We start from the raw sequence: 144179 nt of genomic DNA, 5'->3' as shown, positions 1-144179 counted from the left end.
GAAAATTAAAATGAACATCAACTGAATTTCTGCAGCAATTTTCTAACTAGACTGCTATCTTTACAGTCAGAGGGAGAATTGCTTCTCTCCCACCCCAATATAAAACATCATCAATGTGCTCAAAGTTGGCTACCACTTTCTCTGCACTGGGAAAAAGGGAGATAGCTGGAAAGTGTGAAATAAGCAAGTCTCACCAAACTCATTATTAGCAATTCATTCTAATACGTCTTTTTATGGTCTATTCCCATCTGTAAGCATTTTGACAGCATATGCTGTCATCAGTCACAAAGATGATTGCTCCATAATGTTCAACACTTGAGCAGTATGCAACAAGGCAACAAGAAGAATCCACCAGCAGCATACGAATCAATATGGCTTACTTGACCAAACAATCACTCCCCCCTCACAAATGCAAACAAACCTCACTGCAGCCAACTACAGACAACCAACCACGTTTTGCCCCGCAATCCCTCTCAACACCAAGGAAATGTAATAAGCAAATAGACAGCGAACCTACCCAGTTAAATGCTGACAAAAAACCCACATGCACACTATATAAAAGAACATAAGATTCACCACCCCATCGCCCCTCTCCCTCCTTCTTCCCCAACCTTATACTGTATACAACACTAATGTCTCATATCAAATGTAATTGATTTGTAGAAAAGACATCACAATCCGAAAAAGACAATGCATGTAAACCAAGAAAACCTTTAATAAAAAGTATTTTTTTAAAAAAACAAAAAACTTGAGCATTATGCATAAAAGAATGATACTTGACTGTTTGGTATGTCTGGCCAAATAATTTAAGACTGACTGAGACTGACTTCTTACCACCATAATCCAGGTATTGCCAGGATGATGAGGACATGTATTAATATTATTATTTCATACCCACTTTTCACCATAGGAACCAAGATACAGCAATTCAATATTCAATATTAAGAACAGCTTAAAACAAATTACAGATGCAAGAATTGAGTGGGTCCTAAAATACTTCTCAAAGGCCAGGGTAAAGAAATCAGTATAGAGAATCTCCCTGGCTACTCCTTCAGCTATAGAAATCTCTCCACATACCAATGATCAAGTATCATTAAGAAACACTCTGTCTTAATAGTTAGTTCACTTGGCTTTTTAGGCACAATCCTAGGAAACTTGAATTTTCACCATTAACAGAGCAATCCAAAGCCTCACTCAGTCTGCTCCATGCATAAAGAAGAGGTGGAGGAGTTTGGACTTGATATCCCACCTTTCACTCCCCTTTTTTCTCCATACAATTTTTTTCTCCATACAAATGTTGGAGCAGCAGTGCTGGAGAGGTCAGCCCTACAGAGCTGCCTGCAGCCACAACCAAGAGGCCTGTAGGGACAGACTTACTCTCCACCAATTAAGAACTCTGAAGTATCTTATGGCTTCTGGGACACTTCTAAGGAACCATAAATTGCACTCTTAACTGAATTTGGTAACAGCTTAGGTGGTTTCTTTTCTAAAAATGCTGTCTAAAACCCTTGGACTTCAATTTGTTAAGCCTTACAACCAAGGGTTTCATTTGGGTATCTCCAATAAAAAGGCAGCTATTCCAAGAATCTGAATGGAGAGTAAAACAGTGCTTGAACCACAGTTTCCTGGAAGTGAAGACACACAAGAGCATAAGAAGAGAGAAGTCATGAAAACAAAATTGTAGGTAAAGCAAAAGGGGGAGGATTTGAACAACAACACACCAGATTAATTTTGAGCAGGCAGTATTCTTCACTTGTCACCATACTTACTTTGAAATTCTCCATGTGTTCTTGTCTTTCTTCTTCAAATGACTTCTCCCTTTCTGTTACTGCTGGTTTAACTACAGTAGAAGTCATTTGAGGATGGGCAAATAAGCCAAAATCCGATTGATCTATACCAGCCATTGCTGCAAGCTGTCCAAGTCTGCATTATAAAATACATATTAAAATTTATATATCATTTGATTGTAAGAAAACATTTAAGCAGTTTACAAAAATCTAAAATAAAACATTGTAATTGTTAGGAAAATCATACGCTAATACAGCTGCTCACAGCGTAAGTATAGAGAAGAAACTATTTTTAGATCATTTTTATACACTTTTGCTCTCCAAGAATGAGTAGGTCAGGCCAATGGAGGCAATGGGAATTTGGAGAGAGTGTCATGGGTGGCACACAAAATGGCTGCTGTTGGGTGGCATTCCCCCATAGTAGGAAAAATATACGATGTGGCCACTCCACACACAGTCCAAGAACTGTTGTTGTTGCTAGCTTACAGGTTGCTCCTTTTCACCACGTGCAGCATCAACTAGCTGGCTGACTGCCAGGGAGGGCAGGCTCAATCAGGGAGGGGGGAAGCAATGTGTGAGAGAGCGCATGTGTGGAGTGGCAACGTCATATTTTTTTTCCTAGTACAGGGGAATGCTCTTTGTTGGAGCATCTGTGGGTGTGTACACACACACACACACACACACACACATGCATGCAGAGAAAATCAGTATTGTGTGATCTGTAGAATCGGGACCAGCATAATGTAGTTGACTTCCCGCGGTCTGGTGGGAGTGGGGAGGACAGCAATGAATTTACACATAATTTTGTGGTATGCCACACTAGCAGTAGTTCCATTAAAAAGAAATGGGGAGGGGAGAAAAATAAAGTCAGGAGGAAGAAAAGAAGCTGTACATGTGCATAGCAAAGAAAGGCAGCTAAATGAAGTCAGTTCCTCTGCCCTTTCTTCAGCACTGAAAAGTTAAAGGAAGAGGGGACATCCTTTCTTGGGCATTTAAGCAAAGAGAAGAGGTTGAATGGTTTTCAGTTCATAACAGTGTAGTTTGCAAAAGACTTAGCACCTGACCTTTCGTGCTCCTTTATTCTTCCCACACACCAAGCTCTTTAAAAGGGAGGGGGAGAGACTCTCTTTACATAAACACACTGACCACACAGATCTCCCCCTCTGTACCCAAATGCCTTGTAAAGGCCCACCTAGGGGGGTGGTCAGACTGACCATGAAGCAATTAGGGACATCATCCTCATTGCTTCTCTTTGCCACACTGAAAGAAAACGCCCTCCAGGACACGGAAAACCCTGTTGCTGCCTTCACAATTCACAGGTCCACATGCAAGTTGGAAGCATCTGGAGAAACCATCTTTGTAGCTCTTCCCTCCTCACTCCATGCTGAAATGAAATGCCCTTCTGGGCATTCAAAGTAATGGCCACCACCCTACTTTTCCTTTCCATGCCACCTTTATCTCACAATGCATAAGCCAGTAATATTCCAGCTTTCCCCATAGCATGTTCAGGATTCCCTCCAAAGAGGATGGTTCCCCCCACCTTTGTAACCAATTGGAGTAGAAGGGAGTGGGGCCTTCCAACTCTAGGAAGTGTTTTATATAGAAGGTCATGGGCCTCATCTTCAGTAAAGTTAATATAGGCCAGGTGATCTGAAGAACAGAAAGGCCTTCACAAGTGCCATGGTGCCTGCTGATACTGGATTAGGCAAACTTTTGAGCAGTGAGGATCTCAGAAGATGAACCATTGATGGTTTTGAACTATAACAAACTATTAGAATGGATAATTCCAAGGGTAACTCAAAAGAACACACTCTTACCCTGCGTCTTTTAGAAGATCTAAAAAAGCATGAAACTTTTGGAAAGAACTCTCAATGCTGCCCAAAACTCCTTCATCTTCAAGAATTGTGCTGGCTACTGACTGTGCATGGAGGACCTCTGACAAAGAGCAGTTTAGATTCCGTAAGCGGGTGTTTTCTAGTTCCAGCTAGAAGAAATCATGAAACATAATTTAATTAATACTAAATTAAATACCTGGCAACTTGGGGAAGCACACCTGCTGCTTCCATATTTTGTGTGTGGCCCTTAGTCCAGAATAGATTGCTGTTATTTTCCCATAACCACCACTCCAACAATATTATATACACTCATTTAAACAAAAGCTATATTATCAGATAAGAGTTTAAAAGCCCTGAACAGAAAAGAAATTATATCACACTGAGTGTTGATGTCCTTATGGCTTTAAAGCTGACAAATTGTGTATGCTCTATTGAACTCAGTTTGAAAAGCCTCTAAAACCTAAAATCCTGGAAAATTCAATTTTCTACTTATGTGAGAAAAAAGGCTAAAACACTATTTAAAGCAAGACAAGTTAGTGTCTCTTTTTTAAAAAGCGCTAAGAAAGAAAATGAGTGCTACCTCCATTATCCGTTCTTCAGCAGTTGCCCTCTCTCTTCGTTCTTCTTTTAATCTTAATTGACATTTTTCATAATCCATCTGTCAGAAAGAAGATCATGGTTTCTTAAGGGTACTATAGCTGAAAATTAGATTCTTTGGGATTTATGCTTTAGAATTTTGGAATTTCCAAAATTTTCTGGGTTACCTCTGCTCTCAAAATCAGGGGTTTTAACCTCAAAAGACAAAACCATATTAAAATATGTTACTGCTGTGTCTGTATACATCCCATACATAGGTAAAGTTTAGATACATGGATCAAGCAGATCAGTTGCATTACCCTCACTCTGATCAAAATAATTATTATATGGATGTAAATAAAGTTAAACTAAGCATCATTAAGCTTTTAACTACAGTAGTTCACTTTTAATTACAATTTTGTAGTTTCCTATAGTAAATCCTTCAAGAAATTTTGGCTCGCTCCAGTGGCTCTTGTTTGAAACAACATTTCAGTTGGAAGAGAAAAAGGTTCCTAACACATCACTTTGGAAAGAAACTATAACAAACAGCTGTAAACACAAGCAGTTAAAGGTCTAACTTCTTTCCCCCAACACACACAGTACTCACCAATGAATCTATGGGAATATTTTACCCTTAGACTACTATACTAGATAACATTGTCAGAATTCTAAGATGCAGTCTTTGCGTCAGAGGCAGAGCAAGGAATGAAACACACCATGTCCTACACAGAATCTCTCAGAAGGAGAGGCCATAGTTACCGTATTTTTCGCCCCATAGGGCGCACCTAGTTTTTTTGGGGGGGGGAATAAAGGGGGGGAAATTATTTTTTCCCCCAGGCGCGGGGGAAGCCCGAGCTTCCCCTGACCCCAGCCCCCAGAACAGCCTGCTATCTGCAAGCCTAGGGAGCCCGGCGGGAAGTCGCGCCGGTCTCCCAAGCGTTGCGCAGAGCTTCCTGAAGCCTGGAGAGCGTGAGGGGTCGGTGCGCACCGACCCCTCTCGTTCTCCAGGCTTCAGCGAAAGCCTGCATTCGCCCCATAGGACGCACACACATTTCCCCTTCATTTTTGGAGGGGGAAAAGTACGGTCCTATAGGGCGAAAAATATGTTAAGTGGTAGAAAGCATGTAAAGGTTCCGAGGTTCAATCTGCAGCACACAGTTATAGAAAGCCCCCATCTGGTTATTTAGTGCAGCACCAATATTGGCTGGGGGAGCCACTGCTTTTCTACGTCTCTGATCTGAATACGTACCAATCTGAGGTGTTTGTAACTCATTTTGGGCATTCAATACATATTGGGGGTGCTACTGGTATACTCAGGAGCCTCCCTACCTGAGCTGATTGAGCTATTCTCAGAGACAGTGTTGAAGACTTCCAGGGCTTCTGGTGTATCTCACCATTCATGCCAGGGCTGCCTTGTGAGGCAGGTCAGGACTTCACAGCTGTCATGACAACCATGGGCATGTCATTGGTTCAACACAGAAACCTGGAATACTTGAGATTTGGTTTGCTCAACAGGGCAGAAAGATAAGTGTTCTAAAAGTGAGGAAATTGATATTGATTCCCTTGTCGCAATCAGGTCACTTTTCGCTTGAACTTCAGGCTATCAGTGACTTTACCTGTCTGTGAATAGTCCAAGACTAATTGATTACTGGGGGCTCGGGGGGATTTTCCAGCTGGTATGGTTGGCACTCCTGCTGAAGTTCTACTCTCAGGTAGGTGACAAAATCACTCCAAAGCACCCTCTTCCACTCAGCTGAGCCTGTGTGGCTCCTTGCTATACACCTGAGCTGAGGTTAATGAAGATGGCTGCAGTGAAGGTGGAGAAAAACATGCTGAGTCTGATCAAACCCATCAGGCCTCCTCTGTCATGATGCAAGCGAGGAAATGGGTCCTTCTCCTCCACCACTGCATCCATCTTGTAGTGTCCAGTAGAGCTTTTCTGGGTGCTGTGGGGCCTTTTGAAATCTGGCTTTCAGGAGATACAGTAGACCCCCCTCAGTAGCATGCTGTGACACATTTGCAAGGCACTCTGAGGATCACGTAGATGGCATCTATCATGACTTGGTTGCCACAATTAATGCCATATCATTTGTGGAGGTGCCTGGAACACTGTTATTGCTACTTGAATATGTAGACCAAGGTACCTGATCAATTCTGGCTTATTATAAATGTAGCAGGGAGGGGATGTTCATCTGAGTCTAGGAGATCACAGGATGGCACAATTCCAGCTTCTTTAAAAGATGATATGATTTGACCAGCTCCTAGATTGAGGTTGAATCCTGACAAGACAGAAGTACTGTTTTTGGGGGACAGGAGGCGGGCAGGTGTGGAGGATTCCCTGGTCCTGAATGGGGTAACTGTGCCCCTGAAGGACCAGGTGCGCAGCCTGGGAGTCATTTTGGACTCACAGCTGTCCATGGAGGCACAGGTTAAATCTGTGTCCAGGGCAGCTGTTTACCAGCTCCATCTGGTACGTAGGCTGAGACCCTATCTGCCTGTGGACTGTCTCGCCAGAGTGGTGCATGCTCTGGTTATCTCCCGCTTGGACTACTGCAATGCACTCTACGTGGGGCTACCTTTGAAGGTGACTCGGAAACTACAACTAATCCAGAATGCGGCAGCTAGACTGGTGACTGGGGGTAGCCGCCGAGACCATATAACACCGGTCTTGAAAGACCTACATTGGCTCCCAGTACGTTTCCGAGCACAATTCAAAGTGTTGGTGCTGACCTTTAAATCCCTAAACGGCCTCGGTCCAGTATACCTGAAGGAGCGTCTCCACCCCCATCATTCTGCCCGGACGCTGAGGTCCAGCGCCAAGGGCCTTCTGGTGGTTCCCTCATTGCGAGAAGCAAAGCTACAGGGAACCAGGCAGAGGGCCTTCTCGGTAGTGGCGCCCGCCCTGTGGAACGCCCTTCCAGCAGATGTCAAAGCGATAAACAACTACCTGACATTCAGAAGACATCTTAAGGCAGCCCTGTTCAGGGAAGTTTTTAACGTGTGATATTTTAATGTATTTTTGGTTTCTATGGAAGCCGCCCAGAGTGGCTGGGGAGGCCCAGCCAGATGGGCGGGGTATAAATAATAAATTATTATTATTATTATTATTATTATTATTATTATTATTATTATTATTATTAGTTTGCACAAGTATGACATTAACTGCAATGGGCAAGTGGTTAATATTCCTTTCCGGGGCAAGGTAATGAAAAGGGTGCTTAGTTACTCTTGGACAAATATGCAGATCCATTTCAGTTTCAGGTCTCCTTTGAAGACACAAACTGCCTTGGCTGCTCTATAGGGTGGCCTTTGTCAAGAGAAAGATAGTAGGATTAACTAGTATTGGCAGGAGGGTTAAATATAGTTTCTGTAAACAAATGTAAGACGGGTGGGGGCATGGATCTCATAGAAATATATTATAAATTACATATTGTCTAACCCAAAAAAACTTAATTATGGGCAGACAAGGTGCTATTAATTTTTTGCCACTGTTGCCCTTAGTAAATAAGACAAGTCTCCCCCCCCCCCAAAGTTGCTTATCTAGTTGCTTTTATTACTACAACTCCCAAAGCAAAGTGAGGTACCAACTGCAGATATGGTTTCCTTGCCTGCATTCATCTGGATCACAGCCTATATTTGCAATTCATTTCTGTATTTATAAAAAAATTAAAGACCTGTACATCTAGCAGCCTTCTAGAAGAATTAAGTTATATGGGGTAATTGGCGGACTATTTCTATGTGCCTAGTCCCACACACAAAGGCTAATCACTGAATTTCATTTGTCTTTCATAAAATCTAAAAGACAGAAACTGTACCTGTAACTGATGGTACTGTTTTAACTTTATTTCTGGTGACTTTGTGGCATCAGTTTCACATATAACATCCTCTGCAGCACCATCTGTCTCCGTTTCAGATGAAGACACACTTTCCACAGTTACTTTCACTGGAATGCCAGCCTGCATGCACATACAGTAGGCACAGTATACAATTAGATTTAATTATGTTAATGATCTCATTTTACAAGTGGATTATATAACATTAGTGATCATCTGATAGATATCTTTTATTTTGCCTCTTCTACAGGTCCAGGTCACTCTGTACTTGTTACTGAATTTAAGTCATAAACTTCCCTAAGGAAGAATCTTCACAATCAGACATTGTCAAAAATAAGCTGTCCTTCCCAAAGCCAGTGATAATACTCTCTTGTTTGTTTCCCAGAAATGAGGAGAAATTATAATGTTACCTGGATTTGCAATGGAATTTCCTGAGTACTCTTCCTAGATGCAGCCCTAAACACAAATTAAATGTTTTAAGAAGTGGGGAGGGGGAGTCTGATGTTTGCAGCATGACTTCACAGATTTAAGCAAAGCTTATTTCAGCCTGAGATCAAGTCCTCATATCAGTATTCCCAACCAAAGCCTTCACTTTCCCTCCACCCAAAATACTGTTAATGGACAACAGCAAGCTGCTGACAGTAAGTAATTCATAGTAGACTGTGAATGGGGTCAGTGGAATCTCTCTCCCTGATTCTCTTGCGTTCCATGTTTATTTGCAGAATCAGACATTCCTATTTAGATGAGTGCAACCACCACAGCAAAAACTATGCACGTCTTTCTCCAATCTCTCTTGAACTGATACAAATATACTAGCTGTCTTCACAAGAACATGGCATATTGGGAGAATTACTTGATTTTCACCTACATTTTCTACATGGGCACAAGCCCTATATGGCATACATGTACAGCAACTAGCCACAAGGTGGATTCATGTGTCATCAAAGTAGTCACTACAATATCAAGAGTTATTTCTATCCCAGACACAAGCGAAGCTTTTCAAAGGAGAGTGGTGCTTGTCGGGGTCCCTAAAGAAGTTGTTAAGCTGCAGGGCATTCAGATGTTGAGCTACCAAGTACAACACAGATGCTGGTGTCACTTATTTTTTTAAAAACTATTTATAGCACTGTATGTTTACATATCTATAGCACAATTTGAACTCAGTGAAAATATATATGCCAGGGCTACCTAAGAATATACTAGCCTCTTCCACGTTACCTTAATCCACAAAGCATATGGCATTTTTTCACTGCCTTCAATAAATATTACCTGTGCTGTTTTGCACGTTCAGCAGTACGCCAAGGCAGGAAGCCACGTGCTCCTGGAGGCAAGGGCTTGGGAACATAGCTGTCTTGATCACACAGCACTGTCTTACTAGGACTTAAGGGCTTTTTTGATGCAAACCCTGTATCATAGCAAGCAAGAGAAAGAAGAATGATTGATCCAGATAACACGGGGGGGGGGGAGAGATACAGAATTTTAAAAATTTAGGAGACAAGAAGCAGATGAAATGGGTTTCTGCTGTCAATCCAACGTCAATCATTAAGATTTTACTGAGAAATTGTTTTTATTCCATAAATCCCAGGTTATATTCCACAGTTGGAAAGTACTACATTTTCCACAGTTAGAAAATGCTGATTAAAAGTCAACAAATAATTCTTCTACCACCACATAGATTCATAAAACTTTATAGGACTTACTAGTAACTTGCTTTCACAGGGCTAATGAGGACTAATGTGCAAGAACAGGGAATCCTTATGTGATTCCCTATTGTTGCACATTAGTCCTCATTAGACCTGTGAAAGTGTACAATTTTAAAAATTAAAAGAAAAATTAAAAAGTTATGACAGAGCAAGCTATATAGCAAGCACACCAAGGCCACCATCTCTCAGAATAACCAATCTCACAGGGTTGTTGTAAGTGTTGTAAGATATAGGAAGAATCATGGGTGCTGCCTTGAGATCATTGCAGGAAAAGCAATATAAATGGAAATGATTCAAGGCTTAAAATATATATATTGTTGTGATTTATATTTCAGTCACTAGAGCATGCTGTTGATGAAATTCCAGATTTTATGTATAAACATTGTTTTAACATAATTTTTCTTTTTATAGTTAGGTGCTAGATTCAGGCTAAGTCTCACCATGTTGAACAAGTCTCATGAGTAAATGTACTTAATATCCCATTGCACAGTCCAATCATATCCATTTTCTTCCATGGGGAAGAAAAGTGCCCCGCTTGGTGGAGATACCATCCATGGCAAATGGCAATCTTGTAGCACAATCCTATGCATGTTCATTCCCAGGTAACTACACAGAACTGCAGCCTTGGAGTCCAGAAAGTTCATAGATATTAGCTCGCATGCTTACCTCTGTGTCTCCAGATTACTGAAGCAGAAGTAGGAAAATAGCCAGATACATAAATTAATCAGGATAATACATTTTAGATACCTTTCAATTTAAGTAGTCATTAAAATGCCTTGGCTGGCTTGCTCATAAGTTGTTATAAGTTTAAGGTTTTTCCATGCCAACTAGGAGGCTCATATTTGAAGCATATATAACAAACTCCAATTACTAGAAAAGCCTTAAAACAAACCTTTTTGTTTAATGAAACATCGCTCAGGACATTAAATTTACTGCATGAGGTCAGCACAGACCTCACTTAAAATTAGAATGTTGGGCTTCAGGTGATTCATTTTCCCTCCACATATTTCAAATCAAGCCTGGATTGTGAATGGATTTAAAATGGAAGGCAGTATGCAAGCTGTATTAAGGAAGCGATGTGGGTTGTGTGCATGGATGGATAGATACCTAAGGACATGAACACTGGTAAAGTATGAACACAGCAAATTGAAGCCTGAAATTTCCGACTACATTTAATCCTAAACATAGGGCATGTCTCAGAACTCTGTATACTATCTATCCTAGTTAAGTGTACTAGCAGCCATCCATATTTCCATTCACTACCCCTGCCTTAGCAAGTGGTCCATGACCCTTTGTTAATGGTGACAATGAGCTACCGCCTTAAGCTTTAGCTTGGAAGCAGTGGGGAATTGTCTCCTGAAGTTTCACTGAGGTTGAGAAGATTGTATGTAAAGAAGGGGAAGATCCCAGTCCCCCTTCCCTGGCTAGCTTCAAGGTAGAGAGAAATGTTGGGTGGTTTGGCAGCAAGAGGCAGAAGCACTTGGAATGGCTAGGCTAGTGTGTTTTAAATAGTTCTACTTTGAAAATGAGAAGCACTTCAAAAATGAAAAATGGAATCAATGATTTTGTTTACTGGTTGTTGGTTTGCTTTTGAAGCTTTCATTCTTCAAGCCAAAATAATTTTCAGCCTTGCCAACTGGCTGGAATCAATTGAATAAATTGATGTATGACTAGCTCAGCCAGGAGATAACCATGGTTTAGTAACCTAGATACACCCCAATTTAAATTCCTGGAAGCACTCTTATTCCAAGATCCTGACTGTTCTGCATTTTTTGTTCACTAGTAACTAAAAATGTGTTGGAATATCTTTTTTAGTTTATTAGGCAGTTTCTTAAGTTTCTTTCTTATCATTTGTTTTACTATTTCATTTTTTTACAGTCTCACTTCTAAACAAATATGACCATCTATATATACAAGCTGTATCAACTCATTGACATATCAATTAATTTTTATTTTATATCAACTTGCACAAAGCAATATACTTACCAATACGAATAGTAGCTTTTCCTTTTCTGCCATTTCCTAAGACAACTGTTCTTTTTTTAGGTTTATTTTTAAGGTCTTTTGAGGGTGGAGATGGAAGCCACTTATACTGGAAGAGAAGAAAAAGAGTATATAATTTGATTTAGTAGTAACTACTTCAATATGAACATCCTTACTTAAATTGATACCAGATATTGGGGAATAAAGGAGAAACATAAGAATTTTAAATGTATTTAAAAATTAATCTATCATTTGCATACTTCCTGGGCTCATTGAGCACGCCATTCCCAGGCCTATGAGGTGGTAGTGATGGCAACTGCAAAGAAATCTTTCTTCTCTGCCACAACATCAAAAGAATTGCATGCAGCTGAGCTTTTTCAGTAGGTTCACCAGACTGAGTCACCAGAAACTGCTTGCTCTGATGGTTTTGCCTGATGCATCATTGATAAGCTAACTCAAATTCAGTCTGGCTTGGATGCTGTAGTTCATATGTAGTCTACAGCCACCCATTGCTGTTGCTTGGATTGACATAAGATCATTCTCAAGGATGTTGACAGGGTGCTTGGGATTTTGAAAACCACATTAAAATAGCAACATCACATGCCTTGGCTAGCACAGATCTATCATGGAGAGCTTTGCAAATTTCTGAACAAGACTGGTAATATTTCTTTAAAGGCCAGAATTTCAAATTGGCAGTGGTCCAATCATTCTTTAAAAAATCTACACCGAATAAAGAAGTTTAGCCAGTTTTCAACCAGCACCAAATCTTTCTCTTTGGTGGAATGATTATGGTATTTGTGCAAGAATTATTCCTCAAGGTATTGTTGAATGATACACCTCTCAACCCTTTTCAGTCCAGTATCAGCAAGAGACCAGCAGCCCTGGTATGGGGATCCCTTTCCAGAAGGTCAACAAAGACATCACCTCCCTACTGATCTTACTGGGCCTCTCAGCAGTTTTTGACTGTGTAGATTGCACCATTCTTTACACAGTTTAGAACATCTGGTGGTGGTGATTCTCCAGTAGTTCTTCTGTTTTGTCTAATTCAACACTTCCAGTCACTTATATTCATTGGAATTTGTGTTTGCATTTCTACAGAGTTTTATATATTATTTACTATGCATCTATGAAACCACTGAGTGAGGTCATTCAGTGCTTTGGGACCAGGTGTCATCAGTATTGTACCAGTCTTCAAGCAGTGTCTGCAAACTGGATGAATTCAAGCAAAACATGAGGCAATGCAAATAGGAAATTCTCAGGAACAGGAGAAAAATTATTTGCTTGAGATAAAAGGAAGTGTCTCCCTGTCTGACCAAACTAAAAACCTGCTCTGAGCACATTGAAGAAGCAATCTAATGCTAGTCTAAATTTTAAAAACATGCTCTGCCTTTTTATAACTCAAAAGTGTCCCGTCCCCCCCAGAGTTCCATTGTCCAAAATGTAATGAGCAGAGAAATGACTGGCACAATTATTTGGTATTTTGTGGGTTATTTCATTATACTAGTAACTACAAACAAACTCTGTTACAGAATATACCTCCATGTTACTTCCATTTGCATTCATCAGAACTTTTTCAATTATTGTCTTCATTAAAGCATGATCTACAAAAAAAAGATTAACAAAAACATTTTCATTATATGCTAATTTTTTCAGCACCCACTATAATCCATTCAGCCTCTCCTCTGCCCTCATTTCTACTACTAGAGTGGCTAAAAGAACTACCTATATATAAAGTCTCCATGGCTCAACCCCATATCTATCAAAGAGCCAAGTCAAAGGACCTAAATATATCCCCAGAGTTATCTAAATGCTAGTGCAGAAAGAGGGACCAGGAATTTACTGTCTCAATGATTGTCTAACCAGAGCTTCGAGGTTTTGAGTTATTGAAGACACTAAGGTTATTAAGTGGAAAGAGGGGGAGACCATTAAATGGCTATTTTTTTCTTTTGCATCACAAGAGATACAGGCATGTGCTTTCGTATGGTGAATCTGTCGCACAGTAGTGTCTTGCAGTAAATAAAAAAGAACCATGGAAAACTCAAAGATCCACAGTAAAAGAAAAACTTTACTGTGGCAAAAATTATGTTCCATGCAATGTACAAGCAGAGTAAAAGAGAGCAAAGAGAGAGAGCAAAGAGATAAGGCAGCTCGCTGAGCCCAGGAATTTATCTCTCCTGGCTCCACGTGACTCTGAGTTAGTCAAAACAATATGAACTTTCCAGAGTCTTCCAGCACTTTCTAGTTTCTGCCCTCAAAGGCCTTATTCATGACAGAATCTACTGCTGGCGAACCATGGATATATAACCAACCCACACAGTAGGTTTGAATCACTCTTACAAGCTCAGTGATCATGAGTATTGGCTCTTGGTGTTAGAAAGCAGATGCCTGAATCCTTTTAAGCTTACTGTACTGAAGACTGGTTAGATCTGGGAGCTTTAGGCTGATGCAGTTTTGACGTGCAGCCCCTAGAACAGGGAAGCCAGTGTGGTAACTTCTAGATGCTGTTAGACTACAATTCCTATCTTTTCTGACCATGATAAGTGGGGCTGATGGCACATCTGGATGTCACCACATTGGATACTGCTGCCCTAGAGTGTGTATGTTCCCATCACAGGTACCAATCAATGTACTTTAGTCACTTTCATCTACACAACCAAAAGGTTTCCATTTTCTCCCAATGCACCTCAGTTAGTCACTTCCTTACATATGTCTCTTTGCTAGTACATGGCAGCAGCAACAGAGATGTATAAAGAAAGAACATGAGCACCTGCCTATCAGTATTCCTGTTGGGGAGAGAGAAGGTATTAAAGAGTACTTTATGGCTCAATTTTGTGGGAAGGGGTCATCAGTGGAGGCAACAGAGAGCGCTCTCTAGCATTTGTCCAATTCAAAATATGACCTGTCAAAAGGCAGAATCCTAAACAGAATCCTACAATACCTGCACATTTGTAAATCTGGTTTTGCACCATAAGCAGCAGCTCTCTCTATAAAAAGTGCCCTGAATATCCTCATTCTCAAGGCGGGGGGGGGAGGACATTAATGCCACATTGTTTTTAAGTGCATTATACTTTTGAAATTCTAATATACATTTTTATACTCCTGGATGGTGCAACCAGAAGAAACATACCTATTAATGGATTTTTCCTGATGTCTAGAACCACAATTGTTTTGTTGGTCTCAAATATATCCAGAAGTGATCTAGCTCCCTCATTGGTAATTCCGCACTGCTGCAAATCAAGTGCTAGAATATTAAAGAAGAATATTATTAATTGGCATGATCTAGAAGTATTTAAACACAGACATAGCAGAATGTTTAGACAGACCCTGCTCTAACTTCAACCTGAAGTTGCCAAATTCTGGAAGAAAAAGAAGTATTACGTTATTTCAACAAATTCTGTGTGATTTTACACACACTTTGCCCACTAAATTATTTGCCCATCACTCAGTCAGTTTCATGTTAACTGGTCTCATACATAATCAAGTACATACACTGTTATTTGCATTACTGTCCACACATAGCAAGATTCACCTGGTCATGCCTACTTACCAGATTTTTCCGTGTATAAGACTAGGTTTTCCCCCTTAAAAATAATGTCAAAAATTAGGGGGCGTCTTATACATGGAAAAATACGGTAGTTGAGATTATTCAGTGTTACTTCTGAGGAGCAAGCGCTCCTGATAGTGGAGCAACAGCCCTTATTCCTCATGCTGCTGAAGGCCCTCCCCAAACCTAGTCCCTAACTGATAAAGCTCATGGAAATAAAGTTGAGGGAGGGGTAGAAAGCTAAGAAAGGGACAGAAGAAAGCAATCATGTTGGGCCAAATTATTTAATGCAGAGCCTACATTTGGCTTAACAGAAGGCTTAACAGAAATTCTTTAAAATAGTTTGTACTTATGAATGGTTCTAAACCTTATTTAAAGGACCATATCAGAGCTACAAGTTAGCTCACAGAAAAGGGCAGGGAACTTGACATTCCTCTCTCCATAGTAAGAAACAGACCTTGTAAAATATGCAGTAATTTACTCCATGTAAAGGTGTTGTATCCTACGCAAGCATGCTGTTTACAACTCTATCTATAATTAGCACCTACCTTTTAACCATAGGTCTTCTCCCAGGCATTCGGCTAAAACAGCAGCACCGCGGTCACCAATAAGTGAGTTGCAGTTGAGAGTAATGCGCCTTAAGCCAGCCATGCAGTCCAAATCAGGTCTCCTATAGCGCAGGCTCTCAGCCCAAGCTTCGCTGTGTCTTTTCAGTGCCTGGTGCTTCCAAAGACAAAACCACCAAAATGCAAATGCAAATAGTTGCTGAAAATGCCAGCTAGAATACAAAAACTGAATGACCATTATATTGTTGAAGGTATAATGAGAGCTAAAGTTAAAGTAATATTAAAACACACTTGAGAATAAGTTACATTTCAAACTCATTCTTTACTATGTGAAGGCAAATAGAATGCTGCATGCCTGTCAAAACTGAATGGCTTGTCTTACTGTGAACTTCAGGAAAACTGGATGCTATGTTAGAAGTTAGTATACTAGGGCTTCAGAAGTAGTCCTTAGGGACAGGCAATTTTCATCACAAACAGAAACATATGCTTAAAGATCATGGATTTGTGTTATAGAAGACTCAGGGTGCAATTCTAAATATCCTAAACTAGGGAGAGTAAGGCTTGCACTCCAAACCTCACTAAGCCCCACTGAATTCAATACAACTTACTTTTCATTAGACATGGCTAGAATGGTTAGAATGACATTGTAAATCCCTTAAAACTGAGTGGAATTTACTTCCAAGTAAAAATCCTGAGGATCATGCACATCCACAAACATCCCTTTCAAAGCTGACATAATTTGAAGTCAACATTTCAATTAAAAAACAAAAGCCTTTCACATGTGGAAAATGTTTTAAACATGCCACAGAGCATAAAATTAGGTTAAACGGGACATTTCAAACTTTAAAAAGTCATCTTATAGATGAGTTGATACATGGACTTAGCAGACGAGACAGCAGATAGTGCCAAGGCTGTCTGCTTAATATGCAGGTATAGTTAGCATTTGGTTCACATATAAATTACAGACAGGAATGGCAACATTTACATCAAATTTCAAAAGTGGTTTTACCTTTAAAATGTTGGCCATGTGTTGGGTTCCTCGCCATGTCAAACTGCACCCTGTAAAATCTATAGTTTTGATGCAAGGTGAATTCTTCACACTCTGACAAATCACTAGAAATAAAGAGAGATGTCACTACTTAAATATAGAAGGTTGCTATCTTGTACAGCTTCAAGCTCCTTTTAATCACCAGTACATTCTCACTTCATTGATCAGCAATGTTGTGCTGCCATGTGCTTGCAACAAGGGTGGCAACTCTAGAGTGGCAACTGCTGTACTAAGCAGTCTACTTTCCCAAAGCTTTCGTAAAAGAAAGAAAAAATCTAAGTACTTCCCTTAATTTCAGTGTCATTTGTGTATTCATACATCCTATCACATAGTAAATTGTGGAAAAACACTATTGTACAAGTGTTTTGGTTAATGTAGTTCCAAGTTGTATTTGTGTGTGTTTGCACGTCATGTAATACAAGCCAACAAGTCACCAGTTCCTCATGCAGTATGTCGTTTTTCACTCCTCTGATTGAAGCTCTTGTCAGTCTCACTGCTGAACAACACTACCTAGTATCAGTGGTATATTTCCAGAGAATACAAATTTGAACAGTTATGGCATGTTGGGACCTCCTTGCCTGGCCCACAACCTCACATCCTTGCCCCTTCCACAGCAATGCAGTTAGCCTCAATAGAAACTTTCAGGGCAATAGGAAGGTTTCTTTTCAAGCCTAAGGGGTGAGAGGTAGCCTATGTGTGTACAGACTTTTCCCCACAATGTGTGAATGGCTAAGGGTTTGGGAGTGGGCAGCAGGGTCACAACAGTGGGGAGGGGCAGCAAGGGCTACCCTGCACTCTCTCTCATGCAAAGGAAGAACGCCTGAGAAAGGCTATACTCTTCTTTGTATTTCAGGTGCAGTTGCTCCTCTTTACAACTCAACGTACCTGAAGCAGCTACCTAAGTTGTCATACAGAAAAATAGATAGATCATGGCCACCAAGGCAGCCACGGATTTCCAAGATACCATCAAATTAACTTCTATGAACTTCCGACAGAAGAAAGCCAAGATGTAATCAGAATGCCATTATTTTATTTCAAATGTGGGAAATGTTTTTAACATACCAAAGAACATAAAACAAGGTTAAACAGGACATTTCAAATTAAAATGTACTAACTACAGCAGTATTATGAATGTGTGAAACAAGATGCATTTTTACAAATGACACTGTGTCGCATATTAAGTCTAGTTTTCTTCAGAAAATTCAGAACTTACTTTCCAAACCTCCATCACCAATTGGTGAGTCTGCTAAAGACAGTCTCTCTAGAGATGATGTGTTAGCCAACCCCTTCAAAATAAAGAATATTAGTAATTTTAAAATGGGCACAGAAGTATTTCTATGAAAATATTTATTGCAATTGAGCAGTCTTACTTTTGTCAGTAATATTAAGTCTTTTTCCCTCAAAAGCAGTCCCTGTAGTTCCAAATTTACTAGAGCACTTGATCTCATCAGACAACTTTTAATAGCTTTACATAGTTGAGCAGTAAAGTCTTTGGATCGAATTGCTGGAATTCTCCTTCTTACAATATATGTTCCCTGCTTTTCAACACCTAGAAAACAAAAAAAGCTAATAAAATCATCAGAACAAACACCACTTAAGCGTTTACATAGGCCATTCATGATTGATTGATTGATTGATTGATTGATTCTGCCTACCATCCCATTTTAGCTACATAAGCAGATGCAAATTCCTTTGTATTAGTGACACCATGGCCAAAGGCAACTTAAACATGATGCAAGTCACTTGCATAACTCTCCCTCTTCTATTGGAACCTGAAGAAACAAATACTAAAGAGTATGAATGGGGGAGGAATGGACCGTTAAATGAAAAAAAATGGACAGAAAGAGGGGGGACGACAACCCAAAATACACAATTCTTATAATCCCAATTTTTCTTTTTTTAAAAAAAAGGTAACTGCAGGGATGAGAAACTTCTCGGTAGTGGCGCCCTCCCTGTGGAACTCCCTCCCACCAGATGTCAAAGAGAACAACAACTACCAGACTTTTAGAAGACATCTGAAGGCAGCCCTGTTTAGGGAAGCTTTTAATGTTTGATGTATCACAGTATTTTAATATTCTTTTAGAAGCCGCCCAGAGTGGCTGGGAAAACCCAGCCAGATGGGCGGGGTATAAATAATAAATTATTATTATTATTATTATTATTATTATTATTATTATTATTACTACTACTACTACTACTACTACTTGCAGTATTTCTGCTTTTGTTTGACTCTAACTCTCATCATCCATGACCACTGACCATGCTGAATAGAGCTGATCACAGTAGGATTTAGCACAAGAACACAATTTTATAAGAGAAAGAGCGGTCATATGGTTAACAATTTAACTGGTCACTACCTGAGTCTCTGTGTCCCTGATGATGAAAGCTTCTTATGGCAATAGATGTCAAAGTTTTGTTGTGCCTGATAGCATCCAAGAGAGGTACCCAATCAGGAGGTTTGATGCGATCTGCATTTATATCAAGAACACCAAGAAGCCTTCTAGCTTTTACAGATTGTAGAGGGACACAGCCCTGAACTGAACAAAGGTGCTCATAATGAGAGTAAAAATCCAAGCTGCACTGTCTTCTTACTTTGACTGAGTCAATCATTTTTAGTCATGTATTGGGTGGCAACTGAAAATAAGAAGAGAAAACAAAAGATAATGTGAAGTTATTTCAACAGCTACAAACAATGTTTGGCATATGCTTTCCTGAATTCACCAGAACTATGGCTCTGTCCAAAGACTTTTCCTTCAAGTGATGCTTTGAAGAAGGCACAGGACGTCTGTGTTCCCTTCCTGCAGAAGTGAACAACTTCACTAGGAGAGATACTGTGCTTATTTGAAGATGAAATCTTTTGTGGATGCAAGAGATTAAAGCTGGGATGAAGCTCACAGGATTAAGGAGGGTTCAATGTTCACCTCCTCCCTGCACTAAGAAGAGCATGGGAAGGACAAGACAAGCCTGAGGTCTCTCTCTCTAGATAGTCCATGGGGAATATTGCCATGCCCCTTATTCCTGAACTGCTGAATATTCAAACCGCTATACAGATAAGGAAGAACATAAGAAGACCCAGATGGATCAGGGCATAGACACCATGGCTAGTACCCATGGGCTGGGGGGGGAACACCTGCCTCCCCAGTAAAATAATAGAAATATGTAACAAACTGACCAATCTCGTCCGTTCTTGCCCCCCCCCCTAAGTTCTGGCTACGCGCCCCTGCTAGTAGGTATTGACAGCTCCCTAGTCCAATAAAATACAATTATCCCCATCCCGGTACTCCAGCTATCGGGGAGAAAGCATCCTGAGGAAGAGCGCCATGGAACACCTTGACCCTCCCTGACCCAGGCGCTGCTCTGAGCCTCGCGGCGTCTCCAGCGCCTCGTAAAACCGTCGTGGAAACGATTCAGGCAAGAAGCTCGACCAGTGGCGTAGCGTGGGGGGTGCAGGGGGGGCCCGGCCGTACCGGGCGCAACATCTGGGGGTTAGGGTTAGGGGGCGCAAATCCACGGGTTAGGGGGCGCAAATTACTTGCCTTGCCCCGGGTGCCGACAACCCACGCTACGCCACTGAGCTCGACTCGTTTCCCTGTTTTGCTTGGATGAATGATCCCGCCTCACTTAATGCCGGATTCATATTCCGACCAGCTTTTCCTGCCGCCCTTCGCCGCTTCCCTGCCTCTTACCTCGAGTTCACACGACGAGGCGCCCGCCTCCTTCCCCCCCTCTCAGCTCCGCGTCTCCCCGCGAGGCACAAAATGGCCCTGCTCGCTCCCGGTAGCCGAGGGACCCGCGTCGTGTTTGCAGGAGTCGCCCTGGAAACCAGCCGCTCTCGCGGAAACTTCGCGGGCCGCCGACCGAGTACAGGGAGCCGCGAGGGTCATTTCCATTGGCGTTTGAAACTTGACCCTCGCGGCTCCCTGTACTTGGTCCGCGGCCCGCGAGACCGCCTAGTTTCCATGGCAACAGCGGCCGCGGGGCTGAAAAGCGACGGCGAGCCAATAGGGACATCTGGATGCAAAAGACAAGAAGCTGAAAGGAGTTGCGCATGCTCCGCCAGGCCGCCTTCTAATGTTTAAGACAAGACCCTCCCCGTCCCCGAAGTTATCTGCCTTTCCCAGCAAAACACTAGACAAATGTATTGGGGGAGGGGTGACACACTACTAATTTCAATACCTTGCCTGGACAGTCAGTATTTATTTGAAGATTTGTAGGACACGACTAAACAACAACAACAAACACGTAAACTTAGCCCATATGATGTGACCCCCCCCCACTGTATATTTCTATCATGTTTTCATTGGGGTTGGGGGGGCACCTGGCATCAGAGAATTTGGATTTAAAGAATGAGAGTGTAGCAATAACACGCGACATTCGCAGGCGAATTAGGGGAGCAAGTGACAGAATCAAGGCAATTACGCAGGTAATATTAATGCCTTAAATATTAGCACTTCTCACCCTATTCGGGCGTGCACTGTGTTCGCCTGCAAGCAATCGCGAAATGGGGAAGGGCCTCACTGTAAAGCCCCAGCGCCTGGCCTGGCGTTTTTATTCCGTGTATCGCCTGCTGCCATGAATTTGATGGCCAAGTTCTGTAATGCAAGGAGCCTTCTTGACCCTTGGAGGCTCCCTGCAAAACCGAAAGCCCCGAATGTGCGGCGGGTGACCTCGGACCGCTCGCCTATAAGTAGCCCAATCTACCTTGCAGGGCTGTCGTGAGGATAAAACTAGGAGTGGGAGAAGCACGGACACCAACACCTAGCGCTCAGAGGAAAGATGGGATGTATCAGCCTAAACGCAAATGCACGTCATTTGCGAAGCCACAGCAGCCCAGTTCTATTCTCTCTGTCCCTCTTTCGGTACCGTTTACGCAAATCATCTTGATGATCATCCCTGCACACGTGAATACTTCCCATCCATTGTACGCTTACACAGGATTTTCACTATATTATGTATGTATGTATGTATGTATGTATGTACAAAGCTTGGCAATGAAGAGTGTGTTTCTGGTTTCCCAGCAGCTCCTTTGGCCCTTCAGTTGTTTTGGGACTACAATTCCCATCATCCCTGTTTAGCTAGGGATGAAGGGAATTGCAGTCCCAAAAACAACTGGAGGGCCAAGTTTGGCCATGCCTGCTTTAGGGAATGCAGGGCGCTCCTCCCACAACCTTCTTTGTAACACAGTATTCCTGTTTCCGCACTCAGGCACGCACTGCCTTGGATGCACACCAATCCTTCCCCCTCCAGTGTATATCGGAAGAGGAGGGCTAATACAAGTCCAGAGAATCAACGGCTCTGCTTCTCCTGCAAAATCCCTACCTAGCCGCGCTCTAAGGAGGAACTGACTGGACTGGATCTGGGAGGAGCAGGAAGAGCGCAAGAACCGCGCAGAGCCAGGAGGCGGCTTCGCTCCTTCCTGCCTCCCTCCAGCGCCCGCAGGAGCCTCGCCCCTTCCCTAGCTTCCCCCCACCGGAAGCAGCTTCCCTATTGGCTGCCCCTCCAGCTGGGCTTGCTGCTGACGGCATGCCCCTTCTGCAAGGAACTTTGCAAATATACAGGACTGTATGGTCACGATTGCTCATAGTACTGGACACCGACGACGACAACAACAACTCTTTATTACGGCCGTAGACCAGCATAAACTGGACATCGAGATCCCACCATAGCTGGCAACTTTTCCCTTTTCTTGCGAGGAATCCTATTCGGAATAAGGGAATTTCCCTTAAAAAAAGGGAAGCGTTGACAGCTATGGATCCCACCGGGCACCATAAAATGGGGTGGGGTCTTTACAGTCACTGACTTGACCGCGCGTGCAAGCAAGCTGTCTCTCACGAAGAATGCACCAGCCCTCACGCCTCTGGTGGTCGTCTCCCCCCCCCCTTGTTGAACTACCCCTCCGGCCGAGACCCAGCCTTAAAGGACGGGCTCTTTTAGTAACTGGGAGCTGCCTTGCAAACGGGTGGTGGTGCAGGGGAAGAAAGGTGACGTGGGTTTGCTATTCGTGAAGAATGGCTTTCGTGGTTTATGTCTCAAAGGTAAAAGATCGGAAAAGGTGTGAATTTGGAAAGCAGCAGAGGAGTATTTTTTAGAAGGGGATAACTTGTTTTTGGAGCAAATGTCTTGGGCTTTGCAGTGCTGAGTTCGAATGCAGGTAGTGCTAAAGAATTTGCTGAGTAGACTGCCATTGTATTAAATAAGAATACCCCATTGTGTTGAGTGGACATGGTTAAGAAAGAATGTGCTGCACCTCCATGGTGCCTGATGTGAGTTCTGTTCAAGAAACTTGGCTTGTGGAGCTCTCACTGGCTCTCCATAGTCAGAAGAATAATAGACATGAGGAGCTTTACAGACAGTTTTGTGATACTTTTCCTTTTAAAGGTAAGAAAGAGTGCCTGGCTCAATATGACTCTTGCAGGATCCTTTGCTTGGCTTGGCAGGGATAGTATTTAAGCCTTTTGCAGCTCAGTGTGGCTGGGGAAATTTCTAGGAGAGTGGCTGGAAGGTTTCCAATAATACAGGGTGAGTCTTAAAAGAGGCCCCCGTGGAACATGTGTACTCTGTATCCACAGGGCCTCTTTTAAAGGATTCACCCTTATAAGAAGTTATTACTTCCCAGTAGCTATTTTATGGAGATGGGAATTTAGTGGTGTGGATATGGTCCCTACACGGAATTTGAGAAGATATCAGGCTTAAATGTTTGGATATTGGTAGGTCATGTGAGTTCAATGGTTTTGAGAGTTTTTCTAAAAAGCTGGAGCAAAGTATTTTGGGAGCAGCTCATGCTATTCCTAGATGGAAGGAGGTGGGAGGAAACTGGAATATGACAGCATGGTGGACAGATGAATGCAGTAGGGTCATTTGGGAGCGTAATGCAACTTCTGGGAAGGTTAGATGTACCTTGGTAGGGGGAAATTTATTGGAGAACAAATACTGTTAAGCTATAATTAAAAGGGTACTTAGGCGGGCTAAAAGAAATATGTGAAGGCAATGTTGTGGAAACATTTCAGTAGTTACACCAGTAGCATTGATATAAAGACAGATAAGGAAAATGAATGCTATCTGGAGGAATATTCCAGCTTTGCTTATTGAGAATCATACGTGCCCTTCTTAACTCTCATCTCATTTGTAAGCTACTTATGCAGCCACGCCAGTTTCCTTAGATGCCTCCCACTTTTCTATCTTGTTGTAATTGTCTGTGTTTGGGGCTTCAATATTTCTCCTTTTAGAAACACTTATCCATCTTGGACTCCCTTCTCTGTATTTTTGACCGTGGGATCTCATCCAGTAGCTTTTTCCGTTTTTCAAAATTGGCCTTAAAGTCCAGAGTGCCTGTCTGACTACACTCAGCCTTCCCTTTCCTCTGTATCATGAAACCCAGAAAGAACTGATCACTTCCTGCCAAGTTTCCCAGTACTTCTACTTTGTTGATCAATTCCTCCCTGTTAGTGAGGACGAGGTCTAGGATAGATGATCCCCTTGTTTCTTCCACCTTCTGGGATATGAAATTGTCAGCAGTAATGCTTACCAGGACATATTTGCCACTCTGAATTATTCCAATTCGTCTTGCTTGTTTCCCATATTCTGTGTGGATTTGTGTAGAGAAAACTGAAACCATGAGTTGTTCCCTCCAGCTGCTTCCTCCTTGTAGTTTCCTAAGAGATGTCAGAAGCCAGTTAAAAAATGACATAAGCCAGTTACAAAAAACAATCCAGCTTTGCTTTTGTTTACAGCCTTTATGTTGTCTAAAAGTATGTGAAAAATAGTTTCCCTCAAAGTCCAGTGACCAACACGATAACAGTGCAATACTACACTTTTACTTGGGAGTATGTCCCACTGTGTTCAATGGCTCTTACTCCAGGGGGGATAGCAGTCCCAAACCCAGCTTGGCAACAGTGGATTGTAACACAGTGGTGTAGCCACAGTCATAGCCACAGCCCCATTGCTCCCACTGGCTCGGACAGCTAAAGACCTGATGCTGGTGTAGTAATCAGGTCCACATCAGAGCCAACGCTCTGCCGGTGAGGCCAGCCCAAGATCCAGTCAATCCTAGACTGATTCAGCCCCTCTATGACCCGAAAATGGCTCATTTTGGATTATTATTTTTTTGCAGGAATCCCAATGGTGGATCTTTTGCCTACCTGCACTTCAGGCAGAATGAAGACCACACCAGAAGAGTGTGGAGGCCAGCAGAGCTGGTGTGGGCCGGCTGGGCGAAGACTTCTGCTCCATCCATGCCCCATAACCCCCTATTGTGGGGTTAGCTTGCAGGGTACATGTGCCTAGAATTGCACTGGTTGATTCCTTGGAAAAGCTGAAGCTCATTACATTAGATGGTTTAAAAACAGTGAGCAAAAGAGAACAGAACTTGATAAAGTAGGGCTGATAATGTAGTAGTAAGAGTTGTGTAGAGGAATATTCTGAAATATTATCGTAAACAGTTCATGTAAACTTTAACAGCAATGAATAAGAAATTGAAATAATGTGTGTATAAAATTATCCCCAGTTATTTACCTTTGTCAATAAAAGAAACAAGTCCATTTGTCCTGTTTTCTTTCTTGAGAGATTGCTACAGACTTGTAAAAAACTTGCTATTTTTTCCATTTCCATTTAAGCAGTGAAGATGATTTGGATCAACAATGGATAAAAAAGCACTCCCTCTTCCATGTTGTTGTTCAATAAAATTCAGAAATACGAGTTCATCTTGCGTAGGAGAAGATCAGATTCTGGATAATTGCAAACGTTAGATCTTGGTTGTTTTCAGGTAGGAAGGCATCTTGCTGTCAAGTTTCCTGTCAACTGAAGTGAACTGGAATTGTTCAGATATATTATAAATCTCGGCAGCATTGCTGTTGGCATGCAAATGATGAGAAGAGCTCTTTGTTTGCTTCTTATATCAACTGCTTTTATATTATACTTGTCACTGTTTGGGGAGGGGACAGATTGAAGGGTCAGAGTGAGAACACCTTATGATGGAAAAACAAAGAATGGCCAGAATGAAAATGTGTCAGACAATCAAAACAACTTTACTTAAGTATTCCTATTAGTTTCTACAGAGCACGAAGAGGCACCATGCTTTTTGAATCAAATGGACAGCAATAGCTTTTTCCAAATTATTCACAAATGAACAACTCTAATTATACACACATCGTAATGAGTTTTTCCAACCCTAGCTGTTTGACTTCCCTGGTAACTGCTGCATTTTTAGAACACAAAAGCAGTGGATTTTCAATAATGATGCGGTATTTAACTATTTAGCCTGTCACAATACAAGAGTGGGGCATGGAAACAAGGTTGACAACTTTATACTGATTTTACCTTGTTTTTCTATTTATTGGTTTTTGTATAGACTTAGAGAGTTTGTTGATTCAGCATTTTGTAAGCCATTCTAAATTAACAAAATCATTTTTTAAAATTAAGAAACACAGGAAGGGGCAAAAAACAAACCCAATTGTGTTGCAGTGTCAAAGTGCCATGAAACGCATCTATTTCGGGACTCTGGTGGTAGCCTTTGAGACGAGGATAATGAGCTACTGACACATAATACATTGCTTCTCTGGAGTTAGACCATTCGCTCTTTGAGCTCAGTATTGTCTACACCAGTGTTTCCCAACCGGTGTTCCGTGGCACACTAGTGTGCCGTGAGACACCGGCTGGTGTGCCGTGGGAGGGAGGCGGGCGAGTCGGGCGGCGAGAGGCGGCGGCGGCGAGGATCCGCGTCGAGCCGGGGGCGGCTCCGCGGTGCTGGTGCCGAGCGGCGGGGCAGCGTGCGCAAAAGGGAGGAGCGCGAGACAGCGGAGGAGGAGGAGGCCGGCATGTCCGGGCAGCAGCAGCAACAGCAGCAGCAGCAACTCCCGGCGACGGCTCCTCCTCCGCCCGCTATCGCCGCCACCACCACAACAGCCGCCGCCGCCTCAGCTGCCGCCGTCCCTCAGTCCGTCGCTCTGCTGCCTCCTCCCACCCCGGCAAGGGGAAGGGAAAAAACTTTCACTTTTGTGCGTCCCTCCCGGCGTGACGCTGCGCGCTGACGTCACGGGGCGGGGCTTTAATGGTGGTGTGCCGCGAGATTTTTTTCCGGTAAACAGGTGTGCCGTTGCCCAAAAACGTTTGGGAAACACTGGTCTACACAGGCTCGTAATGCCCCTCTAATGTTTCAGGCGATGCCAGGGATTGAACCTGAATGCAAAGCATGTGCTTTACTGAGCTCTGGTCCTTTACCTGTTACAGGACTGTTGACAGCTATGTGCCACCAAGATGGGAGTCTCTGGTGCTCTTGCACAGTCCTCTGACGCAGGGGCCTAGACTGTATACTTCAGATCAAGGGATGTCCCACCAGAGCCAAGAAGATGCCAGTCTAGCTAACAAGCAAGTATTGGAGGAAAGAAGGCATTCTGCCAAAAAAGGGTTAACACTTGCCATGTTTAAGACTAGGTTTTTTAACCAAATAAATAGGTTTAAAATTGGGACTCGTCTTATACACAGGTAGTGCTGAGCGGGTGTTTTCTTAATTTGGAGTCCCCAAAAATGGGGGGAATCTTATACATGGGGGCGTCTTATACACGGAAAAATACGGTATTTTGTTGCTGTCCAGAAACACTCCCAATGAGCCATGTGGGGCAGATTTCAAACTGACTGTTTAGTAGAGGGAGGAAGAATTCACTACCCTACAAAAACAGCTGGTGGATGTAACAGTTCTTCCAATGCCACAAGGCCTGATGCCCTCGGGGCGTTTCCCAGAAAGCTCCTTCTTTTGTGCTCTGCCTAGAAGCGCAGTTCAATAGTCTGGCTTTCCTCTAGGCTCTTTCACAGCACCTTTCCTTTTTAAGTCTGCTTTCAAAGAGAAATTTGTTTGCTATTTCATCCAGTGTTCTTCCAAACGCCAGCTGGCGCTGAATGCTAAATGGCAAAGGAACAAAGGCACAACTTCCAAAAGTATTTGGAAATGTTCTGGGAGCTGCTGAAGCTGTTCTTTATAGCTTTTTATCCGGAGGCCTGTTGGCTGTTGCTAGATGGTCATGTCCTTCATGAAAAAGATTCTCACAAAGCCTGCAGATCTTTATTTTCAACGCCTACCCAAACAATTATTTAAGTCCATTAGCAGTAGCATTTGGCTTAACCTACAATTGCCCAGCCACAAAGTTGTATTATACTCTTTATCATTTATATAGTGTCGTAATTGGAATGTGGCAAGGAGATGTACATAAAAGGCATATCATTGTAAACAACCAAAGCAGCCTATGATACCACAGTCCTGCTGCTTTTATAAAACAAAGACTGATAGCCAACTAAGTCACGTTCTGAGTAGACCCATTAAAATCAATGGACAAATTACTTGAGTCCATTGATTTCAAAAGGTCTACTCTGAGTATGACTAGCATTGGATATCACCCCAACACCCCAAAATAGTTTGCCTTATTTTAACTACATTGCTAGTTAATCTCAGGCTTTGTAAATAGGTCAGTAGGAAAGGGGGGGGGGCTCTCAATCTCACCTCCTTTTCTCTCAAACACACTTTAAAGCAAACAACTCGTAAAACGAGATACAGATCTGCAAGTAGCAAAAGTAACTGTTCTCTCAGTTAAAACAAGCTAGCCAAAAGGTTTCACAATGCTTCAGTAAAGAAAACAAGGATGATGTAACAATCTTTTCTACCCAGCTAGGCCTTGTTATTTGCAAATTAACAGATAGGTATTTAACAGATGGGTATTTAATTAATATGGAGATACATTTAGTATTTTTCAGCACCTGGATATATTCATTTTTTATTTTTGAAATTTATATATAATATTTCTGCTTGATAGGGGCTCCCTGTGTAGTTCATAGTTTAAACTAAATATAGTATTAAAAGCCAGGTTCAACAATAAAATCTGTTAAAGATAGGGGTTGCTTACTATAGTTAAAGGATTAGAGTTTTAGAATAGTTTTCTTCAAAATCATTTTTGGAACAGGAAACATGTTTCCATTTATTAGCCAATCTACTCACTTCTTGTATTCATCCGTTAGATTTATACATTTCAAGACTCTGTAGTATCTGTAGTGGATTATTTCATTTGTGATTGGTATATTTACATATTCTTGCATAGTCTTGCATAATAGGCTCTAGAACATATTACACATGTAATAACAAGAAAATTAAAAATAAGAAGATTTAAGCTTTCTGGCAAATGGACTCAAATCGGTTATACATTCAGGAGAATATACCCTGGTAGGCTCTTGTTTAGTTGAGAAAACTGAACAGCTGAGCAATTGTGAATAGAACAATACGCAGCTGAATGAGAAGGGGTAAGGGCATAGGAAAATCACCATGAGAAAGCATTATTTTGCAGCAAAAGAAAAGCATTGTTTTTATATTATTGTTTCCAACAGTTTAATTAATTATTTTGGTGTGTTTTTCCCCAAGACTACACATAAAAGCACCCCCTCCTCCCCACTGATCAACCCAAATGAAACATTGTGGAGGGGCCATATGTTCTATGTGCTAAGGTAAACACTCCAAACATCTCCCCCTGCAAAGAAGCAATAACTATGCTCTGGACTGACCCAGTCAACCCCCTCCAGCAAGTTTTTATCAGCCTTGATAGACAGGCATCCAGAGGGCATGTGGTTGGGCAATAACCTCCAAGCAATCACAGTTCAGCATGAAGGCAAGTGATTATGTCCTCAAGATTCTGAGGGTTCCGACACTTCTGGCCAAATATCAATAGCTTCAGTAGAGGGTGCAGATGTGACGAAGCCTTCTTTGCTGCTGTCAGTGCTATAAGATAGGCAGGATTAAGTGCTGGCAGCCATGTTTGGTCATCTTCACTATGAGACTTCCACTATTTGTGCTGCCTTTGCTGTCATACCTGCTTCATAGTCTGAAGCTGCCAGAGAGCTCAACATGCCATGTTGGACTCAGCATTGGAGAAGGTCTCTTCTTGGTGATTCCATAGCAGGGGCGCCATATAGAGGAGCCAATGGTCCCCCAAAATGTTCAAGGAGGGCCGGACCCCCTCAATATTCCACAATCTGTGGTGGGCCTCCCTGGGTGTCCCCGCGGCTGTGGTGGGCCCCAGGGGGCCTACCCACGGTGGGCCTCCCAGCCTCCCCCTGATGCGTGATGTCGCACGTGCGCTGGGCTCCCCCACAGTAGGGTGGAACCTAGCGCCTGCGTTCCATAGTGACATCAGGTTCTCAGCAGAAGCACTGACTATGGCAAACATTCCCCCCGAGCATGCAGGAATCCTTCCTTTTCTATTAGTCTCGGGGGGTTGGACCATCCTGACCTAGACAGGCCTGTACCTCTGCAGGTGGAATCTGCTGCTGTCATTCTAACCAGTAAACAACCAAATCAAAGGCATCTCTGGCTAGATGTATTGGGCCTATAATGTGTTTGGACAGCTCCATGAAGTCCTAAGCAAGCCTGTTCGCAGGAGCAACCTGGCATCCCCCTCAGCAGTTATGGATGGTCCATACAATTTGTTTATATGTTTAGTGTAATATGCATATTTTGATACTAAGGAGGCTTCCTAAAGTGTTTGTTCTCTTATGTCTTAATGCCTTTGAAGAAGAGAAGATGCCAAAATGCACCAGGGTGACTATTTTGTGAAACAAAATTTGTTTAAAGCATAATTTAAAGGGTTCGGTTTCTCTTCTTTTTGACTTCCAGGTTCTCTAATGAACACATGCTAATTGTATGAGATGTGTTCCACATGACTTCTAGGGAATAGAGTTGTATGTAACATGGCAGGTTTAAAAACAAAAGCAAATAATTATTGCCATAAGGATAGAACACTATCGCCAATATTTTTATTGCCCCCTTGCCTGCTCTGGGAGTAATTACTCTCTTGTCAGGACTTGAGCCTGCAGTGATTCCACATTTTTAATAATATATTTATTTACATATTTAGATACAATTTTTCAATATGAGTCTTTATAAAATAACTTACAGTATCTTAATATGTACAGAGAGAATTTAAAATGGTAGTTATTATTAAACAATTTAATAAAAGCTATATATATATAATTGCATCTTTATCTGAAGTAACACACATCACCATATAGGGAGGGCACTCACCACAGAGCCATTGGGTGGCAGGAAATGTTAGTCCTTCTCAAAGCAGTCTACTCTGAGGGTATCTAGGGTTGGATTTCAGCTGTGAAATTAAATCTAAAATTATCTAACTGCAGCAATGCACATTTTAAAGATGTGTGTCTTCTGTCATTTTATCATCTGCTTCCCTAAATGTCTTTTCAGAAGACCACTGGGTAAAACAGACAGGATGCCACTGCTTATCTGAGGAAGCAGCAAAACAGAAAAATACTGGGCTGAAAAGCAGCACCTCTACCAGCAGATGGTGCCATATTGTTACATCAGTGCTGAGCTATTGATAACTGTTTTCTGGTTTGGGGCAGGGAGAGGCAGAGGAAATGAACAAGCTGCTACATCAACTCTGTTTGTTGCTGTATTAATTATTAATTATTATTATTATTATTATTATTATTATTATTATTATTATTATTATTAAATGTGTATACCACCTTTCACCCGAAGATCACAGGGCAGTTCATAACATGAAAATGCAAAATGAGATAAACCCTGCAGAGGCTTCATCAGGCACATGGCTGCTGCCTGGCTCCCAGTCTTTATATTGCCTGATGGGATGCAACTCTATTGAATTCGGCTCCTGATGCAGCCTGACTGTTGCCAGCATCCATGGCTGCCACTTCCACACTGAAAACCAGGCTCTCGAGACATGCTACAAAGCACACACAGCCAGTTAGACGGGAGCGGGTGGTGCTCTAGTCTAAGCCAGTGTTTTCCAACCTTGTTTGCTTCCTGTGCACACACCCACCCCATCCTACCAGTAGAAAGGTAGCTACTTAAATGTTTTGTTTGTAAATAGAATATGTTTTATGTATAATTTTCATGATTTATACAAATTACAATTAAATAAGATGATAGGAACATAATGAATTGTTGAAGCAGAAAAATGTAATAGTAGTAGTAGTAATAATAATAATAATAATAATAATAATAATAATAATAATAATAATAATAATTTATCTGTAATCCCTCCCCATCTGACTCGAGTTGCCCTAGCCACTCTGGGTGGCTTCCAGCATATATAAAAACATAGTAAAACCTTAAAACGCTTCCCTATACAGGGCTGCCTTCAGATGTTTCCTAAATGTTATATAATTACTCATCGTCTGGGAGGGTATTCCACAGAGTGGGTGCCACTACCAAGAAGGCCCTCTGCCTGGTTCCCTCTAGCTTCACTTCTCACAATGTGGAAACCACCAGAAGGCCCTCGGAGCTAGATCTCAGTGTCTGGGCTCCCAGTCTTTATATTGCCTGATGGGGATGCAGATGCTCCTTTAGGTATACTGGACCAAGTCTGTTTAGGCCTTTAAAGGTCAGCACCAACACTTTGATTTGTGCTTGGAAACGTACTGGGAACCAATGTAGGTATTTCAGGACCAGTGTTATGTAGTCTTGGCGGCTGCTCCCAGTCACCAGTCTAGCTGCTGCATTCTGGATTAGTTGTAGTTTCTGAGTCACCTTCAAAGGCAGCCCCACATGGAATGCATTGCAGTAGTCCAAGCGGGAGATAATCAGAGCATGTACCACTTTGGCGAGACAGTTTGCGGGCAGGTAGGGTCTCAGCCTGTGTACCAGATGGAGCTGATAAACAGCTGCCCTGGACACAGAATTAACCCATGACTCCTAGGCTGCACACCTGGTCCTTCAGGGGCACAGTTACCCCATTCAGGACCCCACACCTTCCCACCCCGCCCCCCAAAAACAATACTTCTGTGTTTTCAGGATTCATCTTCAATCATAGAACCATAGATCTGGAAAGGACCCCAAGGGCATAGCCACGAGAGGACAGGGGAGGCAGCTGCCCCCTAGATCAAGTAAAACAATAAAAATACTTAACTAACTAAAACATACATCATTGTAATTGCAAATCTCACTTACCAGTTTTCAGCTTTATGCAGGTTTGGCAAACACACTGACACTTGTCAATTAAAGAATCAAGGTGTTAAATATTATATGCCTCATTATTTCTAAACCATGGTCTATCCTGAACATGAACTTCCTGAACTGTGTTAGTGCTTCACATTCATAACATCCTACTGTCTGCCTTTCATGATTGTTCAGCTTTTAAAATAAATTAATAATAATAATAATAATAATAATAATAATAATAATGGGCCAAGTTCCATCAGTCTCTAATAATAAGCATTAGTGAGGCCACTTTTGCTCTGGCTAATTCAACACCATGGACTGATTAAAGGCAAATCCTAGTGAACTTTCTTCAGAAGTCACTGAAGTGAAAGTGAGGACACAGTTAATCCACTTGGATTTATTTTAAAACACATGAGGACCTCCAGCCTGGAATATCAAATCCCTCGTCAGCCTTGCCCTGTGCCCTCCTTGAATATTTTTGCCTGCCTGAAATGTTTCCTTAAACTACAATCATGTGGGATGTTAGCATCCAAAATGCATATGTAAAGGGTTAATGTTTGAAAGGGCTGTAGAAACCTGTGATGTCATACACTCTGTGGAAGTTATTTCAGTTGGTTCAGTTATTAACAGTCTTGTGAGTCTCAACAGCAGCAGGTATGTTACGTTGTGCTGCTGTCTGCCTCAGAGTCAGAGTATCACTTAGTCTGTAAATGTTAGTTAGTCTGTAACAGCTTAATCTACTTCAGCCTCCCAACTTCCACCCTTCACCTTGCCCACTTTCGAAACCTCCTATCCACAGACACAAGCATACGCCAGCCAATATTCACAAAGAAGCCACATTCACTCACCTTTTGCTCTTTGTTCATTCATGGAAGTGCCCTGGCTTCGACCCACAAATATCCGCAGGCTTCTGTCGATCAGCTTCCGAAAGTGAATTTCAACCAGTTCACATCAACAAACATCATTGCCCTGTTTCAGCCTCACAACATCCAAATGAGAACTGTATTGGCTTCCACCCACCAACATCTGCCAGCTTCTGCTAGGTCCACCACTGGACATTTGCCACTAGCTTGGACCATGGATATCAGCTGCCTTCAAGGCACAATTCCACACTGCAAGTGAACTTGCCTTATTATTGCTCCGTAGCATCTTACAGCCAGATGATCATCTCCGTCCATCTGCCTGTTCACTTCCTCCAGGTGGAAGAAGACTGAATATCACAGCTGTTGCTTGCTGTGTTCTGTTGGGGAAGAGGAAGAGACCCACCTTTATATCCACTCAGCTGCCATGCACTTTTGTGACGTCACAGGTAGTCTGTAGCCAATGGCAACAGCTGGAGACGCATCATTATCATCCTCATTTCCCCAGGCCTCACAATTGTGGGTACACCTCAGCAGTGACTTACTTGTGTGCTTGTTTATTGTTAAAAATATTTGGAGACCAACCTTCATTTGTACTGATATTAAAGGTAAAGGTAAAGGGACCACTGATCATTAGGTCCAGTCGTGGCCGACTCTGGGGTTGCAGCACTCATCTCGCTTTATTGGCCGAGGGAGCCGGCGTACAGCTTCTGGGTCATGTGGCCAGAATGACTAAGCCGCTTCTGGCAAACCAGAGCAGCGCACGGAAAAGCCATTTACCTTCCTGCCAGAGCGGTACCTATTTATCTACTTGCACTTTGACCTGCTGTCGAACTGCTAGGTGGGCAGGAGCAGGGACCGAGCAATGGGAGCTCACCCCATTGCAGGGATTCAAACCGCCAACCTTCTGATCGGCAAGTCCTAGGCTCTGTGGTTTAACCCACAGCGCCACCCGCGTCCCTTATACTGATATTAGGGAGGGGCATATTATAAAACTGTTGCTGGGGACCTTTTTCAGCACAAGGGGCACATTTCCATGTAGGGAACTTCCCCACCCTCCGGGGCTGCATGCCAGTGACTGGTGGGGGTCAGAGGCAGGTGGGAGTTTAGCAGCCAGGTGACTCTACCTTGGTAGTGTTGGCTCCATTCCAGCTATGCAAATTGAGAGGCTGCTATAGTCCCCTTGCCCATCTTTCAATTCACTAAATAAGAAGTTTAATAAAAGTACAAGGAAATAAGGGGGTGCAGCTGGTGAGGGGAATGACCTAAAGCAGAATCCAGTGGTCTGCTCTTGATTTGTGGACTAGAGGTTCCCCACCCCATAATAAAACCCAAGGGTTAGATCCAACATGAGTTGTATTCAGAGTAGACCTACTGAATCAAAAGACTTAGTAAATCTATTAATTTTAATGGGTCTCATTTCAATGAAGTATTTGGATATCGCTCCAATTATTAAAAACAAAGCTCCACTCCACACACACACAGAGACACACACAAACATGCACATATATTTTTCTTAATTTTTTAAAAAGTTTTGCACCTTCTCTGTCATGATATCCCAATCATAATTTCTTTTGTTTATCCTTCCTAGAAGAGAAAGGTGAAAATATTAGTTTTCTCAGACTAAGACAATTAAGACTATAAAAGCTTATAAAATGTGTCTAAGCTTTTATATCCTTAATTGTCCCATTTGCTTATGAATTGTTATATGTGCTGAAATAAATCATGTCTCCAATATTTATTTTATTAGTTTAGACAATATTTTACACTGTATATTTATCTGATTTTCATTATTGTATTGTTAACATCTTAATACAAATTATAATTTAAAACAACAGAGCCAACCTAATAAAATCTATGTAAGATGTTTTAGCAACTAAAAGAAACATCCCCTTCATTGTACAGTGGTACCTCGGGTTAAGTACTTAATTTGTTCCGGAGGTCTGTTCTTAACCTGAAATTGTTTTTAACCTGAAGCACCACTTTAGCTAATGGGGCTCCTGCTGCTGCCGCACCGCCGGAGCACAATTTCTGTTCTCATCCTGAAGCAAAGTTCTTAACCTGAAGCACTATTTCTGGGTTAGCAGAGTCTGTAACCTGAAGCGTATGTAACCTTAAGCGTATGTAACCTGAGGTACTACTGTATATATAAAATCTGCAACTGCAAGTACACAAAGTAAACATTATATGCTCTTTAAATGGGTGTCTTGCATAGTTTTTATAGGAGGGAAAAGAGAATTAAAGGGTCAAAACACCCCGGGGCTGTCTTCTGCATACTCTGCAAATGGGAACTAAAGCAAGTCTCTTGCTTGCCTGGAATGAGAGGTGTGTGTGTGTGTGTCTAGAAACCTCTGACTTTACTGTGGCTGTAGTATAGGTTAATGTACCGTACATCAATTTTGCCGCTTTGCAAAAAGTGAGGGTTTCTGCCCTCATTTTAGCAAGAGATTTCCATGGATCCTCTGCCAAAATGATGATGAACAACCTTTCATTTCCACAGGAAATTCTGGTGCACACCCTTTCCTGATTCAGAGAGCCTGCTAAATGGGAGGGTTTTCTCCCATTGCTTTAGCAAGGGATCCCAGACAGGTTTGCATGGAAACCTCTGCTAAATGAGGAAAGCCTCAATTTCAGCAGAGGTTCATAATCCAAACTCCTTCTTGGTTTAGGAGGGGGTTTGTATGCTCAGTTTGGCAGCATGCCTCTGTTTCCCAATGGAAACAGGCACACACAGCCAATGCAGGATTTAACCTCGCTCTTGCACCTATCAGAGGACCTCACAAGTGACACCAGCTGATGGGTGGATGGGAATGTTTTGGGGAAAATGGACTCTTGGGCCAACCTCAACCACCTGGTGGGCCAAGATTGGCCCACAGACTGGACTTCTAGGGTGGCGCCATCGGTAATGGCTGCTTCCCTCTAATTCGGAGGGACAGAGCTCCGCGGAAATCGAGTCTTTTCCGCAACGGCGCAGCGGGGACCCTTCAAAAATCACAGGCGGGTGAAGCCTGTGAACCTGGGACTCAGCGGGCACCATTTGCGCCCCCCCAACTGTTAAAGGAGCTCGGCAACGGGCTCTGGAGCGGAGTGGGGGTGGCGTGGTGCTGTGTGCCAACTGCTTCTCCCGACTGGCAGAATCCGAGACCAGGGAGAAGAGTCGGTGAAAGAAGACTGGAAGAAATTTAAAGACTACTTAAAGAAATATTGTAAAATTAATGAATGTTAGAAAGATGTTGGATAGAAATTAAGCGGTTTCCAGCTGTAATGCTTTAGGAGATATGAAAAAAGGATTATAAATGGGTAAAAGTTCTATGGTAAGGATTTGCTGAACCAACAAACTGAACTGGAATACAAAGAAGGGAAGTATGAGGAGGTCGGAGGAAATAAGGGTATGGAAGTTATGTTACTGAAAATTAATGTGTGTTTTTAACTGCTTATTATTTTGTATGTTTATTTTTTATTTTTTATTATATTCAAAAAAATTTCTCAATAAATATCTTTAAAAAAAAGAAGAAAAAGATTGGCCCACAGACTGAAGGTCCTCCACATGTGGCTTATAGGGCGTTGCAAAGCACAGTGCTGGTGACAGTCTAGCCACCCATCACCTTAATTTCCCGGAAGCATCTATACATAGAAATTAGCATGTAAAAATGTTATACAAATGTGTTTGTGCCCTAAATCTTTTAAATACCTAGTGACACCCCTGCTCAGACTACTGTTTGAAAGCAAGTGTTGCAGGTAACTGATGTTTAGGGATAAGAGAGTTTCTGTTACACAGATCTGCCAAGCCCGATAAGCTCATTTTTGCAGGACATTAGTCTGACAAAACAAGAAGACTTTCAAATCCAGCTGATCTGAAAGGTGAAATGAATAATCCCAACATGTTTTCCATTGGGAAAGTTTCAAGATAAGCACGAGTCCATTTACAGAACATTTTCCTGCAACCTTACTATTTAAACAGTTTTACACAAACACATACATCTGTATGTATACACATCTGCATGCACAACCTATATATATATATGGAAGTGTATCCATACGGTGAAGCTCTAAACTCTTTTAGGAACGAGGAGAAGGCGGAGGGGAGTCCATATTTTTGTAATTAACCAATTAAAATTACTGAACATGAGAATAGAATTAATTTAAAGAACAGAGGCAGTAGAATTTGTTCTTCAGTCAGCATCAGCTACATTCCATGTCAAGTGGTGACTAAAACAATCATTATCATGACAGTTCCAATTACATGGGAAGGGCAAAGCTTTTCAGCTTGTTCTATTCTGCTGGCTTTAGAAAGACAGTTCTCATCCAGTACCATCAAGTTCAGCTTCTGAGCTCCAGTCACTAAGCCCATTGAGATACACTCAGAAGAAAACTGTATTTTATCTTCCTGTGTCAATTTAAAATAAATAAATAACTACTCCTATGTGTTGTCTCAAGAATAGACTTTGAAAGATCTTGAGCACACTTCCACATCCAATAATGCTTAGTCCCACTAAAATAAATTGAAGTTTGAAAATCAGTTAATAGAATAATAGCATCTTAGAGTCTGAAGGTATTCCAAGGGTCATCTAGCCCAACCCCCTGCAATGCAGGAATCTCAGCTAAAGCATCCATGACAGATGGCCATCCAACCTCTCCTTAAAGGTAAAGGTAAAGGGACCCCTGACCATTAGGTCCAGTTGTGGCTGACTCTGGGGTTGCGGCACTCATCTCGCTTTATTGGTTGAGGGAGCTGGCGTACAGCTTCCGGGTCATGTGGCCAGCATGTCTAAGCCACTTCTGGCGAACCAGAGCAGCGCACAGAAACACCATTTACCTTCCCGCAGGAGCGGTACCTATTTATCTACTTTGATGTGCTTTCAAACTGCTAGGTTAGCAGGAGCAGGGACCGAGCAACGGGAGCTCACCCCGTCACGGGGATTCGAACCGCCGACCTTCTGATCGGCAAGTCCTAGACTCTGTGGTTTAACCCAGAGCGCCACCCACATTGTTAACCTCTGCTTAACAACCTCCAAAGAAGGAGACTCCACCATCTCTTGTGGGAGTCTGTTCCACTGTCAAACAGCTCTTACTGTCTGAAAGTTCTTTCTGATGTTTTGTCAGCATCTCCTTTCTTGGAGTCGGAAGTCATTGAATCAAGTCCTACCCTCCAAAGCAGGAGAAAACATGCTTGTTTCTTCTTCCATGTGACAACCCTTAAGATATTTGAAGGTGGCTATCATATCTCCTCTTAATCTCCTCTTTTCAAGGCTAAACATACCCAGCTCCTTCAAGTGTTCCTTGTAAGGCTTGGTTTCCAGACCCCTGATCATCTTGGACTGCCAACCTAGCACAAAGCATACCAGTGCAAGTAGATAAATAGGTATCACTGTGGTGGGATGGCAAATGGCATTTCTGTGTGCTCTGGCACTCGTCCCAGTGTCCCGTTGCACCAGTAGCAGTTTAGTCATGCTGGCCACATGACCTGGAAAGCTTTCTGTGGACAAACACCGGCTCCCTCGGCCTGAAGCGAGATGAGCAGCGCACCCCATAGTCACCTTTGACTGGACTCAACCATCCAGGGGTCCTTTACCTTTACCTAATGGAATAATGTGGATGATCTGACTTCTGGCATTTTCTGTAACCAGCATCACCTGATCAGTAATTTTTGATGCAGATTTCTGCGGGGGACAGACACCTTCCCCAAGCTCCAAACTGCCGCATCACACTTGCAAACCTCAAATGACACAGGGCCGTTCCTCTTCCTCTTGGATCCTCTATGACCTATCCTCTTAAACCCTCTATACAGAGACAACATGAAGATACCCAATTATTTTTACATCCATTTAAACAATTTGAAGTGCTCCTAGCAGTTTACTCCTAATGTATGATTATTTGGGAGCAAATCCCACTATATTCAATGGAGCTTATTCTTTAGTTAGTGTGTTTAAGACTGCACCCTAAATCTGTTGGTTTAATGAAGGTGTGAATCAGTTCTTAGACTGCAATCAGTGGTCAAGCTCCATGCATTCTGTGGTCTTCGTTATTCCCTCCTTCCAAAAGCAGGGTGTGCCATCACAGACTGTCTAACAAATCCTAAACTCAAGGGAGCTTTTAAAGTAGCTTCTGACAGACTGCAAAGATCTGCTTTTAGCAGAAATGTGAGACACCATTGTGTGCACCTTAATAAGATTCTCTGAGGCTTTTGCAGGAATCCATCCTTACTAAAGCACTTAACTGCACATCTGGGTTTTTAGTGCATTGCATGATTTGAAGTCTGTGTCCTGAATCTGGGCACAACCTTTCTTATCCCATGTCATTCATGCACAAGAATAAAACCACTGTTTTTTTAAAAATAGTCACATAAACATAGTGCAACACAACTGAAATTTCCCTAAGAATTATCTAGTTCAATCCCATGTCTTCACATGGAAACTGCTGTGCTTTCACACTATCCATCAACCTACTTACAAGATTTTGACTGCAATCCTAAGTCCACTTACCTGAGAGCAAACCCCATTTAATTCAACAGAACTTACTTCTAAATATACATAGTTAGCTCTTACGTTAACTTGCTTCATCATGAATTAAAAGTTAATAACAAAAAGGCAATGAAGAAGAATAACTGTAAAAGTAAAACCCCACCCTCTCACTATATATAAAGGTCTGGTGACTTCTGTTTCAGTGAATCTGAAGAAGGGTGCATGCACACGAAAGCTTATACCAAGAACAAACTTAGTTGGTCTCTAAGGTGCTACTGGACAATTTATTTTATTTTATTTTTATACATTTCTATGCATATTTAAGTTCATCAGTGATAAGCACACAGGATTCACTACCTGGCTGCAGCCTAAATATATTGCTTTTGGGTTGGAAATGGATTTTGGATTACTCACTATAATAGAGCTAGACTTAATGGAATTACATTAGGTAGTGTGTGTTAGTTACAAATTATATGCAAGTTTAAACTATAATAAGAGAGCATACTGGAATACTAGACAACACTATGGAGAATGAAAGAGGGCACTGCTTATGTAGAAACTAAAGACCATCTGATGCATAAAGTATTATCTTCCATATATACACACAAATACACACATGGATCAGGAGGGTTGAAGTTTACCAGTGATGCCAAGAAACCATGAAATGCAAGGTATGTGACATTTCCATGCAAAGTCCAAATTTAGGTATCCCCACAAATATTTAAAACATAATAGTTTTTAATACCTAACAGTGGAAGGATTACAGGTAAAGTGTGCTTCATAAGGATGGCAGGTATCATTGGTTCAGCTGATGGACAACAACAGAGAACACCAAAGGAATGTAGTCATCAATAAAGTTTTAGGGCTCAATTGATAGAACACTCAAATGATTAGAAAAAAATTGAAACCACATTTTAAGAGATAATCTGTTCAAAGGCAAACAGTCAACTTGCTCTTCTATAGGCTGAGATAAATGAGTGGGTTATATCATATGGGCTCCCTATTAAGAGCCAATAAAATTTTCACACCCCAGTTCTAACTGCATGCATGCAGAAACGAGATCACACTGAATACAGTGTAACTTCACAATAACTGGATTTGGAAAGCAGCCTTAATCAGAAGATATGTGTTAAAAAGGAATCAGAAAATTGCTTCTTGATAGTCTGCTTATGCAATAAAATAACCAGAAGCACGGTACTTTGCATCATAACATGCCAATTGATCTCTCTGATCATGGATACTAACCCCAGATAATTAAAAACAAGAACTCTATCTAGCACAGAGGTGAGGAACCAAATGTGGCCCTCTGAGACTATATCTGTCCCATGCGACTCACCCCCAGGGTGCACCCCCTCATTAGCCACACCCCTCACCAGACTTGCTTTACATCCACCTTGAGTCATTACCTGGTTGGAATGTGTCCTTGATCTCTGATAATGGTTCTTGCCTGCCTGGATGGAAGTCTTAAAAATGAAAAATAACTTGTTGGCTACATTGCAGGGTGGCCATGTGTCCTACTTTGCAGGTGCCAGCCCTCTATTTGAAGGGCGCTCTGATCCAAGTCCAGTTTAAGGATAAAGAACCATAAGACCAGAGAACCAACCTAGAGCTGAGTGATAAGATTGTGCTCATCACTCAGGGATGCTACTGAGATGCTACTTGCTTGGAGACACCCACTCCAGCTATTCCATGCTGCTGCCCCTTCCCTGCTAGCTCAGTCTGAACCATGCGTCTATGAGGCCTATTCCAGGAAGTAGGAGAAATGGGGAAATCAAGTCCAGATGGGGGACAACAACATGTTCGTCTAGTCATGAGTCATGACTTTATCAGTCCCCACCCCAGATGAGCCTCTGGCTATGAGACTAGTACAATGGTGCCAGGATGGACAAAGATCAGGCTGATTTGTTTAATAGATAGGGCAATAGATATTGGTTATAATATAGATATGGAAGCATGGGAACGATTGTGGAATACAGATATAAAATTCACAGCATGCTATGGTCTACGAGAGAAATGTACGAAAATGTTATATCGGTGGTATTTAACAGTGAGTAAATTAGCAAAAAGGTATAAATCAAAATCAAATAAATGTTGGGAATGTAAAGAGAAAGAAAGTTCTTTTTATCATATGTGGAGGTCTTGTAGTAAGGTTAAAGCTTACTGGGGAATGAAATGATATATAATGCAGTGTTTCCCAACCGATGTTCCGCGGCACACTACTGTGCCGTGAGACATTGGCTGGTGTGCCGTGGGAGGGAGGCGGGCGAGTCAGGCGGTGAGAGGCGGCGGCGGCGAGGATCCGCGTCGAGCCGGGGGCGGCTCCGCGGTGGTGGTGCCGAGCGGCGGGGCAGCACGTGCAAAAGGGAGGAGCGCGAGACAGCGGAGGAGGAGGAGGCGGGCATGTCCGGGCAGCAGCAGCAACAACAGCAGCAGCAACTCCCGGCGACGGCTCCTCAAGCCCCGCCGCCGCCCCCTCCTCCGCCCGCTATCGCCGCCACCACCACAACAGCCGCCGCCGCCTCAGTTGCCGCCGTCCCTCAGTCCCTCGCTCTGCTGCCTCCTCCCACCCCCAAAGCTTGGAGGTTCCTCGGCAAGGGGGAGGAAAAAACCGTCACTTTCGTGCATCCCTCCCGGCGTGACGCTGCGCGCTGACGTCACGGGGCGGGGCTTTAATGTTGGTGTGCCGCGAGATTTTTTTGCAGTAAACAGGTGTGCCGTTGCCCAAAAAAGTTTGGGAAACACTGATATAATGAATTGAAAAAGGATTTTTTTTTTTAAAACAACAGAAGCTTTGCTTAGGGCAGAACTACCCAAACTGTATAGAAATTTACTCATGTACAGTATGTGACTACAGCGGCAAGAATGTTATTTGCCCAAAAATGGAAAGAAGTCCCAGCAAAAGAAGAATGGATACAAAAACTTACGGAATATGCAGAAATGGTGAAACTTACCAGAAAAATAAGAAATCAAGAAAATAAACTTTTTATAAAAGAATGGAAACGGTTTATTTAATATTTACAAAGGAACTGTAAACATTGACAAGATTATTGTAACAACCTATAGTTTTATAAGGGGATACATTTAAAGTAGACGAATAAATGATTAAGTTGAATTGGAATATGCAGAATATATATATATATATATATATGGAACTGCAGTAAGAGGGAGAACACTCTCCCAGAAACGGCTCCTTTTATTACCCACCCACCCACCCAAAGTGCTGGCTCCACCCTGTTCTGGTTATCTGTCTTGGTAGCCAGTCAGAGAGGCTCCAGCCCTCTGGTGGAATTCTAATGCACTGTATCACCAGACTCCAGGCTAGCTTAGCTGTCTTTCACACACCCCTTCAAGGCTGGGGTGGTCAATATACTGTATTTTTCAGTGTATAAGACTAGGTTTTTTAAACCAAAAAATTAGGTTTAAAATTGGGGCTCATCTTATACACGGGTCGTGCTGAGGGGTGTTTTCTTAATTTGGAGTCCCCAAAAATAGTCCCCATATACATGGGGATGTCTTATACACGGAAAAATATGGTAAGTAGACATTTTTTTCAGTCAGAAGCCAGGCTCAAATGGTGCCCCCTCTTTTAGGACCAATACTTTGAAAATCATACAGTGCCGTTCAAAACTGAATTCCTGCCTTCATCCCTCCCTCATGGTGCCACCTAAAGGAGGTCTCTTTATCCTGCTGCATTGAAGGTCAGCCTTTGATATCAGTACATACTTGTCAGAAAGTATTGCCATTTTCAGTAAGGAAGGTGATCCAGTTGGTGACAGGGAAAGCCTCTGTCTGTGTTCATGGCTCATGGGCACCATTGCTGCTGACTCCAATACGTTCAGAAAATAGTAAAGTAGAAATGACATCAAGAGGAAGTTATTATATATGTCTCCATACTGAATTTGATACAGATAGATATCTGACAATCAAAAACAGAATGTGAATGCAATTTAGTCTGGATAACATGGAAGTGTTAGTGAGAAGTGTTAACTTGTAAAGTATGTTTAGAATAAGCTCTCATGAAATGGCAGTGATTTAGAGTCTAAGACAAGGAAATCAGTGTCTATTATGTTGTGTTTATTTAGCAGATTTTGACCCAGTCATACAGTAGGTATGACAAAACATGCTAGATGAGAAAAGGCTACTGTGGTACCTCTGGTTACATACTTAATTCGTTCCGGAGGTCCGTTCTTAACCTAAAACTGTTCTTAACCTGAAGCACCACTTTAGCTAATGGGGGCTCCTGCTGCTGCCGCTGCACAATTTCTGTTCTCATCCTGAAGCAATGTTCTTAACCCAAGGTACTATTTCTGGGTTAGCGGAGTCTGTAACCTGAAGTGTATGTAACCCGAGGTGCCACTGTAATGTGTTTTAAAACAAATCATAAGGGAAACACAATTATAAACCCTAACTGCCTAGAAAATTGTAAAACTGAAAACATAGTGGCCCAATACAGTTAGGAGGCTCAGTGATAAGGTTATAATCATATATGTGGGTTAGTTAACAACTCCTTTGAATCCAACCCCCCTCTCTTTACAATTGTTGCAGAATGATATTCTTGCAAAGAAGCTGGTAAAATGTGGACTGGACAAGATAACGGTTAGGTGAATTTGTAGCTCATTGACTGACCAAACCTGAAGAGTTCTCATTAACGGTTCCTCGTTATCCTGGCAAAAACTGGAAAGTGTGGTACCACAGGATTCTGTCTTGGGCCTATTATTCTTCATCATCTTTATAAACAACTTGGATGAAGGTACTGAGGGGATGCTCATCAAATTTGCTGATGACACCAATGCCACTGAAGACAGAATCAGGATTCAATATGACCTTAAAAGACTGGAGAACTGGGCCCAAACTAGCAAAATGAATTTCAGTAGGGACAAATGTAAGGTTCTGCTCTTAGTCAGGAAGAACCAGATGCACAAATATACGATGGGGAACATCTGGTTTGCCAGTCGTACATGTGAAAAGGACCTAAGGGTTTTAGTTAAGTGCTTGTTTTCTGGCAGTACTCAACGGTACACAGTACTGGCACATTCAAAGTTGGAGACAGTCCAACTTACAGCCTGTCAGGGACTGGCCAGATGAGGAGGAGTGGTGAAGACCACCCCCCCAGGAGGCTTTCTGGTAGGAGGCAGATGAAGATAGTATGGACCCAGATTTGTAGTGGTGGCAAACAGGACACAACCCAGAAGAAAAAAGCTGCAAAATAATGGAGGATGAGGAACAGGAACAAGCTAGCAGATGCTCCAGTCCTGAACAGAGACAGGAGTGGTAGAAACAGTACAGCATACAGTTGACACCATGTCACTTGAAAGCCTGGTAGAGCCTCCTCCTTCTCCTACAACCAGATGCTCCCTTTGTATCTTAGAGAAGAAAACCAAACAGAGACAGAAAGATTCCTTTACCGGCCATCATAGGCAGCAGGAGGGGTTTAGAAGCCAGGAAGTACTGCAAGGGGGGGGTGGACTGGGCACTCTGAGCAAAGTCTTGAGGGACCATATTTCATGGTCTCTGTATTTCTGTTGATTTAAATAAAAGAACTGGAAGCAGCTCTCTGCGTCTCTGATTTCACTAGGCAGTTAGCCAGTGAGCTCGTGATACAGCCCTGTCCTGTTGGCACAGCTGGGGAGCAGGAAACCAGAGGCACTGTTTTGGGCTGAGTTGCTGCTGCTTCCTTACTCCGTCAACATGAATGGAGCCCCCAAAAGGCCTGGGACGAGCCCATGGGAATAGCCAAGGGGGGGCAGCTCCCCCCATAAAGTAAAACAATAGAAATACTTAACTGACCAATCACGTCTGTTCTCCTTCCCCAACAAAAGTCCTGCCCCACCAACAAAAAACCTGGCTATGCCCATGGAGGGGCATCTCTCCTCAGCCTGGTGCACCCCCTGGTGATGGCTCAGATCACCCCAGAGCCTCCACCCTCCAGCGCTTTTCCTGGACTCCTCCCCTCCTCTTGGTGGCGAAGGAAAGCTTCATGAGCACTGAGCAGGACCCCCCTTCCTGGCCTCCGCATTCCCCCATTGGGCTAGTGGCAGCAAGACAGCCTCCCCCATCCCATCCCAATCATCTCCTGCCTGCTTCGCCTTGCCCAGCTTCGCCAATACCCAGTGGTCCTGGTGCCAAGGTGAACCTCTATTCTGCCTTGGTCAGACCACACTTGGGATAACGTGTCCCATTCTGGGCGCCATAATTTAAGAAGGATGTTGACAAACTGGAATGGGTGCAGAGGATGGTGACCAAGATGATCAAGGGTCTGGAAAGCAAGCCTACGAGGAGCAGTTGACAGAGCTGGGTATATTTAGTCTGGAAATGAGACTGAGTAGAGATATGATAGCCATATTCAAATAGCTTAAGGGCTGGCACATCAAGGATGAGAAAGCTTGCTTTCTTCTGCTCTGGAGGGTAGGACCTGAACCAATGGATTCAAGTTACAAGAAAGGAGATTCCAACTAAATATCAGGAAAAACTTTCTGACAGTAAGAGCTGTTTGACAGTTGATCAGAGTCCCGCAAGAGGTCTTTCCTTCCTTGGAAGCTTTTAAGCAGAGGTTGGATGGCCATCTGTCATGTATGATCTAGTTGAGATTTCTTCATTGCAGGGGATTGGATGATCCTTAGGATCCCTTCCAACTCTACAATTCTATGATCCTATGATGTACAGAGGATTCAGGAAAGATAGCAATATAAAATTCCAGGTAACATTATTCTTCACTATAAATAAAGTAATCTCCCATAGGTAGCTTGCCCAAAGGGAGACTAGTTTATTCATACTGCAGATTAATGGTATGAAATTCACTCCAAAGAGAATGTCTTCCAGCACTTCTAGGGGAGTGGAAAAAAACAAATCCAGCGTGTGGCTTGTTTCACGTATATGGCTAGTTATTATTGGAGATATCTCCATGGTTGTCATGGAGGCCATGAAGTCCCAAGCTGACCTTAAAGAGTCAGTCTTGGCAGAAATGGTGAGGTTGTTTCTTAACAAGCTCTTACAGGATAGTTGCCATCATTATACACTCATATGAATCACACAAAAGAGCTGTTTTTAAAGTAAATTATTATATTGATGATGACGACGATTTATACAGAACCATTAGTGTACATAGTGGCTAAGTTACAAAGACATGGAACTTACCTTCTAAAATAGACAATGACAAAAATTACAGGGGAAGGGAAGAATGTGGGCAATGCAATGGATTCTGATGAGGATTTAGGGCAAAAGGTGGGTTTTGAGAAGGGAAAGATCACATACATGTTCACAATGGGCGTTGCATGCATAGGGAGACACTTTGTTCTTGTTCTTATTCCAGAAAGCTAGTTGTAGATATTACTTCATTTTGGGGACCAAGCTTAACTATGTCTAGAGTTGCCAACTGACCAGAGGAAGTAGAAGCCTTTGCTTGCTCTTCTGTTTTGAATAGCAGCTACAGAGATCAGTGTGTGAGGCATTTCACAGCATGAAGATAAACTATCACCTCATAATATCTGCTGTTGAAGGTTCAAAGAGACAGGGTCAAAGGCTGGAACCCTAATGTTTTATTTTTGGTAAGTGTTGCCAGGAATGTACAGCATATGGAAAAAACAATATAAATGAATGAGTTTATTTCTCATCTTACCAATGCCTTAGAGATGCCCAGACTGATATATATGAGAATAAGCCAACAAAAATAATAGATATGGTCATTTAAATATTTGGCACATTGGTCTCTGCAACACCCAGGCATAACCGTTATATATTTGTCTATAATGCCAAGCACATTTGGCTACTCCATGAGAACTAGTCTCACATTGCTCAAGTTACATATTTCAGCCAACCACTATGTATTTTTTTTTAATGGCACTGCCAATTGCCAAGTACCTCTCCCTCCCCGCCCCGGACTGGTTTTCTGTACTTTTTTACTTAGGTATAAGCCTCAATGAAATCCTCATGAATTATGTGTGAATGTGCATTGGACTAGGTAGCACAATTTCGGTAATAGCAATATCAATTGTTTTCTCACATAGGGTTGCCAGCCCTTCAACCAGTAACTGTGCCTTTAGCTGTACATTTATTCTCCATGTTGTGAAAACAGATCAAGCTGTTGTTAAAGCTCAAAGGGCAGGCCGGGCTGCAACCCTGTTCTCAAAGGATGGTCTTTTGGCAAACAAGCGGTCCAGTCTCTGCCCAACGCATTTCTTTGGCCTCAAGTCCAGAGGCGGCTGGTGGTAAAAGAGAGCAGGTAAGCACCTATCCCAACTGTGTACTTGGCAACCCTAACTCCCTGACAGTAATCTGAAGCCCTGGCACACAATCAAATTGTCTGGGTCAGCTCTGCCATTTGGCAAGTGGAGTGATGCACACAAAATAAGCCCCATTCCTGTCCTGAAATATGATAAAATATGCTATTTACTTAGTCCCAGCACGTAAGCCAATAGAAGTACAGTGGTACCTCTGGTTAAGTACTTAATTCATTCAGTACACTTTAGCTAATGGGGTCTCCTGCTGTTGCTGCGCAGCCGGAGCCCAATTTCTGTTCTCATCCTGAAGCAAAGTTCTTAACCTGAAACACGATTTCTGGGTTTGCGGAGTCTGTAATCTGGAGCGTCTGTAACCTGAAGCGTCTGTAACCTGAGGTACCACTGTATCTTAATTCCCGTTGGGTATCTGGGAGCTGGGGCTAAGCCTCAGGCACAAGCCCCAACCCCAGACATAACATTTCTTCGACAGCGAGGTCGCCCCCTTCATCTCAGCCTCTCACGGCCCCGCTTTCCCCCCACAGTGTCGTTGATCCTTCTAAAAATAAGAGGCTCGCCATAAAATGTCATCTGGCGGAGCTGGCGGCGAAAGAAACCGACCAAGGTGGTGGTGGGGAGCCATGCACAACAATAGCAGCCCTGCCCTCGAGGACCCATAAAACCAGACCGCGTTCCTCGCGGCCATTTAAGTAGCGGGCTCGTTCCTCCCTCGGTTATTGCTGCTGCGTTGCAGTAGAAAGGCAGCGCAGTGGATCCGAAGGGTATTTTTTATTACTTTCCCGGGATTTCATTTCGGGGCGGAGGGGAGCGTGGTGCGCGCAGAGCAGCCAGCGAGCGAGCGAGAGAAAAGGTCCGCCATATTCCTGCCTCGCCACGCCCGGGGAGCCGAGCCGCCCCAGTCCGGCTGGCGACACACCTCGGGCGGGCGGGCAGGCGGCCGGCCCTCTTGCCCTCCCTCCCTCCCGCGCCCACCCCCCTTTTCTTACAGTGAGGGGAAGGCGGCCCCGAGAAAGGAAGAGCCGCTCCTCCCGGGCCGCGCAGGGAGCGGGGAGGGAGCTTCGGAGCCCCCGGAGGCCCTGGCCGACCCCGCCCCGCGCGGACAACCTCGGGCGGCTCCTGGGCGCAGGCGGGGTGGGCGCTGCCAATGTGCGGGGGGCGCTTCGCGGGGAGGGCACGTCGGGGTGAGGCAGCTTAGAGGGGGCGGCGGCGGGTGGACAAGGAGGGGCTGCTTCCCCGCGACGGTCTTTCCCTTTCTCTCGCTGCTGCCTCCCCTGTTTGGTGCCTGATCGGGCGAGGAGGCGGAGTGGGGAGCCGCGCGTGTGCCCGGGGGCGGCGTCGGGGGGCGGCGAGGAAGGCTGTGCTCGCCGCCGGCCGGAGAGGCGGGGGGCGCGTGGTGGCTGCGTGTGAGCGCGCGTCTCCGCGTGTTGGGCTCGCCTGGCTCTGCTCTTCCCGGGAGCGAGGCGCGGAGGCGGCGGCGGCGGCGCAGGCGGGGGGCTCGCGGCTGGGGAGCGGCAGCTGGGCTTCCTCGCTGCGTCGGCGGCGGCTTTGTGTGTCGGGGGGCGCGGCGCGTGTTTTGGGGGTGGGGGCGGGGGCTGCGCCTCAACCAGTTGGGAAGAATGACTCTGGAGTCCATCATGGCGTGCTGCCTGAGCGAGGAAGCCAAGGAAGCGCGCCGGATCAACGACGAGATCGAGAGGCAGCTCAAGCGGGACAAGCGGGACGCCCGACGGGAGCTCAAGCTGCTGCTGCTGGGTAAGTCTGGCCCGACGGCGCCCTTCGCCCCATCGCGGGACAAGCGGCTGCTGCCCCCGCGCCCCCCCCCCCGCGCGCCTCCTCCATTGCCTTTTCCTCCCACACAGCGGCGGATGGCGGCGTCTCTGCCTGCAGATCGGCGATCTGCGCGGAGCCGGAGAGGAAATGCCCCCCACTTTGGGGTGTGTGTGTCGGAGGCGCGGGAGCGCGCCGCGAGGGGGGGGGGTCGCTGCTGCTGCTGCCGCATATATGTGGATTTATTGTTCTGTACCGTTGTGCGGTAAAGCAGCCCGCTGCTGCTGCCGCTGTAGGAAATCAGATCCTGGTGGTGGGGAAGGTGTGTGCAGGGGGGGGGGCGGGAGAGAGAGAAGCCAAACTCGAGTTCCCTCCCCCTTCCTCCTTCCCTTTCCCAACGGGCGCTTTGCGAGCGTCCATCGGTGATGCTCATGGGGGCGTTGATCATGGAGGAAAGGCGAGCGGCGCCCCTTTGCCACCTTCCACATGCACGTCTGTCCCTCTCTCCCTGTGCAAATCAGACGCGTGTAGCGGGGCGAATGGCTGCCTCTGGATTCCGGGGGGGGGGGCTTCGTGTGGAGTGGGCGAAAGGAAAGCGGGGGTGCGGGTGGAAGAAGAATGGGGGGGAGCGGAGAGAGACGGCGACTGAGATGGATGGCAAATGCGTGTTTTTTTGGGGGGGGGAGGCGGCGAGGAAACCTGTCAACAAAGCTGGAGGAAAAGGAGGAGGTGCGCGGGAGGAGTTGCCTTCCAGGATGGATGTCGACGGGGCTTAACATCTGCATTGGGGGGAGCGCCCTCCGCCTTGGGACGTGGAGCGACTCCCCTCTCCCTGCCTGCCCCCTGGTTTTGCCTTTTGCTCTTAAGGAAAGGGGGCCGCCCTCGGATGGTGGGTTGGCTTAATTGCCTGGCTCTGCACCCACCCACACCTGGTGTGCCTGTGAATGGCTGCCTTTCCCTGTGGAGCTGCTGGCTTGACACCAAAGGCGCTTAAAGCGAGGTGAATTAGAATGATTTAGGAGGCAAAGTTTGAACGGGGATGTTTGATTTAAAACATTTCTGAACAGCCTTTGCCTTGCAAGTTGTCCTCTTTGGGCAGGTAGGGAGGGGGCTTGCACCCTCTCTTGTCACAGCCCTCTTCCTCAGAAGATTCCAGGGCAGTATAAATGAAACTATTCACACAATATCTGTCCTGCTTCATGACTGTGAAAATCTGGACTGTTCAGGTTTTGTGGGACTGCAGCAGCACTGTTAGTTGAGAAGGCGTGGTGTTATAAAACTGGCTACCATGTGTGAAAAGCATGAATGGATTATTGCTTTATTGAAGCCCTTCTCTGCTTTATACATAGAAGGAGCAACTGAATCTAGGATACAGCTTGTTTCAAGATTCAGTAAAATTCATTCGCAATTAGGAAAACAATAAACTTTATAGTCAGTGATTGCATAGCCATGTACACGTATCCATTTTGTTCTTATCTAATTTCTGTTGTGTGGTAGTGAATGTGGAGAAGAACATAGTTCTGAAAAGAAAAGGACCCTTGCTTTTTGACCTCCATGTAATTGGGTTATTATTCAGTGCTTCATGGGAGGTGGATTAGAAAATAATGTGGGTGTGCTGGTGCTGTTGTAAGGAGACTGAGTGAAACATTTATAGCACATTGTTGCTATATTTGACTTTCATATCATATAGTCTACCTTAGGGATATGTTTATTTCCCATTTCATGCATTATCAAGACTGCAATCCTAGATGAAGTTAGGCCTGACCTGAAACTGGAGGAAATGTAGATTTTGAAAAGTGTGGATTTTGAGATCTAGGACACTACAAACATGTGGTTTACATATGCAAATAAATTAACCCATGTATATGCTCTTTGTGATAGAAAGCACGATCAGATCTTTGTAATAATTTGCTTACACAGTTAATGATAATAGGTGGTTCAATATATAAATACTGTTGTTTGTATTTCAGTGTTGGTGAACATTAGGATTTTTTGGTTCCCACATTATCTATATAGCAGTGCCGTGCTAGTTTAAAATGGAAGTTTGTAGTAGTAGTATGGATTATCTGAAAACTTGCATGGTTTACCCAGTGTAAGGAAAAAAATTATATGAAAAAATAGATGTCCTACAGTGAGAATATACTGCATAATTTTTTGAAAACATTTGTTTTCCTCTTTCTTACTCATGTCTAACCAAGAGATGCTCCTGCTGAGCACTACACTCTCTAAACAAGCTTTCCTGAAATGAATTGATCTACTGCAGGGCTTTGTATATTTAGACCATTGTTAGCAAACTGGTGGTTTCACAAATGTAGTTGAAATCTATGACTATGATGTTTATCCATGACTAGCAAGTAGATTTAGCATTGTGCAATGCATTCATTCAAAGACAAATGGACCTCTCTGAGATTGGTTGCCCTTTCGGTGAAAGTTAAGACAATAAGCCATCAAAGAGGTGAGAAATAACTTTTTCTTGCTGGATTGATTTTTGCAGCATCTGCAAACTTTCAGTAATATTTTGATACAACTGAATTTGCCATTCAGAAACAATGAGACTTACTTACATTTAAGTAAATGTTTTTAGGATTGAGGTGTCAGACTGATCAGAAGCATTCATACCTGGGAATGAACACATTGGGCTTATCTCCAGCTCAAAGTAAATGTGTTGGGTATTGAAGAGTTAGCTCAAAATACAGTGATGTCTTTTGTTTACTGCATTTCATCAGAAACCTTTGGCTTGTATAGCTGTTTTATTGCCAGTTCCATCTTTTAAAACATATATCTGTATAAGTGGTATATCTTTAAATGCTTCTAATATTTTCTGTTACGGTTTATTTATTAAATTTCTATGCTTCCCTTCATCTGAGGATCACAGGGCGGTTTACAATCTAAAACACAAACAATTCTTGCCATAGTAATAAACAATAACAACACTCCAACACACCTTTCACAGTTTAAAACGCCATAGAAGTCCTGGGACAAGAGGAATCCTTTTGCCTGGCACCTCAAGGTATGTAACAAAGGTGTCAGGAAAACCTCCCTGGGGACAGCATTCCACAAGTGAGGAACCACTGCGGAAAAGGCCCATTCTTGTGTTGCTGCCCTCTTTTCGCAAAGGAGCAGTGCTGGAACTTAGGTGCATTTTGCACCTGACTATCAGCTCCTTGCATGCAAGTGAACATGCCTGGGTGCCAGGATGGCAGCTGACATCTCCACCATCTGGCTGGCACATAGCACACTCTTTCTCCTCCGCCACATCCTGTATGCAGCCCCATGGGCACAGCCAGGATTTTTGTTGGGGGGGGGGCAGAACCTGGGGGGGGGCAGAACATCAGTTTGTTATCTATTTTTGTTGATTGGGAGGGGTAGTTGCCCCTCCCTGCTCCCCCTTGTGCCACCCTCCACCTCGGACTGCCCTGATCCTTCCTCCTACTCCTGCCCTGGCTTTGCACCAAACCCCATAAATTGCCGACCCTCTCTTCTGAGTCACTCTCCCGGCTCCTTGTTTCCTCCACACACACTTCAGATCCCTAGTAGTCCCTGGCAGATGATGATCATAGGTTTGGGGTTGGTTCATGTGGGTGGAGGTGGTCCTTGAAGTATTGTGGTCCTGAGTCGTTTAAGGCTTTATAAATCAAAACTGGAAACTAATTGGCAGCCAGTGCAGTCGGGCCAGGAGAGGCGTTATATGCTCAAAGTGTCTTGTCCCAGTCAGCAACTTGACCACTGAATTCTGTACCAGCTGAAGTTTCCAAACTGTCTGCAGAGGCAGCCCCACATATAATGTGTTTCAGTAATCTATAAGAGGCAGATTTTGCAATACGTTATGGAAAGATGATTTGAAATGAAGCACTTCATATTTCAGAAAGTGATTGGATGTTTAAGGAATTATGTCTTGGAGATCAGGCACCTCAGAACAATGGTCTGGGAGCACCTGGTGGTGAAGCTAGTATGGGTGCAAGAGCCTGGATGGAAGACCACCAATAGCCTACGTGTGGTGTATGTATTGCAAACAATCTGAGTTTGTTGTTATAAGGTTGCAAATTCTACATAATAGCCATTTGCTTGGTGATTTGCAAGAAGTAAAAATTGCTTTCTGATGGCTAGGCAAGGAAAAATCACAAAACTGAGCTCTTCCTTTTAAGCATCAAATGACTAACATTAGATGTTGACAGGCTCAATTTTCACTGCAGTGACATTTCTCTCTCTCTGGATTATCATTCTGCAAATATTAAATGTTGTACAGTTTTTCATATTGTATAGCAAGTCTTCTGCATGTTATATTCAAATTGTAATTTGCCTTCATGAAAATAATAAAAGGGATCAGTTTCTCATAGTCTCTCAGATACTGTCATTTAAAAACTTTTCTTCCAGTCTCCATATCTTCTCAAATTGTAGGGAAAAGGGTAAGAGACCTCGTAAAGAATGCATAAACCTCAGCCCCACCCCCACCCAAATTCTAGGCAAATAATGACATAACCATTCAAAAATAATAACTTAAGAGGTTATCACAAAATAGAAGGGAATGTGGTCCTCTAATTCAAGCAGAACCAGCTATTCTCTTTACGGAGGGCCAGTGCCCCCCACATTTTTTGGTAGCTAATTTACTGTATTTTTCCGTCTTTAAGATGCCCCCCCATGTATAAGAACCCCCTATCTTTGGGAACTCAATTTTAAGAAAATGAGGGGAGATGGCCCAAAGTTGAGCTTCTCCCCTCATGTAGCTGTGGGAAGGAAAACTCCCTAGATCATTTCCCACACGTAGCGGCAGCGGGGGAAGTTGCTGTTCCGCCAACTGGCTGGCTGGCGGGTGCACCGCTTGTCCCCCCCCATGCCACTATCTGTGTGTTGGACAACCCCAGTTTTTTGACACGATTTTTGAGTCAAAAAACCTTGTCTAATACACGGAAAAATATGGTATATGCTGCTGTTATTGGGTTCAAATTTAGTTTGTGATAAACCTTCTAAATTATTTTATCCAAATACAGTGGTACCTCTGGATACAAATGGGATCCGTTCCGGAGCCCCGTTCGCATCCTGAAGTAAACATAAGACGCGACTGTGCAGGTCATGTTCCGCCGCTTCTGCACATGCGCGTGGCGTTATTTTGAGCATCTGCGCATGCGTGAGCGGCAAAACCTGGAAGTAACGTGCTCCGTTACTTCTGGGTCGCTGCAGAGCGCAACCGAAAAAATATTCATCCCGAAGCTACTTCAACCCGAGGTATGACTGTAACTAAGTCAAATCAGTGACTAGAAGAGAAGAGAATTCCAACAAAACGTCAGCCTTAATATGTGTATATTTCCAACGTGTAATGCTTCCGTCAAGTGCTAAAATGTACTGAAACATCATCTTGTAATGGTTCTCTCTTACCTGATCTAAAAGGAAGATGTTCAGAGCCTTTTAGTGCATACTGATGGTCAAATACAATTCTGTAATTGTTATTGTCTACATTTACTCCCATATTTCCTTAAACAAATTGCCTTCTGTATCTTCCAGAGTTGTTAATAGCTGGTAAATTTTGAACAATAACATTCTCAGCAGGGTTTCCCCCTCCCCATACTAAACGTTAGATTAAAATAGGAGTAGGGGGGGGGTCATACTTCCATTACTGAGAATTTGCAGAAGAGAATTCTTCAGTTGAAAACACTAGTATCATTGGGATACACTAATTTCCTTTATCACCGTTTGAGCTAGAAACTTTTGATTGGCCTCTTTGAATTTAATAGCACCATACTATGTCAAATTAGCTGTATTTCCACCAATTGACTTGGTGCTTTGCTTGTAAGCTTCCCTTAGGCGTCTGGTCACTGTGGGAAACAGGATGCTGGACTACAGGGACCTTTGGTCTGATCCAGTGCAGCTCCTCTCATGTACAAAATGCTTCGTAAATGATTGTGGTAGTGAAATAGGAATGTCTTTGCCACTTAGTCCTAATTTCTATTTCTCTTCAGATATTTATCCAACTGAAGGATATATATTCTCTTCTATGTAGAAACTAGATTTCTTGCCTGTTCCTCTAGTATGCGTGGAATTTGGCCTTTTAAACCAGCAGCTATAGTTGCATAGGGTGGCATTCATTTACGTTTTACTCAGAGTATAGACCCACTGAAATTAATGAACACGGCCATAAATTAGGCCCAACAATTGCAATAGGTCTGCTCTAAGTAAAACTTAGTTTAAGAGGGAAAAAGTTAGAAAAATTGGACAGTAATTATGGTAAGTGTCATAACTTGGCAGTTTCAATTCTACAGCATTTCAGCCAAACTGCTGTTTGGTTTACATTTTCATTTTATGATTTGGATAGGTGCAGCTGAGCTTTTGGTAGCCAGTGATACAAGTTGAGAAGCACAGTATGCAAGGAATTTACATGCAGTCCACGTGGAAATACATGAGAATTGCACATAGGTTTCATGGTGCTTGGGTTGTTGTTGTTAGATACTTTGGGTAGTTTAGACATTTTGCCTCTGGGTGAAAAACTCATTTGGCAGTTGGATCACCATGTCAGGTATGACCTGAACTGGGTCACTCTTCAGAATTTGCCTAAGATATGAATGTATGTGGTAAATGTCAAGGCACAGTTGATTAGTAGATTAGCACTTTTCACATAAGCCACATCTTTCTGGCCCTAATCATTGCATTGCTTTATACAGTGGTACCTCGTGTTGCGAACTGTCCCCCTTACGAATTCTTTGGGGATACGCGCTCTGCTAACCCGGAAGTAGATGCCCCTTGTTGTGAACTTTGCCCCGGGATGTGAGCGGAAGTTGTGCTCCGGTGGCGTGGCAGCAGCAGGCGGCGCCATTAGTGGTAGCGCGCCTCATGTTACAAGTGGTTTTCGGTTATGAACGGACCTCCGGAACGGATTAAGTTCATAACCGGAGGTACCACTGTATACAGAAAATAGTGCCACCCTTTAGAAGTATAAAATCATTTGGGGTGACTACCTGGGAGCTGCTAAGTTGTATAGCAGTTTATATGTGGGAATATAATAGATTTGGAAATAACTTCTTTCATTTCGGGTTTCTGCACAGAAAACTGCTAATTATATCTCCACAACTGAATACCCTAACATTGTGTAGCAATTGTGAGATCCTTCATGGGTAGTGCTCTCATCTCTTTTCCTCACAACTTTCCCTTCTTGCTGACTGTTGGGAACAGGCATACAGTGCTAGAAACCCAGGTATATAAGCTAGGCCCCAAATGGCTCCTTAAACCAATGTTACAGCTGCCAAAACAGAATGTCTAGTTGCCATTTTGGGGTAAGAGGGCTTTAAAGTCTTATTTTCCAAATGGTGGGCTGACTGTGATTATCAGTTAAAAATCGGGCTAGTTCAGATGACAACCTTGAGCTAGGTTAAGAACTTTGAGAATTTAAAGAAGAAAAGTCATTTGATCCCTGGACAGTCTACATATATATATATTGGCCTGTTTCCACCTCTCTTTCTTAATGGTGAGTGCTGTTGCTCAGGCTGCACAGAAAAAGCATTTTGGTTCCTGAAATTCATTCCAATTGTGCAGATAAAATATAACTGATAGAATTCTGCAGGATGTGTTTCTAGTGTGTGAAAAGAGTCCAGGTCCAGTGATTCCCCAGGTGTGACGCACCTCCAGATGGTAGAAATGTCAGGAGCCATCCCGGCACCCAGGCATCTTCGCTTGGTTGCAAATGGTCAATAGCCAGGTGCAAAATGCTCATGGCGCCTGGCTAATTTGAACACTGCAGACATGGTTTATATGAATGAATGAAAGTTATCACAGCAGCATTAATCCATCCATCTGGTGACCCATCTGGTGACCTCATCACCAGACGAAAGAAAATAGGAACTTTTCACATTAAAAGTTGTGGTGAAGGAATTGTTGTGAAGTTAAAAGCCAGCAGCAGAAATTAAATTAAGGAAAAGAAAAGCCCCTCCCCCTTCTTTCTCCTTCTATGATGGAAATTTATGAATTGGGGGGAACTTGCTGTTTGTTGGAGTAGGGGCATTGGCCATGGTGCAATTTTTCTGTGATCATAACATTTCTGTGAGCTCTGAAGTTTCAAGCAATATGTGTGTCAGGCCTCTCTAAGTGTCTTAAAATGGTGTCTGTGGGGTGTTTGTGTTGGAAATTTTGTATACAGATACTCTTTTTTCTGAAATAAACGTTAGAAAGCTACTGTCACTTAAAACAACCAGAGATTTCCAAGATACAAATAAGATTTTGTTTCTTGCTCAGAATCTGCCTCCAGGGCCATGCTTCACTCCTGACTATATTAGGCTTTAGGACTCTGAACCAGAGAGAGAGAAATCCCTGTTATATTCAGACTATCAGAGTTCTGATTTAAAAGAACAAACAGACATAAAAAAGCGGCAGAAACTATATACTTCGATGCCATGGCGGTGAGCAAGCAGCACCTAATATTTTCCACTGAGATTTATTTCATTTTAATAAGAATTTTATCATGCTGCTCAGTTTTATTTTGAAAAAGAGTACACTTTAAACAAATACTTTTAACATAACAAAGATTTTATTTTTTATATTCTATGCTCTATCACCTTGGTATTCTTGCTATAAACATAGCATTTATAATTTCCTATTAAAGGCAGGAGCTATTTAAGTATTACATTAAGGTGCGTTCATCGGGAAAAAAAGTGAATGGCAAATATCCACTGAACATTAAATTTAAATCACATAAACCTTAGGTTTTCAGGCAATTACATGCTTAATATTTGGAAAAGTCAGTAGTTTGGAGGTTAGTCTTTGCAGGTTTAGTAAACCGTTTTATGGGATAGCTGCTCACTGTCTGTCTGGGCTCCTTTGGGAGGATGGTTGGGATAAAAATGTAATAAATAAATACACACATACCTTCATGGTTCCTCTGCATTTGATACTAAATTCCCATGTTTTTTGCAGCATGTGCTTGAGTATACACATGTAAATAATAATAGTAATAATAGTAACAAAATGAGTGTGACTAAATTGCTGGTTGATGTAGTAAAATATGACAACATGCATTGAAAATAGTAAATTACTTCTGTGTGCTAATCACAGTGGTAAAACATGGATGGACTCTTAAACTGTTGTGGGCAGATTGATGATGACAATGACAATGACAGCAGCAGCAGCAGCAGCAGCAACAACAACAACAACAATTTATTTGTACCCTGCCCATCTGACTGGGCTGCCACGGCCATTCTGGGCGGCTTCCAGCAGAATATAAAAACATAAGAAAACACCAAATGTTAAAAACTTCCTGATACAGGGCTGCCTTCAGATGTCTTCTAAAAGTTGTGTCATTCTTTATCTCCTTGACATCTGACAGGAGGGCGTTCCACAGGGAGGGTGCTACCACCGAGAAGGCCCTCTACAGTAGTGCCTCGCAAGACGAAATTAATCCGTTCCGCGAGTCTCTTCGTCTAGCGGTTTTTTTGTCTTGCGAAGCAACCCTATTAGCGGCTTAGCGGCTTAGCGCTATTAGCGGTTTAGCGGCTATTAAAGGCTTAGTGGCTATTAAAGGATTAGCGGATTAGCAGCTAAAAGGCTATTAGCGGCTTAGAAAAAGGGGGGGAGCGAAAAAAAATCGGAACACTTGCAAGACGTTTTCGTCTTGCAAAGCAAGCCCATAGGGGAAATCGTCTTGCGAAGCAGCTCAAAAACGGAAAACCCTTTCGTCTAGCGGGTTTTCCGTCTTGCGAGGCATTCGTCTTGCGGGGCACCACTGTATCTGGTTCCATCTTACACCCATCTTCCTTTTTAAAGAGGCACCTTAAAAACACCTTTTGGAATATGCAGGGCTTTTTTTCCCAGCTGGAACTCACAGGAACTCTTTTCCGGCACCTCTCAGGTGGGCACCATTGCCATTATAGGAGAACGTGAGTGAGTTCATGGTTCTTGGGATCTTCTTGAGGACTTCCCATAGGCCTCTGGTTGGCCACTGTGAGAACAGGATGCTGCACTATATAGGCCAGTGGCTTGATCTACAGGATCTTATGCTCTCTCCTGTCTCCCTTGGTGGAATTTAACCTGGTACACGATTCAGTGTGGCCAGGCTTTCATCTCGGTGAGAATTTTCTAGACCTCATAGCTATGGAGGGAGCTAGGGAACAAACTGCTTTCTGAGGTTTGCCTGAAAAGTGGCAGAAATGAAGCCTCATCTGTTGGTAGGGGACAAAAAGGACACCACTCCTAGCACTTACAGTTGCACGGGGGAAAGGCTATTTCTGCAGTGCACTACCACATACTTGCCTCTACTACCTGCCCTTATCCTTCTTACCCTTCATATTTCATTGTGACATGAAAAATGAAACAGTTATGATTTGTGTATATGCGTTGTTGTCTATAAGCACAGCGCACAGTGTTAGAAACTCAGATATATAGGTAAGTCATGCTAGAAATTACAGGTGCCAGGTGCGTTTTGTGACTGGTGCAGGTCCAGTTGCAACCATGTGGAGATCTCTGGGTGACAGCTTGGTGACTGACATCTCCACATGAGTGCCCCCTCTAGCTTTCTTAAGCAGGAAAGCAGAAGAGCTCATTTATTGCACTTATATACCACCTTTTCTTCCAAGGAGTACTTCACCCACCCCTTCCTCAGTTAATCCCTACATCTTTAGTTAGTTTGAACAGAAATGAAGCTTCAGTTTGAATGGTTTTGAAGCTTGTACCCTTTGATGATTTTACCTGAATGCTGTTTCACTGATATTCTATACTTCAATGTCTGTTTAATAAAAAGGCAGGCATTTTTCTGTGCACTCAACAATGTTAAATTTCAAATAAATATAGTACAGCATCAGAATGCTCTATAGGGTACATTAGTAGGCTGTGGGTCATCCTCTCATGTTTTGCAGTATGTCTGAGCTGCTTGCCAGTAGCTTAGCGTGAAGCAAGCTATTTTACTGTGGTATTGCATAAAGAAATAGTGTGTATATTTTACCTAATCAGCAAAGGGGGCAGACTGGGGGCGGGGGTTATCTGACTGTACCCTGCACACTGGGTGAGAAATGTGCACATGAGTTAGGAACTGCTCTTTCCTCTTTTCCCCCATCTACTTTGTTGGTATTTCTGTCATGGGGATAGGGAACCTCTGAAGGCCTCCAGTTTGCAATCTCAGCAACAATTTTCTTTTTTATTCTATGAGAATAGAAGAATAGAACACTTAAAGCTATTCCCACATTTCTGGGTAAATGGGTGTCAGCCAGGAAGTCAAACAAAAGGTTTCCTTAGGGTGACTACTGACTTACAAGGCCAAAATGAATTTGAGCACAAAAAGTTGGAAGGATGCCATAATACCTTGATTTGTTTTTGTTCTAACCTCTCAAGCTTGGGGTGGGGGTTGAAAAATGCCCAAAATACGCAACTCCTTTTAACTCAACCACATTTCCCTTTGGCAGAGACTTCCATGTGCAGCCTTAGATTTAGGTTTGTTTGTTGAAAAATGAAAAGCTGTTTTCAGTGGAATTGTTTCATGAGAACTGGAAGTGGTGCTAATGCGGAGATGATAAAGTCAAGTAGTGGAAATGGAGATCTTCTGGCGGTGCTGATAATGGAATATTCAAGAACCTGGCATTATTCAGATAATTGTTTTGTTGTAATTGGAAATCTAGTGGATTTCATTACAGCTGAGTCAGAAAACAAATTCTTTTGGTAAAGATCTTTTAGAGGTTCCACATGATGGGGAAAATATTGTGTTTTTGTTTTAGAGAGATCTGCGGTAATGTTTGGCTTTTGCAGTGTCTTTATGAGATGTGGGAACAAATGGGGAAACTTTGAAATATATTTCTTTAACCTCTCCTTTGAAGTTAATATATTGTTTTGTGTTGTATGCTACTTTTCCCATTTAGGGGTAAATACAGTGACTCAAGTTTTATAAATAAATTATTGGGCTTTGGTTTCTGCCTTTCAGGTTTTCATTCATGTATCTTTATTTGTTTGGTTTGCCTGACTTGTTGATTTGCATTCAACCTCTGTTTATCATATCTATTAACTAGAAATAGTTCTGTTAGTCAGGAGTCCACAAATAATGACTGTTAGTGTTGGCCAGAAATTTAGCATTCGTGACAAGCATTGAAAACCTTCTGTGTACTCAGCTACAGGAGTAGGCTTTAAAAGAAAACAAAAAACTGCTACCAACACAAGAAGCCAAAGAGTGCCTCTTTCAAAATGGTGCCAATATGTGTATTGTACAGTAATGCGGAATCAATATCTTGGTTCAGAGAAGTGGTTTCCATTACTCCCTGGCCTTGAATAATTCCCTCACTTGGCGATACATACTACAGAAATGGACTTTGCCTCTGTTCAATAAGAAGCAAGAAAGCTGAGATGCTGTATACACTATTGCTTTAAAGCACATTTGAGACACCTCCTCTTCCTCAAATAATTCTGGGCACTATAGTTTGTTAAGAGATGCTTGGAATTGTAACTCTGTGAGGGTTAAGCAAAAGCTTTGAGGGAAATAATGTTCTGTAAAGGTATAGAGCGCAGACAGCCCCACAGGATACTGGAAAGAATGACTGGCTACTCAACCCAGCCTAAATTTATGCATCTCGGATACAATAAGATTTTTCAGTGGTTTTGAACATCTAATGAGGCAGCATAACTTTTTAATGTGGTGCCCATAGTAATTTATTTGGCTAACAATCATGGAAGTTCAATTTTGCAGACTTCAAAAGCAGAGAGCTCCAATTCCTGTGTAGCAGTGGTTTCCCCTTCCACTGAAATCCAGTGTGGTAATTTTTTTTGAGTCAAGAAATCACAAACCGTGATTGATCTTGTGTATGAGATCATGGGACATAAAAGCTGTAGTATCGATCCATATTCATTTGGGTTCTTGTGACTAGGAAATTGAGGGAGGGTGACTGTTGAAGCGGCCTTGCAAAACTAGGTAGGGGTTAAGAAGAATAATTTTCCAGCAAGTAAAGTAGTTCATCTATTCTGATCCAATTTCCGTATTTGCATTTTTTATATTAAGGTTGCAATCATATGCACACTGTGCAACTTCTGAGTAAATATGAAGATGATTACATCAATCTCTTTATTATGGTCAGTGGCCAGTATACTTTGTACAAACAAAACAAAATATAGAAGCATAACAATAAAATGGCTAACATCTGTATTGTATTATTGAATGCCAGGCTTATAAAGCAGAATTCTAATTTTGCTAAAATTAGTCCCTGACAAATTTGACATGCAGCAGCACAATATTTAGCCTGTAAATGTTAACATGGGATGCAGCTGTGTTCTGCCCCTTTGCTGTAGGAGTTGTGTGTGTTCTGTGTGAGATCAGTGTTAACTTGGTGGTAGAGGGATTGCATTTAGCGGTACCAAATACCCTTGTTCCATTAGCACAATGCAATGCTTGTGTAATGGAACTTGCCCCTCGACCTGTTGCAGCCTCCCCAAGTCTGCTCTGGAGGGTTGGGAGAGCCCCTCGAACAGATTGCTGGGGGAGTGTGGGGGCGGGAAAGGGATGGAAGTTCCCTTGCACCAAGCATCAATCATTGTGCTAACGGAACACGAGACTTAGTGCTAGTTTGAAAACAAGCAGTGCTATTTGTCTAGAAAAAGAGGTGCCAGAACTCACCACGAACACGTCTTATAATTGCAATAGTGCCCACTTGAGAGGTAACTGAGTTCTGGTGAGTTCCAGCAGAAAAAAAGCCCTGGATATAAGCCATTGATTTGGGGAAATCGTCACACAACCAAGTGGTTGAGACAAAAAGTACTATTACCACAGGCCAGTTTCAGAAAAAAATGGATGTGCAGGAGATTCAGGTTTGTGACACTTGCATTGTTCTGAAGCAGGACAGTCACAGGAGGAACTGTAGAGATACGTAGATCAGTTGTACATAAAAGTCACGTTAGAAACTTAACAGGTAGATTTAGAAGGTTACTTTAACAGGCTCTTAAGCACTCTGATTTTGTTAAAAAACACACCAAGTGTCAGTCTGTGTAATTTGCAGTTGTGGCAGCTGCTCCCCTCCCTTCCCTTGAAAACCCATTTTGGTTGTGTGTTCCTGCTGAGCAAGTTATCTATCTTACATTCTGCAAGTAGAAACTGAAATGTACTCTGACACAAGCTTCTGCAAAGACACAAGCCTGCAAAGTTTCGGCTTTTGTTCGTAGCAAATGAGTCACCACAAGTTGACAGTTGCCATGGACACAGAAGGAGTAAAATACAATACCACAAACAGTATATTTGTAAGCACCAGCTCTAAGATTAGGAGGGATATAGTTCAAAATAGTTAAGAGGATATTTACAGACTTGCTTCTGTGGGTCATCAAAAAAGTGGTCAACAGCTGTGTCCAGGGCATTGGCAACATAATAGGTAAGCCCTGTTACACCAGCACCTGCTGCACTGTTGCCAGATGTGGTACAGGAAGATGAGTGGAACTGCTGATTGCAAGACTGGAGTAAGATGAGTGGGCTAGTTGCCTCCTAAGATTTACTTAGATCAGATTACCCATGTTTCCAACAATGTCATCACAAAATGAAAACAATATTTTGATCAGTATACATCACATACAAAATTGGATCCTGACACCCAAGTAGAACAAATTAATTTCCAAATTAATTTCCTTCAGCGGTATGAGTCAATTTCACCATTTACACTTCAGTCAGGGACAGCATGTTGTGTACTGGGATGCGGGTGGTGTTGTGGTCTAAAACCACTGATCCTCTTGCGCTTCCTGATTGTAAGGACTGCTGTTCAAATCTGTGCAGCGGGGTGAGCTCCCATTGCTTTGTTCCAGTTCCTGCCAACCTAGCAGTTCGAAAGCAAACCACCGCAAGTACATAAATAGGTACCACTGTGGTGGGAAGGTAAATGGTGTTTCCATGCGTTCTGGCACTCATCACAGTGTTCCTTGCCATACCCCATAGTTGAATTCAATTGGACCTAACTGGCCAGGCGTCTTTGCCTTTTACATTTACCTGGGAAGTACCACCCTGCTCTGCTGCAACTCCAGAAACGTGGTGCTGGCATTGGCACCAGTTTTCAAAATTTGCAACCAAGTGAAGATGCCTGGGTGCCAGGATGGCTCCTGACATTTCTACCATCTGGAGGTGCGTGCCTGGGGATCACTGGACCTGGACTCTTTTCACACACTAGGAACACATCCTGCAGAATTCTATCAGTTATATTTTATCTGCACAATTGGAATGAATTTCTGGAACCAAAATGCTTTTTCTGCGCAGCCTGAGCAACAGCACTCACCATTAAGAAAGAGAGGTGGAAACAGGCCAGTATATATATATGTAGACTGTCCAGGGATCAAATGACTTTTCTTCTTTAAATTCTCAAAGTTCTTAACCTAGCTCAAGGTTGTCATCTGAACTAGCCTGATTTCTAACTGATAATCACAGTCAGCCCACCATTTGGAAAATAAGACTTTAAAGCCCTCTTACCCCAAAATGGCAACTAGACATTCTGTTTTGGCAGCTGTAACATTGGTTTAAGGAGCCATTTGGGGCCTAGCTTATATATCTGGGTTTCTAGCACTGATTGGCGTTGATTTCTAGTGAGATTTTATCAAAATCTTGCAGGATCTCTTGTACTCTCAGATCTCTCAAGATCTTGCTGAAAATTGGTGTTGATACCAGTGTCATTTTCCCACTGGTTGCAGAGGCACTCACCTCACCTCATGGGTGGGCTGGCCTTGACTTCATTCAGTGTAATCCCATGGATGCTTTCCTAATCTTAGTCACCTTGTATACAATTTGCCAGGAACTGGCACCGGGGGAGAGTGCAAAAAGCAACCTTGGAAAAATTCCAAGTCCCTGGCTTGTAGAAGAAAAGAAAAAGAAAAAAAAAAAGGATGTCATTGTCTTTCAATTTAAAATAGTCCTTCAGCCCTGAAGAAACAAGTGACACAAATTTGCACCCAGTACCATATTAAGTATGTTAGGATGTCAAAGAATATTGTCCAGAGTATTGTCCAGCAATGCTTTAGGAAAAAATGATAGATCAGTTTGTTTCTCGTTAGAGAGACTTTTGATGTTGCTACACGCAGAAGCTCTCACACTAATGTGTTTAACCAAAGCTTACAAGTCTTACATGTCCATGTTCATCATCATCATCAACCTTTTATTCGACCGTCAGTCAGAAAAAAGTACATTTGTCAATACACAGTTAAAACATCAAAGAAGATTTTAGAACTTAGCCAACACTAAAATGGGCTAAACAGATAGCCCCATAACATGTCCATGTTCCTTTTGCCACAGACTGGAAGTGCAAGACATTGGAATATTGAGATGGCTGCACTGACTGTAATGTCTGAAGCTGATACATGTGGAATCTTTTGTTTTCTGTGAGCCATCTTAATAAGTTCACTAGATCAGGACCATAAAGCAGTCCAACATGCAATATATTTATTTATTTTGTCTGGCGCTCTAGAGATGTCTGTATTCAACTTATTTAAAGAACTTTATGTGGTTTCTCTTATCAGGGGTCAGCAAACTTTTTCAGCAGGGGGCAGGTCCACTGTCCCTCAGACCTTGGGGGGGGGCGGACTATATATTTTTTTTTGGGGGGGGAAGAAATGAACGAATTCCTGTGCCCCACAAATAACCCAGAGATGCATTTTAAATAAAAGGAAACATTCTACTCATGTAAAAACACGCTGGTTCCCAGACCACCCACAGGCTAGATTTAGAAGGCGATTGGGCCGGATCCAGCCCCCGGGCCTTAGGTTGCCTACCCATGCTCTTAATGGTCTTCTGTTAAGTTTTGAAGCATCCTCCTGATAGTTGGACATTCTTTTATTTTTTGTCAAATACATTTGCTGCACATGTTAACATTTTTCTCTTCATTTTGAATATCTTATAATTGAAAATTACCCCCAACTTTAACTCTGACACCCTTTGGAATTTTTTTAAGTGCAGGTGCCCTCCCCCCAGTGATTTTGAATTAGAAGTTCTCTTTTAACAGCTCAGATTTCTAACTGTATTTGCTCATTTTCTTGTTTCTGTGTTATCTGGAATAAAAAGGGTGTCAGACTGCCTTTTTCATATTTATGAAGCAATAAAAGTTTCCTTCCTCATGTTTCAAGGGCTGAGTGTCCCTTTACTGAACCGAAGTTCTGGATTACGCATCAACAGTGGAACTGGGTGCCACTTCCTGGTTGCACTATCAATCAACAGAGCAGTTTAGAAATAGTACAAAAAAAAAAAAATACTCTGAATCTCACACCCAATTCTATGCATATCTACTTGGAAATAAACCCCATTTTTTCACTAGCACATGCTTCCAAGTAAATGAAAAGTATTTCAATATAATACCTCAAAAATAATTCCAGCCAAGTATTTATATATGATAAAATATAGAGTTATTTTGCAGGTACCACATCTTTCTCTGCTGGACTAGATGGCATACATAACAATCATAAACATGTGTATTTTTATTACCGCCTGTAGCAATAAAATCCGGTGCCTGTTAGCAAGAAGCACTGTTTGATTACTTAGCAGCTTGGACTCCAGACGTTTCCCTGGATAAGATCTGCACAGCTTCCTAAGTACATTGGCAAACCTCCTCCAGCAACCCATTCCACAGCCTTGAGGTTGTTGTGGAAAAGGACCTGCTCCTCGTTATCTGCTAATCTTCACTGGCAGTAGTGAGTGGATTGTAAAAGGAGAGGTGATCTCCTCAGAAGGCAGGCCCTTAAGTGTTTTAAAAATAAAATTCAACACTTGCTTTGGCCTTGAGTTGCCAGTGCAGTTTCTCTAGTGCTGGTTGAGTATACTTTCACTAACAGTATAACATGGAACAGCAGCATTCTTTCTGCACCCGCTGCAGTCTTTGAATTGTCTTCAAGGTTAATGCACTGCAGTAATCCATCCTTGAAGTTACAAAAGCAGGCTGAAGGCGAGATCTCTATTATCCAAGATAGAGCATAGTGGATATCCCACTTGTAACTGATAAAGAAATAAACGCCATTGTTGTTTTGAAAAATAAGTGTTATATGTTAATGTGTGGAGTCATTGTGCTGAGCAATTTGCATATTTAGTTGGCCTTCATGTAGACCTTGTTTTGCATATTCAATGGAAGCTTTTTAATCTGCTTTAATCTGTTGGGACAGTTTTCTTTTTCTAACATACTTACAATATGACTTCATAATTTTAAAATGGCAAACCTAAAGGAGTGATCTGCTGACAGCAGCCACATCATACTGTATTCTTGGAATGTTTCCTGGTACTCTGACATTTCTTTGAAAAGAAACTGCATTTGAGGTTGAACTCCATAAATTATGGCATCTAGTGTTTAGCTAGAATATTGGTAAAGCAGTTGGGCAAATAACCTCTGCTGCTTATTCATATACGTAATGGCAGTCTTGGCTCCATGTGTGGACTTCCAAAGTGGATACTTGGCAGTCAAGCAGTGTCTGTGGTCTTTATTCACTTCTTTTCTACTTTTCAAACAAACACCACCACCGCTACACTATAGTTGGCATGAGCATGCTAGGTTTAAGCTGCTGGGGATTTTCCAGCAATTGAGACTAGTGTGCAGGTGCTAACAAATTGTCCTGAGACCATTTGGTCCCACTATTATGGCACAAAGATCACTGCTGTTATATTCTGTTTACAGTATATAAAAATCAAATCAATTGCTTGCCTTAATGAGACTGTTATTTACCCAAATAGATTCATACTTATTTCATGAAATTAATGCACCACTTGATAGTAAAAATACACCCTCAAATTGGTTTCCAAAAAACGAAACAGCAAATTTAAGGAAAAAATACAGCTTTACTTTAAAAGATACAAAAGTTAAAATACAAAAACAGGTAAAAAATACCACAACTTTCTAAGCATCTGGGTAGGCTTATCTAACCAGGAATGTATTTAGCAAATGCCAAAAAGAGTATAGTGAAGGTGCCAGCTTGATCTCAAAAGGCAAGGAGTTCCAAAGATTAGGCACTGCTAGACTAAACAACCAAGTTCTTACAAATGGGTATCATTCTTGCAGCTGTAGTTGTACACATAAACAAGTTTCTATATTGCTTAGGTAGCTCTGATCCCATTATCCTCAGAAGAAAAGCTTCTGGGTTGGTTTTTTTTTTACAAATGCTATCTTAAACATCTTTTTCAATTCATTACTGGTATATATCATTTCCCAGTAAGCTTTAACCTTATTGCAAGACCACCATATATGGAAAAAGTACCTCCTTTATCCTTACATTTCCAACACTTGATTTTAATTGATGCATTTTTGCCAGCCTGCTAAGTGTTAAATGCCATCTATATGACATTTTCATATAATTTTCTCTTATACCATATCATGCTGTAAATTTTATATCCATATTCCACAATTGTTCCCATGCCTCCATTTCTCTATTATGACCAATATCTATTGCCCAATGTATCATTGAAGATTTCACTTGTTCATCCTTTGTCTCCCATTCCAATAACATCTTACACATTGTAGACATTACAGTCTAACAGGTCTTTCTCTAATTGAGATATTTGTCCCCCAAACCCCCATTTCATATCCTTTTTCAATACTTTGTTCAACTGATGATATTGTATCCATGTTGTTAACATTCCTGATAAATCCTTAAACTCTTTTAATTTAAACTCTCCACTTTCCTCTTTTAACAAATTTCTATAAGTTACCCAATTTTCCATCATGGTTTCGTTCTTCACCAGTGGCTTCCAGTGGTGAAAGCCAAAGTGGTGTTTTTGTCTCCAATAAATTTTTATATTTAACCCATGCTCTGTACAAATGTTTCCTAATTATATGGCTTGTAATTCCTTTGTGAATTTTCACCAGCTTCAAAGCATTATTTAATACAGTGGTACCTCGGAAGCTGAAAAACGTTCAACTCACAAGGCATTTGGGATCCAAAGTATGACTGTAATAGTGGTAATCTAGTCCAACCCCAGCAATGCAGGAATCTCAGGTGAAGCATCCAGGACAGATGGCCATCCAAATTCTGCTTAAAAAAATATCCTAGCCTGTTCTGAAACTGGTAACCATGGTTTCCCTGTTCACACAAAATGGTGAATTTTGGTTAATTTGAACAGCGGTTGGCAAACTTTTGGGGCCCATGGACACACTTGCAACTGGAGAAACTGCCATGGGCATAACACACAGGAACAATCTATTTTCAAGTCTAGTTTCGAGGGCAGGCAGGGGACCCTGTGAGCATCAGGGAAGACCACTGCAAGCAGATTTGTGCCCATGGGTGCCATGTTTGTGACTTCTGAATTAGAGGGCTTCAATTGGATTGCTCATGCAACAAAGAGAGGGGCAAAAGCGGCTTCAGTGTGCACTCACAAAGCTTGTTCCCAGGTTGAAACTTAACACTGGAGGCAATATTTTTCACTAGACTTCTTCCTTTTGTTTTTCAAATTGAGGTTTTCTTTTTAGTCTTTATTAAAGCCATTCATTCTAAAAAAAACACCTCTGTATCAAAATTGCACAGCTATTACATATGCTTACTAGTCCCCTGTCTGTCATTAGCTAATGCTGCTTATACATGACAATCGAGCCATCACAGATCACACCATGTTCCAAACTAGAAATTTGCTACAAGCTCACATAGCAGAAAATAACTTGCATGCAGGACAGATGATTCAAGAAAGTGAACAGATTACAGATCAAGGAATTAAGCATCCTGAAAACATCTGTCCGTTTTACAAATGGGGATACCAAGACTCTGTGATTTAATTGACCAACGTCACTCAAATGCTAAGTCGTCTACCCGCCCCAACCCAATGTCCTTTGGTTTGGTTTACTATAGCCAGAGTCCATCCAGGAAAATCCATGGCAAAACAGAAAGCCAGTCAAGAGCAGACAGACAGTAGGAGGCACCAGAGTGACGCACCAGGGCTGAGAAACTGGGAATTGGTCATCATCAGGATGAGTCTGATCTGGTGCTGCTACTGGTCTGCTCCTGCCACTCCAAGTGCTGCTGCTCTGTGCTGGACCACTCTGGTCTCAGGGAGAGCAGACAAATGAACCAGAGAAAGGCTCCAAGGGGAAATCCCACTACCTTGCCAGCTGAGTAGCTGGCATGAGACTGCCCCTAAGCCCTTTGTATCGCTACAAGTCCCAAGATATTCTCATGCCTTTCTTACTCTTCATTCTGTTATTGCTGTTTGCCACCATTCCGTTTCCACAGCAGGACAGAGTGGGTGGAAATGTGTGAGATCTTTGACAACTAGGTTAGTTACTCACCTGCTGCTCACAGGGACTGGAGGCTTCAAGGCCGAGAGGTGGCTATTTTAGATTCTGCACTTGCATTACCGTTTGTGCTTTCCCTGCTCAGTAAGCATGCATGTTCAGTGTATTTATCTGCCTTGCCATTCTTAGCCAGTAAAAAGCAGCAGTTGGCATTCTAGGAGCAGAAAGAGGCAGCAGGTGTGATCAAGGGGGAAAGTGGGATGAAGGAGCAGTTTATTTGCACATTTTGTTCTTGGAAGGGCATATTCAGAATTGTAATGTAATGTAATCTTCAGAAATGTAAACAAGAGACAACAGAGTAAATCAGTGCACAGTTTTCAATGTTTGTCAATACTGAAGAAAACAGCTTCCTTCCCATCTCTTTTTCCTGTTTGGAGAATCAAGATGATGATTTGAAGAAGAAAGAAAAGGAATTATTTGAATAAGAAAAGAAGTGCAGTTGTGTTTTTATTGTACTTCCCCTATCAGTGGATGAAAATGAGCACCCAATAAAATACTTCCTTTACAAAAAATGAAAATTACAATATGTAATTTGTAGCATGTGGCTTCCAACACTTTTTATGGGGCTACAAAATGTCCAGTCAACCCACCACCAATCTAATATTGCCTCTGTAAGAGACATCTGTTTTGTAGCAGAGGTCACCCTGGGTGGAATGGTCAGCTATCTGTTCTCCCCTTCTCTCTCTCTATATATATTTAAATGAATGAATGAATCAGCAATCAACTACTTCCGGCTTACTTCCCTACTTCCTGTTTCTTATGTCCTCTTCTGTTTCTTATGTTCCCATTATATATAGTTAATGGGAGCTTATTAAGATAAGGGTTGCTTTGCATCCCCAAATAATTGTTCCTGTAAAATAAAAATGTGCAGCTAGAATATCTTCCAGCGGCTTTCTGGCTTGCAGCAAGTCCAACATTTATTATTTAGTAATACACTTATGTATATACTGCTGTATTACAAATATATACGGTATACTCTTTCTGAACTTTTAGCGTTTCTTCCTGAATCAAACAAGCAGTGGCAGGGTTCTTTTTTGTTGTTGTTAAAGTCCTCTTTGTAGTAGTACCAACTAGCCTTTAAAATCAGGATGTTATTGGATGCCCAATAACAATTAAAAATTATTGCAGAGGAGGACCTCATTACCAACTACATATTTGCTCACATGGCAACAATTCCTAACATTAGGCATTTCATGCTTTTGTTCTGAACATCTAAGGTGTAATCTGTATAACTTGAAAGTTCTCTCTGTATTTTAATATAGTAGGTTTTTTAAAAACAACAACGAAGCAGCTAGTGTAGCCTTTCAGGTTTGATATTACCAGGACTCCAGGACTCTGTCTGGAATTGCATATTGATGGGAGAAGCATCTAGGATATTTTGGTAGCCTGTGTACTGAGACTGTGTACTGAGATAATTTTTGTACCTTATCTGCAGTGATGGATACATGAATCAGTACCTATGAAGATATGCAGCACGTATCCACACTGATGCTATCAAAGGTTTTAGCCCCCTGGAATCTTTGGGAGAAAAAGAAGCAACTGAGATGTGTTTAGTACTCGGTATACCTTCTTTGGTTTGCCTCAGGTGCACATGTTCATCTCTTAAGTAGCTGCAACCAGCTTTAGCATGAGGGAAGGCAGCTCAGATCAGCAGCGTTATTGGCCAAGATCATTGTGCAATATTGGTGGTGCCTTGAAATTGCCTGCCCTGCTCTCCCTTGCGTGAGGAATGATATATTGCTGTGTATTACCGGGTCAAAAATCGTTATCGCGGTCTGATTTCAAAACTGATTTTGGCCAATATATTAAAAAACCGTGCAGCACTAAAACAAGCTATAAAATTTGTGATACTACAATGAAAAAGCAAAAATTTAGTTGGGGGGAGGCAAGGGAGGAGGCCGTGGACCCCCAGATGTCCACGGACCCCTCATTCGGAACCACTAGCGTAGAATGTATGAAGCTTTCAAATTGGGTTGTTCACCAACATTGCAGTATCCTTGCAGTCCTATCAGATGCAACTCCTGCAATGTTGAGGACCGAGGCACTCCAGCCAACAACAAGAAGGTATTACAGTTGCTCATATCGGCAAAAAGTTTATATCAGGTCCAGGAGTATCGCTTGAGTTACTCTGACCTGTAGGTGAAGGGGACTTCCTTCAGTAGTATAAGTAGCCTCTTCACTTTCCTCCTGACCACATGTTTGGGGCAGGATATGTGTGTGTAACTTGGGTTCTTTAGGAGGAAGGGTAGGATATTAATGTAATAAATAAATATAAAGTAAGTAACATCCAGGATTAATCGTTATTACTCAGCTCACCATTTGAGGGTCAAGTCCTGACAAATATCCCAGCTCTGTTCAACTGTGTGCTCTTGTTTTGAATAGCAAAGATTAAAAATGCGGCCTTCTCTCATTTTGTGTCTTTTCATAGCTATAAAAAGTTTTACATTCTTTGTGTAAATGTTGCCTGACACAGGATTGCTGGGAAGTTTTTGCTCTGCAGTATCTAGAGCTCAAGACACAATTGCATCTTGTTTGTTTATTAATCAGTAGAATGTTAATGGTAACATTTTGGATCTATGATTTCAATAGGGTGGTATTCAACTAACTTTTACTCAAAGTAAACCCATTGAAATTAATGAACATTAGTAACTCAGGTTAATTTATTTCAGTGAGTTGATTGAGTAAAAGGCTAGTTGAATATCTCCCAAAGGGTCAGAAGTAAACCTGGGTCACCTGAACAGGTAACTCAATGGATTAGTTTAATATCACATTAGTGATAGTACTGTATTGTCAAGCTTGGAGAGGTGATGGGAAAATGTGAGGCCGTCTAGGGGAAGCAGGTCCTGAGAACAAGAAAAAGCTTAAATGTTAGAACAACGCTGAAGTTTTTTCTAAAATTGCATTGCTGTGGATGTAGTTCCTCAGTAATTGCTTCAAATCATACAAACTAAATGGAAACTGAATTGTGGAAAAAGGCACACTTTGGGGAATAAAGTTATTACTGAAGGTAAGCTGAGCCTTATGAAAGAACCTCTGACAGTGATATGTTGTGCAATTTCAGTGTCCCACCAAGTATTAAATTGAACCTTCCCAAGGGAATAGGAATGGCATTTGGTGCTTACCTGAAGTTACTTTACACAGAGCCTGGGGATTATATTAAATCTTCATAGGTGCTGAGTTTCCCTTCTGGTCAGTTACTGGAGTCTTGCATAGAATAGGGCAGCTTGGTCTGATCCAGCACTGCACGCTCAGGATCACACAGCAGTGATTAGTTGTGCTTTAACTGAAGGAAGAAAGTTTTAGCATTTGCTCCTGTTTTACTGATTTGAAACATGTTGGTGGGCCACAAGCAGTAGGTTTTCTATAAAATTTTGAATTGGACTGTTTTATGTGATTTAAGCCCCTCCTTTTTTTTGGTTGTGGGGAAATAAGGCATTAGGCTAATTTTATTTGGTTGGAAGGATAGTTGAATTAGGATAATTTGCATTGGAAAACGTTTCATTGTTATTGGAATTTTTTTCTGATGACATTCCTCCCAGTTCATACACACCAGCAAAGTGGATTTGAGCTTCTCTGTTTTATATTTTAACAGGCTTCTGCTGGTCTGACTGAGAATGTCAAACCAATCTCCAGAACATCTGCATCCTGTTCAGTTTTATGTGACAGTTTTAAGTGCCCCCCCAAACAATAAATAGTTCCACTATTTAATGCAAAATTAACTTACATTGGCCTCTATCTTTGGTTGGGACTGATTTTATTCCATGTTTAGTGGCTTGAGTCCAAACTCTGTGTTCATTTGTATGGCTTTCACTATTAGTGTTAGGAATGCAAGGCCTCACATTTTGTTTCTTAATGCAGAGAGGGGTATTTAATAACATTGTGTACACTAAGACGGAAGCACTGAGGTATCCTTCAAAGGTGTGAAACTCTTTAATTTAGTTGGTTAGTATATTTGCAGCAAACTTCCTTTTTAAAAAATACTTTTATTAAATTCCCCCAAAAAATTACACATAAAATTCCAATACATTCTAAAAAATATATATATATTTTCTATTTTTGACTTCCCAACCCATTTTCTGTGATGTTTTCCTTACCCCCTCTTTGCTGCATCCTATCTTCTCTCTTCTTTTTATCATAATCAGAGCACAATAGTCTCTAATTATTTCCGTTGCTCATAACTCAACCTGTTTGAGGATTCTTCACGTAATATTTCTTCAAATAGTCTGAAAGGGGCTTCCTTTTAGCAAGAGAATCTTGCTAAAGCCGCTAGCTTTGCTGATTCAACATAGTCCATTACTTTGCTTATCCATGCTTCTTTAGTAGGAACTTCTTCATCTTTCCATTTCTAAGCGTAAAGATTCCTAGCTGCTATATATTTGTAGCAAACTTCCAATGTATTCTGAGAAACCTCTGTAGATCCTCGGTGGTCTCCTGTCCAGGCAGTGCTCATTGCCAGACATATTGCATGTTCAGATACACCCATTCCCCACAATTAATGTATGCCAACTTCTGTTTTGCTGGTACTGTACTTTATTTGAAGCCAGTCATACGCATTGTCCTACGTACGTTAAGTTGCATTATAAATTGCTTTCCAATAAGAACTGTTAGAGCTTAACTCTACTAGTTCAAGATAATCTGTTGCAGTCCTTTTCCATGTGCTACTTCCATCAGACCTACTAAAATCATCTACAAAGGAGGGGACCTTCTCAGGAGTGGCATCCAGTTATGGAATGCCCTCCCTAAAGAGATTCTTTTGGTACCAACATTGCTAAGGCTTAGGTGAAAACTTTCAGATTTACCCAAGTATTTTAATAGATCTTGGTTTTAGTCTGTTTTAAAATTTAGGGAGGTATGAACATGTTTTAAATAAATAAGGACTTTCTGCTCTATTGCTTTTTGTGTCTCAGTTAGACCCAGGTTGGATCCAGAATAGTCATGCTTTGAGTAGCCCTACTGAAATAGTAGGTCTTGCTTACATCAGTGCCATCAACAAATGTCCTTTCCTCTTCTTCATTGTTGTAATTATATTTTGACCAACTTTTAGTTCAAATAATAATAATAGGGCTTTGGGGGAGGAAATGGATAGGTCATAACAAGTTACGGCTATGTTTAGATCAACTGAAATCAGTAGGGCTTGTCTTAGCATGAATATACTTGGCTCTAACCCTATACATAAATGAAACAAAACATTGACTTTAAAGAAAGTTGTGGCATATGTCACCTGACATGTAATATTCAGATATATGGTTTGCTGCATAATTTTATCCAGTTTTGCATTCGTAATGCACAGTTCGTACTTTGTATTCCTAATTATGAACTTGAACGAGTGAATAAGTTAATCAACAACTCATTTATCTATCATTCATCTTTAAGTATATGAGCCGCAGCCTGCTAGAAACTAATTTCTGATGATCTTTGGACAGAGGCGTAGCTCGGGCTTTTGCCGCCTGGGGCAGTCACTGAGTCACTCTCACTGTTTCTCATCCAGGAGTCTTGCCATGTCGACTTGCCACGGTCCTCCCCTCCGCTCCAACTGTCCTTCCCTCCCCACCCACCCCCACTTCCCAAGGGGTGGGAAGGAACTCAGTTTCTGTCACTTCAGACTCGACCTCTTCGTCGCTTTACTTAATGCCCCATCATGTTATTTGTTCCTCTTGCTTCAAACACAAACAGAGCTCAAGCACCTATTCCTGCCAGGCAAGGGCACCCAAAAATAGTGCAAAGCAGGAGCAATAAGAGAGAATATAATCTCTCATACTTGCATGCTGTTTCTGTGGTCACCTATAATACTGCTCAAGTATGGTGGATTTAGGTGGTGTCATAGGTCCCCCGCACCTATGACAAGCCCAAATCGGGCATTTTCGTGGCCTGCTGTAGGAGTGGGAAAGCCCAGTGGGACTCGTCCCAGGTGTGGGAAGGCCTGGCAAGGCCTAGCCCCTCAAGGTTGGGGGGGGGGGCTTAGCCCCATCCCAATTTTGGGGGGGGGCTGGCTGGCTGAGGTGTCCTCAGCTATAGGGAGTTGGCACCTATGGGTGGTATGGTCACACAAGGGCTGCCATTTTAAACCTTCCCAAATCTAGGTAAGTACTTCACAAAATTCCACGTTTAAAAAACCCCCAAATTGCATTAGAAGAGATTTTTCTTTGTGTTCTTCTAAGTCCCACCAGTTCGTTTTAGCCTGAAAGGTTCTATGCTTAGGCAGGAAGAACCAGTTGCACCAGTATAAGATGGGGGACACTTGGGTTACCAGCAATACATGATTCAAAGGATCTAAGAGGCTTAGTAGACCACAACATGAGTCAACAATGTGATGCTACAGCAAAAAAGAAAAAAGAAAAAAGCTAATGCTATTCCAGGCTGCATCAACAGAAGTCTAGTTTCTAGATCAAGTACCACTCTATTCTGCCTCAGTCAGACCACACCTGGGGTATTGTGTCCCGTTCTGGGCGCCACAATTTAAGAAGGGTGTTGTCAAGCTGGAATGCGTGCAAAAGAGGGCAACAAAGATGACCAAGGATCTGGAAAGCAAGCCTTACGAGGAAGTTGTGTATAACTTTGGCTAAGATACTTTGGTTATAATAACAGGCTACATCCAAGTAAATCCTACTTATGGCAGACCCTTTGAAATTAATGCGTGGATTTTTAATTCATTTCAGTGAGTCTGCTCTGAATAGGATTAGCATCAGAGGCAACCGTGTGTGTGTGTGTGTGTGTGTGTGTGGTGTAAATTTACATGGGGGGGGGCAAACTAGGGCTGAGAGCAAATGTAAAAAGGATGGGACAGCTGCATATTCCTGCCTTGTAGGGGGTTGAACTAGATTATCCTCATCAGGGTAATCTGATACTCTTCTGATACTCTTCAATACTATAATTCTTTGATACTCTTCAATACTATAATTCTTTGAGAAAGGAAAACCCTCCCCAAAGGTGTCTTTCCAGGGTGAGGAAGGATTTAAAACAAGACCAGAGTTAAGCAGGGAGATGTGGAAAGGTGAGAGGGAGGAAAGTGAATACAGGAGTGTAAGTACCTTATTTTTTGCTCTATAAGACACGCCAGACCACAAGACACACCTAGTTGTTGGAGGAGGAAAACAAGGGGAAAAAAATTCTGAATCCCAGAAGCCAGAACAGCAAGAGGGATCGCTGTGCAGCGAAAGCAGCGATCCCTCATGCTGTTCTGGCTTCTGGGATAGCTGTGCAGCCTGCATTCGCTCCATAAGACGCACAAAAATTTCCCCTTACTTTTTAGGAGGGAAAAATTGAGTCTTACAGAGCAAAAAATACGGTACTTAAGAGCTGCAGAGTGCAGTTGCAGCCAAGAGAGAAGCAGCTACTTGCAGCTCCACTGCCTGAGTGGGTTCAGGGGGTGGCACGGGCCCACCCTCTGCCACCAATGGAGAGGGAAGGTGAGGGAGGGGGGAAAGGAAGAGCCGTTCAGCATGGCGCCCCCCCTCGCTGTGCAGCCCTGGGGCACCTGGGGCGGGCCACTCCTCCCACCCCCCCCTTCCTCCACCAGTGTCTTTGGACCAGGGATTATCCAAGAAACCTTGAAATGTCCGAGATCAAAACAAGATGGGCATTCCAAAGCATATGCAGTATTCCATGTGCCTCTTTATGACTATTAATATGCCACTGATTTATATGTATTTTAATGCATATCTGGAACAATAGGGTTGCCTGTGTGCAACTGCTGTTTCCATGAAATCACAAGAATCTATTGTTAAAATGGCAGCGCCTCAAAAATAGTGAAACTTTAATACCATCAGCAAGAATAAAACTCCACCTTGAAATTAGGAGAAAAGAAGAATAGATCAGAAATGAGATTGCCACCCGGGGTTTTGTGTCGATTTGACATTTTTATTCAGTTGGTTTTTTTTAAAGTTGGCATATGACCATATTTGAAAGGAAGGAAGAAGAGAAAATGCATAATGAAGGGAAGGAAATGTGAAAAATTATTATCCAGGACTTACTTTTACTACAGTTGCTTGGTCATCTGTGGGGCTGTGTGATAAATCGCCATATTGTTGAATACTGGTATTGAAATAACATGGTGATAAGTGCTTCAACAAGGCAATATGCCAGTGAACAAAAGGTGGAGACGTAACAGCTTCCTGGGGGCAGCTCAGCTGAACGGATACTTTACAGATAATTTGCCGGCGCTGTCTCTCCCTCCTCCCTCCTAACCAATAAGAAAAGTAGATAAGCCTTCACACAAACCAGCAAACTGTTTCAGCTTCACCCCTATCTTGCCACTTAGAGGTCGGCTAATTATGCAGAGCTTGCTAACAATAGACAATCATAGACCCAGCAGCAAAGAATGTAAAAAAAAAAACCCCCTCACACTCATCCCCACTGTCAAAAAAAGAGGGGAAAGAGTTTTTATTTGTATTTTCTGTTGGTGTTTATGTTGTTGGTTCCCCCTAAATAGCTTTCCTCCATATTAAAAATGAAAAGTTTTTATAAAAAATATATTAAAGGAGACTATCTTTTTGCTAGCTTGCCCTCCCTCTGATAAAAAAGGAGAGATTGGTGGGATGAGGGCTTTGGGGGAGGCGTCTGTGGGGGGCGGGAATGGAGGGGAGAAGGTTTAGCTGGCTGCTTTATGGGAGGTTGGGTACTATGTGAGAATGATGGGGAGGGTGTTTTTCAGTAAGCAGTGCAGGTAAATGCATGTCTACTTGCAAGCAAGCCCTACTAAATTCAATGAGGCTTACTCCCAGGAAAGTAGAAGTAGGTTTAGTTGAACTCAGTGGGGCTTCTGCATGCACAGATTCCGCTTAGACCTCTGAGTGGGGAAGCAGATGCAAATTGACTAGTAAATCACTTAAACTACTCTTAAATTAGTTGAAAATATATTCAATATATTATACGAAAGTTTATTTAATATTTTTATTAAATATACTACTTCCTTACATTTTAAGGCCCTCCACCGGCACAGGGAGCCTTGTCAAGGCCTTCTGCTGCTGTGGGGAAGTGCGGCTAGGCTCTCTTCTGCTGTGGGGTGGTTTGGCAGGACCCCTTGCTGCTATAGGGAGGCACTGCAAGGCTCTCTGCTGCTGCAGTGAAGTGTGGCACAGTGGCGGAGGCGCAGCAAGGGCTTCTGCTTCTGGGGGAAGTGCTGCACACCCTCTGCCGCCCTGGGGAGGTGCGGCAAGACCCTCTGTATCCTCCTTCACCTCGGGGAGATATGACGGGATCCTCTGTTGCTGTTGGGAGGCCCAGCAAGGTCTTCCACCGCCGCGGATATATATCGTGATATATCAAGATATCGTGATGTTTAGCTGGTGTAATATCGTGATGTTGAAAACCAGATATCACCCAGCTCTAGTCATCTGTATCATCCTGCAAATGTCAAATAGGATTGTATCACACATCAGGTGTAGAAGTGTAATGATATGTTTGTCTGTATGCACCCTAATACTTTTTAAAACAATGATACATACATGGCATATTGGCATACTGACTAAGCCTAGCACGAGCAGATGTGTTCACAAATGCGAATTTCAAGCCATTTGAAATCTCAGAGCCATTTCTTAGAAAATATTTGTGTATTTAGGTAAATGCCAGAGTGCAAGATACATATATAATACATCAAATATTAGACAGACTTGTATTTAAACTTTGTAAATTTACACTTCAAGTAGACATGAACAAATTCATGTGTATTTTATAAGGATTTCCACATATATCTGATGCACAAACTGTATATGTATTTTATACTCTTTGTCTGTATGCAGAATTCTAAACATATTGTAGAAAACTGCTCATTGACTGACTTCTTGAAATTCCTTCTTGAAGTTAGTTTAGAATCGCTGCTGCAATTGACCACAGGTTGTGATTCATGCTCCCTGTTTATAAACCTATGCTTACTTATTATTTTTGATGCACCTGCTTCTATGTTTTATTAAGTATTGGAAAAATAGCCGAGTGAACTCTTAGGAAATCTGTTTCTTTTGAGGTTATAGCTCTTATAGGCCCCACTTTGCTCATAAACAGAGACACTTTCAGAAGAGACTGATCTCACAATAAAAATATATTGTACCGAAAGCTATTTAGGAATGAGTGCTGCCTCTTCTCTTCCCCTCCCCAAAGTGAAGCACAGATCTCCTTTTCTGTTTTTATTGCACGAATTCCAGGGACCTTATAAATAGGAATTTAGTGTATACTTTTGGGTCATAATCGGCTACAGTGGTACCTCTGGATGCGAACGGGATCCGTTCCAGAGCCCCGTTTGCATCCTGAAGTGAACGCAATCCGCGTCTGCGCGTGTGCGGGTCATGATTCGCCGCTTCCGCACATGGGCGTGACGTCATTTTGAGCGTCTGCGCATGCGCGAGCGGCGAAACCTGGAAGTAACACGCTCTGTTACTTCCAGGTCACCGCGGAGCGCAACCCGAAAATGCTCAACCCAAAGCTACTTCAACCCGAGGTATGACTGTCCATTTTTCAAAAATTGATATTTATTCCTCAGGTGGCTCACTGATAGGTGTCTTAACAGGTAACAGATTTGGCTGTAATGTCTTGGTGAGTTACAGGACATATAACAGAGAGCCATATAACTCATTACAGTGGTTCCTCATGTTACGTACTTAATCCGTTCCGGAGGTCCGTTCGTAACTGGAAACCGCTCGTAACATGAGGTGCGTTTTCTCTAATGGCGCCTCCGGCTGCTGCTGCGCCACCGGAGCGCAACTTCCTCTCGCATCCCGGGGTAAAGTTCACAACAAGGGGCATCTACTTCCAGGTTAGTGGAGCACGTAACCCGAAGCATTTGTAAGGGGGACGGTACTTAACACGAGGTATCACTGTACGTGTGCCTAGTGACACTCTTCAATTTTCTCCTCTGAAAGACTGCCCTTCTTCCCAGTTCTTCTGTACTGCTAATTATTTTAGAAGCAGAGAAGAATTTCAGAGCTATGCATAACAGAGTGTTAGGGGGAGGTTGCTGGATATGAAGCTCATGAGCTTTGTTTTAGGTCACTGATCGTTCCTTCTCATTGCAAACTTGGGGAATGAAATGGGTGCACCCCAAAATAAGAATATGCTTTCTATATACTTGGGGATTTCCTTGGTAAAACAGAAGTATAGAAGCTAGTAAACATAAAAGAGGACCCAGAAAGAAGCCACAAAGATGCAGGTTACTGGTCTTTCCTCTTGCCCTACTGGTATCGGGGAGAGAGACACCCAGAAGTGACCCGAATGGATATTCAGAAGATTATGCTATTAATTAAGAAAAAGAAAAATCTCTTTGTATAAGATCCTCTGCTTATATAACCTTAACAGGAAGTAGCCAGAGTGATTCCTTTGTGCAGCAAGGGGGTTGATATCAGAAGGAACAGTGAGGCAAAGGAAGGAAAGGGGCCTTCCTGTTGAGTCAATATTTGGAAGTTCATATTACCCCTGGAGAGGAAGATGCAGAAAGGATTGTCATCACCTTCTTCCAGGAAGGTGTCATCTCAAAAGGAGCAAGACTTAACCAGTAGATGGGGGGAAGATGATAAAATATTAATTCCAGAAATAAGTGCAGTTCAGAGGAGGGAACAGGATGCCACCACTTATTTGGAGTGAAGCCCATCAATTACTGTGGAGACCCATGCAGCCGAGCTGCCATTTTCTGGTGTACATACTGTACAGCTTTTAGAGAGTCAGAGGAAGTATTTTGAAGAGTTCCAAATTCAGTCACATTCAGGGGTTCCTGCCAATTTTTTAAAAATACAATTCTTTTAAATCTGGCTTGCAAGTTTGTGCGTGCTTTCTCCTCCCATCCCCCCCTCACATTTTGGCTATTATTCCATACGTGGAAACTCAAATATATTATAGTCCATTGTTCCTCAACCTTGGATCCCAGCAGTTATTGGACTACAATTCCCATCATCCCTGGCCATTGGCAAAACTGGCTGGAAATGATGGGAGTTGTATTCCAAAAGCATCTTCAACCCAGGGTTCAGTTAACACTTATTCTTATAGTGCTAAGTCTCATGTTAAAAACTATACAGGAGGTAAGATTTAACCAGTAACTTCCACATGAAACTTCCCATATGCTAAGCTTTGCACCAGAGGCCCTTCATTGGCTTCCACTTCTATCAGAAATAGGCTGACAGCTACTGAGGAAAGAACTTTCTCAGTCTGTTCACTGGGCTGAGAGGTATAAATCTTAAGACTTATTTATTCACTCAGATATTCAATTTATTTTTTTAGCTGCTAATTTTTTTGTTTTTGTTTTTTGTGTTGGGATTGTATGATGTTCTGCTGTTTCTTTTTTAAGTAAATGTTTGATAATGATTTTTTTAAAAAAATTGTTGCACTTCTTTGAAAACCCCAGGATGATGTCAGGATCTGGAAGTTCAAGAGTCTCATCCTTCCTAATTCTTGAAGTTGTCCAGTATTTTATAAAATACAGTGGTGCCTCGCAAGACGGAAAACCCGCTAGATGAAAGAGTTTTCCGTTTTGGAGGTGCTTCGCAAAACGAATTTCCTATGGGCTTGCTTCGCAAGACGACAATGCCTTGCGAGTTCCTGCTGTTTTTTTTTACTCCCCCCCCCATTTTTCTAAGCCGTTAAGTCGCTTATCAGCTGATCCGATCAGCAGATAAGCCGCTAAAACCCGCTAATAGCGCTAATCCTTTAATCCGTCAATGGGCTTGCTTTGCAAGACGAAAAAACCGCTAGACGAAGAGAATCACAGAACGGGTTCTTTTCGTCTTGCGAGGCACCACTGTAGAAACTTTGCATCTTTTCTCAGCTTTCAGGGGAATACTGTGCCACATACAATGTGCGTGTTTGTCGTGGAGGAAATGCAAAGCTTCATAAGTGACCTTATTTTCTAAATAATTTAGGAATTTCAATTTAGCAAAACTTCAAAACCAAATTCGAGAAGTTTGAAAATTGCTAGGAGAGGATAATGAATATAATATATATTTTTAATGATTTTGGATCTGAAACTGGGTTTCATAAGTAAGTACCGTGTCATAATACTACCTAGCTGATGTAGCTAATTGCTTGAATATTGATGGATGGTAATGTTGCCCAATGGCAAGGAAATATATTTGTAGAACTAGTTCTTACATTGTGTGTAAAAGTGTTTAATCATAAGTTTATTGTGTCTGTGCATTTTCAAGCAGTGATTGAGGAATAACAATAGCAACAACAGTGCTAGAGTTGAATTAATACATGAACCCAAAACAGTTGTACAGTGGTACCTCGGGTTAAGAACTTAATTCGTTCCGGAGGTCCATTCTTAACCTGAAACTGTTCTTAACCTGAAGCACCACTTTAGCTAATGGGGCCTCCTGCTGCCGCTGCACCGCCAAAGCACGATTTCTGTTCTCATCCTGAAGCAAAGTTCTTAACCCGAGGTACTATTTCTGGGTTAGCGGAGTCTGTAACCTGAAGCCTCTGTAACCCCAGGTACTACTGTAATAGGGAATAAAGTTTGCTTTAACTGGAGAAATGAAGTTGTGCGACTGCTGCATTTTCTTCATTCTAATGATGCATCTGTATTTGATTATTTTTCAGGTACAGGAGAAAGTGGCAAGAGCACATTTATCAAACAGATGAGAATCATCCATGGTTCTGGATACTCTGATGAGGACAAAAGGGGCTTCACAAAGCTTGTGTATCAGAATATATTCACAGCAATGCAGTCTATGATCAGAGCTATGGATACACTCAGAATCCCATACAGCTATGAACATAATAAGGTAAGCTGTCAGTTTTAAATATGCATCAGAACTTTTTTCAGCTTTACTTCTGGAATCACATCAGATGGCTTTGACTTTGTGGATCTGCTTTAGCCATTTCTGGAGAGGGAAAAGAGTGCCATTTTTAAAGACAGCACACCAGAAAACTACTCAGCACTGGTATTTCTCCACTTTGTCACAGAAGGTGGTAGAAAGGTATCTACAGCTGATATCCAGTATAGGTAGAGATGACTACTGTGGATGTGGTTTACCAGACCTGTTCCTCTAGCCTAGTTTAACTTTAACAGGTGATAAACCTACTTGTGCTGAACCACCACCACATTACAAGTAGGGACTATGACAAGTATTCCTCTCTCCTAATAGAATACTAGCAAATTAGCGACTAGGGTTCTAGCCTAGTTCTCACTGATATGCTTGTTGTTCTGTGTGGAAGGAATATCCTTGCATGGAAGAATTTTCAGTGCTGTGAGCTCACTGTTACCTGAACTGGTATAGTCAAACACAGAAACGGCCCTTCAAAGTGCAGCCATTCTTGGTGTTGTGATGTAAGAACATGATGTTGCCTGTTCTGCCTTTCCTGAGCCATGGATGGATCCTGCTTTTGTGCGGAGTGTGCTCATTGATAACTTAACTTGGGTTGATGTAAAGCTGGACATAGAAATTGAGTGGAATAGATGCATGGAGGGAAAACTTTGACTTGATTGTATTTATGCACCTTGAAATTATGCAGCCTCTTTAACCTTGGGCCCCCAGATGTTGTTGGACTACAACTCCTGTCCGCTCCAGCTGTGCTAGGGTACACTTGGAAATGTGTTTTTGTATGATTTATAGTGCACACCGGAGACTTGCAGACGTGAACCTTCCCCCCATTGGTTCACAGCACAATATTTATACTTTTAAAAACTTCCGCAGCATTTTTTTCTGAGAGAGGTAGTAGAATCCTAATGTCAAAAGGTACTGGAACTTTGTGTGCATATAATAGATAGGAAATTAATTTCTCTCATCCATGTGGAAAGGTCTGAATTTGCTAACCAGTTTTGTGCAAGAATTAATGTGACTGACATTGATATGATGGTATCACAACCCTTAGGACACGTTCAGGTATCTATAGAGTTTTTTATTACATCAAAATGAAATGTGGGAGAAAAATCCAATAAGAACATATGGTTTTTCTCCAATTATCAATTTATTGAAGTTAAATGGTTATCATTTAAATTCAGGTGTCTGTTATTATACGGTTCACAAGGATTATGTAAAACTTTAAAAATCAGTACTTTTGTGATTATAGTCAATACTGTTAAGAGCCCACTATATATATTTTTTGTGCACTTGTATTTTCAAATATTTCAGTTTATTTTGTACTAGAGGACATCTAGTAGGGGACGCGGGTGGCGCTGTGGTCTAAACCACTGAGCCTCTTGGACTTGCCAATCAGAAGGTCGGCAGTTTGAATCCCTGCCATTGGGTGAGCTCCTGTTGCTCAGTCCCAGCTGCTGCCAACCTAGCAGTTTGAAAATATGCCAAAAAGTGCAAGTAGATAAATAGGTATCACTCTGGCGGGAAGGCAAATGGCGTTTCCTTGTGCTGCTCTGGTTTCGCCAGAAGCAGCTTAGTCATGCTGGCCACATGACCCGGAAAAACAGTCGGCGGACAAATGCCGGCTCCCTTGGCCTATAGAGCAAGATGAGCCCTGCAACCCCAGAGTCGTCTGCGATTGGACTTAACTGTCGGGGGTTCTTTACCTTTACCTTTTTAGAGGACATCTGGTTATTCAACACACCAGTCTTGGGGTAGGTAAGGGACAGGTGAACTATTTTCATGGCTGTGTGATTTGAGCAAGTAAAAAATAATCAGAAAAAACCATAACGTTCTCCTGCTATCAAACTAAAAAAAATATACTAGTGAGGTGATGCTTCTGGACAAAAGCAAGAACACAGCTGTGTGGGTGTGGTTATGATATTTGGAATTACAATGCTCTGCCATCGCTGGCTTTAGTGGAACTATGAGTCAGTGAACACATTTGCCATGTGGAACTCAGTTTAAATCCTTTGTCTTGGGTGCCTATGGGGCTGTCTCAGATATGTTATGCTCATGTGGATGTCCAATTTGTATGAACCAGCTTCTCTAAAAAGTGTCACCACTCTCACGGAATTTGTGGGAAGTATGTGTACAGTACTGATATGGAGGCATCAGTTCACGCAAATGCTGCCTTGCTGCAGGCATGACCAGTCTGTCCAGCCTACTCATAGACCCTGCTCCTGAGGTCACCTGAGGATCTGTGAACTGGACTTTCGATACCACCTTAAGTTCTGAATTCTGATACTTTTTGTCTGTAGAATGATAATAATAATAATAATAATAATAATAATAATAATAATAATAATAATAATAATAATAATTTATTATTTATACCCCGCCCATCTGGCTGAGTTTCCCCAGCTACTCTGGGCGGCTCCCAATCAGTGTTAAAAACAGTACAGCGTTACATATTAAACCTCCCTGAACAGGGCTGCCTTAAGATGTCTTCTGAATGTCAGGTAATTATTTATCTCTTTGACATCTGATGGGAGGGCGTTCCACAGGGAAGGCGCCACTACCGGGAAGGCCCTCTGCCTGGTTCCCTGTAGCCTCACTTCTTGCAATGAGGGAACCGCCAGAAGGCCCTCGGCGCTGGATCTCAGTAACCATGAAGAAAGCTGTTAGGGTCTCCTGTGATCACATTAATCAAAAACAGGACCTGAATTCACCAGGAAATGTGCTTTTGCTAAATATGTTCCAGGTGATATAAAAATGTAGATTTTACACAAAAAGTTGACTGAACATCCTACTCTATTGGATAAGCAGAGGCAAAGTTATCTTAAAACCATTTCCTTTCTGCATCCATGTTTCTGAGTCTCCTGGAAAATACAGGAAAGACACTACCTAATCGCTTGAATCTCATATCAGGAAATTCTATCCATGCAGAGTTTCGTTTTTGCTTTTAAAGCAGCAGGGTATTTTTAGTAAGCCACTTTGTTTTTCTCATCAGTTTCAAAAAATCTACGCTCCTTTTTAAAGATTCTGCCAGGCTTGAAAAAGTGGCTTGGATTATTGAACATTTTCAATAAAACCAGGAATGTATTGGTGTCGTCTTAAATTAAATGTAAGCTTTAATTACTATAATAAATACACTCTTCCATTAATTGCAGCTTACAACTAGAACTCCTATGTTGTTGCTGTGGCTACTTTATTTTAAAAGTAAAGTTTTCATGAGTCATATTTGCAGCAGAGTCCTATGTATGCTTCCTCTGCAGTAAGTCTTGCTGTGTTCCATGGGGTTTTCTCCCGAGTAAGTAGATTTAGGATTGCAACCTTAGGGTTGTATCCAACATTAGTCATTCTTAGAATACACCCATTGGATTAATCCAGTGCTTGTTTAAAGTGAAGTGTGAATCAAGCTTGTGTTTGTATGAGGAAGAAATAGGAAACCTGTGGTCCTCCAGATGTTGCTGTATTCCAGCTCCTTTCCGCCATGCAGCCAGTATCAGAAATGGTCAGGAATGGACCACAGGTCCATTATCCCTGATGAAGAAAGAGGTAGAATGTGACTAGTTAACTAATGGGTGTCTAACCTTTGGCTCTTGAGATGTTGCTGGACTACATCCCTGACTATTGTCCATGTTGGTTGGGGCTGACAGAATGTAAAGTCCAACACCTGGAGCACCATGGATTAGCCTCCCCTGAGTTAACTGAACACTGCTATTGGTGTTTGTGTGATGCTGGGAGAGCTTAGTGATACATGCCTTTTAGTGGAAAGATGTGACTGTTCTGATCTGCTTTGTAATCCTCATTACCAGAGGCTAAACAGAGTGTGATGTGATATTGAAAACAGTAAAGGGGAAAGATCTGTAGCATTGCTTAAATCTGGGTCTTAATGAAGCGTACAGCTACTTTTGCCTTCTCACAGACAGCCACAGTCCCCAGTGTGTTGCCTCATAGTACTTGTTCGATGTACTCGTGTTATTTCTCTTGGGACTGGAAATGGCTTATTTTATGGACATCTTCATGATCTTATGAGATGTTTGTTCATAAATGGGTAAGGATGGAGCCAGAATTCTGCAAAAGCAGTAGTTTGGTTTCCATGTGTGATCAGGAATCTATTCCTGATCATGGTGATGCATGATCACTGCACTTCACTTGTGTCCCTTATGTTATGCCAGGTGGAAGAAGGAGGATGGTTTTTAGCTAAATAGACCAATCAGTGCAATAACTGAAAGCACACCTTTAGGGGGTCTTGCTCTCAGCATTGATTAGCTGATAAGTCCCGGGAGGGAGTCCCATTTAAGTTGCCGTCTGACACCAGTAATTAATAGGCAGCACTGCCTTTCTGGACAGGAAGAGCTTAGGATCCCTTCTGCCAGTGGGAGAGGGGACAACTGTTTTTGAACAAATTATATCCCAAGCTCTTCCATTTTTAACAAAAGTGTAGTTCACGTTTGGACTAGGCTCCTTGAAGGTTATATACTGGGTATTTTCACTTTGCTGCTTTTCAAGTGGTACATTAATTTTGCTGCACTCTCTGTTTCTGGTTTAAGTTAGGCATGTTCACTTGGAGAAATACGGTAGCAGAAATTATACAAGACTCCTTCAAGGTCCACTTGGAACAGGAGCCTGTGGAATACTAAATAAGCCTTTTAACAGCTTTTCACACCTGCAGGGCTCATTTTCTAATCTCTCAGTCTGCACCCTGGACAGTTCATAGCTATGCAGAAGCAAAGCTGGTTTCCAGACCACCTTGTGCAGTTTCTTTAACAATAGGTCTTTTGACAAAGAAAACAAAATAGAAACACATTTTTTGTGCATACATCTTAAGGAAACATGTCTCGATAACCTACCATTTAGGGAATGGAAGTATGTGCAAGCCACCACAAGGCTAGTAACTTGTAGAAGCAGTAGGTGTTTTGATGCCTAAAATATTCAGGGCTCTGCCCTCTGCCACACAGGTGCCTCCTCTTATCTAAACCTTTCATCAAGAAAACATGGGCTCCCTTTTCAGAAAATGTATGCAGCTATATCCCTATAAATCTAACCAGTTTTCATGTATGTAATTCAAACTTTGAAAATGTTCTGTGATAGAGAAGCCATTAGTCAGTTAACTTGCATATAATTATTTAAATATGTGCAAACGGAAAGAATTATTTCAAACGGTATTGAAGCAAAGCTAGTTTTATAGAGGATGCTTGTTTGGCCATCATCCCTCTCTAGTCTACAAGATTCTTCCCCATGTTTGCAAGCCATTGTCAAATAAATGATTCTCAGAAGTTTCAGCTAATCAATGAAATGTTCCTCTTTTTAATTACACAATTTTGTGTCCTTTAAAATTATTGGTTGCACTAAGACATCCACTATATATTAAATAAAATAACTTCAAGGAAATCAGGATGGCGGTATGATTAAAGACACTTCTAACAATGATGTGAATTAAGTAGCCTATTAAATAAAGAAATCAGTTCTGTTTGTTCATGCAGTGAAAAGAAACTTCAAAGAATTTTAATTGTAGGATCACTGCCAGTAAGGGTCAATTGACAGCTGATTTTGACTAAATAGTTTCATGTGTACACACTCTCATACATGTGCTTTGGAATTAGTTTTGTCAAGGGAAAGCCTCCTGTTAGTTGGCAAATGAAATGGTTATTGAATGAGAAGCTCATTGGAAATTAAGGAGCTGACAGTTCCGCTTGTGTGATAACTGTTTCTGTCCTGTCCACAGTGTGGTTTAAATTATAATCAGCAAATGCAACATTGACTGTCTCTTGAAGCAACATTGTTTCCCTCCATCCAGAGGCTTCTTAAATAAGTCATTATAAGAAAGCAAAAAGCTTTGCCATATTTGTGTTTTCTTCTGTCCCTTCCCAGAAATAATAGGATATGCATAGCCTAGTTTGCTCCTTGTATTCAGCCAAATTTAGACACACATCCTCTTGCAGTCTTCCTGTAGAGCTTCCTATTTTACTTGAACATTGATGATACTGTGTGATTCAGCAATGTGTGTGGTGGCTTGCCCATTAGACAACAGATAAAGCTAAAACAACAGTGTTTATAAGGGTCCTTTACTGAAACCAATTTGTTTCATACTATTTAGACTAAATAACCCAGTATGTATAAACCATACATATCACAGGATATGTATGACTTTAATCAAGTTGTGTGTGTGGCTGTGTGTGTGTGTGGAGGGGGGGGGGGTTCTGCCTCTTCGCAAACTGTAAAGGAACAGTGTTTAGAATATACCTCAGTCAGTCATGGAACCTGCTATTTTGGAGGAACGTTGTTGGCTTTCAGCACTGCCTTCAAGAAGAAAAGAGACCTTGCTTATCACTCTTGTTGAAGTTCTGTGGATAATTTTGTCCGTCTGATTTGTGTACTGTTACAGTTCCTTGACCAGGTGCCTGCACTAGGGAGATGCCACTCCATGTTTGCTAGCTGGCCCCCATTTTATCATCTGGGTTAGCGGAAGATGTGTGGTAACAGGCTACTGGACTAGATAGTTGGTCTGATCCAGCAGAACTCTTCACATGTTCTTCTGCTTCATGTTTAGGTAAAAGATCGTAGCTCAGTGGTAGAACACATGCTTTGCATGCAGAAGGCCCCGGGTTCAATCTCTGGCCTCTCCAGGTAGGGCTGGAATAGACCCTTGTCTGAAAACTGGAGGCGCTGCTGGTCAGTGTAGACAGTACTGAGACCGATGGTCCTTTGGGTCTTACTCAGTGCAAGGCAGTTTCCTCTGTCTGTTGTACTTCTTATTCATATTCAGCATAATACATAGATGGGATTTGTCAAACATTCCGTAAAGTATGAAGGTAAAAATTAAATGTAAGGAGAGTTCATGTGCTAAGAAAATACTAGGAGATCCGGATAATCCTGTGAGTACAGAATGAGGTATTCTTTCTGCAAGTGCATGTTCCCAATACCATGCTTACTTGGATAACTCAAATGCATTGAGGAGAGTCATCAAGGGGAATGTTGGGTAAAGGGGTACTTCATCTTTCTCCCATGGCCACATGCTCTCCTCTCAGCCCCCCACCCCACCCAGCTGAGAAAAAATAAACTGTGGGGGCTTGTAAGTGTCATTTGCAGAGGAGAATCAGCAAGTGGTCACAAGATTAAGTGTAATTTGACCACATTGTCAGGAAAATATATGGTTGCCTATCCCATATTTCCTTCATTGTGTCTAGTTCTACTTGAGTCTGCTGCCTAGCAGTATTGTTGTAAGGTAAAAGGTAAAGGTACCCCTGCCCGTACGGGCCAGTCGTGACTGACTCTAGGGTTGCGCGCTCATCTCGCTCAAGAGGCCGGGAGCCGGCGCCGTCCGAAGACACTTCCAGGTCATGTGGCCAGCGTGACGAAGCTGTGTCTGGCGAGCCAGCACCAGCGCCGCACACGGAAATGCCATTTACCTTCCCGCTATAAATCTACTTGAACTTAGGGGTGCCTTCGAACTGCTAGGTGGGCAGGAGCTGGGACCGAACGACGGGAGCTCACCCCGCCGCGGGGATTCGAACCGCCGACCTTACGATCAGCAAGTCCTAGGCACTGAGGTTTTACCCACAGCGCCACCCGCGTCCCTAGTATTGTTGTAGGTCATGCTAATTCTAGTCCAATACTGAACCTCCAGAATACTCATTTAGACATTTGTAGGTCAGGTGTAAAGAGGATATCAAATGGGATGGGGAAATCTGGATATAGTTAAGTCATAAAATTCAATTTAAACAGTCTTATGTTGAAAACGGGCCATATCTAGTGAAGCTTCTTTGATCTTACTTGTACATACAAAATCTTTTTTTCCTTATTAAATTTGTCTAATAGGATGTAATTATTACTCAGCAAGATGCTGCAGTAAACTCTTTGCATTGTGAGTGTCTTCTTTCTTCATTTCCGATTAGTAGTCATTGCTAAGCCTTTGGAAATCAGGTAGATCACTCTTTCTCATCTTCATCTGTCCTGTCTCACTATTGATCTGCAACAATTTTGTTTGTTTGTCCAGGGAAGTAAAATGATTTCTTTCCCAAATAAGAAATAGACGTGAAAATGCAAGTGTTGTAGCAAGCTAACAGTTTTTGAAACCAGTACAACTGTAACGAATGGAATAGGATATGAAAGACAAATTTGTACCGTCTAGGATCCTCAGGGTGCCTGACTTACAGCCACGGGGTTCTTTCCTTATGAAAGCAGACTCCCGGTCTCCAACAGTATGTATACAGTTGGGTCGTTTATAGATACACAGGAGGCTGCCTTATACTAACCTAATTTGCAGTAAACTGAACTGAGCTAAGACACAGTTAGTAGTACCGTATTTTTCGCCCCATAAGACGCACTTTTTCCTCTCCAAAAATGAAGAGGAAATCGGGGGTGCGTCTTATGGGGCGAATGCCTGCAAGCCTCGCGCCCTCGGCAGGAGGTCCCACCGGGTGCGCGAGGCTTGGGGCGGCAGCCTGTCGCCCGAAGCACGGGGAGCCCTCGGGAGGGCTCCCCCTGCTTCGGGCGAGTGTCTGCAAGCCTGGCGCACCCGGCAGGAGGTCCCACCGGGTGCGCCAGGCTTGGGGCGGCAGCGGACTTCTAGCTTCTAGGTGCGCGCAAGCAGTCCGCTGCCGCCCCAAGCCTGGCGCACCCGGCAGGAGGTCCCACCGGGTGCGCGAGGCTTGGGGCGGCAGCGGACTGCTTGCGCGCACCTAGAAGCTAGCAGTCCGCTGCCGCCCCAAGCCTGGCGCACCCGGCAGGAGGTCCCACCGGGCGCGCCAGGCGTGGGGCGGCAGCGGACTGCTAGCTTCTAGGTGCGCGCAAGCAGTCCGCTGCCGCCCCAAGCCTGGCGCACCCGGCAGGGGGTGCGCGAGGCTTGGGGCGGCAGCGGACTGCTTGCGCGCACCTAGAAGCTAGCAGTCCGCTGCCGCCCCAAGCCTGGCGCACCCGCAGGAGGTCCCACCGGGTGCGCCAGGCTTGGGGCGGCAGCGGACTGCTAGCTTCTAGGTGCGCGCAAGCAGTCCGCTGCCGCCCCAAGCCTGGCGCACCCGGCAGGGGGTGCGCGAGGCTTGGGGCGGCAGCGGACTGCTTGCGCGCACCAAGAAGCTAGCAGTCCGCTGCCGCCCCAAGCCTGGCGCACCCGGCAGGAGGTCCCACCGGGTGCGCCAGGCTTGGGGCGGCAGCGGACTGCTAGCTTCTAGGTGCGCGCAAGCAGTCCGCTGCCGCCCCAAGCCTGGCGCACCCGGTGGGACCTCCTGCCGGGTGCGCCAGGCTTGGGGCGGCAGCGGACTGCTAGCTTCTAGGTGCGCGCAAGCAGTCCGCTGCCGCCCCAAGCCTGGCGCACCCGGCAGGAGGTCCCACCGGGTGCGCGAGGCTTGGGGCGGCAGCGGACTGCTTGCGCGCACCTAGAAGCTAGCAGTCCGCTGCCGCCCCAAGCCTGGCGCACCCGGCAGGAGGTCCCACCGGGCGCGCCAGACTTGGGGCGGCAGCGGACTGCTAGCTTCTAGGTGCGCGCAAGCAGTCCGCTGCCGCCCCAAGCCTGGCGCACCCGGCAGGGGGTGCGCGAGGCTTGGGGCGGCAGCGGACTGCTTGCGCGCACCAAGAAGCTAGCAGTCCGCTGCCGCCCCAAGCCTGGCGCACCCGGCAGGAGGTCCCACCGGGCGCGCCAGGCTTGGGGCGGCAGCGGACTGCTAGCTTCTAGGTGCGCGCAAGCAGTCCGCTGCCGCCCCAAGCCTGGCGCACCCGGCAGGGGGTGCGCGAGGCTTGGGGCGGCAGCGGACTGCTTGCGCGCACCAAGAAGCTAGCAGTCCGCTGCCGCCCCAAGCCTGGCGCACCCGGCAGGAGGTCCCACCGGGTGCGCCAGGCTTGGGGCGGCAGCGGACTGCTAGCTTCTAGGTGCGCGCAAGCAGTCCGCTGCCGCCCCAAGCCTCGCGCACCCGGTGGGACCTCCTGCCGGGTGCGCCAGGCTTGGGGCGGCAGCGGACTGCTTGCGCGCACCTAGAAGCTTGGGGCGCACTGAGCTCAGCACGCCCCAAGCTCCTGGTATAGCGCAGCGATCCGCTAGCCCTGGGAGAGCCCCGCGGCTCTCCCAGGGCTAGCGGACTGCTTGCCGGCACGCAGAAGCTTGGGGCGCGCTGACCTCAGCTTGCCCCAAGCTTCTGGATTAGCGCAGGAGTCCGCTAGCCCTGGGAGAGGCGCCCGGCTCTCCCACGCTAGCGGAGACCTTGCCTGCACGCAGAAGCTTGGGGCGCGCTGAGCTCCGCACGCCCCAAGCTCCTGGTGTAGCGCAGCGCACCTGGGGGGGAAATAATTTTTTTTTTCCTTTATTTCCCCCCAAAAAATCTAGGTGCGTCTTATGGGCCGGTGCGTCTTATGGGGCGAAAAATACGGTAAGTGAAGAGAGACAGTAACCAGGAGTCTTGAGTTCAAACCTTGGCTTGGCTCAGCACAATGCAGCAGTAATAAGGACTGGGGAAGAGTGAAGGAGCTGTGAATTCCACTCTGGGAGTCCACACATTTGTGTGGCTTTGCAAATCCATAGCTTAGCTCACAGTGCGGTGTGTCCATCTACCTCAGTACTGTCTGCACTGACTGGCAGTGGCTCTCCAGGTTCTTTCCCCAGTCCTGCCTGGAGATGCTGGGGATTGAAGCTGGAACCTTCTGTTTGCAAAATGTGTTCAATAAGCTTTGGCCCCTTCACCCCAGAGAATGAAGATGAGGTAGGTATTGGCCATTTCTTGCAGATATATGTGGTCTGTGATAGTACAAAACTACATGTTGCCTCTCCAGGTTACATGTTAAAATAGATCTTGCTGTAAACAAACAAATGAACCTAAATAACAGTAGTAATTCACAAATAAGAATAACATTCCTGAGCAGAAAGACTGAACAGTTCTTTTCTCCTGACCTGCATTTTTCTATATTAACTTGAAGATGTAGTGAAAGAGCCCTCAACTTTTCCTGGAAAGATTAGCTTTAGGGAAATAATGCTATATCACATTCTCTTTTCAGCAAATACACCTTTGAACAGTGCATGACCTAAGCATAACTTTTAGTTTCTTCACAACAATAGCCCCTGTGAAAACAGGCAGAATCAACTCTCTTAGAGACAATAAGAGTTTGTGTGTTTGTCAAAAACTCCAGCTTTTCTGACAGGCTTGTACTAGCTTTTAGGTCAGACAGGACAGCCAAGTTAAGAGATCTCACAGGCCTTTGCTGTCAAATATAATATGAATATACAGTGGTACCTCTGGATGCGAATGGGATCCGTTCCGGAGCCCCGTTCGCATCCAGAAATGAAGGCAACCCGTGTCTGTGCATCTGCACATGCGCGGGTCGTGATTTCCCACTTCTGCGCATGCGCGTGACATCATTTTTGACCGTCTGCACATGTGCAAGCGACGAAACCCGGAAGTAGCGTGCTCCGTTACTTCCGGGTTGCCGCAGCGCGCAACCCGAAAATACTTATCTCGAAGCTACTTCAACCCGAGGTATGACTGTATGGCAAAGGGATATAAATTTAGATCCACACGCAACAGGCATTTGCCAAGTTAAGCAAGAAATAACTTGAGAGTTTGGAAAGTAGCTCCTGTTCCCTGATACAGTAATTTATACCTCTATAAAATGAGAGACAGGTGAAAATACTTTATACCTATTATTCTTATCTGTATGCGATAACTATTGCATATGTCCAGCCAAAATAAAGCAATTTAAAACAGTACCATTTTGTTGGTATCCATCTGTCTCGAAAGACAATGGAGTGTGCCTCTGGGTTCAAAGTCAAATTGCTGGAGATTCACAGCACCAACCTGTAGCTGTGGAGACTGGTACCAAAGTGACCTCTCAGGGGCGCAAGCCTGGGCATTGTGTATGGAGGCCCTGGGCTGCCCAGAAGACCCCCTGCCCTCTGCCTTGTTGATGTAGTTCAAAGGAAACCAGAGCAATACATTTGGCACCAGCTTGGCTGCAGGAGTTGCCAGAAGGAGGTACACACGATGCCATCCAACCATCTTAGGGACTCTGTTTTGGATTTGTGCTGGGTTCTGAGCATTTGAGACCAATCGGCTACCCTCACCTGATTTAGTCAGCGGCTGCCAGCCAGTCAAAACCATTTCCCGAGCTGTTGCATGATGACAGCTTCTAGGATCCACAGGTGAGAGCTGAGTGCAGGGTGGGGACCAAAGTATACCTGTCCCCCATCAGAGATACTAACGTCCCCCTAACACCCCAAGCTCCCCATAAAGGTAAAGGTAAAGGGTCCAGTCGTGGCTGACTCTGGGATTGCGGTGCTCATCTCGCTTTATTGGCCGAGGGAGCCGGCGTACAGCTTTCCAGGTCATGTGGCCAGCATGACTAAGCCGCTTCTGGCGAACCAGAGCAGCGCACGGAAACGCCATTTACCTTCCCACCGGAGCTGTACCTATTTATCTACTTGCACTTTGACATGCTTTCGAACTGCTAGGTTGGCAGGAGCAGAGACCGAGCAACTGGAGCTCACCCCGTCGCGGGGTTCGAACCGCTAACCTTCTGAACGGCAAGTCTTAGGCTCTGTGGTTTAACCCACAGCGCCACCCGCGTCCCTAAGCTCCCCATAGGTACCATTAATTTTAGTGATTTGACTATATGCTTTGGGATCATGCAGAATGTCACTAGGAGGGAGGCTACAGCTGCACTGCTTTTCTTTAACTACACTAGAGCTGCTGTGACGGAAATAAGTGAGCTGGAATTTGCAAATGAGAATGATAGAAGTGCATTTTCACTTTCACTTTTCTGTGCTTGGTTGCAGATGGGGCTGGGTGACATCTGGTTTTAGTGATATATCACCAGCTAAACACTGTGATATATCGATATGTCACGATATCTGAAATAAGGAAGGAACGATGCAGAAGCGAACAGGACAGTGTCCTGTATGTTCTTGGAAACATGTTTCTGAATGTGTGTCCCACCAAATAGCTTATTGCTGCTATTGCTGTTGTTTTGTCAGTGCTATTGCATGTGCTGCTCAATTGGGGTCAGTGTTTTTTCTTTCCTTTTCTCTACACCTGCCAACACCCTTCTTCTCTTTTTATGTAAGGTCTCCTAGAATCTAGATGAGCTCTATTCTTTATAAGGAAACAAAAAGGCAGTGTTTTAAACTGAAGTTATCCAACACAGCCTAGACTGCAGGAACTTAAAATAGGAACCCTCCCCTTTCCCTCTCCTCGCCTTCTTTGAATGTAATGCAAGGAACAGCTGAAGAAATATCACACACAGTGGATTGAAATTATTAAAAATGCATGTATAAATTCCTCCAACATTGTGAAGAGCACACGCCTAATACCAGTTCCCGTTGACACACATGAAGAATGTTGTTCCTCCAGATTTGTAAGGCTGTCAACCTTGTTGTGTTATGTGACTTGGCTAAATTCAGACCGCAAGCCCTCCTTGTATGGTTGTACCAGGGCAGGGTCTGAAGAACTAGCACAGTCAGCTTCTCACAGAGGAATTAAGTAGCTCAAGAATAAATTAAGATATCTGTTTTTATCATTATCCCACACAATCCAATTCACGCTGAACTATGAATTCTCCCCTCCCCTTCAATTTCTCTTTACAATACTAGGAAATGGACAGTGGCTTATTTAGATGTCCCTAATGTAGGGTTAGCATAAGTCTGTTTCCCCCCAGACATGTCTGAGACTTCATGGGTGAAATCACCATCTGGGCGGAATTTTTTAAAAATTGCCAAAATGTTTGTTTTTTTGGGTGGGGGAGGGACAAAAGGAGCATGCGTGCTCTGCCCAGAGTGCCGGATGTAGGAGGCTTGGAGAAAGAGAGAGCTGGCGGGCAAGTGAGGTGGGGAGAGGAGGGTGGCTGGGCTGCTGCTGGTGATGTGAGGGGATTGTGTGGCAAAGGGGGAATCGGCATCACAAAGCCTATGCTCCGCTTTGCGATGCTGTACGGGGTTGCCAGGATGGTTGAGGAGGACGCAACGGGCATGCCCCCCTGCCCTCTTGCTCCTCCTCACACTCTGCCAAAGCGGAAGGGGGTACTTAGGGGACTAGTCCATCAAAAGGGGGAGGGGAATTAAAGTTTTGTTCGTTACCACATTATGTGTTTTTATTTTTATACTGCAGGCCACCCTGTGATCCTCTTGGGAAAGCTGGTATAGAAATTCAAATAAATAAATAACAAATTGAAGTGAGGGGAAAGCAGGAATCCAGCTTTCCCTTCGAGGAAGATTTGGTCTGGATTCTCTCACTCTGAGCTGCTCCTTCCCTGAGGAGGCCTGAGGGACTTGGTGTCTTGGCACCAGAAGGCTTGGGCCGCATGTGCAAGAAGCGAGCTGAACCGTACCCTCGGCAGTGCCTCTTCCTCTCGCCTTGCCTCCCCCACTGGGGGGCAGGAGGCAGGCTGGCCAGCGTGCGGTGGATCTCGGGGCTTAGGCCACTATGGTGGAGAGAGAACCCCCTGGGGGCATCTGTATGAGTTTGAGGGAGAGGTGTGCTGTGCTTCCTCGGCTGGCTGCTGGCTTGCAGCCGCTTATAAATCTCAACTTATCCTGGAGGAAGCACGGTGCGCAGGAAGGTTGAACAACCATCTGTCATGGCGGCTTTAGTTGAGATTCCTGCATTGCAGTGGCTGCCAGGGTGACTCTGGGGATACCTTCCAGCTCCACAAGTCTATGATTATATGAAGCTGACCAGTGGTTCCTCCAGCTCAGTATTGTCTACACTAACATACAGCAGCTCTCCAGGGTCTCTTCCATCCCTGCCTGGATGTGCCATTGGGGATTGAACCCTGGAATCTTCCTGCATGCAAGGCAGATGCTTCAACCACTGAGCTGCAAGCACATGGCTCGCAGGTGTTAATTGCACCACTCCCCACACTTAAGGCCGACCAGGAGGGCAGGAAAGTTGTAGTAAGAATGTTAATCTGATTTTTGTTTTATTTCCTTGCACACAGATGCACGCAAACACACACAGAACTTGGAAGGAACTGAACGCATGCATTTGGTTGGTTGCTGTGTGTCTAGCACTTTATGCAGAAATTAAGAATTGAATTTTAAGACGTTTCATATACCACCCTCATTTTCCAGACCTAGTAGCTTTACGTTTCAAATGGCTTCAGGAAGAATTAACTTGAAACTTTCAGTTATTGAAAGAGCGCTTTCACTGTTTGCTATATGCCAAGCGTTACTCCCTGCCCCAAATGTGGTACACTTCACAAAGTTGAGTGTCATCCCTGCAAAGGGGGCACATGTTATTTATTATGGTGTGCTGTAGTGGTTAAAATTTGTGTATCGAAGTTTGTAACGTTTGCTGTTTTATCGTGTTTCTAATATTCTGTTGGGAGCTGGAAGAAATCCTCACTCAGCCATGAAGCTAATCGATAGACTTTCATACCACTTTGTGAGGCTGGTCTGCTTTGTCTTGCCCCAGGTGGTTGTGAGGTAGGTATATATATCTAAAATTTGTGACACTCAGACCCATTAATTCTGCAGAAGAAAAAGAAGCTTTGAGACTCTGTAGGGTAGTGATAAATCCAAACTCTTCTTCTTCTTATAATGCCAAATGCTATCCTACGTTCTCATGGCAAGATATAAACTCATTCCTTATTGGCCCCATTTCACCAAAATCATCACACATGTACTGCCATTGGCAGACTGGGAGTTCAAATCAGATGGTGTAGCATTTAGACACGTTGCTCGGTCCCTGCTCCTGCCAACCTAGCAGTTCAAAAGCATGTCAAAGTGCAAGTAGATAAATAGGTACCGCTCCGGTGGGAAGGTAAACAGCGTTTCCGTGTGCTGCTCTGGTTCGCCAGAAGCGGCTTAGTCATGCTGGCCACATGACCTGTACGCTGGCTCCCTCGGCCAATAAAGCAAGATGAGCGCCGCAACCCGAGTCTGCCACGACTGGACCTAATGGTCAGGGGTCCCTTTACCTTTACCTTTATGTCTCGACATCTCCCCATTTAGAAATCAAACCACTGAAAGCAGTACAATATATTGTGTATAACCCTCAAAAGGGGTGAACCAGAGGGTGAGGAAATTGCTTTCAACAGCAGTTCACTGCAGTTTTGTTTGCTGCTTGATGCTGCTAAAATTCTTCCCCACACAGAATAGCCTCCTTCAGGGACATGTAAATTGGATTGTTGGGCACTTTTAGTTCTCTGACAGGGAATGTTCAGGCAATGATTGTTCCATAGGAAGCCAAAGAGAAGCAATACTTTTGCAGAAGCAACTTTCCCCCCTACGTTGCCTTGAGTTTTAAGTTAAGCATGATGAGTGTACATCTGCAGATTGAGACTTTCTATGCTGGAAGTTTTTGTTACAGAGAAGAAAAGAAAGAGTAGTCTGCAAGAAGTTGGCCTCCAGAGCTGCAGGACCAGACCCTCTGCAGGTTTGGATTGCTCTCTCAATTGTCCAGGACTAGCACCTTGTCTGCGGAAACACATCCTGGCATCTAGCAACACTGATCCCTTTTAAATTTCTTCCACTTACACCAAACTCTGGGCTTTATTCTTCACCAGGTTTCTTTACCTAGCTAAACACTCATTACAGCTATGATATTTTTAATGTAATACTTTTTAAGATCCTATAGAAATCTTTACAAAAGGCAGTAAATATATTACAAAAAAACCCTTTCATTTTAAAATACATGATGATGTAGATTCCTTTCTTTTGTGTATCTCAAAATCTTTATAAGACATGGAAGTATGTCTATTAATAATATTGGATAAGCAATAACCTACTTTTTGTGGGGAAATTAATTACCAACAATAATTGCAGGAAGGATAACATATCAGGGAGAGGAGATTACTCTTTGAGCCCAAGAAGGAATATTCCTGCTTGAAATTCTGCCACATTTAGTTGCCAAAAGTGTGAACTCATTTTCAGGCTTTATATATTCATTTCATGAGATTTATACACTGCTTGATGGTTAAAAAACAAAGCCTCAAAGTGGTTTGTATTGATTTGAGCAACATATCTGTAGGCAGGGAAGAGGGAGCGTTTTTCAGTTTGAGGGTGCTCTCCCTCACAGACGACATACGGGAGGCCACATTCCAGTAGTAGGCAGGGCCAGAGGGATAAGAAAGTAGAGCAATGGGTGTGACTCTTACAGTATACAGTAGGCAACCATTTCTATTCCAACCATAGAAATGTGCACACATTCTCCATGCAGGCAGGAGGCTTTATCCCTGTTCAAGAACACATTCCAGCCAGGCAAAAACCCAAGGAGAGTGTGGAGCAGGGTGAGTGGGGGGGGTCAGGGGGAAGGCCCGGAGTGCCAAATTTATGAGTGTTTGACCAGATTTGGCAATGGTTGGAGTGGAGCCCGTGGCCTTTGCCCACAGAGAGCTTATGTGTGTGTTTTCCTGTGTGCGTGTGAGTGCTTTCCCTGTCTAGGAGAGACTCCTGGTTTTGTGAGGAAGGAATGTGTTTCAATAATCCATTTTAAGCAAGACACAGTATTCACATAAAACAGCGGAGTGGGGTACATGGGAGGCAGTTGTGGCACTTAACACATGCAGGATATGTTTCCTCTTGTTTATTCTGCTTGGGTGCTCTGCTCATGGAGTCCCAATAGTTAGAACTGGGATGCAATGGGGTGTTGGCTGGCTGGGTCTAGAGACCCAAAGCAGAATACTTGGAGCAGAAGTGTTAGCAGTGTGCTTTAGTTCAGGTTGCTCACTTTTTGTGCAAAGCGTCCTTACAACAAAGTTCCCCACAAAAGAACTTACCCTTGTGCATGAGATAAGGCCTGAGAGATACAACCCTATGCTGCAGACCCCATAGTCCGAACCAGAGTTGCCAACTTGAATAAAATGCCCACCCTGCATAATCGATCACATGGCATGGTGCATGTACACCATTTGAATGGCAGTGCCCATCAACTTGGGGTGGCTGCCCCCTCAAATATTTTATTGGGGGGACAACGACGAAGAGACCTCAGCCCCTAGGAGTTGGCTTCTATGGTCTGAATTCTGATCTACTGGGTGATGTTATATATACCTCTGGTGGTGTGGTGCAATTGGATGCTAGCTTGTACCATAGCCAATATTTTGGCTTTATTTGCACATCACAGTAACCTAGACTAATCATGGTTTAGGAAGTACAGGCAGTGCTCTGGTGCATGTTTCCTAACTACTACTGCCCTTCTGTGCCATGAGCAGAATAAAATAAACCAGGAAGTCTTAGCTTTGCATTATGCCCAAACCAGGGATTGTGGTTTGTTTCTCTCTAAGAAGCCACAATAACAAGCCGACCTGAAACCATGATTTCTTGTTGGCTTGCTAATTGTGCTTGGTTATGAAAAAACAAGCCATGGTCCCTGCTTTGGATATATATATATATATTAAAATATATTTATTAAGAATTTTTAATTTTTTTTGGATATAATATGAAGCCAAATCTTCCTGGTTTGCTCAATTCACCAGTAAAGAACATAGACTCCTCCTGTTGATTCTAGAGCTGTACAGCGATACTGGCATGAGAGTCAGAGTGGGCCTAAATGACTGCTTGTCTCAATCTTTCAAGTCAGCTAGTGGTGTAAAACAAGGCTGCATTTTAGCCCCCACACTTTTCAACTTTTACATCAACGACATAGTCCCACGTTTAGCCCAAGCTCACTTTCGCTCTTCAGTACTTAGAAACAGGAAGGTGTTCTGCTTGCTGTATGCGGACGATATAGTCCTTCTTTCTCTTTCCTGTCTGGGCCTTAAAAACTTCCTGGAGGCTCTCAGTTCATATTGTAAACAAGAAGACCTCCTGGTTAACCACTCCAAATCATGGTCTTCTGAAAATGTAGCCCCCGCTATAAACGGATGCTTGAGCACCATGATTTAGAGCAAACCCATGTTTTCAAATATCTTGGCGTCCTTTTTAATGAAACATTGACTTATAAGTGGCACATCAAGGTGGTGAAAACCAGAGTGCAGAGAGAGATTGAGGCTCTGATGAAGTTTTACTTCACAAAGGGTGGAAAACAGTTTGAGCCCGTGCTAAAAATATTTGGCAGTAAAGCGATCCCTCAAATGCTTTATGGAGTTGAAATCTGGGACACGGATAAGAATGCTATCAAAGGGTTAGAAATGGTGCAAAACCAATTTTGACTGTTTCCCCTACCCATGGGAACAGCAGCTGTACTCTTACGCATGGAAGCTAGATGGCCAACATTAACTGCAAGAGCTAATTGCACCAGATTTAATTACCTGAAGAGACTGTCCTCCATGCCTTGCGGACACTTGCCAGCCCTGTACTATGCGGAATTGGAGAACAGCCAGTGGCGGAATCTAACACCCAACATTACTTGAACTCTTATTATTTCCGTAAGGTAGAGGAGATTACATCCACAGACAAACACCAACTCAGTGATTGGTGCCACCGGACAGAATTGCTACATGATCTGCAAGCGATTAAACCCGCTAAATGCTCTGCTTGGTTCCCCCTTCTAAAAATGGTCCATTTTAGAGCCAGTTACCTGTCAAATCTCTGGCTCGCTAAGATTCGCTTTTACTGGGCTGTGTTTTCAGACTGTGCCCTCCAGCATCCTAAAAAGACTCTGTATATGTGGGCACCTGCAGGTGGAAGACATCTTGCACTATTTACTATATTGCCCACCCAGGAGGCGATTTCTCACCATCTGTACAGGAAAAATGTCTCTCCTGGCAGAGAAGGTCCTATGGTTTCTTAGTGATGTAAACGCTTCAGTGACTCATAAAATTGCCCTGTTTGGCGGCCAAAAAGAAAACCCTGGAAATACAGCAGTAAACTGTAAGGAAGACGCAGAGATCTAAATAGAGACTATTAGTTGTGGTGTGACACCACTTTTGTTTGTATTTTGTTTTTGAGTTTTTTAAGATTTAGATTTTATTTAGATTTGTCATGGCCAGTGGCTAGAACGATAAAGTTACTTGGATTGGATGGAATATATTTCAGTCGGTTTACTAATCTTGTCACATTTAGAATTGATTCACTTTTCTGAGGGCTGTGGTTCACTAATCCAATATTGTCAAGCACTTATATGAGTGTGCTTTCTACAAGTGTGTGTTTATGATTTCTGTCTCTCACAAAGCAAAATTGTGTCCCAACCCTACTTCAGCTAATTCCAGTTGAAAGATTGGCCACTTCACCTTGTAGAAACCTTGCGCAATATAGATTAACAACCTGATCCTATGCAGTGTAACACTCACTGAGCTTTCTCCCAAGTACAGTATGTATTACCGTATTTACTCAAGTCTAATGCGCCATCGAGTCTAATGCTCACCTCAATTGTCAGAACCTTGAAACAACAACAACAAAATGGATTTGTTGGTGAATATAATGCACATTGGCAAAAAGTACACTCTTTACAACAATGAGTTTTTATTATGAATTCAGTTTTACAAAAAACCCGCTATTATTTGATAAACTTACTAATACACTAAAAAATTAAATCTCAAAAATTTACTGCTATTTGTAATTAAATAAAGAGTTTCCTTTATATCCTAAAATTTCAAGTGTATATACTGTTCTTTGGTGTTTCAATTACTAAATACAGAACTAGATGACAGACTGTAACTTAATCTAGAACTTAATAATAACTGCAAGATGAAATTTTGGTCAGCCCCTGTGCTTTGGGACTCCCTGCCTGTAGACATTATTCAGCCACCATCACCCATCCCGGAAGTAGATGCTCCTGGTAGCAAACTTTGCTCCGGGATGCGAGCGGAAGTCGCACGCCGGCGGCAGCGGGAGGCCCCATTAGCAAAAGCACACCTCATGTTAAGAACAGACCTCCGGAACGAATTAAGTTTGTAACTGGAGGTACCACTGTACTGGGCATAGCCAGACACTTGATTTGGGTACACCTGTTCTTAAGTTTGCTTTAAATGGTTTATTATGCTTAATTGTTTTTAGATATTTTAAACAGTTTTTAAATGAGGTATTTTTTATCTTATTTTTATGCTGGCTGGGGCTGATGGGAGTTGTTGCTCAACAACACCTGGCAAGTCACAGGTTCTCACCATCATGCCTATGTAACTGTAACCAACGTTAGAAATAGATAAGATCTGCACACTAATGTTTGTTTGTTTTTTAAAGTTTTTAAACAGTTTCCAGCAGAAAATAAAAGCCTGTGCTGGTGCAATGCATTATAACCCAATGTTGTTGTTGTTTTTTTAAAAAAAAGTATGATAAATTTGATACAAAAGTTAATTGACATGAACCCCTTCTCCCAACAGTGGCAAGTCTGGTTAAGCAACAAACCTAAGAACTGTGATTTATGCTGTGAAGGGACTATGTGGGTGCTATACTCAAGTTCTGCTTATGTAAGACTTCCAAAGAAGGGAGGCTGCCTGGTGGGAGTTGAAAGTTGGCTTTCTGTTTTAGCAGGCTTGCAGCGCTGTCAGTCACAGAGCAGCCGTTCTGCAACTGTTACTTAACATCTCCCGTTGGATTTCATTATGCCTTGGCCTGAATAAGAGCGGGCTGCTTGTGTCTGCGTTGGACTGCCCTGCTTTTTCTTCATGCTTTTCAAGACTTGCTTACAAATGGTTGCTCGGAGTTGAGGGACAAGCTGTCCTCTAGCGCTGGAGTGGAAAGAAGCTGCTGTGTGAGAGGTGGAGCTGGTGCTGTGTTCTGTGGACAGCAAGGCTTGGGAAAGTGGGTTGCAGATGCTTTGTGAAGTGCCTTGACCATCACCGCCTTGTAGTGGAGGCTTTTCTGGCCCTGGTGTCTTCTCCTTTTTTAACCTTTATCTTTATGCCTGTATGTATGTATGTATGTCCGGGATTTTGTTTTCTGTGGGCACCCTCAGGAGAGAATGATGGAGAAACAGAGCCTATGATTTTCAACTGTAATTGTTTTAAGAAATAATTAAATTAACACTTCTGCTGGCTGAGCTAACAGCTTCACTGAAAGGTGTATGCAAAAAAAATTAGCCAGCATTTCCAGTTTGAAGCTAGCCAGGCTTTGAAGCCAGCAAGTGTTTAAATACAACCAAATGAGGGGTAAGTACCGTATTTTTTGCTCTATAAGACTCACTTTTTCCCTCCTAAAAAGTAAGGGGAAATGTGTGTGCATCTTATGGAGCGAATGCAGGCTGCGCAGCTATCCCAGAAGCCAGAACAGCAAGAGGGATTGTTGCTTTCACTGCGCAGCGATCCCTCTTGCTGCTCTGGCTTCTGGGATTCAGAATATTTTTTTTCTTGTTTTCCTCCTCCGAAAACTAGGTGCGTCTTGTGGTCTGGTGCGTCTTATAAAGCGGAAAATACGGTCGCTGATACTTCCCAGGGGATGGTGGACTTTTCACCCACAACAAATTACTTGTATTGATAAGTTGTCCGTCTTCGCTCTCCAAGAGCCTTCCCCAACCTGGTTGGGCTTCAGCTTCCATTTGCCCCAACCAGCTTGGGAAGTTAATGGAAGTTGTAGTACAAAGCATCTAAAATACGCTACTTTTAAACACAATGAAAATGGCACAATGTCTTTTCTTCAAATTAAAGGCATCCCCAGGGGTCTACCTGAATGGCTCAAAGCATTTCAGTTTTTCATATCAGCTTTTCAAGTTAAACATCTCACCGGTTAATATGAACCCTCCCCCCAAAAATACTGGCCCAGTCACAGATTTGAACAGCTGTTTTTTCCCATTCAGTGTTTCTAAAAGTTGGAGAACTTGTCTATCTCACCAAAGAGATTTTCTTTACTAAATTTCATACATATAGGGTAATTTTAATCTATTTTATAAGGAATGGAATGTACAGATTTTTAAATGGTAGAATACTTAAAACAACAACAACCATCTCTCTGCCATATGCATTAAGCTAAGGGAGTGTTTTTATAGTTTTCATTTTTCCTGCCTGCTGGGCGCTTACCTCTCACTCCTTTGGTGAAACTTTCCCTCCTTGAATCCACTTCCTCCCCAGCCCAGGATAAGGGGGGTCAGAGCACCCGGAGTCTTATGATGCTCCCAGTCTTTTTAGCTATTCAACAAGCAGCAGGTGGCAGCAGACCTGTGTCTTTTTTCAACACAGGTCTGTATTAATAACATGTGACGCCAAGGGGCAGGTGCAATTTAATGTCCTCTGAGCTCAGTTCTGGTTAGGGCATCAATTTGCGAGAGAAATGGGAGATGGATTGTGGTGGAGTGAAGTAGCAGGCGGGGGGGGGGGGGAGCTCAGCATCCCTGCAGCACACGGTTACAAGCAGGGTGGATTTGATTTAAATCACTAGTCAGTAAGACTTGATTTAAATCATTTTTTTTTACAGAAAGACTCATTCTTGCTGGTATAATCTTAATATTTACAACCAGATGAAGGTTTCGTTTCTGGAATAATAAATTTTCAGAGTAGTTTTTACAGTTATATCAAAAATTACTGACTTGCGCAATTACAGTGCTACCTCGCGTTACGAACTTAATTCATTTTGGAGGTCCATTCTTAACCCCAAACCGTTCTTAACCTGAGGCACACTCTTGCTAATGGGGCCGCTGCGCGATTTCCATTCTCATCCTGGAGCAAAGTTCAACTACTTCCGGGTTAGCGGAGTTTGTAACCCAAGGTGTTTGTAACCCGAGGTTACAAACCCGAGGTACCACTGTATTACACAAAGATCCCAAGACCTGTGGAGTATTCTGCTCACAAGACTGCACTATCATTTTTACTGCTTCACACTTGGCTACTTGTGCAGATCTATTCCACTCCAAACAATCTATTCATTGAACCTCTTGGAACTTAGCATTTAAGAGATATGGGGTTGATTCTGTGTATATAAATTTGCAAAGGAACAATGGGTTTAAATTTTTCCCCTCAACTCTATATGTTTATTTTATAACATTTTTCCTGAGAAAAAGGCATGTTATCTCTGCAGACACAAATTCACACTTTTGAGAACTGCAACAACAAGCACCTGTGATACTATCATCTTGTTAGAAAAACTGCCCCAAATAATCTTACAGAAACCTCTGGAAGAACATGACACTGTGAATGGATTAATGGAATTCATTTACCAAAACATTTAAACATTGCATATAAAGTCTCATGTTACATAATTAAAAGCAAATCTTTATTTCCTGGACTATAATGTAACTTAAATAGAAAACTAACTTTAGAAAGAATTTTCTTCCAAAAGCATTTTATTTTTAAAAAAATCCAATTAGAATTTTTAAAAATCTGATTTAAATTTTAAAAAAATCTGATTTTTTATTTTTTATTAAAAAATCATTGATTTTCACCCACCCTGGTTACACTCCTTTCCTCTCTCCCATGTTACATATATTTGGAACAGGCCCATGTTAACAGGAAGATATTTTGTGCTTTATGTTGGCCATTGTGACTATTTTATATTCTTATATCTGGCATATTTCCTCGCTCTAGTGCACCTCTAAGCTTTATTCCATGCCCTCTTAACAGACTCTGCATTTCAGATGCTGATAATACTGTAAGTCCTGGAATTTTTGCATTTAGCTAATGTCTGGCATCATGGCACTAGTGCGCAGCAGCTCAGCAGGAAAGCACATGTCTTGCGTGCGAAAGGTCCCAGGTTCAGTCTTTGGCATCTCAGGCATGAGTAGGAAAGACTCCCGCCTGGAACTTTGGAGAATCGCTGCCAAACATTGAAGACAGCACTGTACAAATGAACTGATTCCTATGTTCACAAGAGACCTTTGATTAAAATAAAGGACTTAACTCCCATTCCTGTGGCTTACAAAAATGGATGTGCCATCATTTTTATAACGTCAAATGTTTAATTACAGTGGTGCCTCGCAAGACGAAATTAATCCGTTCTGCGAGTTTCTTCGTCTTGCGGATTTTTTCGTCTTGCGAAGCACGGATGCACCCTGGTACTGTATTATAATGGGATAGCGGGCAAAGCACAAAGCGGGTCGCTCCCCAGCAGGAGGAGTTTCCCCAGCCTGGAGGATCTGTTGCCGGGAAGAGGCAAAGACACCCCCTCCCACCTCCCCACAAAAACAGCCCCCCTTCCTCTGTCGCCAAGCCTTGCCGCGTCTTTGCTCCACCAAACCGCGTCCCACATCAAAGCCCCAGCGCTCCCTCTCTCTCCACGAGGTGCCAAAGGAAGTTCGAGCCCAGGAACCGAGGGCGGACGCACGAAGCGCCCGGCCCGGACTCTCCCTTGCTCCCCCCGTTACCTTGCGCCACGCCGCCGGGCTCCCCACAGTCTCGGCAGCTGCTCCGGGCTTCTTCCCACCCCCGCAAAGGTGCCTTCGCTGCGGCCTAAGCACAGTCGATGCCTCCTCCTCCTCCTCCTCCTTGGTCTTCCTCCTCCTGCCTTCGCGCAGTTATGACAAAATGGAGCAGCCACGTGGGGAGGGAGAGAGAGAGAGAGAGGCAGAGGCGGCGCAGAGACCCAGCCAGATCCGCTGGATCCCAGCCCACCTGCCTCCTCTGTGCCCTCTCCAGAAGAGGATCCCTCTGGAAAAGGTAGGTCGCTCCCTCGCTCGCTCCCTGCCAGCCCAGTTCCCGCTTCAAAAGGAAACAAACTCGCAAGACGTTTTGTCTTGCGAAGCAAGCCCATAGGGAAATTCGTCTAACGAAGCACCTCAAAAAATGAAAAACTCTTTCGTCTTGCGAGTTTTTCGTCTTCCGAGGCATTTGTCTTGCGAGGTACCACTGTACTGGAAACCATGGCTTCCCATAGTGAGGAACTTACCAGCATTTTCTTGCTATGGCTGGTTCTGTATCTGTTCTGTTCTCACTTGAATGTTTAGTCTTTCATTTCACAACTACAGAATTGTAGATTTCATCAGCTGCAGATCTTTGATCTACAATTGTAACGGCTAGATCTTACTAGAAATATTCCTCTGTGCTGAGCATTTGCTGATATCATTTAATATTACAGCGAGTGCATTAACAAGTCCCCAGTTCTTAAGATCTGTTTGCAGATATTGTGGAAAGATACTGATGGATATACAGGCAGCATACGTTTTAGGTCCATCCAATATTGGTGTAACTACGCATGTACACATTGCACTGAACCCAGAAGTGACCCAAAAATATTACAAAAACATCCCAGAAAGGGGCGGGGGAGCAGAATGGGGTGTTTGCCGGCTTTTTCAATAGGTGTTACGGTTGCACACAATTTCAGACAAGCATGCAGTGACTCAGAATGCAACCCGTTTGCAAATGGGATATTGCCCATAGTCTGCCCATTTTTGTTATATGCATCACAATCGGACTTAATGTTTATAACTTTTCCTTTTTAAAAAAGAGAACAACTGCCAAGGATACTTTATTGTCTATTTATTGACATTTCTCTTTTAAGCAGTCACCTTTTTTTGCGTGTTGCAGATTTCACTAATGATCCTTGGCAATATTTGAATAAATTAGTCTGTGTACTTTTCAGGGGAAAGTGCATTATCTGACTATGTTCATTATTAACGTACAGCAATATATGCTTGCTGAGATATTAACTACTCATGATAGTAGCTAATTGGCTAATGATCAAATTCTACCATAAAACAGTTTAATTACAGTTAGGAAAAGGTACGTTGTACATTGAAATAAATACAAAAATCATAGTAACTTGTATTGTGCATCTTGCGATTGAACAGCAAAAGGTAACGGATTAAAAACAGTGTCTCAAGTTCCATACTTATTGCCGTTCCTTCCTCCAATGTGTGCATATTGTTAGGCATGTATTCAAATTACACTGCTCAATAGGGGTTGAGCTGTTTGTCCCAAAGAGTGCATCAGTATTTCTAGACAAGTGAGCCACTTGGACTGTATTGCTCTTACTGTAATGATGAAGACCAGGACTAGCTGGTTCTAATAGCTACACATAGGAATGAACCTTTTAATTCTTGCACCAGTAACTTCCCCTTATTTTATAGTTCCAGGTAGCATCAATGAATACAGTGGTGCCTCGCAAGACAAAATTAATCCCTTCCGAGCGTCTCTTCGTCTAGCGTTTTTTTCGTCTTGCGAAGCAACCCTATTAGCGGATTAGCGCTATTAGCGGTTTAGCGGCTATTAAAGGCTTAGCGGCTATTAAAGGCTTAGCGGATTAGCGGCTAAAAGGCTATTAGCGGCTTAGTGGCTTAGAAAAAGGGGGGAGCGGGGAAAAATCGGAACACTCGCAAGACGTTTTCGTCTTGCAAAGCAAGCCCATAGGGAAATTTGTCTTGCCAAGCAGCTCAAAAACGGAAAACCCTTTTGTCTAGCGGGTTTTCCGTCTTGCGAGGCATTCGTCTTGCGGGGCACCACTGTATAACTATTGGAAGCCGGTTGCACAAAGCTAGTGTTATACAGTGGTGCCCTGCAAGATGAATGCCTCGCAAGACAGAAAACTCGCTAGACGAAAGAGTTTTCCGTTTTGGAGGTGCTTTGCAAAACGAATTTCCTATGGGCTTGCTTCGCAAGACGACAATGTATTGCGAGTTCCTGCGGGTTTTTCCCCCTTCCCCCCCTTTTTCTAAGCCGCTAAGCCACTTATCAGCTGATCCGATCAGCAGATAAGCCGCTAAAAGCCGCTAATAGCGCTAATCCGCTAATCCGTCAATGGGCTTGCTTCGCAAGACGAAAAAACCGCTAGACGAAGAGAATCACAGAACGGATTCTTTTCGTCTTGCGAGGCACCACTGTATAAGCAGAAGGCATGGTGCTATTTGGCTGTTATTGCAAGATGTTGTGCAATCTTTTGGTTAAATGTTAGTAGACATTCATTAGACTTCACGAGTAACTGCTGATTCCCCCAGCTTCCCATGTCTGACCTAAATTTTAACACCTGGTAGACTATATGGACTTACTGAAAAGGTTTTTCAGTAATGCAGTCTGCTTGCTTAAAGAAAATATAACTTCCTTAGCTTGAAACTATGCTGTTTCTTTGGCTACTTCAAACAGGAACTGAAAATTAAAATTTGAGCCTTTGAATTGTTTGTTTAGCAATGTCTGATAGCTAAGCAAACAAAGAAGGGGATTTTCCACATTGTGTTGTCAATTCCAGACAGTTCCCTATAAGCAAGTATTGAGTATAGTGAATTGAGTCAAGGATAATTCACTTTCTGCACGAGCAAGTGAAGGTCATGTACATCATTTTGACAAAGCTCATTTGGTTGGCACAGAGAGCAGAAGAGCTGCTTCTTCATATTATCTTAGGTGAACATAAGACAAACGTGTGTGATCAGGCCAATGTCCAGCATCCTGTTCTTACAGTAGCCAACTGTGGGATTCTTGATTTTAAAGCCAGTTAAAATGTTTTACTTTTATATTAGATGAATTGACGTTGACATTTTCCCAGTTATATGAAGAATAAAATAATACGATTCCCTCATGCTCCCAATAATCTACTGGAGGTTTATATCCAACATAACACTATTTTTGTAGTGTATTTTATATTTATTAACTTTTGATTTGTTAACATACGTTTATTATAGCTTTCATAGATGCTACTGTAGTATTGCTAATGAATTAGTGAATATAAGTATTTTCAGATACAGTTTAATATTAGCAGGTCTTCATCTTGCACCCCAGCTTCCACCTAGTTAGAATGTCCGCACACCTTTGCTCTGTCCAAATTACCAGTACTCTGATTGTCAGCCAACAATCACTTCTCTTTTTCTATTCTACTTCCTTCTGTGACTCACACTCGCATCTCAATATCCTGAGTGCTGTCATTGCCTTCTGATAAGTGTCACACCCCAAAGTCAAATTCGACTGCACTTAATCTTCCAGGGGTCCTTTTCCTTTACCCATTTTACCTTCCAGAAAGTACTTAAAAAAAAAAACAAAACATACTTACCACATATTTTCAAAAAGAAGTCTGACCGTATGTCTAGGAAACTTCATTTCCAAATGTTCTTATCAACACATTATGCGTGTGTGTGTGTGTGTGTGTGTGTGTGTAAGTAAGTAACCTAATATATATTTTGTTCAATGTGTCTAATGCACTTAAATGTAATCGGATTTTGTTTTTATTATTATAGGCTAATGCGCAGCTAGTTCGAGACGTTGACATAGAGAAAGTGTGCTCATTTGAGAACCCTTATGTAGATGCAATAAGGTATTTATGGAATGACCCTGGAATCCAAGAATGCTATGACAGGCGGCGAGAGTATCAATTGTCAGATTCTACTAAATAGTAAGTATAAACGGGAAGATGTTTTGGATAGTAATGCTTTAGACATATCTCATGGACAGCTGTTTTTCAAGAATTATTTGAGGTGTCCAGTCACTGGGAATCTTAGTTGTTCAAACTTCCTTTCTATCTGAATTAAGATACATACCTTGTTTTATTTTAGGATAATGTATACCACTACTGATAATATACTTAGTTTATAAATGTACATGTACTCCACTGTCTTACCTCATAGAGTTTGATGAAAACTGGCATCCTGAGATTGTAAGCAGTGTGTGTGTGTGTGTGTGTGTGTGTGTGTGTAGCTACACACACTAGTAATGAACTGTAAGCCTGATACAGGCACACACAATTTTTTGTCACTTACCCAGAATTTTTGGCAGCAGCATAAAGAGAAAAAAACACACAACTAGATTAGATGATTTGCTACCATTTCTGCTTCCTGTGTCTTGTTGGTGACAATATCGGCCACTGCACAGCAGTGATACCTACCTCCAACAGCTGCAGCACAATGCTCTTCCCAGGAAATCATATGAAGAAAGATCAGGGAGAGGGGGGTGATTAACTCCTCATCTCAGCTGATCTGCATGGATCAGGCGAGGAGAAGGGACTGCGTCCTGTGAGTAAGAAAGTGTGCATGTAGAATGTGGGATGGCCACACCCACCATGGGCACCCCCCCTCCCCGACCGTGAAAGTTAGCCACCGGTCTTTAAAGCGAAAAATAATTAAACATACCTGCCTTATACAGGTTTTAATTAGATGCTTTTCTAGAGTACTATTTTTTCCCCATTTAACACTTTATTTGAAGATTGCACAAAAATACAAAAAAAAAAAAAATAAAATACCAAAAACAGACAAGCAAAAAGAAAATGAAAACATCTATACTATACATTAGTGAAAACCAATACCATCACATATACAGTGGTACCTCGGGTTACATACGCTTCAGGTTACATAGGTTTCAGGTTACAGACTCCACTAACCCAGAAATAGTACCTCAGGTTAAGAACTTTGCTTCAGGATGAGAACAGAAATCGTTCTCCGGTGGCGCAGCAGCAGCAGGAGGCCCCATTAGCCAAAGTGGTGCTTCAGGTTAAGAACAGTTTCAGGTTAAGAATGGACCTCTGGAACGAATTAAGTACTTAACCCGAGGTACCACTGTACACCCATATGACTCCTCCCCAACTCAACATTCTGTGTAGTTATTTAATCTTATTGACATTGCGTCTTTTGAATATTATTCCTTATATATATATATTATATTTCGTCTGAATATGTACTTTACAAACTTAGTCTAGGCATATCAACATATTAACCGTAGAGCAGTGTTTTTTCATATAATCCTCAGTGCATTGCCATTCCTTCCTTTACTTCTGATTTGTCTGATGTCTTGTGGCTACTGTTAACTTTGCCAGTTCTATAAATTCACATAATTTACTTATCCATTCCTCTTTTGTTGGGATAATAACTCCTTTTCAGTTTTTTGCAAGTAATAATCTGGCTGCGGCTGTGGCATATAAAAATAGCCTTTTCTTATCCTGTGGGATGTCTTTCCCCCAAAATGCCTAATAGGCATGCCTCTGGTTTCTTTTCAATAGAAATTTTAACTCTTCATGAATAGATCCTCAGAAATTTTTAATTTTTTCACAGCCCCACCATGCATGCATCATTGTCCCCTCAGCTTTATTACATTTCCAATATAAATTGTTTTTTAATTTATATATCTTTGTGAGTTTGGAAGGTAGGTGTCAAATATCACCTGTAGCACATTTTCATTAAATTCTCTTTAATAGTAGTGTTGTTGTTGTTGTTGTTTAGTCGTGTCCGACTCTTCGTGACCCCATAGACCAGAGCATGCCAAGCACTCCTGTCTTCCACTGTCTCCCACAGTTTAATAGTGTAACTGGCAGTAAAGCGTATATCCGACCTCCAAAGCCTTTCCCACTGTTCTGTATATATTGTGTGGCCGATATCTTGCGCCCATTTGACCATAACTTCTTTTATTTCCTTGTCTTTTAAGTCCCATTCCAATTATAGGTCATAAGTTTTGGACAACAATTTCTTATTATTTTTTAGTATTGCTTTTTGTAATTTAAATTCTTCTTTCCTGAACCCTATTTTTTAATCTGAATTAAATACATTATTTAATTGATGATATTGAAGCCAAACAGTGAGGTGATGTCTTACCTCCTCAAATGTTTTGAGCTTTAATTGTCCCTGATCATCTTTTAATAATTGACTATAGTTTGCCCAGTTACTTTCCATATTTAGTTTTTTAACTGTGAATGCCTCTAGCGGGGACAGCCACCATGGCGTTTTTGGTTCTACTTGTTATGTACTGAAGTTCGCACCTGGGCCAGCAGTGGGATACTGTAGATAGTTGCAAATAAGGGATTGAAAGTGACGTTCAGTGATTGGATAGTTTTAGAAAGTTTTAGAAAGTTGTTACAGTAACGTTGTACTGGAGCTCTATATAAGTAGGCTGACTGAACCCTTCAGTTCAGTTCTGTCCTGGCCTGTGAATATACAAGAGCTGTTTGGAGAATCGCTGTGTCGTCTGATATGTTCACCCACAATTTAACAGTAGTAATTGTTGATATCTGGTCCACACCTTATATAGAGCATTCTTTACTATGTGATTAGTAAATCCTTTGTGAACTTTCACCTGTTTGTAGCCAAGGTAGGCATGCCACCCGCTTTTCTGGAATACTTTTGACTATAATAATATTACTTGATAATTAGTTTTCCTTGCCCAGCTGCCACACATAAACGTCTTCCCCATACCTACTCATCCTTTCCTTACCAGGCCTATCTTTGCCTGTCTTGTACTGAATTCTAAAAAACTGAATTCTAAAACGCACAAAAACACACACACAACCGTGAAGACTAAAATTAAATTTAAAATACTTTAATTACTAGAAGCATTTTTTGATCTTGGTACTTTTAAGCTGCCCGAAGACCATATATTTCTGTTTTTCAAATTGTGTTCAAGTGTTTATTCTAAATGTAGTTGTTCATTTTAGTTGTTATGGATGATGAAAAATCTTAATATATTAGTGATGCAGGAGGGAAGGGGATAAAATAAAATTTGTCTGACCTCATGTTTCCAATATACAGTAGTACCTTGGTTGTTGAACGGAATCTGTTTTGGAAGTTGCTCCGACTTCCGCAAACATTCAACAATCAATATGTGGCTTCCGATTGGCTGCAGGAGCTTCCTGCACTCAATCAGAAGCCACGGAAACCGCGTCAAACATTTGGCTTCCAAAGAACGTTCACAAACTGGAACACTCACTTCTGGATTTGCAGCGTTCAGGATCCAAAACGTTCAAGTCACAAGGTGTTCAGGATCCAAGGTACGACTATACATCTAATACAATGCAATACAAATCACAATAAGGAAACAATATAATTTAGTGTATTTAGGAGTGAAATCCTATGCAGGTCTATGAATACGTTTCTTAGGGTTGGACTATAAACTACTCCCAGCTCGGATTGAAACTCCTCCCTTGTCCCCAAGAATCCCAAATAGGACAAGAAGAACCCTATTTCGGGGCCCAAAATAGCAGTGTTTCTCTTAAGAGACGGGAATGCACTGTAAGATTCTGTCCCTGTTTTTACTTATTTGTATGGAAAACTCAAGGTGGCATTGCTTCAGCTAAATAACTGCTGAATATAAACCACAGCAGCTTCTCCCCTCAGTCTTTGCTGCGTGGTCAAAGTTGCGCATCAGAATGATCTCATCTTTGATGTAGAAGAATCCGCAGACATAGAATCTGCAGTGTTGAAAATGACCAGAAATGATGGATTGGAGCATGTCCTCCCACACCCTAATTAGATTTTCTAGGCAATGTGTTGTAGTCAAATGATGTACCTATTTTAACTTACAATTATATAACATCAGCTTGCATCATTGTTGTGACAAATGTGGTAAAAACTGTATGATTTTATAAAGCCATTTAAACTACCTGATTACTGAGTGTAAAAAAGACTATCTCAGTGTGGTGCAAATTTTTAGCGGCTTTCCTACTCAAAGTTTTACACACACATAGAGTTACAGTTGTTTCTGATACAGAACAGAGTAGCAAAGGAAGCTGTAATCTTCAATAGGAAAAGATCTAAGTACAATGGTACCTCCGGTTACGAACTTAATTCGTTCCGGAGGTCTGTTTGTAACCCGGAACCGTTCTTAACACTAATGGCGCCTCCTGCTGCTGCTGCACCGCTGGCACGCAACTTCCTCTCGCAACCCAGGGCCAAGTTCACAGCAAGGAGCATCTACTTCCGGGTTAGCAGAGCTCGTAACCCGAAGCATTGGTAAGGGGGACGGTACGTAACACGAGATATCATTGTACACGTGCCCAGTGACACTCTTCAATTTTCTCCTCTGAAAGACTGCCCCTCTTCCCAGTTCTTCTGTACTGCCAATCATTTTAGAAACACTTATGGGGTAGAAATCCCCCCACCCTATGCTAAAGTTGTTTATGTATGTAACAACAGCAGCTGGGATTCTATATGCACAGAAATGGAAGGAAGAAGAAGTTCCAACAAAAGAACAGTGGTTAAGTTAGATAATGGGCTATGCAGAACTGACAAAACATAAAGCAAAATTAAAATAATCTAATGGTGAGTGTTGTATAGAAGAATAGATGCCTTTTTCAGACTATTTAAAGAAAGGTTATAGTATGATGAACTTGCTAGCAGGACTTGAGCTATGAGCATCAGAAGTAATTAGATCATAATACTGTGGTTATGATTTGATAGATAGAAAATAGGGTGCAGCAAAAGCAGAGAAACAACTCCATGGAAAAAGGGGTGGGAAGTTGACAAAAATAAGAGGAAGGAGAAAGCTGTTTTGACTGTATTTGTAAAACATGTTGAAAATTAAAACATAATGAGAAAATAAAATTGTTTTTGACTAGTGCCTAAAAACAGATGGTGATGGCACCAACGTGCCTCCCTGGTTGAAGCATTCCACAAATGTGGAGCGACCACTGGGAAGACCTGTTCTCATGTGACCACCCCACCCCTCTCGGAGGTGGCACACGGAGAAGGACCTTAATAGGCTTTCAAATAGAACAGGGATCCACTCGCCTCTTCAGGATACCACTGACTTGCACTTCCTACAAGGCTCCTGACAAGTCCCAAAGAAAGCATTACTTAGGCGCAGGTGAACAGGAAAGAAAGAAAAGAAAGGAACAGCCCATACTGAAGAAATCTAGTTCCTGCAGTGATCCAAGGGCTTGAAACATCTTGGGAAATCTTAACACAGAGCAGCCTCTGGGTACATTATAATGAGCTGTCACAATATCATTTTCCCACCGGACTTTACGTTACCCCTTTTGTTAGAGCTGGTTTCCCCACTTGTTAAGTTTTCTAGTCCTTCAGGAGGCTGCTCTATGTTAAGCTTTACTTAACTTTACTTTCATAAACATAAACAATCACATGCTTATTCAAACATGGGTATGTTCCCATTTGAATTGTTGATTGAAGTCTTCTTAGACTTATAAACAAAACTGCGTTGAGACTTGCACCAGAGTTTTACCTCACTCAGGCCTTACAATTGGGAAAGGTTTTTATTTTCACCTCAGCAGTATTTTCTTTGTTCCTTACAGAGAGCTCCTGCACAGGTTTCTCCCTATTAACATTTAGGGATCTTTCTCTGTCTGTTTCAAATCTGACAGATCACGCTGACACAACACTATCCTCAGCAGTATCCTGAAAACATCCTCTCTTAGCAGCCATTGTCCCTCACACACATGCACAGAGAGAGCAGAAAACAGTTAAAAAATAACAGTTACTGGAATAACAGTCACAACAGAATGAAATACCTCTCTCTGTGATTCAGTCAGCCAAAAACATAAGAGCAACTGCCGGGGCGGGGGACGGACCCATGTTAAAAGTACCCAGTAATTTAGCATAAGTAAACATCCGCATTTCAGGAAATTATATCATTATCCTTAACAGATACTTGCATTAGAGATGGCTAGAGCTTTGGTGGATCAGTTTGACAGGCATGTTATGCTATGATTGAGAACTACCTATCATCACATCTACTACTGAGAGGTCTTTGGTAGAAATCACTGGTGCTTCCTTTGATGGGCGGACACCACATGAACGGCACTTCCTCCCTCTGTGCTCATTGCTCAGGTCAAAGCCAAAAGAGACGCACAGCCCCTGTACATTTGCAGAGTTCCAGCTGAACCGAACTTAGTAACATTTACCGTATTTTTCGCTCTATAAGACACACCAGACCACAAGACGCACCTAGTTTTGGGAGGAGGAAAACAAGAAAAAAATATTCTGAATCCCAGAAGCCAGAACAGCAAGAGGGATCGCTGCGCAGTGAAAGCAACAATCCCCTGTTCTGGCTTCTGGGATAGCTGCACAGCCTGCATTCGCTCCATAAGATGCACACACATTTCCCCTTACGGTTTAGGAGGGAAAAAGTGAGTCTTATAGAGCAAAAAATACAGAAAATGCACATGGAAGACTGCTAGCTAAAGCCATTGTTGCTAACTATCTACATTCACAGAACCCATTTTATATCAGCTTGTCTGTGAGGAAATCTTTTGTGTCAGCTGTGGAATCCCAGCACATTCGGGAGGATTCTTGAGGTATGGGCCAGGACAAGGATGGCAAAGTGATGGGCTTGTACAGTAGATGCTAATGGACTACATCTTGCCTTGTCTGTGACCATTGGCAGTGCTAGCTGAGGTTGATGGAAGTTGTAGTCCAGTAGCATCTGGTTCCCCATGTATTTCTCTAGCCCATTCTGTTCACCCAGGGACTAACCAGGCCAGCTTGGCCTCACCCTTGCTTTTATTACTTGGAAGTGCATTCATGAACATAGCCTGTTCTTCCCTGCATGTTGCAGATGAAGTTTGGTTGGGATGGGTAAGCTGTACTACATTATCTTGGAGGGAGGCTTACAAGGACCCCTGGGGTTCTCTGGAAAACTGCTTAGGTGGCGGCTTGCCCTTGCATTTTGCCTGTGTAGTGCTATAAGGCAACTTTTATTCTGATAGTGCCGCATAACTAATAATATGCATGCTACAAAACCTGTAATAAGATCTTTAATCCTTTGTGAATGCTGAAATTTATGTTTGGGTGTAGCACTAAAGGAGACTTACTCAAAAGTCATGACCTTCAACTTTGAGACAAGAAATCTCATTGACTGTTGTGGTTAAGAACTGACACTCTTCGTTTGCATAATTTATACTTGCAGTAATGCTCTCTAATGTTTTTCCTGGAAATTCTCATTAGACTTAGAATAATTCAGGCACCTTTGAAAGCTGTGCGGCACGCATTCTCTCTCTCTCTCTCTCTCTCTCTCTCTCTCTCCCCTCCCCCTCCCCTCCCTCTCCTCTTCCCTCCCTACACACACACACACACACATGCATGTTTCTGGAAGGCTATTTCAGTCACTGGCTTTTTATATTTTGAGAGATACATTCAGTTAACTATTTAACCAAGAAAAAATGAAGCACGTGTGCGCGCACACATTTTTACAAATCTTTATATATGTCTAGTACAGGCCATATTTTACAAGTTAATTATAGTTGTAATTCATCTTATAAAAATAATATTAACGGGCTGCTAAGGCAATTCTGCTGGGTTGCCATAGAGATAGAGCTGAGGTGCATTACCAAGGTAATATGTGTATAACAAGCAATTGGCATCTACAGAATCCCAGTATAGCATGGATTTGCAGTGTAGTTTAGGAGATAGGAATATTGGTCACAGTTATCAGACAGATAAAAATTTCATGGAGAGTCTAGATAATATTACATTACAGTCCTTTGGATGAGGTGGGAAAGAAATGTAAATGTAAAGGGAGCCAGTGTGGTGTAGTGGTTAAGAGCGGTAGCCTCGTAATCTGGGGAACCGAGTTCGCGTCTCCGCTCCTCCACATGCAGCTGCTGGGTGACCTTGGGCCAGTCACACTTCCTTGAAGTCTCTCAGCCCCACTCACCTCACAGAGTGTTTGTTGTGGGGGAGGAAGGGAAAGGAGAATGTTAGCAGCTTTGAGACTCCTTAAAGGGAGTGAAAGGCGGGATATCAAATCCAAACTCCTCCTCCTCCTCCTCCTCTTCTTCTTCTTCTTCTTCTTCTTCTTCTTCTTCTTCTAAATTTCAAAGAGGAGATTCAAAGGCTGCCTGACAATAAGAAATTACCAACACACTCAAGAAGACTCAAGACAAGAAAGATGGGCAGCAAGTTATATTTATTAAAATTCAACAACTATAGAATCTGGCAATCATAACAATTCAATCAAAAGTAGCCAAAACCAAAATGAGATCTGGGTGGTGAGGTACATTTATGGGAAGATTCCAACTTTCCCATCTCCTGATCCAGCTGCCAGCTGCACACTCTGATCCTGCATAAAGGTCTAATGATATTCTTCCCCCTCACTGCATAGTCCTTGGGTATATGAACCTGACATGCACACCGTGACCCCGTTGGTCATCGTTCACCCCAGTGCGCCAGGCAGGCCCAAGCACCACTCTGTCAGATATTTCCCAAAATCCACTCACCCACCCGGACCAAATGCCAGTTAGCCAGATTCAAACAAAACGCCACTCCAGTCACACAGACAACACCCAACAGTGTGATGAAGTAGGCAAAAAAGATGTGACATGGGCCAATTAGTGTCACCCAGAAAATTCCTACTCGGTCACTGCAATGAAAGCAACTAGCAGAGCCCACACTGCAAAAGGGGCAGGAGGGTGGGAGCCTCAGTGAAAAGAGGGGAGAGTATGGGGTGGAGGGGGCTTAAATAGGCTGATCTCCACTTCTCCCCCATAGCGCAAGTCACCCCACGTGGTTGCCCACATTACCACTGTGGGAGAGTCCATCTCTTCTTGCATACGGGGAAGAAACAGAATTTGGTGGGGCAGTTAGCATCTTTTTTTACATTCTTGACAGAATTCACTTTATCTGGGCAGCCTTATAGCATAGCTGGATAGATTCCACTTGTTCTGAGATAATACAATTGATTAACAACCAGTTCAACAGCAGAGAGACAAAAGATAGTGGTGTCTTATAGTGTTTTTTCCAGAAATAATTGCGTGAGCTTTCCTGACTTGAATGACTTTCAACTGTCAGTTTAAGACAACAGGTGAATATATATACATACAGAATACATACGTACCTTGCTACTTTCCTAACAGAAGTTTTGATAATACTTAGGTAAGGTGAGACTCTCACATTGCCTTGTGACGGCCCTTGTTCTGATGAGAAGTTATCATAGGTTCATATATTCTAAAACCCACTTTTAAGAATTAAGCAGGTTTGTACAATCTGTGAAACCAAATATTCCAAACCAGATTTATGCATATCAAGTGCACCTTCATACAAGACTAATAGGGGATTTTTTTCAGCATGCTGAAAATGTTATTGATCATCTAGTATTCTAAAATAATGTACTTAAAAACATTATCTTTCACAGTAAAAAAAGAATTTTTTTGAAAGATCTGGAATGGATCTTTAATGTTTTCGTTTGTGTGGCCTGTGCTCAATCATCTTCCAGGTTTCTGTGTGTGCATGCTCATAACTCCTGCATTTACTGGCTGGAGGAACATGCGAGTTTGTAATCAAAGCCACAAAATTTGAGCACAGCACCCCACCATTCATGTGGAAAGGAAAACCCAGCAATCTTTAAAAGAGTGACATGTGACCAAGGGTTCAGACCACACAATCACAACTACAAACTCACTCTTAAAAATGTCATTGTCAAATGGCAACTCTAGGTTGGGAATAAAGATGATAAAAGCAAGAAGTCCTTTAAAAAGTAGCCTCCTGTGAGGAAAAACCACACATGCAGAACCCTTAGATATTTCTTCATAAAGAAAAAAATCAGTCAGAGTACCCTCATGTTTGGAAACAAAGCTTTTTATAGAACAAGAATTCTGTTCTAGAGGAGTGGGTGGGAGGAGCTATTTGGTTATGGATCCACTAACCCATCTGACCAGTGGAAAAACTGCTTTGGTTCTTGGTTTTCATCTTCTACTGTCCCCCTGCCCCCCTTGGTACGAGTGAAAAATCAGAGTGCAAGTTGTTATTTTTCAGGGTGCCAGATTATGTGGTGGGTTCTACACCTGCCCTTTCATGGGAGACTCACCAATATGAGAAATACAGTGGTACCTCTGGTTACGTACTTAATTCTTTCCGGAGGTCCATTCTTAACCTGAAACTGTTCTTGACCCGAAGCACCACTTTAGCTAATGGTGCCTCCTGCTGCCGCCGCACCACTGCTGCCCGATTTCTGTTCTCATCCTGAAGCAAAGTTCTTAACCCGAGGTACTATTTCTGGGTTAGTGGAGTCTGTAACCTGAAGCATATGTAACCTGAAGCGCCTGTAACCCGAGGTACCACTGTATGTACCTGGCATTGCGCTCTGCTGTAGAAATGAAACATGAATGTAACCCGCAAAGCAAGTCAGATACTGTTATTTCTTCCTCGTTGTGCAGTAGCCCCTCATTAGGCCTCGCTAACCTGTCTTTGATCTTGTATGAAAACTTCTGATTAGTCAAGACAGGTTGATGTGAAATGCAGGAAAGGAATGTGAACCTGTGAACGTAGTGAGCCACATCAAGAGTTTCTGAAGTGGAGGGCCTGTTTCCCAGGGGTTGCAGTGCAAAAAGGCAAGGGACATAGAGACTGGCAGCATAAGACACACTGTCTTCTTGGGCAGGCAGTTTACCTTTTTAAATGTAGGAATATAGTGAAAATGCCACACCTATATACTCTCACCCTCTACCCTGAGTAATTTAGTGTGTCCTTTTCGTTTTGTAAATTATGATCGGTTCTTTTGGGGGGAATTTAATAGTTGAAGTATCCTATTCTTTTCATCAGTTTCTTCTGAAAGGCTTTCATTTTGTCTGGGTCTGCGGGGGGGGGGGGAGTAATTATTGGTGCTTTTAAATTCAGTTCTGTGTTTTTAAGATCATTTTCAAAGGAAGATGGCTGAATATTGTTTCTTAATACACTGCTACTTATGCACCTATTAAAACGTAGTAGATGAAACCTTTGTGTAATAAGGGAGAAGAGTGATTGCAACACAAGATTTATCTCCCTCTCCATAGATTGCAATCAAGTACCCTGTCCAAATTCTGATTTACTGCCCTGGAAGGCTAATCCTGCTATGCCTGTTTCACATGGAGTATCTTTTGTTCAAATACCCCTCCACCTGGTGAGAGCTGGTATTTTCTATGACAGGCTAATTCCATTTTTCAATTACCTTCCCTGAGATTTTGAACATTCTTGGAATTGTGGTGATTTTCAGCCACAACTGATTAAAACTAACAAAGCCATAATACACAAAATTGTTAGCTCTTGGTGTCAAAATGCTTGTTTCTTCTACAGTTATTCAAGAATTAATTGCATTCCTGTACACTTTGTTACCACTTTACCACATGCACTCAAAAATTTCTTTGTCCTTTAAATTCATACTGTGTCTTTCTTCAAAAGGAGTAGAGTATCACTATATTTCATTGCTGTTGTTTCTTTCCTGTCTATAGTTATCTTAATGATATGGACCGTATAGCAGATTCTGGCTATCTACCTACCCAACAAGATGTCCTTAGAGTCCGAGTTCCAACTACAGGAATCATTGAATACCCATTTGATTTGCAAAGTGTCATTTTCAGGTAGAGAAAAAGGCTTTAAAAATTGTTATTACTTGATACATTAATTTTGGGTGTTTTTTTTTTAGCATGTATAATCAACTGTGAGAAAATATCAATTTTGAAGAATTTCTTTCCTTTTTTAAAAATGGTAACAACAATTTCCATTTGGATACACATTCAGGGAAACTATTGTCAAACTGCAATCTCCACCACCTCTTATTTTACATTGTTCAAGAATGTGGGGTAGAGAAGAGATTTACTTGCATTAACGTATGTACAACATACATACAATTAAATGTACAATTTAAATATAAGTTTCAAACAAGCACCCATTTTTTTAATGAAAAGTAGTGCCCCAGCACCTGCAAATTTATATAAATATATTGCACCCACTAACCAGTTGCTGGTATAAAATCCTCTCTACAAATTCTGCCTCATCTTTAGTTTTTTAAAAACAAACTTTAAAAATAATAACTTGTTAGTGAACAGAAATCTCCACATTTTATGCGTTTTACAACCTTATTATGCTGACATTAGCTGTGCATGTTTAAAAAAATTCAGAATGTTACCATAATCTGTTTTAAAGGAGCAGACTGTTTACCATATCAAGCAGAAAGTTTCATTTTTAATCTTTTAAAATGCCAGTTAGCTACAATGTGTTTATAACAACTTGTACAGAAACTTTTTTACGTGAACTAAAAGTAATGAATAGGTCTCCTGCTCAGTGATGTCTGGGGCACCAGCGCCTCTCAACAAAAGCTGAAATCCGGATTTGGGTGCATTATGCATTCTAAACATTATAACTTTTTGTTAAATTTCTTCTTAAATGTCTTTAGGAATTATAGTCTAGCTAACAAAAGTTATTTGTCAGATCTGTGCAGTATTTCCCATCAGCTCTATTCCATTATTCATTTTTCTGCTTTTGATCCCCCCATATAATTATATAATGTGTTTGAATGCTAGCTTTCTCTTGAAAAAAAGAGTATTTCATACCATGCATACTATTTTGTTACAGATTAATGTAAAATATAGGCTGCATTCTCACACAATAGTAAACTGAGCTTTGATATTGCAAGAACAGACCTATAATTGTTTACTAAAATAAGACATCTTCAAATTGTGGTTTATTAAACCAGTTTGTTCCAAACAAACCATAACCAAGATTAACCACAGTTTAGGGTTTGGATGTTATCCTAAACTTTAGTTAATCAAAAATGATGAGAAAGTTCAATCTCTTTCCTGCAGCTGCACCAGAATGGTGGTGGTGGTGGGGATGCACAAGCTTCAGACTCACACAGGGTCGTCCTCGTTCAAATAAAACAAGGGCAACAGTGAAGTAGACAGACCACATGCTGGCTTTTGTTCCACACACACTTCCAAGTTTTATATGTTCACATTAGTTGTCAGAATCTTTTATATCCCAGTTTTACTTCTAAAGGACATCTCATGCTCAAGCGAAGCAAGCGTCAATATTTGATGCAACATTTCTGTAAGCCAGATATTTTCCATAACTTTATTCAAGGTGTACTTTGAGGCATTAATGATCAGAATTCTTAAGGCTGCACCTTTACTCAATTTATTATGGAATAATCTCACTGAACTTCTATTTAGGTATGTTTGGTTATTACTGAGCTGCTACAGACTGGCTGACTTCTCAAGCTGGCCCTCCTCTTGTGGTTTACTCATGATATAGAACACACACCTGTTTTCCATTTAAATGTGGGTGGAATGCCAGTGTATAGTTGGCTGGCTCTAACACCTTTTTAATTGATTGCATTAATGTAAATAATACCATGCTTTTTATATCTTACCTTTTGACCCATGTATTTTGCTGTTATTACAGAATGGTGGATGTGGGGGGGCAGCGATCAGAGCGAAGAAAATGGATACACTGCTTTGAAAATGTCACCTCTATCATGTTTCTAGTAGCCCTTAGTGAATATGATCAAGTACTTGTGGAATCAGACAATGAGGTAAGCAATTTTAAAAATGCACCATTACTTGAGAAGTAATTTAAGGCTCCCATATGAATTTGCCCATGTGCTGACATTTTTCCATGGCATTCTGAGGCTATTCAGATAGTTGCAAGCAGGGCCTTTTCTGTGGTATCACCCCTGTTGTGGAAGACGCTGCTCAAAGAAGTTTGTCAAGATGGTGGTTCCATGGTCTTTTGCAAGTTGGCTGAGGCATTTTAATGCATTGGGCTTTTGAGGAGTTGTTGAGTCTCTTTTGTTGTTTTTGTCTGACGTTTTATGGCTTTATGAAATCCCTGTTCACAATTCCCTCAGTCAAGGAAGAGGATGGATCCCTATCTTATCCTTTGCATAGCTCTGTTCAAATAAATGTCTATTCATTTCATGTAATTGATACTTTTATAGCAGCATACTATAACAAGCTTTGCTCAGATTACTCTTGTTTATCAAACTGTCAAGAGGAGTAACACAGAAGTACAAGATGAACAAAATAATATTTTATGTATATCACATCATTTCAGATTAGGGCAATTTCACCCATGTGTGTCCATCACATAGTGCACACTTTCAACGCTTCTGCCTCTCCCTTCCCCGACTACTCCTTCTGTGGGCGGAAATACTATAGCCCTAGGGGTGCTGGGGCTTGTAATCCTAGTCACCTTCTCAGCCAATAGTTGCCAGCCGAAGTTTTGAGGTCCTCCTGGTGGTTTCATCAAGAACTGTGACTTGTGGCACAGTGACGCAAAACAGAGCCTTCTTGGTGGAAGTGCTCCAATTGTGGAGCTCCTTTGCTGGGAAAGTGTATTAGTCCTCTATGCTGACAACCTTTTCACCATTGGCTAAAGACACATCTGTTTATCTGGGCTTTGGGGACAAAATTAGATTTGGAACCGAAAATTTTTAGTATCACTTCCTGCTGGACTGTGTTTTGGGGGCTTTAGGTAATGTACCGTATTTTTCGCTCTATAGGACGCACTTTTCCCCCTCCAAAAATGAAGGGGAAATGTGTGTGCGTCCTATGGAGCGAATGCAGGCTCCTTGGCTTCGCGGCGACGCACCTGTCCTGGAAGCCGGAGGAGGAACAGAAGGGTCTCCTTCTGTTCCTTCTCCAGCTTCGCTGAAGGGCGCTGCGCCTTCTCCCTCTCTGCGCAGCACCTCTCCTGTGAAGGAGGGGTGCTGCACAGAGAGAGAGAGAAGGCGCAGTGCCCCTTCAGCGACGCGTCTGTCCTGGCTTCTGTTTTAGCCCTGCGCAGCCTCTTTGGGCAGGGGGAGCCTTCATCCCGCTGCCCTGAAGAGGCTTGGCGCGGTTACCCCAGAAGCCAGAACAGCCACACAGTATCCCAGAAGCCAGATCCCTCTTGCTGTTCTGGCTTCTGGGGTTCAGAATAATTTTTTCTTGTTTTCCACCTCCCAAAATTGGTGCGCCCTATGGTGCGAAAAATAAGGTAGTTTTATATGTATTGATTACTGTTTTCTGATGGTTGTATTTTACTACATAGGATCCTGCTTTTGGGGCGCAGCGTTGAGGAGCTAGAGAGGAAAATTAGGTCATTTGTCTCCACTAGCAGGGCCACATTCCTTGAGTAGAGCTACAGTGAGGGAAACCTCCTGACAGCAGGAAGAAATCTGTACCCAAATCACAATGTCTTTTGAACTTCTGCAATGAACCATCCCATTTAGCTGGGTGTTTCCTTTTTCTACCATGGAGTTTTTCTTTCGGCAAGATTGAATCACATTTAAATGCAAATGTGCATAGAGATAATCTAGCCTGGAAAGCACTAACCAAGGAAGTCATTATGTGTAAGGGAACTTGTTAATTTATGATATGATTTTAAACACATTAGTCATGCTTCAAGTTTGAGGCATGTACCGTCATACCTTGGGTTACAGATGCTTCAGGTTGTGCGTTTTCGGGAACAGGTTACTTCAGGGTTTCAGCGCATGCGCAGAAGCACTATGTTGCGCTATGCGCAGAAGTGCTGAATCGCGACCCACGCATGTGCAGGCTGCGAGTTGCGAACGTGCCTCCCGCATGGATCACGTTTGCAACCCAAGCATCCACTGTATAACACAACAAAGGTTGGGGGTTTTTATTTTAAAAAATCATTTCATTCTTCTTCTTCTTCTTCTTCTTCTTCTTCTTCTTCTTCTTCTTCTTCTTCTTCTTCTTCTTCTTCTTCCTTGAATTTATATACTGCCCTATACTCAAAGGTCTCGGCAGTTTTTTCATATTTGTTTAAGGCTGGGTGGACTTTATTTTCATGTACTCATGACTCAGTTTTGAGTCAAGAGCCTTTATGAAAATCTCAAAGGAAAATTGAGGACACTTTATCCTTTATCACCACTAAGAGAAGCATATGATATAGTATAACCCTACTCTGCATTTGTTTGATCTTTTAATCTCATAATTAAATTATTAGATTAAACAATACGTGGTTGCTTTGCTGTGTTCCTTCTTCAATACTTTATTTTAAATAATTTATAAGAAGAGGACCTCTCAAACATTAAAAGCTTACCTATACAGGGCTGCCATCAGATGTCTTCTAAAAGTCATACAGTTGTTAATCTGTTTGACATCTCATGGGAGAGTATTTCACAGGGTGAGTGCCTCTACCGAGTAGGCCTGGGTGATATACCAATATATCACCCAGGACTGGTATGAGGAGCAGACCACAACGTCGGCTTCTCTCAGCGGTATATCTTGACTTCCTCTAGTGGGTGCTGCTAGCAGAGGGACTCAGGAGTGGCAGCAGTTTCACCAGTGATACACCATTGAGTGAAACTGCCACCCCACTCTGCCCTCATACGGCACAGAGGGAAAAACAAGCTGTATCGCTGAGGCGCCAATACATCTTGTTCCTCCCTCTGCATCTTTAAACTGCTCAGCTCTGGGGTGCGCGGTTGCCACTCCCCTCAGCCGAGCAGTTAAAGCAGAGGTTTCCAAACTTGGGTCTCCAGCTGTTTTTGGACAACAGTTGCCATCATCCCTGACCCCTGGTCCTGCTAGCAGGGGATGATGGGAGTTGTAGTCCCCAAACAGCTGGAGACCCAAGTTTGGGAAACCCTGAGTTAAAAGATACCTCAGCCCAGCGCTGGCTCCCGTAAGCCAGTGGCGAGGTTGGGGCTCTGTGAAACTGCGCAGCTGGGGGGAGCACACCAAGCAATTAAAGGAGCCCCCAGCCCAGGCTTGCACGTGAGCAGGAGGAGCACCAGGGCTGGCTCAGCTGGGGATCGGGAGCCCTTCCGTGCCCCAGTTGAGCCGTGCAAACAAGCTGCTTTGTCCCAGTCTGTGAGGCACTGGGGTGAAACCGCCTCAGCTCCCGCGGTGAGAGTTGAGGCAGTTTCACCTGGCACCTTGCGGGCTGAGGCCAATGCAGCTTGTTTTTTAAATATCACAGTATATCACCAGACCGTGATGTTTGGCTGATGATACACCACAGTGTTGCAAAGCTGGTATCACCCAGCCCTCCTACCAGGAAGGCCGTCTGCCTGATTCGCTGTAACTTCACTTTTCACGTTGAGAGAACCTGTCAAAAGGCCCTTGGAACTAGACCTCAGTGTCCAGGCTGAATGATGAGGGTGGAGACGCTCCTTCAGGGCCTGGGTTGTTTAGGGCTTTAAAGATCAGTACCAACACTTTGAATTCTGCTCGGAAACGTACTGGGAGCCAATGTTGATCCTTTAGGAGCAGTGTTATATGGTGCCAGTGGCCGCTTCCAGTCACCAGTCTAGTTGCTGCATTCTGGATTAGTTGTAGTTTCTGAGTCACCTTGAAAGGTAGACCCACATAGAGACCATTGAAGAAATCTAAGTGGGAGATAACCAGAGCATGCACCGCTCTACTCTGGTGAGACAGTGTGCAAGCAGGTAGGGTTTCAGCTGCTGTACCTTGTGGAGCTGGTAGACAGCTTCACTGGACACAGAATCAACCTGTGCCTCCATGGACAGCTGTGAGTCTAAAATGACCCCCAGGCTGTGCACCTGGTCCTTTGGATCTCAAAGTTGTTAATAAAGGAAGACCTTCTGGCTCAAGACTGTGTTAGTACTTCGGGTTGCTTGTTCCCCGTAACCTGATAATGCACTTCAAAATTTTCTTTGCTCTATGACTCTTGGTGAAATATTCAGTTCTCTATTACCTTAGTTGTAAGGCCCACAAATCTTAATGGGACATACTTTTGTTCAATATAGATGTACAGTGAAAATGCTTAATGCCAAAGAATGAAAGTAGCAAGCTTTTACTGGCTTATGTTTGGCATACTGTGAACAATTGAATGTTTCTTAGGTGACAGAATACCAGGTGTGTTCAGTTCATTAATTTCACTGGTACTTGGAATAGCTAAAATTACATCATTTTGTAGAATACTATTCCTCTCAATAGAGAAAAGCATAAAGGATTCAGACATTTTGCACTGAGTGATTTAAAGCTTATTCAAATCCAAAATTATCCTGATCAGAAAAGGCAAGATAACTGAAATATTGGAGTGTACTGAGAAGTGTATGCTACTATTGTGTGGTTTGCATGTTTGTGGGGGCAGAATTATGTGTGTGTGTGTGTGTGTGCGCACAAATAAAATTTGCCATTTTCATTCATAAATTTCAGATTTCACATATTTATGCAAGGTACAAGGAGCAATTTACCTGTTTGAATAACTGAATTCATGTGAATGCCTACTGTACAAAGTAGTTTAATTCTTTTTATTTCCTCAAGGATTCAGTTTATCCTTTAGGATAATATAGGATACATACACACATGGCAGATATTAGTTGTAACGAAATATTATAGCTAACGAGTAGTGTACTTTGGGTTTAAATGAGTTTGCTTACACCATTATCTTGTGATGAATGTGACAAGCTAAAGTTAAAACAGTATGAAAATGTTGATGTGTAAATGTCTGTCTAAATAGGTTCCAACCCATCCCAAATTCTTCTTTCAGTATTGAGTGAAGTTTTGGTATGCAACAGATACCAGATTAGCAGGTATTCACCTAGTGGATTACAAATAAGGGTGGCCAAAACAAAACAAAACAAATAAAAATAAATTAAAAAATTCGTTCCAGTAGCACCTTAGAGACCAACTAAGTTAGTTATTGGTATGAGTTTTCGTGTGCATGCACCCTTCTTCAGATACACTGAAACAGAAGTCACCAGACCCTTATATATAGTGAGAGGGTGGGGAGGGGTATTACTCAGAAGGGTCGTGGGAATGGGTGATTGGCTGATAGGTGTGGTAAACCTGTTGACGTAACAACTGCCTTACAAGAAAAAGCAAGGAGTGAGTTGGCTAAAAATAAGGGTGGCGTTTAATTTATGCTGCTTGAACACTAGATGGTGCTATAATCCTGGATTAACCTCCATTCAGGTTAGTGTTGTATCAAAAGATTTATCAGTCTCTCATCAGTTAACGAAAAAAGAAAATGCATTCAGAAATTATGCAAGGGGACAAATAATTCTGTGATAGTCTCACGGCTTAAGTGCTGGGTGCTAGTTGCACTTTCCTATTGAAACTTTAGGATGCAACAGATATGGTTGTGCTTTCTTTTCTTTCAAGGGACCCAGAAGCTATTTGTGAGTTTTCTTTGTTTCTTTCTTTCTACAAATAATCTCACCAGTGTTTCTCAACCTTTTTCCAACCATGGTCCTCTTCCGACCTTGTTTCCTTCCAGTGCCCCCCCCCTCCACTTTCCTACTGATAAAAAGGTAGCTATTTAGGTAAAGGTTTTGTTTGTAAATAGAACATGTTTTATTTATATTTTTATAATTAAACAAAATACAAAAATTATACTTTAAGTATTTCTCAATCAATGTGACCCTTGTGCTTGATGACCAGAAACAAGCTTTTTTATATCTGGTTCTATTGCTGTCCCCTCTGTCCAGTATGTTAAGGTGATTCCAGGTTAGGCTGTGTTACCTCTTGCATGCAGTAACATACTGGTTCCAGGTTACCTCTTGCATGCAGTAACATACTTCCTTTCACAGTAATACTTGCACAAAGAAACAGCGTCCCACACACTAATGCTTCTGCAGTCACACACCTTGCCCATGACAAACGAGATGTAGCAGGTTGGTGCAGGCAGGATTGGAGTGCGAAAGTGGGAGGGAGAAGGACATGGCAGCAAGTTGGTGCAGAGCGCTCCCTTCATTGGGAAGCACCATCACTTCTCTGTTTACTCTAATTCTCTGTTTTGTGTTTTCTTCACTTCTCTTTTTTCCATTTCCTTTCCTTTTTTTTCCTTTTCTTGGTCATTTCTCTTTTTTCTTCACTTACCTCTGTGGCCTCTGAGTCTTGTGCCGTGGCCCCCCATTCATGCAATTTTCACCTGGGCCCCCCTGTTGGGAAACATTGGTCTACACTCTGTAGCCTTCCTGCGTGTCTGCACTTCTTGAAAATTTCATAAGGTCCTAGGTTGGAATTTCTTCTAAGGCCTCTGCAGTTTCAGTGTACCCTTCTCTGTTTTTCTACTGCTTCAGACAAAAGGAACATTCAGGTGCACATAGATAGCCAGAGAGCAGTCTGCCTGCAGCGCCACACGCTTCTGGGGGGCTGCCAGCCAGTGTGAACCTCTCCCATGGCAACTATAAAATCCAGCTGTAATTTGCATGTGTAAAAACAGAGCTTTCAGATCATTCCACCCCACCCCAAGTACAACACCAGAAGCATCTCAGTTGTTTGATACTGGTGACGCACCTGAATGTGTGAATCTGGTGTGTTTTTTTTCATTGTTATTTTTTAGTAAAATCATTACTGGTGGAGCTAATGAACAAAACCTCTGATTTAAATACGGCAAGCTAAATTTCATTCAGCGTAGATAAGCCCAACTTAAAACAGGCTGACTTTTTCTTTATTCAGTTGACTAAGCATCAAAATGATGACTGGTTGTTGACAGGTTTGGGTGCTCATTCCACATTTTTTGCATGATCACCAGCCAGCTGTTCATAATTTTTGCTGCGGATTTTCTGGATTTGCATTGACATCCTCTTTATTGGTTGTCTCCTGCCTGAGTCTGCTTCATTTCTTTTAGCTGTTAAAAATTTTAATTAGATACAAGAAATAAATCTGTTTCTACACCAAACATTTTTTCCACAGCTGCTTTCAGTGTTATCTTTTGAGCCCCCCTAGAAGTTGGTAAGATTTTAAGAATCTTCCCTGCTCACGTGAAGCCACCTGTCAGTATTCTGGGCTTCAGAAACCGTTTTTGTGTTACAACCATGCATACAGAAATTGATGGTTTCTGATGCAAGATCACTTCTCAAGTTGCCAATGTTTCAAATCCAGTTTAGTTCTGCAACATCTGAGTAAAAGTGAAACAGTTTAAATACTATGATTTCCATATGCCTCACAATTACTTTATTTATCAAGGACCAGCATCCATACCAGGAATAATGAGTAGCAGTGATATCACTGTGTGTAAGCAGCGTAACACTTGTGGGATTTATTTTTTTCTAAATGTGAAATAAAGTACAGTGGTACCTCGCAAGACGAATGCCTCGCAAGACGAAAAACGCGCAAGACGAAAGAGTTTTCCGTTTTTTTAGTCGTTCCGCAAGACGAATTTCCCTATGGGCTTGCTTCGCAAGACGAAACGTCTTGCGAGTTTGTTTCCTTTTTCTTAAAGCCGCTAATAGGCGTGCTTCGCAAGACGAAAAAACCGCAAGACGAAGAGACTCGCAGAACGGATTAATTTCGTCTTGCGAGGCACCACTGTACCTAGTTGAGATGAGCTTTAAGACTTTAGGTGACTATTATTTGAATGCAACATTTACTCCACAATGCCATTCTAAAAGCCCTTGGTTGTAGATGTGGCAGTATATAAGTAAATGGAAGAATAATGTTTACTCTGATGAACAATTCAATGTTCTTTGGCATGCATATTGTGTATACAGTAGTTTGTAGTCAAGATAATATTTCATTTACATCTTAAGACAGTTTTTTTATTTTCATTGTTCTGGTTGAATCAAAACAACTTATCTCACATCTGCTTAAGTTAGAATTAGTAGTCTCCACTGGGTAGTGTCAGGAATTATGCTTAAAATATTCAGGAGAAAAGCTCATACTTTCTCTACATAGGGCCAGATCATGCACCTCGGTTGTATTGAACATCTCTTTGGTTTGGGAACCTGCAGGATCCCAGCGAGGGCAGAGAGAAATAAGATAAGTGAGCCAGGCTCAGCAAATTCACTGTATTGATAAAGTATATGCTGAGGCACCAAGAACCTCACATACTTTACTCACATGTCATATTTATGTAGTCATTAAATGTATGTACAGTGTGTGTTTATACAGTATTGTACATGTCATCTGTGGATTTTGTTTTGTCTTTTATGGTAATGTATGCTTGAGATCTTGGGGTTAATGGGAGATCTGCTTTAAGCAGGAATGTTGACTCTAAAGTTATTTTCACAGCTTGTTGCTTGGCATAATTTACAAAAAGAAAAGCCTATCTACTTTCTAGTGGTGTTAGAAACTGAGATACAAAAACTAGGAGCTAAATGGAACCTTAAAGCTAGGATATGGGTGCAACGAAGGAATGTCTAGGCTTGCTTTTTTAATAACAAGAATACAAATCTGAAGATGAATAAACTCAATGAACTGCGGCTAAAATATGTTCATTTTCACATGGTCCCCTAATACTCTTAAGAGGGTCCTTTCTCCAGTCTTCAGAGAGTAGCTGGGAGAGTGGGGAGGTTGGTGCTTGTGCTCCAAACCAAGGGAAGTGGGTTTCCGATCTGGTTTTGGAGGAAGAATGCTAAGCATAGCCGGCTGCGTGAGACATTATAGCAAACCATTGTTAGTGCTAAGGGAGAAAATGAAGTCCTGTGCAAGAAGAGAGTAAGAGGGAGCATGCAAGCCCCCAGCTCATTTCTGATTGAATTGATTGATTTATTAAGATATTTCCATGCAGCTCTTCACCAAAAACTGTCAAAGTCCAATTTACAACAAATCTCTCTCTCTCACACACATGCATTTTTAAAAAGCATCGTAATCTTAACCCTTTGAAAGCCTGACAAAAAGTTTAGGCAAGATGCACTTCAGTAGGGGAGGTCGTTCCACAGATACTGTGCTACCACCAAAAAGGCTCTTTCACTGCATTGAGTCCAATAATGTAATCAGAGCTACATTTTTTTGAGAATGTTACCTAATACAATATGTTTAATTTACAGATTATGCCTTTGGAACATTTATTATAGTTAACGTGTATGTATGAATTGTGTTATTCTCTCATTTAATTCTGTATTTCCCCTCTCAGAATCGAATGGAGGAAAGCAAAGCATTGTTTAGGACAATTATCACATATCCCTGGTTTCAGAACTCTTCAGTCATTCTGTTCTTAAATAAGAAAGATCTTCTAGAAGAGAAAATAATGTACTCACATCTAGTTGACTATTTCCCAGAGTATGATGGTAAGAGAGAACCCGGCTTCCTAAGACAAGTAAACTTCTTTTCATATACTTCCCTTCCACTCCTTCCATGGTTTCCTCTCTATTCCCAACCTATCCTTTCATCTTGTTCTTCTAAATTTTTCTCTTATGCTGCTGAATTACATCATTCTGCTAGGTTGATTGTCTTATTATAATAACTTTTCATGTATTCTACATATAACATCCAATCCTCTTTATGTTTTTTAAAAATCTGTGTTTCTTATTCTATTAGTCATACCTGCTAGTTCTGCATATTCCAACAGTTTATGATGCCACTCCTCTTTTGTTGGAAACGCATCTGTTCTCCACTTTTGTGCAAATAAAATTCGTGCAGCCGTGGTCGCATACATCAGTAGACTCACTTGTGGGTTTTTTGGGGGGGGAGGGATTTCTGTCATTATTATATACCTAGAAGATAAGCTTCTGGGTTTTTAGGAAAGGATCTTTTAAACATTTTTTTCAATTCATTATGGATTAATTCCCAATAGTCTTAAATAACACTATAAGACCACCACATATGGTAGAATGTTCCTACTGTCTATTAACATTTCCATCATTTATCACTTTCTAATTTGAACATCTGTTGGTGTTGTTTTTATTATAACAGGACCTCAGCGGGATGCACAAGCGGCAAGGGAGTTCATCCTGAAGATGTTTGTTGACCTGAATCCGGAGAGCGAAAAAATTATCTACTCCCACTTCACATGTGCCACAGACACGGAGAATATCCGCTTTGTCTTTGCTGCTGTCAAAGACACTATCCTACAGTTGAACCTGAAGGAGTACAACTTGGTCTAACTGTGCCTCTAAAGTCTCTACCACCCCTTATTCCCCCTTTGGGCAATGGAAGATATTCAAGAGGGACTGTATTATCTGTGAAAACAATCTGCATAATACTAATTTATTACTGGCCTGGACTCTGTGAATGTTCACAGGGTTTATAGTAAATATTATGATTTTATTTAAACTTTGCAGAGGAAAAACAAAAGATGCTGAACTACATTCACAGCACATTTCCTCATTTTTTAAGTCAAAACCTTGTGACTCGATGTGTGTTAAATTCTCAGTCGTGCACTCACAAAGGATAGGGACTTGGATGCTCTTTGTTTGTTTCTGAAGCAAAATCAAGTTGGTGTCTCTCCCCTCTTGTCTTAAGAGGTACAGTGGCCTTTTACCCAAGTTTCATTCTTTCATTTCCTCTATAGTGATATGGTCAGCAAAAATCTGTCTCTAGAATTTAAGCCATCAGTTGTTCTGATTTTCCAGCAACTAGTTTTTGGAAGGATCAAAAATATTGATGTGCTTAACTTTCTTTTGTTTTTCATTTAATTTTTGGCAGAGATGTCAAATACATCTGCTTCTTGGTACTGTCTTTGCACTGAAGGCCCGGGAGTGTTGTTCAGTGGCAACATGAATTGTAGCAGTGTTACAGAATTTACCTTTAATTTTCTCATGGCAAACTGTGCAGAACACAATAACAAACAACTAAGACACAAAAGCAAATAAGGAAATAGGATAGCTTTTTTAATTTCCATGTGCCATAACAAAATTTATCCTCCCCCCCCCTTTTTTTATTGCGTCCTAATCACAGATGCCAAACAGATGTCATGGACACTACAGTAACCTGGAAGTTTTTGTTTTTTGTTTTAATTAATCAGACCTTCTCGATTTCTCTCACCATTTCAAGCCTATTCTTACTGTCTACCAAGTTTGACATTGCCAGATCTGGCTTTTAAAAAAATGGAAGCGTAAGTTACTGATTTTAAAGGTCAAGTTAACTGATTGGGGATCTGTCTGTTCCAGATGACAGCCAAATGTTTAAGCAGCTAGAGTTCAGCTTCTCTGTTCCCTGTTTGTATTGGGAAGCATTCCTTTGTCAATGCCAAAAAACCACTGCAGTGTGAGTGAAGTGAAAATGTTATTTGGTGCTACATACATATGGTCTGCTAATTCAAAGTCAGTTTTACTCTTGTCTAGGTGACATAGCATTCCACAGTATTTATTTCTTCTTCTTAACTGAAAAACACAGAATTGGAAGTACAACATCCTTGATGTGGTTGCTTAATTGGTTTATTTGGGGATTTCTAAATAGGACCTGGCCTTAGAATTGTTATTATATGTGAAATGACTGGGGGAAATCATATTGGAAGGTGAAGGCTGCAGTCCTATGCACATTTCCCATTGAGAGCAATTTATTCTGAGTGGACATGTATGGGATTGTAAGTATACCTATTTTTAACAATATAAAGGGTGGAGAGATAAGACTGTGTATGCCTGGATGGGTATCTCTTTCACATCATGGATTGAAAGATAATTTTTAGGCTTTGTGTAAATAAGATTACTGTCAGATTGCAAAATTGTGTATGAAGGTTAGAAAGAGCATATGAGAAATTAACCCTAACCCTAACTTTTTCTAAAATGCCATGTTGCAGCCCTTTAGTAGAAACTGTAGCGCAGCAGCAGCAGCATTTGTGGCAGAGGGGCAGTGAGACTGGTGTATTAGTTTAGTACCAAAGTTTAACTATGGCTGCAATCTACCAAGCATTATTTTCAGTGGCACTGGTGCAAGATTCCCACGTACAATGAGCATGAGTGTTAGTGCACCCGTGCTTGGTGGAGGCTTCTCAATGATTTCTAATGAGATGCCGTTCACACTTAACTTTTTCCATTAAAATTAATGAAAAGTTGAGCTGCTTTTGTTCCCTCATAATGAAACATCTTGTAATTTAAAAATGGTTGTAGGTATAGTGCAATTATGAATGCTATAATCATTGTACACACACACACACACACACACACACACACACAAAACAAACATATATATATATATGGCAGCATCCATATTGGCTTTGTAATCATTAATTTTTGGCAGATTGAATGTGCTGTATTGATATGTATCTATGTAATTGTAATGTATGTCTTATAGATAATTCACATTTTAAATAATGTTATTTTATTTACTTTTTTAAGAGAGAAGAATGTAATTTTTTGTCAGTTTATTTCTGACTAGGGTTTTTTATTTTTATTTACAAAAATAATTATTATAGTGCAGAGCGGTACTAGCATCGCGCTGTGTCAAATCATTTGCACAGCCTGAATAGAAGTGGACTGAAAACACGCAGGCACACACAAAGTCATCGATGTTTCTATACAAGTTTTCAGAAGGTTTCCCTCTTGAGGTAGCTTTCTTAGAAGAAAATGTGCTGCTGGGCTGCATTGATTCTGGTAAATGAAAAGAAGGTTAGTTTACCTCCCTGACTTTGCAAACTTTCTTCTTCTTCTTTTAACCACCAGGTTATACTCTACAGTCACCATATAGTTGAGATCTATATGGTACCAATTTTGTGTGAGTTCAACACACTTCTGACTGTTCAGAAACTGTGTGACTGGCAAACTTGCTAATTTCTTGGCCTTGTCTTTTGTGTGTGTGGCAATGAGACAACTTGGTGTATATTGAACCCATTCACAAGTGTGGATCTCATAGATCTCCAAATACAACAAAGTGAGCAGGAAGGACTGTTTGATTCCACTCTTGTGCTGCTTCACACATGCCAGTCTTCCTACATGAACATCTCTTCAGTGTAGGGACAAACATATATATACTACTAATATACTCCCATGTGTGGTGAGCACATGTGTGCCTATATCATTGTGTACATATGATGAGAAGTTGAGATACAGAAATGGTTGTATGTGATGGGGGCCCTTATGAGATGGTTTTAACAGCCACCTCAATTCATTATGCAAATAAAATTATTGTGCATACATTACTACTTCCCTAAATATGCCGTATTCCAGAATTTAGTTTGTCAGACCCAACTGAGTAACATTTGAAAGGTTGTGCCTTTCTTTAAACATATAGCAAAATTACCACTGATACAGCTCTAAAAAGTATTCTGTTTTGCAGAACTATAAATGATAGGCATAGAATGTGAAAAGACAATAAAATGGGGTGGAATGGGAAGGAAATGATACTTAAGTCTTTACTAACAACATTATGAAATCTGTCCTAATTTTTATATAAAACAACGGATATAATGCAGCAGGAACTGTTGCTTACGCAACTGCCATTCATTTCTATCAAGCTAAAGTATGTTCCCACACTATTATTTATCATTTATAATAGCATTTTATTTTCAGTTTGTACTGTGGTCTCCTCAAAATATTTAAATAAAGCAGGATGTTTGTGGGAACTGGATCTCCAAGTAGCATTGAATTAGACAAAAAAGCTCAGTCAGACTGTGAAACTTTGCTGCGCAAGATTCTTTTTGGAGAAGATGAACAATCTGCGTCAGCCAGATGCAGAAGTGACACACATTGGGCTAGCTGTGCTTACCTGTCTCGTCTGAAGCCACCTTGAAGTAGTGACTTGCCATGTGACAAATCTATAGCAGATGTTGGATCTGAAGCAAGGTCTGCCAGATCTTTATGTGGTTGACCAGGCACTTGGGGCCTTCACTGGGGGGTTGTGGTGCATTGATTTTGGTGGCGCCTGCTCAGTCCTGGATTTCTCTTCCCACTAAATGCGAGAATGCGTGACAACATTCCTTCTCTTTAACAGGGAATAAATTGACCACTCCAATTTAATTTGATACATTTTTCTTTAAATAAGCTACAGAAAGGAAAGAATGGAGGAGTCTAAAAGATTATTTGGGTTGACAGTATTTTATTATTATTATTATTATTATGGGTCTGGTGGGGGGAGTTTTAAAACTTGTATAACAAGGAATCAAAGTTTACTTATGTCTCCTCATTGTATTACAAAGATGTTCCACTAGCATTTTCTAGGAAAGGTTAAGACTTGTGGCAAATGTTTAGAGCATTGGATCATCTTGTTGGTTGAAAGAAGGGGACTTTGGTGTGCTGAGGCAAGCTTCCCTTAAATTGCCGTTACAACATTGCCATGTGCCAGTTCCTCACAGCCACTATTTTTCCTTTTGAAATGACACTGCTCTTCCCACGTGTAAGTTATACTGCTCAGATGTACCGTATTTTTTGCATCATAACACTCACTTTTTTCCTCCTAAAAAGTAAGGGGAAATGACTGTGTGTGTGTGTTATGGAGGGAATGCCTACGGGTGGCATGCCTACGGATTTTCCTCCTCCAAAAACTACATGCGTGTTATGGTCGGGTGCGTGTTATAGAGTGAAAAATACGGTATTTTTCTTTCATAAACTGCTGGTTGTTTTCTGCTATGCCTTACAGGTTTTGAGCCCAGACTTTAGTGCCTCTTAGCAGGGAGCTGGAAGAAAGCTAACAAAAGGAAAAAGATGTGTATATTTGCCAAAGCATTGTAACATGGCATATCGTAAATGGACCAAAAGGAAGCTGCTTGGAAGTGTGTGCCCTTGAGCTCATTAGGAGTGCTGTCCTCTAGCTATAAAGTTGTGCACAATCCCTTTTAGAGATTGTAGGAGCTGAGGAAGTGCAGCTCCCATTCAACTCAATGGGGCTTGTGCAGAAGAAGCAGAATTGTGTCCTAGCACATAAAACTTATTAATATGTGAGATGTTCATGGGTAGCTTAAAAACACCAACATGTAAAACTTGCTTTTCTCACAAGATGGCTGGCGCTCTCCAGATATATGAAGGATAAATACATGATCAAGGTCATTTCATTTTTTATTCTTCATAACTACTTTGATTGCCAAGATTATGGGAATTGCTTGTTTGTTTGTTTTTAGTTATGCCATCACATTAGTATAGTTTTCCCCCAACCCCAAGTTTGAAAGTGGAGCAGACTTTTTTTAAAAAACAAAATGTGGGAATATCAGGTTGGAACTGACTGCATGATTTGCAAACAAAAATCACGTGGGGAGGGAAAGGGTTGCATATTAAGTGACTTCTAGGCTCTCCCAGCCTTTGGTTGTAAGATGCAAATTACTTTTGACTTAATGATTGACTTTTCCCATTGGTTTTGCATTTCTCACAAAAGCCTGAAATGATAGAAAATCAAATGTTAACACACATGAAAAAAATAAAATGTACCCAAATAAATTATAATGATGTGTTGCTCTTCTTGAAATTTTTATAAAATATATATGTATAGCTTTTCATGCCAACTACAACAGTATTTTCCCTTAACTAATGGTGTGCAGTCTTAGAAACTGAGATATGAAAGCTAGGAGCTAAATCGCACCTTAAACCTAGGTTATGGGCACAACAATGGAATGTCTAGGCACAGTTTTTTAATAACTAGAATGCTAAGCTGAAAATGAATGAACTGAAGCTAAAACATTATGTTCAATTTTCATATGGCCTGGTCTTTCCCCTGGTCTCTTCTCCAGTCTTCAGAGAGTAGCTGGAAGTGGGGGGGAGGGGCAGAAAAAGATCCTCCTTTCCTTCCATTCCTCAGTTTTAATCTGAAATCTTAGGCAGAGTACTGCGCCCAAAGTTCAGAAACGGCTCGAGCTAATGAAATTCCCTCTCGCAAAATGCACCTAGAACAAGGCCAGTTTTTCTTGATATGCTAACATGGCCTACCTTAGCTAGAACAGAATCCTAATCATATAGCCAGTTCATGTCTTTGGGATTCCATCACAGTGCCACCATCAAATTATGAAACATGTTGTATATGCCTGACTGCTGCATTTTAGACATTCAGATAACCTAGTATTGTAATAGCCCTCCCAACATACACCTATACCTCTCACATCATAGTAGGCATTAAATGTGTATCTTCCATTCTTTGCATAGCCTAATGCTAATTCAGAAATTACACACTTTTCTTCAAATCAAGTTGGCCCTGATCCAGAGCTCTGTGTCTACTGGTGTGTACCTGGGTTTTATTATTTTGTTTCCTTTCTGACTGGGACTCGATTAATTTATTTGTTGAAGTGACCCAGAAGTGGCAAGAAAATTCATGTATACATTGGGCTTCCCATGACTGTGAGGAATTGCCATATCAGGCTGCATTATATCCAGAAATTACAGTTTTTCTTTATCCTGAAAGGGAATTATTGCTACATTTGGATCATTTAGTGGCCAGTTAAGTAGGAGTGGTCCCATTAATTTCTTGTGTTAATTGCTTAATGCTAATTGGTCACTCATTTTATATTAGTTTATATATATATTTTCCAGCGTAGCATCCTTTTAAACATT

At 42.3% G+C, this 144179-nt stretch overlaps 2 protein-coding genes and 2 long non-coding RNA genes across 7 annotated transcripts in view; 3 read left to right on the top strand and 1 right to left on the bottom strand.

The window, feature by feature from the left end:
• CEP78 (centrosomal protein 78) overlaps nucleotides 1-19762 on the bottom strand; it is a 20767-nt gene extending 1005 nt beyond the window's left edge. The window contains exons 1-14 of the mRNA XM_083464890.1: nucleotides 19233-19762; nucleotides 18246-18424; nucleotides 18089-18161; nucleotides 16837-16940; nucleotides 15810-15984; nucleotides 14845-14958; nucleotides 13254-13318; nucleotides 11721-11826; nucleotides 9301-9436; nucleotides 8442-8487; nucleotides 8014-8154; nucleotides 4203-4280; nucleotides 3605-3771; nucleotides 1770-1923 (exon numbers count right to left, since the gene is read on the bottom strand). Of these exons, the coding sequence (XP_083321016.1) occupies nucleotides 1770-1923; nucleotides 3605-3771; nucleotides 4203-4280; nucleotides 8014-8154; nucleotides 8442-8487; nucleotides 9301-9436; nucleotides 11721-11826; nucleotides 13254-13318; nucleotides 14845-14958; nucleotides 15810-15984; nucleotides 16837-16940; nucleotides 18089-18161; nucleotides 18246-18424; nucleotides 19233-19485 (1791 nt within the window). The 5' untranslated portion in view covers nucleotides 19486-19762. The remainder of the gene's footprint in view (nucleotides 1-1769; nucleotides 1924-3604; nucleotides 3772-4202; nucleotides 4281-8013; nucleotides 8155-8441; nucleotides 8488-9300; nucleotides 9437-11720; nucleotides 11827-13253; nucleotides 13319-14844; nucleotides 14959-15809; nucleotides 15985-16836; nucleotides 16941-18088; nucleotides 18162-18245; nucleotides 18425-19232) is intronic.
• A 1154-nt stretch (nucleotides 19763-20916) lies between these two features.
• Nucleotides 20917-30483, top strand: LOC310688517. Of its 2 annotated transcripts, none has more exons than XR_014516997.1 (2): nucleotides 20917-21298; nucleotides 29273-30483. It is a non-coding gene; the product is annotated as an uncharacterized lncRNA (long non-coding RNA). The 2 variants fall into 2 exon arrangements; XR_014516998.1 differs by lacking the exon at nucleotides 20917-21298 and adding an exon at nucleotides 25493-25636.
• LOC310688528 lies at nucleotides 22669-25412 on the top strand. Its single transcript, XR_014517010.1, has 2 exons — nucleotides 22669-22910; nucleotides 24986-25412. It is a non-coding gene; the product is annotated as an uncharacterized lncRNA (long non-coding RNA).
• Nucleotides 30484-49057: 18574 nt separating the features above from the next.
• On the top strand, nucleotides 49058-143081 carry LOC310688460 (guanine nucleotide-binding protein G(q) subunit alpha). Of its 3 annotated transcripts, XM_083465019.1 has the most exons (8): nucleotides 49199-49380; nucleotides 49851-50134; nucleotides 84826-85010; nucleotides 113906-114060; nucleotides 125581-125709; nucleotides 127532-127661; nucleotides 136907-137060; nucleotides 137686-143081. In XM_083465019.1, the coding sequence occupies exons 2-8, from the start codon at nucleotides 49999-50001 to the stop codon at nucleotides 137874-137876; spliced, it is 1080 nt and encodes a 359-aa protein (XP_083321145.1). In that variant the 5' UTR covers nucleotides 49199-49380; nucleotides 49851-49998; the 3' UTR covers nucleotides 137877-143081. The 3 variants fall into 3 exon arrangements, with proteins under 3 accessions (XP_083321147.1, XP_083321145.1, XP_083321146.1); XM_083465021.1 differs by lacking the exons at nucleotides 49199-49380; nucleotides 49851-50134 and adding an exon at nucleotides 49058-49143; XM_083465020.1 differs by lacking the exons at nucleotides 49199-49380; nucleotides 49851-50134 and adding an exon at nucleotides 52508-52604.
• The last annotated feature ends 1098 nt before the right edge of the window (nucleotides 143082-144179 follow it).

The sequence above is a fragment of the Podarcis liolepis genome (genome assembly GCF_965112155.1).
Source record: "Podarcis liolepis genome assembly, chromosome: 11".
Classification (NCBI taxonomy): domain Eukaryota; kingdom Metazoa; phylum Chordata; class Lepidosauria; order Squamata; family Lacertidae; genus Podarcis; species Podarcis liolepis.
This window is presented reverse-complemented; position numbering and strand designations above follow the sequence as displayed.

Bases quoted from the DNA above. Each gene is read 5' to 3' on its own strand.
- LOC310688460 (XM_083465019.1), top strand. From the start codon at position 49,999: ATGACTCTGGAGTCCATCATGGCGTGCTGCCTGAGCGAGGAAGCCAAG. The intron at 85,011-113,905 runs GTAAGCTGTCAG...TTATTATTATAG, and splicing joins ACAGCTATGAACATAATAAG to GCTAATGCGCAGCTAGTTCG. The intron at 114,061-125,580 runs GTAAGTATAAAC...TCCTGTCTATAG, and splicing joins TTGTCAGATTCTACTAAATA to TTATCTTAATGATATGGACC.